The sequence below is a fragment of the Nelumbo nucifera genome, chromosome 3 (genome assembly GCF_055504915.1).
Source record: "Nelumbo nucifera cultivar China Antique chromosome 3, China Antique-T2T, whole genome shotgun sequence".
In the NCBI taxonomy this organism is placed as follows: Eukaryota; Viridiplantae; Streptophyta; class Magnoliopsida; order Proteales; family Nelumbonaceae; genus Nelumbo; species Nelumbo nucifera.
This window is the reverse complement of record NC_142651.1, coordinates 27619114-27763292: the sequence shown is the minus strand read 5'-3', so window position 1 is coordinate 27763292 and position 144179 is coordinate 27619114. Positions and strand designations below refer to the sequence as shown.

General features: G+C 41.3%; 3 protein-coding genes and 1 pseudogene across 6 annotated transcripts in view; all 4 read left to right on the top strand.

The window, feature by feature from the left end:
• The window catches only part of LOC104602677 (CDK inhibitor P21 binding protein), a 15758-nt gene extending 6894 nt beyond the window's left edge, over window positions 1-8864 (top strand). Inside the window, exons 2-10 of one of the 3 annotated variants that reach the window (XR_016084604.1) lie at window positions 4467-4656; window positions 4951-5024; window positions 5183-5407; window positions 5520-5726; window positions 5850-5915; window positions 6019-6111; window positions 6196-6247; window positions 8321-8433; window positions 8533-8864. Coding sequence is in view for 2 of the 3 variants with exons in the window: in XM_010266560.3 (XP_010264862.1) it covers window positions 4497-4656; window positions 4951-5024; window positions 5183-5407; window positions 5520-5726; window positions 5850-5915; window positions 6019-6111; window positions 6191-6247; window positions 8321-8419 (981 nt within the window). In the remaining variant the exon portion in view is untranslated. Of the gene's footprint in view, window positions 1-4466; window positions 4657-4950; window positions 5025-5182; window positions 5408-5519; window positions 5727-5849; window positions 5916-6018; window positions 6112-6190; window positions 6248-8320; window positions 8449-8532 lie in introns of all 3 variants that reach the window. The other 2 variants (XM_010266560.3, XM_010266483.3) reach the window with 2 other exon arrangements.
• Window positions 8865-35939: 27075 nt separating this feature from the next.
• Window positions 35940-37345, top strand: LOC104602603 (geranylgeranyl pyrophosphate synthase 7, chloroplastic pseudogene; annotated as a pseudogene).
• Window positions 37346-38807: 1462 nt separating this feature from the next.
• On the top strand, window positions 38808-116314 carry LOC104602516 (translocon at the outer membrane of chloroplasts 64-like). 2 transcript variants are annotated; one of them, XM_088900923.1, is made up of 14 exons: window positions 38816-39292; window positions 45042-45194; window positions 45706-45830; window positions 46768-46851; window positions 53277-53402; window positions 54335-54517; window positions 54628-54772; window positions 58083-58251; window positions 90828-90959; window positions 91117-91317; window positions 94769-94896; window positions 94975-95026; window positions 115561-115630; window positions 115913-116314. In XM_088900923.1, the coding sequence occupies exons 1-14, from the start codon at window positions 39090-39092 to the stop codon at window positions 115993-115995; spliced, it is 1854 nt and encodes a 617-aa protein (XP_088757049.1). In that variant the 5' UTR covers window positions 38816-39089; the 3' UTR covers window positions 115996-116314. The 2 variants fall into 2 exon arrangements, with proteins under 2 accessions (XP_010264573.1, XP_088757049.1); XM_010266271.3 differs by lacking the exon at window positions 46768-46851 and having other exon boundaries at window positions 38808-39292.
• An 18084-nt stretch (window positions 116315-134398) lies between these two features.
• Window positions 134399-136996, top strand: LOC104602437 (DELLA protein GAI1). The gene has a single exon (XM_010266156.3). The coding sequence runs from the start codon at window positions 134759-134761 to the stop codon at window positions 136589-136591; it is 1833 nt and encodes a 610-aa protein (XP_010264458.1). The 5' UTR covers window positions 134399-134758; the 3' UTR covers window positions 136592-136996.
• Window positions 136997-144179: the final 7183 nt, after the last annotated feature.

The following is a 144179-nucleotide window of genomic DNA, read 5'->3' as shown; positions in this document are numbered from 1 at the left end:
CAAAAAGATCCACCACACTTGTAGGAGGAACCCACCTTCACAAAAAGATTAGTAAATGATTTACTGTCTCACCACTCTTCAAGCCAAGGCTACAAACATGAGGGGACAAACACCAATTTGGTCTTTTTCTCTGAAGTAAATCCAAAGTGTTGATTTTTTGGAGAACCACTTCCCAACAAAAAGTCCTCACCTTTGGAGGTACAGGAGCACACCACACTTCTTTTACAGGAAAAGAGTAAACTAAATTGAAAGAGTGCACTGAAGCACTGGAGAAAGAAGAACAGAAAAAACAACCGGACTCTTTAGATCAAAATCTATTATTAGGATAAGATTGGTCCAAAAACACTGAGTTTAGAAGAGAGAAATGATCATTTGCCAACCCTATTTCTGACTCCCTAAACCCTCTCCTGAACCCTAGATCTCACGACTCTCCAGAAACATGCAAGGTAGAGATGACTTTAAATTTGTCCAAGGACAAGGAGTAGAGGGCCGGGTACCTATCCTTAAGAGGCTGGTCCCCAATCCAAGTGTCCTCCCAAAAAAGGATCTTATTATCTAAACAAGCATCACACCTAATGAAAGGAGAAAAAGTGGGCAGGATACCAACAATGTCTTTCCACGGAGAGGAATGAGAAGCCCTTAGGTCGAGACCAACATCCCATCCATTAGTTGCAAATACATGTATTTGTTTTTAATCACTCTATGCCACAAATTTTCTTGCTCCTTGGGAAACCCCCACAACTTACCTAAAAGTGTTATGTTTCTTAATCGAACATTTCCAAACCCTAATACCCCTTTGTCTTTGTCCTAGAGACCACTTCCCACTTCACTAGGTGATCCTTTTTTGACTCCCTAGGTTCCCAGAGGAAATCTCTCATTACTTTTTCCAACTAATTTGCAACCTTAGCAGGCACCTTGAAGGTAGACAAGAAGTACACTGGCAAGCTTGCTAGTGTTGACTTAATAAAAGTGATTCTACCTCCTAAAGATATGTAATTCCTCTTCCACTCTGCTAGTCTCTTTGTGAATCTTTCCAAGGCTGGGTACCAGAAACTTTTTGACTTTGGGTTTCCTCCCAGAGGTAAACCTAAGTACTTTAAAGGTCACTCACTCAACTCACAACCTAAAATCCTAGCCAAGGAAAACACATCCTCATCTAACCTATTAATCCCAGCCTCACAACTTTTATTCCAATTCACTCTCAAGTTAGAGACCTTTTCAAAACCTTCTACCAATATTTTCAGATTGACCAGCTCCCCAAGCTCTCCCTTACAAAAAAGAATTAAATCATTTGCAAATTGTAAATGAGTGACAACTACTTCTTGCCTCCCTACTCTCCACCCACTAACAAGATTTCTGGAGTCAGCTCAAGAGATCATAACACTCAACACATCCACTATTAAGGTAAAAAGGAAGGGAGAGAGTGGGTCCCCTTATCTTAGATCTCTCTTTGCAGGGAAAAAGTCCCTGGCTACCCTGTTCACCAAAATAGAGTAGTGGCACAAACACGAAGACACAACCTTTTACCCATCTACACCACCTTTCTCCAAAACCCTTGGTTTTCAAAACTTCTAGTAAAAAGCACCAATTTATCTACCAAGTCATAAGCCTTTTCCAAGTCAAGTTTTCAAATCATCCCCATTTCTCCTTTTCTCTTTCTATAATCTGCGCACTTATTTGGCCAAAACAATCTCCACCAAAAAAGAGATGATCAGAATTCAATTTGAGAACCTTTATTTTAAAACATCTTCTCAGAAAAGGAAAGAACCATTGAGGATGTAATGGAGTTGATACACTGGATGTAAGGGTGGCTCACTGGCTGAAATCTCTTAACCCATTCAAAGTTTTCTCCTTGGATGACTTGCTGAGAAATTGGTTAGAGATAGCTAATTCTGCTCAGAGTATTACGGTTTCTTCTCCCTCTTGGACCTCCCTCCCCCCTGGATTCATGAAGCTGAATTTTGATGGCAGTAGTTTAAGGAACCCAGGGCTCTCTGGTATAGGGGGAGTGTTCAGGAATGAAGAAGGGCTTATTATAACCATGTTCTCTGGCCCTATTGGAGAAGGAGACTCTCTTAGGGATGGGATCCTTGTGGCTCTGGAAGGTGCCCAAAGAGCAAGGGAGTTGAACCTAAGAAAAGTGGTTTTTGAACGCGACTCAGAGGTGGTGGTGAGATGGCTAAAGGAAGATAACTCTGGTATCTGGAACTACAGCAATGAAAAGAAAAAAATTAAGTGGCTGACTAGGGACATTGAGGTGAAATGCAGTTGGGTAAAGAGAACTGCTAACTCACTTGCTGATGGGTTAACCAAGCAAGGGGTGAATAGGGGATCTTTCTTTTGGGCTCATTTCTAATTTTGCATCTTTTGTTTTGCTAAAATGAGGGAGTTAAGAAAGTTTACCTCCCCCTCTCTTGTAATTGTAGTTTCTTATTCTTAATAAATTCTGCCATTACTGATAAAAAACCTTTATTTTAAAACATTCTTCAGCATGATTAGGTTTGGTTTCCTTGCTAGCTCCGAACAATTTGCAATTGCACTTTCAAATTATACCAAACAAAAAACTTCAGGGTAAGAAATTTTATTATCTGATTGTATCACACCATGTAACTTGTTGGTATAATCATATGAAATTTGTTGATGAAAGTATTTCATTTGTGCACGTATAATTAAATGTATAAAAAGAAAGATATGCCACTCAGACCGCATGGATTCCTGTTTTCCTAGAAAATCATCATGACAATTTGCATTGGGAAATTGTAAAGCATGGATTCTAGACTAATTTGAAAACTTGCATTGTTACAAGGGATCCGGCCACTATAAATGCACTGTCTCTTTATTTCTGCCCAGGCCCAGCATTTGTTCTCTAAGTAAGGACCAAGAAATAAATGGTAAATGTACCTATGGTTATTGATAAAAAATGTACTATTTACGAATGTTATAATTAGATATTTCTTTCTCTCTCAAAGGAAAGATCCTACTGATCTTTCTATTCTTGTTGTTATTTCATATCTAATTAAAATTGATGTATATATATTTTAAGTGTATTTTAAATCCATAGTTCATATTTATTGTTTATATTTTCATGCATGAAGATATATATCTAAATATCACAACTGCATATAGACAAATATATATAATATTATGTAGGCTGGGCATGGGCTTATATTTCCAGCATGGTTCAAAGCATTAATACTCTGAAAATGCAAAAATTATGTATATAGAGTTTTCAACATTTGATATTACATTTTTTATTTTGTTTTTAATTTTATATGATCATAAATTAGGAGGATGCCTATTAGTGTTTATATATGCATGCATGTAGGTAGTCATAAGTTTTATGTATTTTCGGTTTTGGCATACTTGCACTTTCACTCCCATTCTCGCTTTCTCTCCACGGTTTGGTTACGTAGTGCCACTCTTTTCATTTTTAATAGAATTTCCAATTAGCTACTAAGTTCTTCTGCAAAGGCCTGTATGGTTCTTCATGGAAAACACGCAATCCATCAAGAGGCCACTAAAATTCGTGCACTGATGGTTAGAAGAGTCAGAAGACCTTTACCTGCCCTTCAACATCTTAAATTTCTTACTTTCCAAACTGACCAGATTATTGCAAAATGAATCATGCTCCAACCCCAAATGATAGAACTCTTTCTACTCAAAGAGAATGAAGGCCAAGAGAGAAGAGCTACAATAATAATCAAGGGAACATGCAGTCAATCTGAAAATGGAGCATGGACTTCCATATATCTAAAATCTTGGGATTTATAGAGGAAAAGATTATTCATCAGTTCTTCTCACTTACGGGGCTGTTTGGTAACAGCTTAAATGGTTAAACCGAATGGCTTATTGGTTTGGCTTTAGTGGATAAATTGTCAAGTAATAAGTGTCAGAGGGTATAGTGTTTTAGTAATCAATCCAACTTCATCTCCATCCATTAAGTCATGCAATTCATCCACTTCAGCTGTTATCAAATGGCTCCTTAGACACAATGCAAGTATTCTGGATTTATTCCATGGATTAAGATGGTCAATGGTGTGCTATTTGCCAAGAAAGAGCCACATGAATGCATCCACACTGGGAAGGATTTAATAACCACAATGCATTTAGAATCAGTCATGTGAACCACTACATTAGCCAGGAAATTGTAGAATAATCTTGCCATTTTCCCCTACACTCTTAACTATATATTTAGGCCTTTGGCAGCAGTAGCAGCAAGAAACCATCTTCATACACACAAATGCATGTCTGCACACCCAGATACATACTGATGGTACTATTGCCGATCTTTATTTGTTCATCACATCATAGATTGAGAATTCCAAAGCTGTTCTCTGTGGTTTCTGGGTCCATGATGCTTAAGGTCACTACTTCATAAATCCATGATCTAAACACAGGGAAATGTCTTTTCAGAATATGAGGAGCTCAAACGTCATAGTTCTAATGGTCTTAAATGTTTTCTGTAGATCGTTTTATTAGGCACCAGAAAAGGAGCCATGCCAAGACAGCCAGGGAGGCATAGTAACTTTTTAAAAACCAGGCCTTTGACTTTCTCTCCCTTTGCTCGTTGTGTTGCTCAACTTGCATCCACCTGCAAGCTCAAGCGCCTTATCCAGGAATCCAAGTCCCATCGAAAATTTTCCATTACACCCTCAGGTATCAACTAAGCAACACATCTTCTTTCTTCTAGGATGCCTCTTTTTTTTTGTATGTTTTCATGTTTTATAATCTTGGAAGCAGCCTCTCTGTATGTGCAGGGGTTTGGCTGCATACATCTGTCCCTCCCCAGATACCATATTGGTGGGGAGCCTCATGCACTGGGCTGCCCTTTTTTCATGTTTTATAATGCGGAATGATTCTACTTGATGTTATCTACTGTTTTGCATCCTTGTTTTTTTATGTTAAATTTCAACTAAAAATTCTGTCTTCCTATTAATATGTTGTTCTTAGATAATCAGTACATCAAGCACCATTTGAAAGAGAAGATTGAACAATCTGAATCTTCTGATGATGAAGATAATGAAGTAAGTGCATTTTGTGGTTCTCAAATTTACCAACTAATTCATGTCCTTTTTTCCTTAATGTGGGAATTTTTTCTTTGTTTTCCCCTCTCTCGCTGTACTGTTAATCTGTTTTTTTGGAAGGAAATTGTCCATTTATATTAATCTTATGTCTTTGGAAGGAATTTGTTCAAGCAGATTTCGCTTTCTTTGATCCCAAACCGGATGACTTTCATGGAGTGAAGATCTTGCTACAGACATACCTTGATGACAAGCAATGGGATCTAAGTGGATTTGTAGACTTGATACTTGCACAGACTACAGTGGGGACAGTGGTAAAAGTAGAGGATTCAGAAGATGATGGACTCTTCTCTGTCATCACAGCTCTTAATCTAGGGAGATACAAGGCAAGCAATTTTCTCTATGAACTATTTTTTAATATTTTTGTTTCTTTTGCACTTACACAGTATAGAATTTCATTCGTATTGTTTTAGATGGTGTGTCTTTTAACCTTTTCAGGATCAAAGATGTATCATGGAGCTGAAGGAGTTCCTGCTTAAAGTATGTGAGGAGGGAACATTAAGTAACCTGAAATTGCTTTTGGGAGAGGAAGTATGGAATGCTGGTCTCTTGGTCTCCCAGCGTGTGGTCAATCTACCTCCCCAACTTTTGCCTCCACTTTATGATGCGCTCTTTGATGAAGTCTCATGGGCAACTGAAGATGAGGTTAGAAGAGAACATAGTTTCTGATGGGTGGGTTGATGTGGCTTGGGAGATATTTCTGTTTTTGCCTATTGAAAGAATGACATCCACAAAGGCTCTTATTTATCATTGTTCCATTTCTTAAAGCCAACAGTGGACCTCCGGAATTCCTTCCGCTTTAAATTTTATCTACTGATCACTAAGATATACAAGGTATATCATGTATCTTTCTCTTGTCTCTTTACCTTTATATTACTCTTGAATTGGCATTGACATTTTTTTCTTTTTCTTTGGTTTATTGGTGCAAAAATATTAGCATAAGAACATTGGCCAACAAAAGCATGCATCAAGAAGTAGCAATGAGGAGCCAATTATATATATTAAGCCTGAAGATGAAATTTTTCATAAGGTACCAGCTATTTGAAATTCTTAAATTATTGCCATCTCTTAAAATTATTTTCTTATTGATTCATCAAAATTTGTCATAGCTTAGCAGATGGTCCTTCAATTTTCCCTTGCGGACTCAGCAGCTGGCAACTCATGAGGTAAGTAAAAACTTTCAACCTTTCCCATTTATCTTTAAAAAGTTAGCTCCAGATAAACTGAAAGGTATACTATTGAAGTTGAAGCTTTCCAAATAGATCAGAAACAAACCAGGTAGGCTTATTGATGGCTTGATCAATGGTAAAATAAGTTTCCAATTTGTTGTTAGGATTAGAAAGAGAAAATTGATGGGGTTTTATGAACTAAAATACGTAGGAGATGCTGCTTTAAGTTACATAACAGCACCAAATACGACTTAATCTAATTTCATAATTCAACTACAATATTGGAGTGCCTGAAATATTCTTAAAGGCTTGGGTTGGATGGCTCTTAGAACTTATTTATGGAAAAAAATAGTAATTAAAAGGATTGCTAAATGTCTAATTCTTTTTAACTTAAGATACTATCCTGTCACCAACTAATGCCCTGCCAATAGAATGGCCACAGTTTTCCCAAATCAGCTTAGATTCTCATGATTTTGATCTTTTAGGATAGGTAACTGAACTTTTGTAATGACACCAAGGTCCAGTCAAATTAAGAAGTTTTAAACCTGAGAACTTATGTTACAAGTGATGCGATTACAACTGTTTTTTTTTTTTCTAAAAAAACTGAAAGCTCACTATGTTGCTAAATTGGTATAATCTTTTTACTTGTCAAAAGATTTGGTATAATATCTTTATCAGTCTAAATTGGTCTAATATTTTTTTTCTGTTTTTTATTTGCCTTTTGCCTTGAGCTTTAATGAAGCCTGTATCCACCCTTTCCCAATAAATAAATGAAGGCCATTTTCCAGGCTATCTGGGGTCTTGGCAGGGGTTGACTGGATACTATTCTTAATCTTTGCCATTTTTTGCACAAAGTGGCTGCTATGTGACTCAAATCCATGTTCTCACGCTTGCCAGTCCAAGATTTTACCATCAAGCCGGCAGTAGCCCCATGTCCCAATAAATAAATATGTATATAAATAATGAATTGCTCACTTGCTGTTGTGAATAATTTTATTGTAAGGTTCTTTGACAAGTTGACTAAAATCTTCCTGCTCAATCAGGTAAAACACAATTAGAAGCCATGGATGCTGACATATGATGCCCATAGTTGTCATGGCACCATGGTGAATCTAGACAACCAGGGAGCGCACATGATGGAGTTTTGAAAATAAAACCCCCTAAATTCTAGGTTGACTTCTTATTTTGCATGGTAACCCACAATCATATCATCTACATTCTTCAATAACAATCAGTAATAATATCGTTAAAACTACAAATTTCATATCAAGAACATAGAAAATCATCATATTTATGGAATATATATATATATATATTTATATATTTAAATGTTAATTTCAATTTGTCAAGTATATTGCATTATAATAATGAGAATTAAATAAAGCACCTAATATTTTGTATTAATAATAACACAACCACATTAAAAAGAGGCAAAGTAGGAAATTCACCAAGAAGGGGGTGGAGCACCTGTTTCAGTCCAAGAAGTAGGGAAAACTAAACTCAGAAAAAGACAATATATAGCGCTTGCTTATGAAAAAAGAAAAATAAAAATTATACACTGCACCTGCACCTAAGTCTTTACTTGTTGCCATTGAAGCCTTATTTCAATCAGTTGAGTCCAAGTGAGTTGAATTGGACAATGATAAAAAATATGATTAGGTTACAAGTGGTAGTAGTAATAACGAATTTCTGTACTTGGATCCATTTTACCTTGTGCAAAATCTCCTTGGCATTTGAGCAAGGCAAGCTCCCATTTGCAGCTAGTCACTTTGACATCCAATGGATTTTTTAGTCTATAACCAAATCCTAAGTATAAAAAAGGGCAAATTATAACAAATTTACTGTCACTTTAGACTTCATAAAATGACTACATGCCATGTCTTGATGAAACCTTAATCTCCATTTTACTGTTCATACTGCTCTATTAATGCAGTTGCTGTTCATTTTGTCAACTCAACTATTCTAATACCCATAACTGAGGATGATTTCATTTTTCCTTGTTCAAAGAATTACTGTTAGTTACAGAGGCATTCACACGTGTTGCTTTGTTCTTGATAATTTTTATTGCAGCTAAGGAATTACAGGCTGGTGGGACTTATCATGGCTGTAGAGGCAGAAAAAATTTCAACTTTTCGACAGGAGTTGAAATCTCTAATAATGGAGTCCTGAGGTCATACATAAAGGTAGTGAACTACTAGGTATATTTTCTTCCAAGATTTTTTTTTTTTGGAAAAGTTTGCAACTTATTCATTATCATTTCTGATTTGTATACATGCTTTCAGGTTATGGTTCCTCAATTAATTTTCACATTGGGACTGGTGTATTGGAGATTTACACAAGGATTTCTCAACCTTTCTTATTTTTCTTCACCCTGTAAAATGGGCCACTAATGATCAGCTCTGCATTGTATGTACTGAATTAGCCATATTTAATTTTGGAAGTATCGGAAAATTTTGTTTATTATTTTTAATTCGACATTATAATGAAACATGCATCAAGTAGAAGTGTACCCAGGGATGTCTGCCTGAGTCTATGGACTCTAGATGCTGTGTGCCTGAGTCGAGTATGTGTGATCTGGTTTTCTTTGTTTTTATTAATTAGATTTTTCCAGTTTCATGGTTTAAAGTATTGATAGATATCAGTCTTTTAATTTACTGGAACATGACATGGGTAGGTAGAATGGTTTAAATTCCATTCCATTCCATTCCATTTGTATTCGTGGTATCTGCCAAATATACTCACAGTATCAGCGTATATCGGCCAATACAGACTTGATAGGCCGAATACTGGCCAATACTATGGGCTTATCGGTTACTCTGTTAATATCTTATTTTATTTGTATCAACTTTTGTCTCACATACTTAGCTCTCATTAACGTCTGTATTCAAGTTCAAATTACTCAAGTCATTAACACTTGTGTTTAAGCTTTTATTTTATTTTATTTTTTGATAAATAGTGTTTAAGCTTGTATTCTCTATAACTAATTTATTCAAATTCAAATTTGGCATCACCTCATAAACTTTGTCGCATCAACTCCCCATTAAATTTGATCCCTAATTAGCCCCATGGTTTTTATGATATGAAATTTGCTACTAAGAAGAATTGGTCTTAGTCTTATGACCACTAATACTAAACCATTCTTCACATGCTTGCCATAATTATTAAAGCTTATATGTTTATAACTGATGAGGGATAATTTGGCTCGTCCAATGATTTGATGATACGCTAAGTGATGGAATGATGTGGGGACACCTCAGTGATACTAGTCACCTTACGTGCCTCGCGTTACCTAGCCAGATTGAGGCTCAAGTATGCTCTGACTTGTTGAGGTGCCATGTAACCTTTTAGAAGCAAGCCAGCTACCTCCAATCTCCTCGAGATCACAACTTACGTCAATGGATTTTATCTTTTTCATGCCCGATTCAGATGGATTTTGATAAGCCTTGTTAACTTACATGGAGTCCATCTTCGGGTGTGAAACAAACTTTGGACTAGATAGACTGATGATCTTGGACACTCATCATGAGGCCCACAATAGCTTGCCTATATAAAGGCCTCGCCTCTAGCCTCACAAGGTATGCACGATTTAGCTCTCGAATTCCCTTACAATTAAGCATTCAACTCTCTTAAATCTCCACATCATTAACCTAAGCATTGGAGTGCCTACATCGAATTAAGCACATCGAACATTTTGATTGCCTTATTTTGCATCTTGATCAGGTGACGTCACTAGCCCGACGTTCGAGCTGTGCTTAGTAGGGAGCTACTAGATCGCGCTACATCAATTGGCGTTGCCTGTGGAAAACGCAACAAAAAGCTAAGTTCTCACTTTGCTTTACTTCCACAAATCTCAATACCTTCCTCAAGCAACCCACCTCCACCAACAACAACCAGGTTATAGGGGGGCAAGACCAGTCTACAACACATCCGAAAGTCCCCTCTTTAACCATTGGGCAATTCACAGTGGCCTGCCCTGCCAGGCATACCAGCAATACTGATTCCAGCCTTTCCCCTGCACCAAGTGAACGCGCCTCTTGAAGGGATGAGAGATCCATCCTATGGACGCCCAAAGATTGCGGAATAAGGGGCGAATTTCAAAAATTTTTCTCTCCCTTCAACTGGGAATCGTATTCCCTATTTAGAAAATCATATTTTCAAGGATCAATCTTGAACCATAAACTGAACCAGATCTGAACCAAAAGGAGTGGGAGAGGATTATACCTGATACGGAGAAATACTTTCTCCCAATGGAGGTGTTCACGCCCAAGGAAGGATCCAAAATCTGCTCCCACTGAAAATGGCGCAGTGAAGGATGGAGCAGAATCAGCAATGTTCTTCAAAAGAACTTGATCCTTCACAAGAATCAACTGGACGACTTGAGTACAGCTCCAACCAATCTTTTCCCTAAAAGATTGAAATCAAGATCCAATCTTGATTGCTCCCAAGAACTGGAGATCGAACTGAAGGAATGGCAAAAGCAGGAAGGTGGCGGCAGGAGAGAATTCGCAGTATGCAGGAAATCTCTCAATCTCTCTTTCTTCAAAGAGAAGAATGCTATGGATGTTGTTGTGTACTAGGCTGCCGCCCCCTTCCCCTTTTATAATCTCAAAAGGGATCAGCTCCTAATCAGATTAGGACCTGCTAATCCAAATCATATTTGGGTTAGAAGTCCCTTAGTGATAAGGGATAACCCTTATCTTATCTGCAGATAAGATCAGCTGTCTCCTAATCTAATTAGGAGGTTTTCAGATCTAAATCCCATTTAGATCTTGGACTCTCTGAGTGGATAGGGTCTAAGCCCAATCCTTTCAGCTGACCCTCTTTAGAATTCGCCCCCTTTAAATGACTGATCAAATCAGCCCAGTTCGAAATGGGCTTAAGGCCCATTTAAGGTTATGTACTCAAAAGGCTTCCAAATTGCTGCCCAGTTGGGCTTCCTTGTATGGCGTGGGACCCAAGCATTGATCTACACATCAGCCACATGGGTTCGGCCCAGCCTTTGTTACAAGGCCTGGCCGAATACACTGTTAATGACAGTGCACCCCCTGAAACCCATCAAATGGGCTCTATGGGCCCAACACTTACACTAAGTGGTCCCTGGGCCAAGCCACCTTGTAACACCCAGGGACTGTGGGCAGATGCAAGATTAGCCCATCAGGTATTATCCTCAATGGTCTTACACTTAACCTCTCAGCCCATAATGATCATACATTGCCCGACAAGAGAGGACCTCTCCCTCGGCTGCAAGGAACAGTGTTGCACTCTCCACTTATATGGATCCCGGGAATTAAAACCTTCTTGCAAACAATTTAGAAACCATACATATATACTTTTATATCTTATATAAAATATATTTTGCAAAACAAATCTCAACGGTTGAAATCGGCTGCCGGCAGTCTTGGTTTCCATCAGTGAGAGTGCATCCCCGATCATTACCTTTGTCCGACAAAGGGGCTGATCTTGTCACTATGATCACCCACTCAGATGAATTCTCGGACAGTCCCAACATACCTAGGTTTTGACCCCTTCTAAGGATCTCACTGATTGGTACATCAAAGACAGCCCAATCCGACACCTAGTGTAGTATCATAATCGAGTCTAGGGGTCAGGTGTAACTTTCCAGTTTTGCCCATCAATCTCCAAGGTCCAGGGCAATACTGGAAATCTGGTCCAGTTCAAAGATTCAATTAATCCTACACTGTATGTGCCTAGGGTCTCACCCTGGCAGCTGAGACAAGCCACCCCAACCGACTTGGTGGCACTACAGTGTCAGCCTTGTCAGGATAGGTCTCCCCAGACCGACCCACTGGCTGTGAACATTCTAAACTAACACGAGTCTCATTAAGAGTGCAGTTTAAGGGTATTACACAGAAACATACCACGGGAACATGAATCAAATATGTATCTTTATTCATTTACAATAAACTCATAAAGTACATCATTCTGATTGAAGCTAAGGGCATACAAAACTGTCTAACAGCTCCCACTTGCACTTAGGTCCAATCAGGTACTAGCCGGAGTCCCATGCTTTCCATGTGTTTCTCAAACACTTTCTGTGATAGTGGCTTTGTCAATGGGTCTACCACATTCTCCGCTGATGCTACCTCTTTACACTATCCTCCCGTAGGTCCAGCGTTGTCATACAACAGTGGAATGGGTGATGTGCTGAATTCCAAATTCAGGAATGAACACCTTCATTCATAAGGCAGCCTCACTTACGGCAATGCTTTCGGCTTGGGTTGTGGACTATTAATTTGCTACTTAGGACCCCTGTTTGCTGACATTCAGCAAACAGCACACGATCCTATCGTGAAAACATATCCAGATGTAGACTTTCTATCATCTGGGTCTGACTGGAAATCGGCATCTGTAAACCCCTGGATCTGTAGTGAGCTACCGTCGAACACCAGACAAAACTCTTTTGTCCTTCGAAGGTACTTAAGTATGTTTTTCACAGCAGTCCAATGCTCCTGCCCTGGGTTGGCTTGAAATCTGCTTACTACACTCACTGCCTGAGCTATGTCAGGACGAGTGCACAGCATGGCATACATGATGCTCCCTACGGCTGGGGCATAAGGAACGTCTTTCATGCCATCAATCTCCTCAGAAGTCTTGGGAGACATCTTCTTGGAGAGAGTGACTCCGTGCCTGAAAGGAACATTTCCTTTCTTGGAGTTTCCATGTTGTATCTTTTGACTATTTTGTCAATGTAAGCAGATTGGGATAATCCTATTATCCACTTCGATCTATCTCTATAGAGTCGAAGACCCAGTATAAAGGAGGCTTCTCCAAGATCTTTCATGGAGAATTGCTGTGAAAGCCATACTTTCACCGTAGTTAACATTCCTACATCATTCCCAATGAGTAGAATGTCATCTACATACAGAACCAAGAAGGTAACCTTATCCCCACTGTACTTCCTGTAGACACAGGGTTCATCCGGATTCTGCTCGAAGTCAAACGTTTTGACAGCAGAGTTAAAACGGATGTTCCAACTTCTAGAGGCTTGCTTAAGTCCATATATGGATCTGTTAAGTTTACATACCATGTTTTCCTGACCTGCAGCAATGAAGCCTTGCGGCTGCTGCATATAGATATCTTCAGTAAGATCTCCATTCAGGAATGCAGTTTTGACATCCATCTGCCAAATCTCATAATCATGGTATGCTGCTACAGCTAGCAGGATCCTAATGGATTTAAGCATGGCCACAGGCGAAAAGGTTTCCTCATAATCGATGCCCTCTTTCTGAGTGTACCCTTTCGCCACCAGACGAGCCTTGAAGGTCTCAACTTTACTATCGGGGCCCTTCTTCCTCTTGTAAATCCATTTGCAACCGATTGCCTTTACCCCGGAGGGCGGATCTACTAGAGTCCAAACTCCATTGGTCTCCATTGAGTCCATCTCTGCCCTCATGGCCTCCACCCACTTCTTGGAATCTATGTCCAACATAGCTTCCGCGTAAGTCACGGGATCCTCCTCACTAGTCAAGGTTTCCACCAGGTAACTATCCCGGTCATAACCATAACGGACTGGTGGCCTGGATGCCCGAGTGGATCTTCTAAGTTGGTCACTACCTGGAACTTGTGGGACATCTCCCACTGCTCCTGAGCTCTCCTCATCAAGAACAACTTCCTGACGATGGGTGTCCAGGATATAGTCGGTTTCCAAGAATTGCGCATTTCGACTGCATAACACTTTCTGCTCACTTGGGTCATAGAAAAGGTAACCTACAGAGCCTTTTGGGTAGCCTACAAATAGGCAACGGCTGGTCTTAGATTCCAACTTGTCTGCACTCGTTCTTTTGACGTGTGCTGGACAACCCCAAATCTTCAAGTGTCTGACACTTGGTTTCTTTCCGGTCCAAAGTTCATATGGAGTATCCGGAACCGATTTGGTTGGAACCCGATTCAGCACGTATATCGCAGTCTCTAATGCATAACCCCAAAAGGATGTGGGTAACTCTCAGTGTATGAGAAGTGACCGGACCATATCTAATAAGGTCCTATTCCTCCTCTCTGAAACACCGTTAAGTTGTGGTGTAGCAGGAGGAGCTAATTGTGATACTATCCCATTGTCCTTTAAGTAGTCCCTGAATTCGTCAGAGAGATATTCGCCACCTCGATCGGATCGAAGGGCTTTAATTTCTCTCCCTAACTGTTTCTCGACCTCTTGTCTAAACTCTTTGAACTTTTCAAAGGATTCAGACTTGTGTCTCATTAGGTACACGTAACCATATCGTGAAAAATCATCTGTGAAGGTGATGAAATACACGTGTTGATTTCATGTCCTAACACTCAGGGGACCACATACATCAGTATGTATTAGGTCAAGTGTGCCTGTACATCTTTCAGGCTTACCGTCAAATGGCCGTTTCATCATCTTGCCTTGTAGGCAAGGCTCACAGGTGGGAAGATCTTCTACAGCTAGAAAATCCAAAGGACCGTTTGAAATGCGGCTGTCAGGCGTCAGATCCCAAATCAGTCAGGTGCGTCGCCCTTGGATACGGACGTCCTTGGTGTCGGGTACGTTTGGCTGGCCTGGTGCTCTGGAAGTGAAGTGTTGGAGTGGCGAGCGAGGTGCCTTGAGTTCGGTTTGGAGTGTTCCGAGCTGCCATGGGCCAGCTCGGGTCAGCTTTGTGAGGCTCGGGGCCCAGTATAGTTCGTGCTCCTTGTAGGGAGCTCGGGTTCTCAGTAGGGAGCTCGCTCTTAATAGGGAGCTCAGACTCCTAGTAGGGAGCTTGTTCTTAATAGGAGGCGATGTTTCCCGAGGAAGTTGCGGCGTGGACCGAGCTCCCTCTGCACCAAGCGGCCTGCCGTGCCGTTACTCATGCCATGGTGGTAAGTGATCCCTTCTTTAGAGCTCGGCTTTTATTCTTTTATTCGTTTCTTTGATCCCGTTTTCCTTTGATGGGTGAACTCTTCCATTCACGCCTTGGCGAACCAGGTGGAGAAATGCTCGAGGCAGGCGCGAGCTGCCGAGGAGGCTGCTCGGACTGCCGAGGAGAATGCTCGTGCTGCTGATGCTGCTGCTCGCCTTGCGCGGTGTAGGCAGGCGAGGTCTCAGAGGGATGCCGAGGCCATGGGAGTGGTGGTGCAGCGTATGGCGGAAATGAAGCTGGACCTGGAGCACCGGGTCGAGTATCTTCAGGAGGATATCAGGGAGAGGACTCAGATCTTCTCTCAAGGCATCGAAGACGCGAAGAAGAAGGCTGTCAGTGATTACATTGCTTCGCCGGATTTCGATGACCTGATGGTAGACTCCTACAGGAGGGGTTTCAAGCTAAGTCGGTGGATGATCCGGAATACGTACCCTGACCTCGATACCAGCGCCATATCCACTTCACGCATCACTCAAGAGATGGCTAATGCTGCGGATGCCGAACCGGACTCCGAGGGGGAGGCAGGTCCTTCGGGCGCTGTCGAAGTGGCTTCTGATAATGACGAAGTGACCCCTGGCTTGTGAAATGAAATGTACACTTCATTTTTTTTTTGAATGTACACATCTATTCTGAAATGAAATGGCTTTTTGTTCATGTACTGGTTGTCCTGTCATCGAGCTATATTTTTTGCCGAACTGACCATTTCGGTCCTTCAGTTCGTTTTCTGATATGAAATGTCTTCGGGGTACTTGGTGGCCTATAGGTAGTACCTTCTCAAGTTGACAACGTTCCTTGCTCGGGGTACTTGTTTTCCTTCTCGGGTTCCGAGCTCGTATGCTCCCCCACTGAGTGCTTTCTTTACTCTGTAGGGACCTTCCCAGTTCGGTCCAAGTTTCCCTACACCGGGTTCGGGCACCATGACCTTACGGAGAACCAGGTCGCCGACGCGGAAGTTCCTCTTTTTTACTCGCGCGTTATAATACCGAGCTACCTTTTGTTGGTAGGCCGCAGTTCGGATGTGTGCGAGGTCTCTCACTTCGTCCAGTAGGTCGAGGTTGGTGTGTAACTCGCCATCGTTTGTTTGTTGGTCATACGCTTCTAGCCGCAACGTAGGTACTTCGATTTCCACCGGGATTACTGCCTCGGTGCCGTATGTGAGGTTAAAGGGGGTCTCACCTGTGGCGGTTTTTTCCGTGGTTCGGTGTGCCCATAGAACACTTGGTAGTTCGTCTGCCCACAAACCTTTGGCTCGGTCCAATCGCGCTTTCAGTCCGCGGATGATGGCTCTATTCATTACTTCTATTTGGCCATATGCCTGTGGGTGTGCGACCGATGTGAAGTTCTGACTAATTCCCATACTTCGGCACCATTCTTGGAACTTGATATCTTCGAACTGTTTGCCGTTGTCGGAGATCAGTACCCGAGGTAGCCCGAAACGACATACGATGTTCTTCCAGAAGAAGTTTTGTATGTTTCGGGCTGTAACTATTGTCAGGGGTTCGGCTTCTATCCACTTAGTGAAATAATCTACTGCCACCACTAGGAATTTTCTTCCGCTTGTCGCTGGTGGGAATGGCCCCAAGAGGTCGATCCCCCATTGGGCGAAGGGCCATGGGCTGGTGAGGTATTTGAGGTCGGCGGCAGGCTGATGGTGGATGCTGGCGTGCTTCTGACACTTATCGCATTTTCTGACGAGCTCGATTGCCTCTGTCTTCATCGTTGGCCAGTAGTATCCTTGTCGAAGTACCTTTTGGGCGAGGGCTCTGCCCCCCAGGTGTCCGCCACACACAAGCCTTCATGGATGTCGCGGAGTACCAGCTCGGCTTCGGCTGGGCGCAAGCATCGCAGATAGGGGAGCGTGTAGGATCGTCGGTACAACCGTTCATCTATCATGACGTATTTGGCTGCCTGGCGCTGCACCCTCTTGGCTGCGTTGCGGTGACGGGAGCGACCTCTTCTGCCCCACCGAGAATGCTGGGCCGAGTTAAGTCCTCTACGTACACGGTTCTCCTGGTGTTGTGGCTCGTGCTAGCCAGTCGGGACAGGGCGTCGCCTCAGCGTTCTCTGACCTCGGGATTTGCTTGATGAAGTGTGACTGGAAGTTGAGCAGAGCTTCCCTTACTTTAGCCAAGTACGCAATCATAGTGAGCTCGCGTGCTTCGTACTCGTCTGTAACTTGGTTGACCACGAGCTGGGAATCACTGCAGATAACCATGTGCTTAGCTCCGACCTCGTGCGCTAGGTTTAGCCCGGCAATCAGTGCCTCGTACTCCGCCTCGTTGTTGGATGCCGCGAACTCAAAGCGTAGTGGGTATTCCAGTTTTGTTCCGCTCGGTCCGCATAGCACTATTCCAGCCCCGCTGCCATGTTGGTTCGAGGAGCCATCTACGTGAAGGATCCAGGGCTCCTCCTCCCAGTTCGCGCTTGGTCTAGCCGGGAGGGATGCCACACTGGTTGCTACTTTACGGGGTTCGGACTCGTTTGGCTTGGGAGCTCCGAGTTCTCCCGAACTGGGGATCTCGGGCTCGACCGGCTCAGGGGCTTCGAGGCTAAACGTGCATTCTGCGATAAAATCTGCCAAGGCTCGGGCCTTGATGGCAGTTCTTGGCTTGTACTGGAGATCGTACTCGCTGAGTTCGATGGCCCACTTCGTCAGCCGGTCGGAGACCTCGGGTTTGAGTAAAACTTGTCTCAGAGGTTTGTCGGTCAGGACGATGACGGTGTGGGCCTGGAAGTACGGGCGAAGTTTCCGTGCTGCTACCACCAGGGCATATGCTAGCTTTTCTATCTGCGGGTACCTTGTCTCTGCTCCCTGCAAGATTTTACTAACATAATATATGGGTCGTTGGACCCGGTCTGCCTCCTTTACTAGTACCGAACTGACCACCTCGTCGCTAGCCGAGAGGTACAGCTCTAAGACTTCGCCTTCCTCGGGCCGAGCTAAGGTTGGCACACTGGCGAGGTAGCCTTCTAGCTCGTCAAACGCGAGCTGACAGTCTTGGGTCCATTCGAACCCTTTGCCTTTGATTGTTTTGAAGAAGGGTAGGCAGCGATCTGCCGACTTGGACATGAAGCGGCTTAGAGCGGCTATGCGGCAATTTAGCCTCTGGTCTTCTTTTATTTTCCGAGGTGGTCTCATATCTAGGATGGCTTTTATTTTGTCTGGGTTGGCCTCAATGCCGCGTCGATTGACGACGTAGCCCAGGAACTTGCCCGAGGTGACGCCAAAGACACATTTGTTGGGGTTCAATTTCATGTTATACTGACGTAGGATTTGGAAGACAGAATCTAAGTCTCGTATTAATTCTTGTGAAAACTGTGTTTTGACGACCATGTCGTCTACATAGCACTCTATCTTTGTGCCGATCAGGGGCCGAAACAGCCTATTTACAAGTCTTTGGAAGGTCGCCCTGGCGTTTTTTAACCCGAAGGGCATGACCTTGTAACAGTATAGACCGAACTCGGTTATGAAGCTGGTTTTTTCCTCGTTGGATTGGTCCATCCGGATTTGGTTGTAGCCTGAGTAGGCATCCAGGAAGCTTAGCAATTCATGTCCCGAGGTCACGTCCACTAGGCGGTCGATCCTAGGAAGGGGGAAGCAGTCTTTCGGGCAAGCTCGGTTCAGGTCGGTGTAGTCGATGCACATGCGCCACTTGCCGTTCGCCTTTTTCACCAGCACAGGGTTGGCCACCCAGCTCGGGTAATGGGCTTCCCTTATAAAGTCTGCCGCGAGGAGCTTTTCGACTTCCTCGTCGACCGCTTTCCAGCACTCCAGGGCTAAGTTCCGTTTCTTCTGTCTAACGGGTCAGTTCGGTCCGTAGAGGTTCCTTGACAGAAGCACCAATCTGGAGTGCGCGAGCTGGGTCCGTAGGTGAGGTCGGAATCGCGACTGTTTCTTCTGTTGGCGAGGCTCGTTCTTCGCCTTGCTCCGTAGGCCGCTCCAGATCGAGGTCGCCGGCCGGCTTGGACTTGCCCTTTAGGGCGGCAATGTAGCACTTGCGGGACTCGAGTCGGTCGCCCCGCACTACCCCCACACCGAAGTCCGTAGGGAACTTCATGGCCAAATAGTAGGTGGAGACCATCGCCTGCAGGATATGCGTGATTGGCCGTCCTATTATGGCATTGTATGGAGAGGGGGTCGCGACCACCAGGAAGTCGTGGTTGAGTCTGACCGCACAAGGCCAGTGCCGACTTCCACGGGCACCGTTATTTTTCCAAGGGGCCTGACTTCCTCCCCGCTGAAGCCCACCAGGGGAGTGCTTGCAGGTTTTAGTTCGCTCCTTGGCAGCTGTAGCCGATCAAACGCCGACTTGAAGAGGATGTCCGCCGAGCTGCCTGAATCTACGAGCACGCGCCTAACCTCGAAGTCGTTGATCCTGAGTTTAATGACAAGTGCGTCGTCGTGAGGGTAGTGAACTCCCCGCGCCTCGTCTTCTGTGAAGAGGATCGGCTCCTCGGTCTTCGGCCTTTTCGGGGGGTTCCGCTCCTCGAGGACCGCTTCACGAACTGAGGTCTGGGCTGCCGCTGATGTGCATCCCGCCACCACCGAACCTCCCACAATTACATGGATGGTTCCCCGAACTGGCCTTTCAGCCGGAGGTTGTCGCTGCATCGGTTCGGCAAGCCTGCTGCTTGTCTCCGGGGCGTCTTTTAAGTGTTCGCCCGGCTAATCCGCTTTATTGCTATTATTGTTGTGCTGTACAAAGTTTCTTAAGTATCCGCGACGGATGAGCCCCTCTATCTCGTCTCGGAGGTTATTGCACTGTTCAGTACTGTGACCGTGGTCCCTATGGAAACTGCAATACAAATTCTTGTTTCTTTCGTTCGGCTTTCCCTTTAGGCGAGGTGGGCATTTCACGTATGGGGCGTCCTTGATCGTCATTAGGATCTCGGTCCGTCTCGTGTTCAGGGGCGTGTAATCCGTTCGAACTGGTAGGGGAGCTCGGAACGACTGGTTCGGTTTTGGGTCCCAGGCCGGGTTTCTTCGGTCGGTCGAGCTAGAGGGCTCGCCGTCCCTCTTTCTTTTCTCGTTTCCGCCCTCAGTTCGCTAGTTGATTTCCTCCTCCGTTCTCATGAACTTGTCCGCGAGCTTGAGGAACTCGGCCACGGTCGCGGGCTGGTTGGCTACCATGTGCCATTTGAACTCCTTGTGCGTCACCCCTCTTTTTGTTGCGGCGAGCTGCACCGCGGGGTCTAACCGCGGTATCTGTAAGCATGCCTCATTGAATCGCTTGATGTAGCCCCGTATAGGTTCTCCTTCCCTCTGGACTACCGCGAAGATGCTTTTCTCTGCTCTGGGGCACCGTTTGCTGGTGACAAAGTGTGCGGTGAAGACTTGCACGAACTGAGCCCCACACTTTATCGATCCGGGGGCCAGGTTCCTGTACCAAGTGCGGGCTACCCCTTGAGGATGGTGGTGAAGGCCACGCACATGCATGATTCGCTGGCCCTGGCGAGGTGCATCTGGGACTGGAAAGCGTCCACGTGGTCGTTGGGGTCGAAGGACCCGTCATACTTGTCTAGGGGCAGGAGCTTGAAATCTCTGGGCAAGGGGACTACCAGGAGTTCTGAGGCGAGGGGGGAAGGAGTTGAGAGAATCGGGGCGACTCCTACCTCGTCCGAGCTCGTCTCGCCTTTGCCTTTGAGCTTGGATAAGACGCGGGTGGCGGTTCGTCGACTTCGACGGCGCCTTCGCTGCTGAGTGGGCCTTGTACTGGCGCTGCTGGCCTCCGTGTTGCCGAGCTCGATGGGCTCAGAGTGCTGGTAGTCCGCTGCTGCCAGTGCGCTGAATCGGTTTTCCACCAGTGGGGACTCCGGTTTGGAAACCCGAGGTGCCGACCTTGTGGGCGAGGTTCCTGATCCGCCTGCGAGCCGCGAGGCGGGGATGGCTTTTCTTTCTCTCCGGCCTGGGGACGAGGCCTGGCTGTTTGGGGGATTCTGGGGCCTAGCGGCCTTTCCTTGGTGGAGGCGCCCATCCTGCGGAGAGGCCTTGACTGGCTTCGGGGCAGGGTGGCGAGGTGGAAGTAGTGGTTGGTTCGGTGTCAGTTGGGGGAACTGCTGTTGATAGTGGTATTGGGAGCGGTTGTGCAACACTTGGTGCTGGTGAAGCTGGTGTTGCTGGAACTGCTGCATCTGGGCTTGCATTGCCCGCATGCACTGCATTAAGTCGTCCAACCGATTTTGGCTAGCTGCCAGGGGGACGGCGGTTGGTTCAGTGAAGGCAGTCTCGATGGGAAGAGGGAAGGGGATGTTTGCGGAAGGTAGGCTTACAGGCGCCACTGCTTGTGACGTAGTCAGATTGGGGATTCCATCCACCGAGAGGGGGATGGTGAACTGCCCGACACACACCATGGGAACTTGGGGCTGTTCCCCGGTGGTGTTCGTCTCTGTGCCGCGTCCGGCGTTGCTGGATGAGGCCATGAGTATTGAGTTTCTTAGAGAAGAAGAAAAGGGTATGAAAGTTTTGGAGGGAGGCTTTTTGAAGCGTATCCCACAGACGGCGCCAATTGATGATGCACAATCTGGCTGGTCTTAGCTGTCGATGATCTTGCCTCTGAACTGAGTAACAGGGACCTGAAACAGAAGGAGAAGAGAAGCTCCAGGGAGAACCCGGCGTAAGGGCTCCGAAGCTTAAGTTAGAATCCTTCAAAGGCAAGATAAACCAGATAGCGCGAAAGTTAGCATACCTCGTTCCTGGGGGGTAGAAGCCTTTTATAACCACCTCGCGCACTCACTTCCAGGCCTCCGTCAGGTCAGGCATGATTACTTCTGAACTCCTGCCAGTTCGGGTGTCATTTCCTCTGGCCGGACAGAACCGCCACTGTTCCTTTTGTCGGAGCCGTCTCTGCGGCAAGTGACAACGGTTGCAGGAAGCCGTTTGAAATGCGGCTGTCAGGCGTCAGATCCCAAATCAGTCAAGTGCGTCGCCCTTGGATGTGGACGTCCTTGGTGTCGGGTACGTTTGGCTGGCCTGGTGCTTTGGAAGTGAAGTGTTGGAGTGGCGAGCGAGGTGCCTTGAGTTCGGTTTGGAGTGTTCCGAGCTGCCATGGGCCAGCTCGGGTCAGCTTTGTGAGGCTCAGGGCCCTGTATAGTTCGTGCTCCTTGTAGGGAGCTCGGGTTCTCAGTAGGGAGCTCGCTCTTAATAGGGAGCTCGGACTCCCAGTAGGGAGCTTGTTCTTAATAGGGAGCTCGGGTTCTTACTTAGGAAGCTCGGACCCTTAACAGGGAGCTCGCTCTTAACAGGGAGCTCGGATTGTAGGGAGTTCGGGTTCTTACTTAGGGAGCTCGGATTTTAGGAAGCTCGCTCTTAACAGGGAGCTCGGGCTCCTAGTAGGGAGCTCGGACTTAGGGAGCTCGGGTTCTTAGGGAGCTCGGACCTTTAACAGAGAGCTTGCTCTTAACAGGGAGCTCGGACCCCTAGTAGGGAGCTCGGACTTAGGGAGCTAGGTTCTTAGGGAGCTCGGACCCTTAACAGGGAGCTCGCTCTTAACAGGGAGCTCGGACTAAGTACAGCGGTCTGGAGTTCGGGCTCGGTAGTGAGCTTGGACTTGCTTCCGATGTTCGCTTTGGGCGCTCTACTGCCCCGAGCTGCTTGCCTTCGCCACGTGTCGGGCGATCGCGAGGTCGGGCCAAATTTACCTTCATCAATACCAGTTCATTGGTTGTGACCAATCTATCATACCATATCGACTCGACTCTAGACTGTTGTCAAGCTTCGAAAATCTAGAGGCGAAGGTGGTTAGTGGGAGGGGGAGAGAGTCTGGTTTGGGGAGAGGGAGCAGGGAGGAGAGAGGAAATTTGGGTTTTTTTAACCCATTTGTGTTTTGGGTCTCCATTTGGATATAAGCCCCTATTCATATTATTTCTCTTTCAATTAATTAGGTTGAGTTTGAAAGGAGTACAAATGCAAAAATGTAGAGTGCAAAACCTTATATTTTGTATTATTTTGTATGTATTTACGTTGTATATATTTGCATTTATATTGCTTCCAAACTAAGCCTTAATATTCTAGAACGTTGAGGTTGGAGTGGTCGATTTGGTTCAAGTTTATGCTTGGTCGACTAGGTTTATGGTATTTTATAAATCCATTGTTTTACAAGTCACTTCCTATAAAATGGCAAGGGCTTGGTGCTTCATCTATGTCTAGTCCGCCCCTCATAGTCATTTTGAGGGTTTAAATAAGCAAATAGATCTCTTACAAATATATAAGAAAAAGTGGGGGAATCAAGTTATACGTTGGGAACATCTCCCTATAAATTTGACATGTATGTTGTTGCCCCATGGATTGGTTAGGGGCAACGAGGTAAATTCACTCTCTAGGGTTCGAATGTTGGCTGAGGACTTCGAGGCCTCGGAGGAGGTGAGTCGAAGCTGAGGACCACAGGCTAAGGCAAGGTATTCCTTTCGAGAACCGTGGTAGCCAAGGACTGTAGGCCGAGGCGAGGTCCTTGGTGACCAGAGGTACTGCAAGACAGGGAATGTCAGAGGCCTCGGGCTGGTACCCGAGGTAGAGGCTCTGATGCTCAAGTTAGTACGAGGTGTAAAGTAGGAGAGGGTGGGGGCGAGGTCTTGGCGATAGTCCTCGAATGCACTAGATCTCATAGAGTAAATGTTAAGGAGGCAAAGTAGGTATAGGGAGTAAATGAGTAAGCTGTGTTAGGATTTTCTGTTTTGGATCCCCTTTAAGGGGGAGTTACCTCTTATTTATACTTGAGCGTGCTAGAGGTAGGTGAAGATGAACGCGCCAAATGAGAGCCATACGAGGTTAGGCTGCAGGCCCTGGTAGGTACGTCTGACTGTCATGTGGTTGGCTCCGTATGAAGGCGGTAGGGCTCCCTTCTGCTGTGGTTAACGCTGTCGAATGTTAGTGGGTTGTGCCTCCTAACCCGCAATGGGTTGGGCGAAGCTAACCCACACCATTTGCCCCCCACTCTCGAGGCCAAGGCGAGGCCTTGGCTTCGGTTGGCAACGAGGGTAGCAGTCGAGGTAAGGCATCGACTTCGGTCGTTGGGAGTAGTGGTCGTTACACCTTTGGATTCGTCAACGGAGGGGTGTCCTGCAGTGGTGCCGTTTTCGCTGTGTGCATCGTCCCTCTTTGGTTTGGAAACGCGTGTGGTGTGGATGCCTCGGTTTGGTGGAGGTGTCCCGTATCATGCATGGGCAGGCCACGTTAGGGGGCTACCGTGTGGGGGACGGTTATTACAGTAGTTGTGGGTTTTCCAGGTTGAGCGGTCCGCCCGGTGGTTCGCAATGGGCGGGCCCTATGGTTCACTCAATGGGCTGTCGCATGCGATTTTCGTAGTTCGCCCGGCGTCGTTTCGCCTTCCAAGGGCATGTGATAGGAGGTGCAGTGGAATTGGTTCGCAGAAACAGAGGTTTCCTACATCTGTTGGTTTCGCGTCAATCTGAACCGTTGCTTTAGGCGTCATTTCGTCTTCCGAGGCCGAGCGTCGAGTGGCGCATCACAGTTGGATGGTAGGAGCAGATTCGTCTTATTCGTCGGATTCTAAGGGATCTAGGCCATCCATTTTCTTTTAAATAGGGACCCTGGCAGTGACTTTCTCCTTCATTTAAACTTAGATGCCCTTGCTCTTGAGTGAATGCAGCTCCCCAACTCTCAATTCTCCAGAACTTTCCTATTTCCTCCTCTCTTCGGGGCATTTCACCCTCTCTTAGGTAATCAAATATGTCGTTTTTGGATTCCGGCCCTAAATTCCATGAACTCCCGAACATCTCGGGAGGAAGCTCTCCTGCAACCCCCTTTCCCCTGTCTTCCCTAGGTTCCTTAGCTGTAGCACCCCTTCGTTGGGAGGTGGCCGTCTTCAAGGAAAGGTTAACTTCGGGGGGGGGGGGGTGTCGAGGGCAGTCGCCGGGGGAATGACTCTCCCCATGAAAGCGCCACCTAGGTGTCGCCGAGGGAGCCTGAGGGATCTCCTCTCTCCAAGGATGATGTTGTGGAAGTCGTCGGCGAAACAGTGGGAGGGAGTGCTACCTGAAGGATAGTTGACGCTGGTGTCCCACGTTCGGAGTTTGACAATTCCTTGGACGTGTGCTAGGTCAAATCCCTGGCGAGGAGGTTCCACATACCCCGGTCTTATGACCTGAGGGTCCTTGATGTGCGACCGGCCATGGACCCCTGAGGAGGGGGAAATCTGTGTCTACCAGCATTTTTTGGAGTCTAGCCTTAGGTTTCCCCTCCCTTCCTTAATCTCCGAGTTGCTGGAGTGGTATGGCATCACTATTAGCCAGCTCGTACCCAACGCCCTCAGGACCATCATGGTGATGATGGTATGGGCTCGGCTCAGGGGTGTGGAGTTGATGTTGAGGCTGTTCCATGCCATGTTCGCGCCGAAGAAGCACGCTTCCGAAGAAGCCTGTGCATAACCCCTCGTTTGTTCACGAGTGGAAGGATAAGTTCTTCTATGTCTCCTGCCCGAGGGCTAGCGGTTCAGGTCTGATTGGGGGGAGGCCTGCATCATCGTCGAGAGATGTCCCCCACTGCTCCGAGACGAAGAGGCTGCAACTGTAGCTCACCTGCTGGTGATGGGGACATTTCAGGTGAAGCCGTTGGTGGAGGAGGAGGTCGCCCTAGTTTTCGTTGGGATTAGCCCAGCCCCCCTCGATAGTAACAGATTTTTCTAATGCTCGAGCCCGAGCCCGGCCTGACCATTGGACCTACAACTTGGGCCCGAACCCGTCCCTCATAAAAAGCCCGAAGCCTAGGCCTGGGCCAGAGCCCGAAATTTAGCCCATGCTGTTACTACTGCTGAATAGAGAGTGAGAAATTATAAAGAAAAGAATAAAAAATGTATACATTAATTTATAAATATATATATATATATATATTTCAATAAATATTTTATTATTTATATATTTTATATAATATATAAAATACACATTATGTAATTTATAAATTATATAATGCTGAATCGCGCCGGGTTGGGCTTCTTTGACAAATCCCGAGCCCGGCCCGAAACACAGTCGGGCATACTGTGTTAGGCCCGAGGTCAAGCCCGCGGGCCTAATTACATGACCAAGCCCAACTGGGGTGCGGGCCAGGCCGGGCCGGGCCATCGGGCTACCTGGCCCATGAATAGGTCTACTTGATAGGAGAGGTTTTATGGTTAGTGCGTCTTCCACGTTCTTTTCTTTTTTCACTTTAATGTACTAACTGTTTTCCTTTGTTGTTTCGCCAAAGTGCCATTGGATGCCAAGCAGCGTTTGTTGGAGAAGGCCCAAGCAAAGCATGTCGGGAAGAAAAGCCGGAGGGCAAACGCTGAATAGACCCGGCGATGAAGCTACTCCCTGCCTTGTTGAAGGGAGGGAATCCGTAGATCCCTGCCAAGGGGAAGCAGCCAGTGGTGGCACCCCCGGAAGTCACTGGTGGGGTGAAGAAGCCCTTGGAGGGGGCCAAAAAGCTTACAGAGGCACCGAAGAAGCCCACCACCGGGACCGAGGTGCCAAAGAAGCCCACAAACAGGCCTGAGGCGGGTAAGAAGAGGCCCGCATCAGATACGCCAAGTGAGGAGCCACCGCCGAAGGTGGTCAACACTAATAGGATGGCCGAGGAGGTGGTGCAAAGGTCCACGCCTGAGGAGCACCCAACCGGGCCTTCATCAGCCCCTCCATCAGTACAGGGGCTCCTCGAGAGAGCCGAGAGGGCCGGGAAGGTCTTCCGCCCACAATGGCAACTCTGGGAGGGGGACTCCATTCAAGATGAGGGGGTCAACCAAGAGCTAGTAAGTGGGGCCATCCTGCCGAGGGATCATTACCGTCTACTGCAAAGTGACCCCAAGGCGTTCTACGACGAAGGTCTGTATCACTTGGCTGAGGTAATGTGTTCTTCGGCTTCGCGTTTTCTTCTCTCCCTATCCTTTTGTTTGCTAACTGGTTTTGTTGCAAGCCTGTCTGCACTTCATCAGTTTGGGGGACTGAAAAAGATTGGCCATGTCTCGCATTGACAAGGCAGAGAAGGAGAAGAAGTCTGCCGAGGAGAAGCTCTAGAAGGTAGCTGCCACCGCCGAGAACAAGTACCAGAAATTCTAAAAGGCGCTCATGGATGAGCAATTAGTTCGGGAGTGCCTCAGGGCTCAGCTGAAGGAGGCGCGGCAAGGGCTCTCCAAAGAGCAGATGGAGTGGGTCGGCTGGAAAGCATCATCACGAATGCAGAGAGACAGGTAGTCGAGGCCGAGAAGAAGACTGCCGAGGTAGAGGCAAAAACTGCCAAAGCTCTAGCCTTGGCAGAACAGTGAAAGAAGGTTGCAGCCGAGGTGGTGAGGTGTACAAGAAGTCCTCTGACTTCCTAGATGCGCTGACGGAGTATGCTTCGTCGTCCTACCTTGACGGTATTGAAGATACCAAGGAGGCACTCCTATTGGTGTTGCCATATTTTGACGTCGAGGGGCTGCAAGTGATCCCTGTTGCTCCCTCTGAGGTTTAGTCGACCGAAGACTCCGTTCCCCCTCTTGCCAACGACGAGGCGCATGCATAGATTCCCCTCCCCCCCCCCTTTTGTTCATTTGTTGTAATACTTTGTTGCTTGTTTTTCTTCTTCTTCTTTTTCTTTTTGTGAAGGCAATACAAAACTTTTTGTAAAGGCTATACAAGACCAAAATTGAGTAATGAATGAAGCCATTTTTTGTATCTATTGTTTTCTGTGCATGTTGTCTCTTCCCCTTCTTTCTCTTCTTCTTCCTCTTTTTTTTTTTTTTTTTTTTTTGTGAGAGGTCCTTGCCCCTTCGAACAATGAAGACCACAATACACAAGGCACACGATTCATTCGTAGTACTCGTTTACTTGCATGCTCGCCTCAAGTAATTAGGACATTGCAAGTCAAGGTGGAGTCACACGTCCGAAGTGGGGCTCACCTGGATCCCGAACCCCATGTGTTAACTTAGGTAAGGTCGAAGGGACCTGGCACCATGGCTGAGGTATGTCACCGAGGTGCTTGGGTTGACGAAGAGCCGAGGTGGAGCAGCACCATCGGGGTGTAGTTCCCTTGACTCGTTCTTACCAAGTGTTTTCTCGGGGGAGGTCAAGGCGTTCCACCGGCGAAGACAAGGGCTTTGTCTCGCTATTTTTTTTGCGCTAAGTGCGGGTAGCCGAGGGGGTCACCACACTCTGAGGTGATGAGGCGTAACAGGCTTTTGCCCTAGCGTGTATGTCATGGGTGAGGTGTTGTTTTCCGCAATGGCCCGTGCCGAGGGTTCGTCCTTCAGAAGAGGGCTTCCAGTAGGTCTAAGTTCGTTCTGAGCGCCTCGTCATTCTCGGCCTCAGTACACCCTTCGATCCGAAGCGTTGGTTGGCCGATTTCTACTGGGATCACTACTTTCGCACCGTAGGTCAGGCCGAAAGGGGTCTCTCCTGTGGTTGTCCAATGTGTAGTTTGGTACGCCCAGAGGACGCTATGTAGTTCGTCGGCCCAGAGGCCTTTAACTCTATCCAACATGGTCTTTAGTCCGTCCAGGATGGTTCTGTTTGTAACCTCGGCCAGGCCGTTCGTGTGGGGGTATCCCACCGAGGTGCACTGTTGTCTAATTCCGAGAGAGGTGCACCATTCTCGAATTTTATCGTCATCAAACTGTTTTGAATTGTCTGTGATTAGCATGTGGGGGAGGCCGGAGCGACAAATAATGTTCTTCCAAAAGAAGTTCTGAATTGTTTGTGCTGTGATAGTGGCTAGGGGTTCAGCCTTCACCCACTTTGTGAAGTAATACACTACAACGACGATATACTTCCTGCCCCCCGTTGCCTGAGGGAAGGAGCCAAGGAGGTCCATCCCCCACTTGGCGAAGGGTTAGGGGCTGCTGAGGGCCGAGAGGGTGATGGCTGGTTGATGGCAGAGGTTGACATGTCTTTGGCATTGGTCGCCTTTCCGCACTAGCTCAGTCGCATCCTTGTGAATGGTCGGGCAGAAGTACCCTTGCCTTAATGTTTTCTGGGCTAGGGTTTGGCCGCCATGGTGGTTGCCATAGATGCCTTAATTTCCCGGAGCATGTACTCGCCCTCTTCTTGGCGGAGGCATCGGAGGTAAGGCAAGGTGAAGGACCTCCTGTACAATTTCCCTTCCAGCAGGGTGTAGTGTGTTGCCTGTCGTTAGAGTCTTCTGGCTTCGTTCCTGTTGTCGGGTAGCCTCCCCATTAGTAGGAATTCGATGATAGGGTCCATTGAAGATGGTTCGGTCTCTACGGGGAGGATTTGGATGTCCTCTATGGAGGGCCAACGTAACCTTTCCACGTGCATAGTGCGATCAAGGGCCACGTCCGAGGTGCTTGTCAATTTGGAGAGGGCGTCGGCTTGGGTGTTCTCGGCTTGCGGGACTTGTTGCAGGGAGAAACGTTGGAAGTGGCGGCCTTCCTTATTCTTTCTTTTTAGCGCCGCCACGTAGCATTGGCGGGCGATCTTTCGGTTCCCATGAACAATTCCGACGTCGTGCTTGGTGGGAAACTTGAGGGCCAGGTGATAGGAGGACATGGCTGCCCCTAGTGCATGAAGGTACTTAGCCATGGTTTGTTCTCTAGCCTCGTACTCACCGTTGACTTGATTCACCTCCAGCTGTGGGTCGCTGAGGACTTCAATGTGCTTAGAGCCAAGATCTTTGGCGAGCTATAACCCTGCCAAGAGGGCTTCGTACTCGGCTTCGTTGTTGGATGCAGGGAACTCGAATCTCAGCGCATACTTTATGACTACACCATCGGGGGTGAGGAGAACGAGGCCTGCTCCACTCCCTTTGGCGTTGGATGAACCATCGACAAAAAGTCTTCATGCGGGGGGGTGGGGGGGGGAAGGGGCTCATCGACCGGGCGTGCTTCTTTCTAGTTCGTCTTCGTGAGGCCAGCCGAGGGGCCTGTTGAAGGTGAATTCTACTACGAAGTCAGCCAAGGCTTGCGCTTTATTTGCGAGCCTCGACTAGTATTGGATGTCAAACTCCGAAAGTTCGATCGCCCACTTAATCAGGCGTCCTGAAGTCTCTGGCTTGGCGAGGACGGCCTTAAGGGCCTGATTCGTCAGGACTATGATGGTATGGGCTTGGAAATACGGCCTGAGCTTTTTGGCTGAGGTGACGAGGGTGTAGGCTAGCTTTTCCATTTTGGGGTACCTGGTTTCGGCATCACAGAGGACCTTGCTGACATAGTATACAGGTCTCTGGACTCCGTCATCTTTCGCCAAGACCGAGCTGACGGACTCGTCTCCAGCTGAAAAGTACAAATATAGTTTCCCCTGATGCTGGCCGAGCAAGGAGCAGGGGTGAGGTGATGTATAGCTTGAACTCGTCGAAGGCACGTTGGCACTTCTCCATCCACTGAAATTTTTTTACCTTCTTGATGGCGCGGAAGAAGGGAAGCAGCGGTCTACCAACTTTGACATGAAAAGGTTGAGGGCGGCTATCCTACCGGTGAGTCTTTGGGTCTCCTTTACTGACCGAGGGGGTGCCATGTCTAGTATAGCCTGCACCTTGTCCGGGTTAGCTTCAATGCCTCTTTGAGTGGTGATGAAGCCTAAGAATTTTCCCGAGGTAACTCCGAAGGCATAGTTGCTCGGGTTGAACTTTATGTTGAACTTGCGCAGAGTATCAAAGGTCTCATCCAAGTCCGAGGTGTGTGTTTCGGCCTTCAGGCTCTTCACCACCATGTCGTCCACGTAGGCTTCAACATTCCTCCCCATCTGATTCTTGAAAACCTTGTTAACAAGGCGCTGTTAGGTGGCCCCTGCATTTTTAAGGCTGAATGACATTACCTTGTAGCAGTACATGCCATGCTCAGTGATGAATGAGGTCTTCTCCTCGTCGTCAGGGTGCATTTGGATCTGGTTGTGTTTGGAGAAGGCATCCATGAAGCTGAGTAGTTCATACCCTGTAGTGGCGTCGACGAGGTGGTCTATCCTCGGTAAGGGAAAATTGTCCTTCGAGTAGGCTCGGTTAAGGTCTATGAAGTCAATACAGATCTACCATTTCCCATTAGTTTTCCTTACCAAAACCACGTTAGACAACCAGTTAGGGTAATGTACCTTACGGATGAATCTGGCGTCGAGTATCTTATCAACCTCCTCTCCTATGGCCTTTCATCGTTCTTGTGCAAATTTCCTCTTCTTTTGCCGGACTGACCTAGAGCTCGGGTCGACATTCAGCCTGTGAGTAATGACCGGAGGGTCAATTCCGGGCATGTCAGTGGTGGACCAAGTAAAGACATCGGCGTTAGTTCTAAGGAAGCTTACTAGTTCAGATAGGCGTTCAGGGGGAAGGTTGAACCCGACGTGGATTGTCTTTTCTGGGGCTGACTCATTCAGGAGAACCGAGACGGGGTCCTCGGATGGCTAGCCTCGGCTTGCTAGCTCTTCCCGGAGGTCGAGGCCTTCCAGTGGTAGGGCCTCCTTATTCTTTCCTTTTAGCGCCGCCATGTAGCATTGGCGGGCGATCTGCTGGTTCCCATGAACAACTCCTATGTCGTGCTCGGTGAGAAACTTGAGGGTCAGGTGATAGGAAGACATGGTTGCCCCTAGTGCATGAAGGGTTGGTCTCCCCATTATTACGTTGTAGGGAGGGACAACCTTTACCACCAGGAACCCATGCATCCAGGTCACTTGGTGTGGTGCTGTCCCTACCGTGATGGGTAGGGTAATTTTTTCTTTCGGCCTGACAATGCTGCCGGAGAAGCCGACGGGGGGAACGTTGACAGGTTGGAGTCGCTCTGTCATGAGCTTCATTCTCTCATAGGTGTCGTAAAAAAGGATATCGGCTAACGAGCCACTATCCACCAAGATCTTCTTTACCATAAAATTGGAGATGATGCCTGTGACCATGAGGGCATCGTTGTGGGGGACTGTGATCCCCTCTAAGTCCTTGTTGGTGAAGGTGAGGGCATGTGGACAACTCGGCCTCTGCGAAGCGTCCGGGTACTTCTGCTTCTTCGGGGCAGGCTCCCAGATGTTAAGCTGCCTAGTGTAGGCTTTTCGAGCCGAGGCCGAGGCTCTAGCCGAGGCCTTGCCCCCGATGATGACGGCGATGACGCCTGCCACTTGTTGATGTTGCTGCTACTGCTGATGCTACTGGGAGGACGAGGCGCCAACTTCTCCTCTGACGAATTGCTTGAGGTGCCTGTGGTGGCTAAGGGACTCTATTTTGTTCTTTTGTATCGTAGCAGTCCTCGGTGTTATGTCCGGTGTTGCGGTGATACTTGCAATACTTCGTAGGGTTCCCCCTCTTGGGGTTCCGCTTCAGCTTTGTTGGCCACTTCACAAACCTCTCTTCCCCGATCTGCATTAGTATTTGAGTGCGAGTGGAGTTGAGTGGCGTGTAGTCCTTGTAAGCCAAGGCCGGAGCCGATGGCTACTTGTTGTCTTTGCCACTATGGTTGTCGGGGTGGCACTGTCCCTGCCTTTCCTCTTCTTCTTTGGGGGGCCCGTCATGGCGCTTGGCTACCCTTTCTTGGTTGTCCCCGGCCGAAGCCTCTTCGGCTGCGATGTATTTTTGGGCCTTCTTGAGGAATTTGAGTTTAATATTTGGCGGGGTCTTAGCGACCGAGCACTTGAGGGTCGAGCCAGAGCGGAGTCCGTTAATGATTGCATGCATGGAGACCATAGGGTCGAGGTCTCGAACTTCGAGCTCTTCCTTCTTAAAGCAGTCAATATAAGACCGCAAGCTTTCACCCGATGCCTGTTTGAGTGACATTAGAGAGACTACGCTCTTCTGACATCGTCTACTGCTGATGAAGCGGGTGAGGAACAAGGTTGTAAATTGCTCCCACGGGCTGAGCCAAGCTAACCCACATGATATGTATAGGAGAAATTCTTATGGTAAGGTGAGATTTCATGTGCACAAAGTTTTCCTAGCTCTTTGAACAATGATTTATTGCTTAGTTTTTTAATGAAATAAAATGTTCAAAGGCATTACAATCAACCCTCCTTCACTTTCACTTTAAGCCAATTATGAAACTTGTAACCTCCTTCAATGACTTACCGGAAGGCAAAGAAACGAGTTGAAGTTATTACAAATGTCCCTAACATTGAAGGCCCGTTTGGAAGGGCTGAGTTGAAGATTGAGCTAAATTGATTCAGCTGCCTTAAAGGGATTGGGATAAGTTATTCAAAGAGGCTTAAGTGGGCTATCAATCAAATGACCTACTGACAGCCGATTTGGCTCTCTGGAACATAACTTATAGGTTGTCTCATGTGTATATAGGGTCCACCTTAGAAAGCCAGAAGCCAGTGCAATTCAACCCTTCCAAATGGACACTAAAAAATGCTGGAGATTCTGGCTACCTCCAGTTGTCCAGACCAGCAATATGACTATACTGCTATATGGTGCCTAAGTATGTGCTCATGGTCCTCAGGATTAAAAAATTCCAAAAGAGCAATGCACCAGCTGAACACATATCAAGTGCTAGCCGTATCCATTGCTTGGCACATGTGCATCAGCTGAATAAATATCAAGTGTTAACTATAATCATTGCCACGTGTATGGGACCATGCATGTGGAAATTGGAATGACATACTAGGCTAAAGAGGTCGATACACAAAAGTTACTTTCATCTCCATTCATTTTGATATTTCATCATTAAATATGATATGGTATTAAATATTAAATGCTAATTTATTGCATTGGTGACCAGAAATATTATATATGGATATCGCATCCGTGACCAAAAATATCTTATCGATACTTAAATCTTGGTTTAGGTTGAATTGAGACAAACAATGTGATAGATGTATAGCATACGATGCACACATCCAGTTAAAAACAAAAGAAACTAATTCTTTAACATTTCTCGATGTCCCATTCTCAATGATACACTTTTATCATGTATGGACATGAACTGTTGGCCAGGAAGTAAGATTTACTTTCTTTTTCTGAAAAAGTATATTATACTAAAAAGGATAAATAGTTAGATAGTCACTAGTCAGATACAGGAGGAAGACATGAAGTCAATCTGGTGACGGGCCAAACAATCCTTCAGTATGTTCAATAATGGTGAGCATTATTCGGTAAAAACTAAAAAATCGAACTAAAAATTTTGGTTTTGGTTTTTTTTTTTCGATTTATTTATTTCGTTTTTCAGTTAATTTGGTTCAGTTATTTTAATTTTAGAATATTTTGGTTTCATTTTCGATTTTTAAAATTAGAAATTCGGTTGACCGAAAAATTCAAATTAATCAAAATTTATTATATATTATAATATGTATCATATAATATAATATATTATTTCACTACTATATATATAATATTAGTATATATTTAAATGTACATATATATAATGCATATTAGTATAATATTGTTGAAATATTATTTTAATTGAAGTAATAAAAAACCAAACCAAAAATTTGGGTTTCGCTTTTTCAATAATTCAGTTTTGGTTCGATTTTATATTTTACATATTCAATTTTTAAAACCGAATGCTCGCCCCCCTAATTTCAATATTCTAACATATTTGACCAACCTATGAGCTGGAACATTAAACCATCTACTTACATAAATAGTAAAAAGGAGACAGACCCAAAACCATGTAGTAAAGACTTGGTACTTGATAGTTTGAAATAAGTAGAAACATTGCCAAACAAGATGTAAATGCAATAAAAACACCGGTGCATGAATAAATCAAATTTGTATTCATGGCTTCTACACCCACTTGCATTTATTACGTGCATTGGCGTTTGAATCACCAAAAAAGAGAGAAGGAGAGACCGGATCTCTGTTCCTCAAACCTGTCGCCTCACACGCACATCCTACTATGCATTGTGAATATCTCTTACACCTATTAATTGTTATTCAAGGAAGATGTTCTCAATGCATGTTGGATGTGCATGTGAAGCGCCCATTTGTAAAGAACAGATACCGTCTCACAGAAGGGCAAGATGTGAATGGCTAAAAGTAATATCTGATGAAGTAGGGTCCGGATCTATTCCTCACACCAATCTCACAATGAGTCTCACTCGAAACATCTGTCATACTGGTGTATTTTTATGGGATTTTTGGACTGCAATCCCGTTTTTTTATTCATGGGATATGTTTCCCATACACAGTGAGATGTGGTATGAGGTGCGCTCTTGTGAAGAGCAAATCCTAATTCTATATAATGACTTTACAGAATTGGGATTTCCTGTTGTGCGCTGGGAAATGTTACAAGGTCAGTTGTGAATAGCGCTTTGTGAGAACAGATTTGAACTCATATAATCATCCGTTTAGAGATTTGCTCCTCACACCAATCGCACAGCACAGATGCTTGTATGTTATTATTCATGAGAAATATTTCCAACGCACGGGAGAACGTGTTGTGTGATCCCGTGGAACGCTCAGGAGCAAATCCCTATTTTCTATTGACTTTATAAGATGGACCCACGTGCTGTGTGATCCCGTGGAACGCTCAGGAGCAAATCCCAAATCCCTATTTTCTATTGACTTTACAAAATGGACCCACGTGCTGTGTGATCCCGTGGAACGCTCAGGAGCAAAAGTCCCTATTTTCTATTGACCTTACAAGATGGACCGATGGGTCCTGTCCGGAGGACATCCAGACAAGATAATGAATGTTGGGTGGTTTTCACCGAGGTTTCTTTTGGTGGCTTCTTTTAAAGTCTAAGCAGCTGTATCAAAGCCCTACCAAACGGGCCCCAAAACATGGTTGAGAAATGGGAGGGCTTAACTTGAAAGCTGCTGCTTACATCTGTTGCGAAGGTACAGCCATTAGATGATGGGTCAGTAACCATTGTAATTGTGCATTTATTGTGACTTAAATTCAAGTCATCACCGACCCGATGAATCAACACCCAGTTCAAGCTAAAATCCAAACAGCATTGAAAGGATAAACGTACACTATAGACGTAACTCACCAGAAAGGCAGAAAGTACTACCTTCAGGGTTTAGGCTTTGACAGACATTGATGCGTAGAAGTTGAGCACGACCTCCGAGGAACCACCCAAGAATCCCTCATTAACTCCATCTCACTCAGCCACTCCGCCCCCATCAGTCTCTCCTCAAGACTCCCAACTTCCAACCCAAAGAGATTTTCTTTCACTTGTCACAACCAATGGCCTCTTCTGCAACCTTATTCCCTCATGAAACAATTGGTCGCAGAAGCTCCCAGAAGAAGAATAATCCCATTAACCATCTTGATGAACTTGATTCCTTCAAATGTGCTCATATTGCAACTCATAAGGCGCGTTCTGTTTCTGTGCAATCAGTGCAGATGAATGAGCCCACAACCATGCCATTGAATCACTCAGGCTCTGTGTTCCATTTTGAGGAATACATGGCCACAAAGGCTGAAAGGGTGAACAAGGCTCTGGACGAGGCTGTTCCTCTGAGACATCCACTCAAGGTACATGAGGCCATGAGGTATTCACTGCTGGCCGGCGGGAAGCGCATCCGCCCCATTCTGTGCATCGCATCCTGTGAGTTAGTGGGAGGGGATGAGTCGCTGGCTCTTCCCGTAGCGTGTGCAGTCGAGATGATTCATACCATGTCACTCATACACGATGACCTCCCTTGCATGGACAATGATGATCTGAGACGAGGCAAGCCCACCAACCATAAGGCTTTTGGGGAAGCCATAGCTGTTCTGGCCGGGGATGCGCTGCTTTCCCTTGCCTTTGAGCATGTCGCGGCGGCTAGGACCATCGATCTGCCGCCGGAGCTTGTCGTCCGGGTAGTGGCCGAGCTGGGTGCAGCAGTTGGGTCCGACGGACTTGTGGCAGGCCAAATTGTTGACATTGCCTGTGAGGGACAGCAAATAGTGGATCTAAAGGAATTGGAGTACATTCATGTCCACAAGACTGCAAAGCTGCTTGAAGCTTCGGCCGTCTGTGGAATGATCATGGGCGGAGGAAGCATGGCCGAGGTGGAGAGGGTGAGAAGGTATGCCAGGTGCACTGGTTTGCTGTTTCAGGTGGTGGATGATATTCTGGACATTACAAAGACTTCGGAGGAGTTGGGGAAGACGGCCGGCAAGGACTTAGTGAGCGACAAGGCCACTTATCCAAAGCTAATGGGGCTTGACAAAGCTAAGGAGTTTGCAGAGAAACTATTGGCTCAAGCCAAGGAGGAGCTCCTTTACTTTGATGGCTCTAAGGCTGCACCCTTGTATCATCTAGCTGATTATATTGCCCATCGGCAAAATTAGTAGCGCATTTGTGTATGGCTGTATGCAGTAGTGCTCATGTCTATGGCCTCTGAAGAAATGCCATTGACTTACATTAATTAAAAATAAAATAAAGCTTTTTTTTTTTCTTTTCTTTTGTCAAACAGGTTGAGGCATCTTCCCTCTTCACTAATTCTAGTTTTTCCGAAGACAATGATGCATGAGATCACTTTGAATATGCAATGCATACAGTGGTCTTTGGACTTGGATTCCCTTCATGGTTGCTTTCCTTTTTTATGCAAGAAAATGTATCTATTTCTTTCTCTGCCTCATTGATGAATTCATGCTTTTCTACCAAAAAATAAAATCAAAGCAACAGTTATATACCATGTAGTTATATAACATTATACCTAAACATTTTATATGAAATTTAGCTGGTTAGTTATAACTCTTATTTGGGTGGTTAATGTGTAAACTGTTTTTTTACCCAAACATATGGAAGAAGGTTTATTATTTGGATCAAGTAATATGCGTGGAGTTTCCACCTTGTATGTATTTTGTATACCTTGAAATGTACATTGGCCCATCTTGTATTTTTTCCATGAGAGAGAGAGAGAGAGACTTGAGGCTTCTTTTGGATCCAAACTTATTAGCCATGGAGGCTTCTTTTGGATCAAAACTTATTTGCCATGTTGGAACCCTGTATAAAGCCATTCTCAATTCAACTATTTACCGCAAAAGAACCCTAATAATCCATCAAATCCTAGTTAATGATTTCAATCTCTAATCATTGCCTATATTATCTTTTTTTTTTTTTTTTTTTTTAATACTTGTATACATGGCTCTCATTCATAAAAGATAACCATGAGTCCATGACATAAATTGATGACCAATTCCAGCTTTTTCTATACAGTTTCTATACACTCTTTAATTTATGTTGGGTTAAGCTTCTTAATTAGTGAGTTGAATATTGTTCCCCTACACATTTTTTGGACATTGTTGTTCCCTCCAGCATTGCTGATTTTGTTTTATAGAACTATATTTTTTTAAAAAGTTTTTTCCTTTTAACTCCATGGGACTACTCAACTTGGGGGTAGATCATCTCCTAAACCCACCTAACCTGGAGATTCACTCCTCACAAGATGGTGCTCACTGTGCTCATTGCCAATTGCAACTGTGTATTAGAAATATCTCCGTATTTATATGTTTTTGTTCATAGGAAGATATTCTCAATGTACAGCTGCAAGTGACTGAGCGGACTGAATCCGAGTTCCCTAGCCTAGTGTAGGCGGGATTCAATCCCAAGTCTGGATACTTTAACAACCAACCAGTTGGCACTTTGCTATAGAGTTTTCTTTCTAACCTGAGTGGGTATTCGCCCATCACAAAGGCTATGGATGCATCTCTCTATTTTGCCCATCCTTAGGCCTGAAATATTGGGCCTGGGTCCCGCTTCACAAATTTACAGGTCTGATGTGGGCCTGGGACAGGACTAAACACAAACCCAGGCCCAAGCCCGAATGCTTACGGTCCCTAACGAAGCCCTCTAATCAGACGACGAGCAAACCTTTGTCGTAACGTAAAAGAGCAATGCAAAATCCAGTACATCATTATCCCCACATAATTTCGTTTGCCTTCATTTGCATTTCCAAATCCAGCACACTCAGCTCTCACCTTCCCGGCTTGGGCTTGGGTTTTCCCTCTCCTCTCTCTTTCTCTGCCTCTCTGCCTAGGTTTCGCGCTAGCTTTCACCAAAACCAGTGTTATCCTCTTTTCCCACAACACCCCAATCTCCAGAGACTCACTGCCCGAGCAAACTCTGATTGGTTTTTGAGCTCCCTGAGGCTCCGTCTCCACTTCACATAAGCGGAAGCGGAGGAATAACCCAGAACCATGGCATCGAACTCTACTAACTTGTGGGTGTTGCTGGGATTGGGATTGGCTGGAATCATTCTCATGACCAGAAAATTGAAGAAAGTTGTTAAAGAAGATTTTGGTGCTTTTGTCGAGAGGCTCCAGCTTCTGCCACCTCCTCAGCCTGCGCCTCCCAAGGCTCCCCATCCCCTCACGGGCCTCTCTTTTGCAGTCTCGGATGTGTAAGTAAATTGCGTCGCCTATCTCGAATGCTCTTCGGCACTCTTGTCTGTTTTTTTTTTTTTTTTGGTTGCTTTTCAATAAATTCGTTGTTTCTCATTTTTTGATCTTGAAAAATATTGTTCTGTTGCATAATTCATTCCAGTTTCTGTATGGGAAAATTGCAAAAGCACAATATTTGGAAGGGTAACATGTTCTTCACTCTTTGAAATCTAACTGAAGAAAATAAAGAAAAAAAAATTCTAATAGAAGCAATTGTATACAGGCTTGATGACTAGAATTAATAAAATCGAGGAGTTATTCTTGCAACAAAACAATTGCTTATAAAAAAAAACAGCAAAACAATTAACTAGTATTATTTAGTGTGCTTTTTGTATGCCTTTTGGTTGTGTTTGGAGCCACATTTGTGTTTGTAGTGGTCCTGGCTCATGGCTTTTGTGTTTGTGCTCTATAAATTGTATTAAGAGAGTAAAACTTGCCAAAAAGCAAATCTTGTTTAATCCATATACCACATTGGGTAATGGAGGGATTTGATTGTTGGAGAGATTGTAGAATGGTCGTTGGCTGGATAGTGATAGGTGATAGTCCTTGGATTGAGGGCTGTTAAATCTCTAGCCTCACGTCTAAACTGTTCTTTTAGGTGGGTATTGAGAACCGCCAATGACATTGCAGATTCCCTTGATAGGAAATTACAGGAAGGTACTCTTTTTTTTTTTTTTTTTTTTTGAGCAGCAAGGAAGACATACTCTTTCAGCTAGTTGGCTAACTTTATTCTTTTTCTCGTTTTGAGTTTCTGTTACCTCTTCTGGAAAAGGTCTTCTTCCCTTGATTGCAGGGATTTATATCTCTTATTCATTTATAAGCATGAATCTTGAATTGTCCTTTTGTGCTCATGCTAGGGAATTCTCTAAAAGTGACGAGCTACACCAATGCCCAGTTGTGGTGATAAATAGGAAGGGGTTCTTGCATCTTTTGATATTATTGTAGAGGGAGGGCCGAGGGGGGCAAAGAAATTAGTCTAAGACTAAGAAATAAGAATTTGGTTAGCTACTTGGAATGTAGGGACTAGGGACATTAACAAGCAAAGTTGTGGAATTAATAGGCACAACACAAGGAAGAGATATCAATAAAAAAAGGACACAATGAAGAGGAGAATGATTATTTCTGGTCTTTTTATGCCCCCCCTCCCGGGCTTATTTCTGGTTTTATTTAATAAGATCTAACGGTGGGCCCCCTTCCACCGGGAGTACTTTAGGGTTAAAAAAAAAGAGAAGGATTAATACAGCATGCTTATAAGAAATTAAATGGAATGGAAAAAAAGCTAAAGAAATTGATGGCTAAATTGAGTAGTGATAATAGTATATAAGGATTTAAAATTCGAAATTGTAAATGCTAATGGAGTTGAGGATAGAATGATTTTAATTAGACTTGTTTTGAGAGAGGAAATCATTAACATAGTTAGTGCTTATGCACCTCAAGTAGGTTTTGAAACACATCATTAAAATGCAATTTTGGAAAAACATATAATGGTTAATTTAAGAAATTCTAAATGAAGATTTTTATAGGAGATCTAAATGGTCATGTGGAGAAAGGTAGTGTGAGATATAATAGGATTAATGGAGGATTTTAGGTTTAGGGAGAGGAATGAAGCATGGGACCTAATTTTAGAATTTGTGATAGCTTATGGTATTGGCAATGGTAAATGCATACTTTAAAAGCAGGATAAACATTTAAAAGTGGATTGGGTTTTGATGTATTTGAGTAAGAAGGGGGTTTAGGTTTGGGCAGGTTGAGAAGCAGAAATGAGGCTCATTTTGGAATGTGGTTGTGGAGATTTCCTAGAGATTCAGACAAACTGTGGCATAAAACCAGCAAAAGCATTCACAGGGTGGCTGACAATTGCTGGGATGCCAGCTTAAACTCCAGAGCTTTTCTTTCCTCTCCTTGAAAAGCCATTCAGTCAGTTCTTCCTTCTTTCCTGCCTTTTGTCAGGATTGGTGTGCTCTCAAGGGATAAAACCAAAATTTGGAAGGATCTTTGGTGGGGGGATCAGACCCTATAAGATAAAATTCCCCCTTATTTCTCTATTTCTGACCTTTTGGTATCTTATTGTGTCTCTTTCTCTCAAAACTGTCTGGTCAGGAATCTTGGTCTCAGAAGGGGTCTAAGGGATTTAGATTCCTTAGATCTGATATCTTTACTAAATTCTTTAGAAAGGGTGTTCCTTGATGCATCAAAGAGTGGTAACAGGGTTTGGACACTGAGTTCCTCTGGTTCCTTTTCATGTGTTTCCTTCTTCAATGAGTTAATCAGAAATTAAATCTTTTGCCTGTCCTGCCTGGTTAGTGCCATCTGGAATGGTCCTGTTTCACCAAAAATGAGAGCCTTCTGCTGGGAGGTCTATCATGATAAAATAAATATGTGTGAGAACTTACAACGAAGAAGATCTTTTGGTGCATTTCATCTCACTGTTGTCCCTTGTGCAAATCACGCGGTGAAAACTCTTTCCACTTGCTGATCTCCTGCACTTATGTATCTACTATTTGGTTGTTTTTCTTTTTTTTTTTGATAAATATTTGGCTGTTTTTCTTTGGTCTCTTTGGATGTAGGTGGATTCCTCCATGTGACCAAAGAAGCTTATTCAAGCACTCTTTTTTCTGTCCAAGGAAGAGAAGAGGTAAGATTTTTATGGAGACACACAAGAGCGGTAGTGCTTTGGTGCCTTGGGGAGGAGAGAAATGCAAGGCCGTTCAAGGATATAGAGAGAAGTGCAGAAGAAGTTTGGAAACATTTAAGTTGAAGTGGCACATTGGGTCAAAACAAGGGAGGAATTTAACTTGTTCACAACTGATGATATATTAAGAAACTGAAAATCAATTGCTGAATCTTCATCTTCAAGAAATTTACATGTGACAGTGCAGTGGGAGAGTCTGGTGGCAGATTTCATTAAATTGAACTTTGATGGGTGCAATGTGGGTAACCCGGGACAATCCGGAAACGAGGGTGCCTTTAGAGATGAAAAGGGGAATGCTATAGAACTTTTTTATGGACCAGTTGGCTATGGAGATTCAACAACAGCAGAACTGTGGGCAGTTCTAGGAGCAAGAAGGGCTAAATCTATGGACCTAAGGCAAATCATTGTTGAAGGAGATTCAGAAGCGGTGACAGGGTGGCTTAAGCGAAAACAAGAAGACCCATGGAAGTATAAAAATCATTTATTTTGGGGACCTTAGAAATCAAGAACGGCCCTTATTGAAAGAGATTGATTGGTTATTGATGAATTTCTTCTTGGTTTGGAAATACTTAGTAATTATAGATTAAGCCCATCCTTTAGGTATTAGTTCTATACTCTCTATGCTCTAAATGGGGATATATGACTGTAGGTAATGATACATTGAGATGGATGAGTGGTAAGAATAAGACTAGGAAGGAACATTTAAAAAAAGAATAAGACTAGAAGTAGAAAGGATATCATTAAAAATGAGTGCAGCTGTATAGTAGAAGTGCACCATTGGGAGCCCAGGCAATGTTTTAAAAGCACAAGGGGCAATTTGCGCCTCAGGCGCAAGGCACAAGGTGAGGCACACACCTTTTTGGAGCAAGGCAAGAAATACTAGAAGTACCAAAAAATTCAAAAAAGCAAAAAAATAAAATAATATTAAATATAATATTAATAAAAATATAAACTTGAATTTTAAAATAAATATTTTAGAAACCTATTATCTAAAATTAAAATACATAAACATAACATGTAAAGTGCATTCACGGTAAGCTCTTTAGCCAAAAGATTACCTAGTGGAGGACTGGATAACTTTCCTGCTACTAGAATTTGGACTCAGATTCCTCCTCTCAAAGTGAATGCACTGCTGTGGGTGGTGGTATTGGATAAAAATCTAACTAAACAGAATTTGACAAAAAGAGGAATTCTGATTCAAAACATGCTGTGTGAGCTGTGTGGGCAAGCAGAGGAGGACAACAATCATCTCTTCATCCATTGCCCTTTCGTGGCTGGAATTTGGAACCATTTTCCCTCTTCGGAAGGTATTTCCTGGGTCATGCCAAAACAGGTTTCAGATCTGCTAAGGAGTTGGGATTTGTTAGGCCTTTCTAAGCTGGCTAGACGTGTGTGGTGGCCTATCACTGCAGCTGTTATCAGTTCCATATGGGCAGAGAGAAACAAAAGAATCTTTCAGAATAAGAAAAAGGAAGCGGACTGTCTTGTGTCTGGTGCAGTGGGAAAGCTAGTGTCCTGGACTGCAGGTGTAAAAGGCATACAGCCTAGGGTCTTGGGGTCTCAGTTAAGATCTGTTAGTATATTTGAATTGTAATGTAAACTGAGAGGCTGTTCTCGGTCTTTGCTCCCTTCTGGGAGGCCCTTTGTATGGTTCTGATTTCTATTAATAAATTTACCTTACCTTTTTCAAAAAAAAAAAATGAAGCAAAACATTTAAACATTTTCAAGCATGTAAAACACAATTTCTTTTTTTCCTCAATTGCATTACTTTAAATAGCTAATGTGATGTAAGAATCTTGCATTCTTGATTCTACAAGCCGCCTTTGTACCAAGCCCCTCGAGGCAAGCCCAAACAAGTCCATGTTAGGGTCTTAATTTCTCAATCTTTACAAAAAAATGATTTTATAATTTTAATTGCATTTTAGGAAGATGTTTTACTATGATGAATGAATTTACAACATTAGCAAATAGGGGGTTCTTGGAGCTTCAGTGAATGAGTGAACGTCTAACATGGACTTGTTTGGGCTTTCTCGAGGGTCTTGGTTATTGGTCTGGGGGCGGAGCCCCCAGCCCAACTGCTAGATTCAAAAAGAACAAAAAGAAAAAGAAAATAAAAAAGGTACATGCCTGGGCTGAAGCGCAAGGCACACTGACCACTGGGTGCATGCCTTTTGAAAGTGTTGTGCCTAGGGCCCAGGTGAGGTGCTTACCTTAAAATGTGCCTTGCCTGAGTGGCTAGGTGTGCCTTTTAAATCATTGAGCCTAGGTTGCCCAACAGGTGAAAGAATGAGGGAAAGTTGTCTACACACCAAGATGGTTTGGGTATCTTGTAGAATGCTACCAACTAGTAAAAAAAGTAATAAAATTTGAGGGTTCTAATGGATGTTGGTAAATCCTAAAGACAGGTTTTGAATTCCTGAGAAAAGATCTGGAGTTCATAAATTAATAGAGGAATGAGGATCATCTTTCACAAAATGGAATGGCAAGACAAGCTTCATGTGGTAAAGGCTCTTTTTTCTTTTTTATTTATCTTCAAAAAAAAAAGACAGTATTCATGTAGCAGATGTAGGGACCCCAAATAATTGAGGTAAGGTTTTACCCCAAATAGTAAAAGCTCTATCCCAAAATTTGAGATAAGGCTTCATTGAGTTGAGTTGAGCTCTTTGCTTCTAAGGGGAAGAGCTTGCAACAGCTTGTTGTCAAGCAGACAGAAAGTTGTTTTAATCCAAACAAGCTCATTGCATGACTTGCTCAACCTACTACATCTCTTTTGGTGTAAAAGGTTTTCCCAATAATGCTTTAGTGTGCTTATTCATGAGTTGAAATTTTGAAGTTAATGGCACTTAATTTTGTTTCCTCTGTGGCAGGTCATGATCTGGTAAAAGTTGTGAATATCTTTGATTTTTTATTGATTGTTATATCCAATATTAATGCTTATGGATTTCTTTATGCTCGTGATCCCAAAATTATTTTCATTTTCTATCAATGTTAAATTCTGATTCTTTTGTGATTATCAGATTTGATATTGATGGATATGTGACTGGGTTTGGCAATCCAGACTGGGCAAAGACGCATGAGGCTGCAACTCGAACATCTCCTGTGGTTTCTCTTCTTGTAGAAGGTGGAGCCACTTGTGTTGGAAAAGCAGTTGTTGATGAAATGGCATATAGGTCAGGATTCAGGACTTGATTCATTTATTTTAATTTGTTTTTTTAATGCCATATATCATTTGTTGTGGACTTATGTACATTAGTCAGGGGATGATGATCCGTAACTAGTAGCCTTACAAGCACCACCTTCCTTGCTCCCACTGCCCCCTCCCCCAAACCTTACTTTGAGGCAAGACTCTGTGCTTACAATGATATTACCTCCTTACTGTTTTATCTCTAATTTCTATCCTCCTTTACTTTCTGATTTATATCACTTGTTTTTGAAATCTGAATTCCAATCCTGCAAGCACTTATAAGACAAACGAACATTATGATACACCCACTAATCCATATATTTGGTTTAGTGGATTGCTGGGCCTTTTTTTTCCCATCAAACTTGGGACAAACTTTACTGCTTAAAAAGGTCTTAACCGTTTTTACCCAAAAAAATCTTAACCCTTTAACTGTCTTTCCCCATGTCCTAGTTTACGTTTGTTCTGATTTACATCATTTGTCTTTGATACATTATCAGTATCAATGGAGAAAACAAGCATTATGATACACCCACCAACCCTGCAGCTCCTGCACGAGTGCCAGGAGGGGCTTCTAGTGGATCTGCTGTTGCAGTTGCCGCAAAACTAGTTGACTTCTCTTTGGGTGAGTATCTAAACATTTCTTTACTTTGAATGCTGCTATAGTTTTACCATATCAATAGCTAATATTAAATGAAATCCAAAATAATAAGGTACTGATACTTTGATCCTCTCTAGCACTATAAAACCTGTCCTCTACATATACTATGATCCTTTTCCCTTGTCATGTATCTCCAGTGTTGTTGTTATTGTTATTGTTTTTATACAAAGTTTACATACATCCTTTAAGAAGGTAATCACCACTCACTACTACCTCTTTCCAATCATTTGACTTACACTATAGCCCAAAACAATTGATTTCTAACCACCCCTTGTTTTACTAATGCATAAACCATAGAGTTGCCAGACCTTTGTACCCATTGGGTTTTTACTTGAGTATTTTCCAGTGTTTTTAATTAACCTTATAGGCAAAATTGTTTACTTTGACACCATGGAGAGGGAATTACATGTATATGCTATCCTTCTAGATCTCTGTGTACTTCGGCTTAAAAAATCTTATGGTCTTTGTCTCCATCTAAAGACTCATTAGTTTGGGGCATACCATGTCCAGGGGTTTGTCATGTATGACTGCTTTATTCTGTTTTTGTTGCATATAAACAGATGCCTTAGTTTTATGTGATTGAACTGTCCTTATATTTAGTTTCTTTGTCTTATCTAAGAAGTGCTAGTTCTTGTATTGTTTTTCATTATGTATCTTACCAACTGACATACTCATTTCCTTTGATAGAAGAATTGTAGTCAGGATGTGGATATCAGTGGTTGAGATCCTTTAATGTATTGAAGTTCTAGTTTGCTTAGATTACAGTATTGAAGGTAGTTTAGATTTGATACTGAAGTTGCCTTGCATGCACTAGGGACTGAATCACATGCTTTGGCTGATTAGTCTGGGGGTTACAATATTGAGATTATTGATTTGGTCTCAGTTTGTTCTTGTTGAGCAGGAGACCAAGAAGAAGAAGAAAAGAAGAAGGAGAAAAGAAGAAGAAAGAAGAAGGAGAAGAGGAAGAAGAATAAGAGGCAACTAAGTTAAGGCCTCAACTAAACTTAGCTTCAGTCGAGTGAAGCTTTCTATTTATACTGTTCTGGCCGTACATAACAATATGTCTACAGAATTACGAAAATACCCCTACGGGTACTAAGCCTGTGATGATTTTCTCTCTGATGAAATGCTTGTCAACTTCAATGTTCTTTGTTCTATCATGTAGTACCGGGTTGGTAGCAATACTGATAGCTGCCTTGTTGTCACAAAGTAGAGTCATGGGTTTTCCAACCCAACTCTCCCAATAGATTCTTTATCCACATACCTTCGGCTACTCCGTGTTCCATTGCACGGTACTCAGCTTCAACACTGGATCTAGCTACCACGGTTTGCTTCTTACTCCTCCAAGTAACAAGGTTCCCTCCTACAAAGGTGCAGTAACCACTAGTAGACCTTCTGTCACTTTGAGATCCAGCCCAATCCGCATCTGTGTAAATTTCAACCCTCAAGTGTCCATGTTTCTGGAATAATAAACCAGCACCCGGGAACTTCTTAAGATACCATAGTACTCTTTCTGTTGCTTCAAGATGGGTGGACCTAGGTGCATGCACGAACTGACTGAGGACACCAACAACATATGCTATGTCTGGACGAGTCATAGAGAGGTACAACAATCTCCCTACAAGCCTTTGGAATTGCTTCACATCCTTAAGTGGTTCACCTTGACTGTCACTTAACTTATGGTTGGGATCAATGGGAGAGTCAGTTGGTTTAACCCCAATCTTTCCAGTGTCCTTAAGCAAATCTAGGACATATTTCCTTTGAGAGATGAAGATACCCCTTTTTGATCGGGCAACCTCAATCCCAAGGAAGTATTTGGCGGGACCTAGATCTTTCACCTCGAACTGAGTGGCAAGGAAGCCCTTCAAACTTTGAATTTCATCCTTCCAGTCAATAGTAACAATTATGTCATCCACGTATACTATTAGGGCATCCATTTTACCTTCTACTCTTTTTACAAACAGTGTGTGATCTGACTGACATTGCTTATATCCCCTCTTCTGGACTGCAGTATGAAATCTGTTGAACCAAGCCCTTGGTGATTGTTTCAGCCCATATAAAGACTTCTTCAACTTGCACACCTTTTGTTCACTTCCTTGAGCCAAAAAACCGGGGGGTTGAACCATATAAACTTCCTCTTCAAGGTCACCATTCAAGAAGGCATTCTTGATGTCGAGCTGATGTAGATCCCAATTCAGATTGGCAACAAGAGAGAAAAAGGACTCTAATAGAGTTCATTTTGGCAACAGGTGCAAAGGTTTCTGCATAATCAACCTCATATACTTGAGTGAAACCCTTTGCCACTAAACAAGCTTTATACCTTTCCACGGTTCCATCAGCCCCGTGCTTAACAGTGAACACCCATTTACATCCAACTGGATCCTTTCCCTTAGGGAGATCAACAAGTTCCCATGTGCCATTCTTATGAAGAGTATCAATTTCTTCCTTCATGGCTTTCATCCATTCTGGTACTGAGAGAGCTTCTGCCACATTCTTGGGAATAGGGATACTGTTAATGGAGGTAAGAAAAGCACGAAATGAAGGTGAGATGTTCTCATAGGAAACAAAGTTGGAAATGGGGTGTTTGGTGGTACACGACCTAACACCTTTCTTGTGGGCAATGGGAAGGTCAAGATCATTAGCAATAGGGAGGTTGGGAGTCAAGTTACCTGAGTGAGTATGATCTTCCCCCAAGGAATCTGATGGCATTTGAGATACGACTTCTGGATTCTCCTCAGCTCTTGAACCTGATAGGCCTTTACGACGACGAGAAAAAACACGGAAAGGTGGAGGATTAGAAGGAGGAAGGGGAGAAGGAGAAGGAGAAGGAGAAGGAGTAGGAAGAGGAGGAAGTTGAACTAGTTTCTCTTCATACCTACACTCCCCCTGAGGAGAAACAGGAAAGAAGGGCTCATCCTCAAAGAAGGTAACATCCATGGAGACATAGAATTTCCGTGAAACAGGATCAAAGCAACGATACCCTTTCTGAGAGAATGAGTAGCTAAGAAATATGCACGGGATAGCACGAGAGTCCAATTTTCCCCGGGTGGGGGAATGGTTTTGGACAAAGCACCGACAACCAAAAACACGAGGAGGTATAGAAAGAAGAGGGGCCTTAGGAAAGTGAAGCTGATGTGGGGCTTTGTACTCTAACCAACGAGAGGGCATTCGGTTAATGAGGTATGTAGAACAAAGGACGGCCTCAAGCCAAAAACGTTTGGGAACATTCATGTGGAGTAGTAAACCCCGTGCCACTTCAAGAAGGTGATGGTTCTTCCGTTCAGCCACACCATTTTGTTGTGGCGTGCGGGCACAAGAGCTCCGGTGAAGTGAGCCATGTGAAGCAAAGAACTCCGTGAGGTCACTATGAAAAAACTCTTTTGCATTGTCTGATTGAAATATTTGAATTTCGGTCTGAAATTGGGTGAAGACCATCCGCTGAAAATCTTGGATAATTTTTGGTACTTCCTCACGGGTTCGCATTGGATATACCCAAGTGTATCTGGAATAATCGTCAATGAAGGTAATAAAGTACTTGTAGCCACTCTCAGAAGGTAAAGTAACAGGGCCCCACACATCCGAATGCACAATGTGAAAAGGAAACTCAGATTTACTATTTCTTTGAGGAAATTGAGTTCTACAATGCTTGCTTAACTGACACGTTTGACAAGAAAAATTGGAAACAGATACGGACTTACACAGTTCTGGGAAAACAACTTTCAACGACTCAAAAGACAAGTGACCCAAACGACAATGCCATAAATACATTTTACTCTTTCTGAACTGACTCATAGACTCTGTAACAAGAAGGCCAGCCGTATTCTCCAGCATATAGAGTCCATCAACCATACGACCTCTACCAATCGTCCTCCCCGAGGCCAGATCCTAAATCACACAATAGGAAGGGAAAAAAGTCACGAAACAGTTTAAGGAATTTGTAACACTATTGAGTGAAAACAAATTCATAGGAAATTTTGGAACATGAAGAACATTAGGAAGAGTAAGGCCAAGGGGAAGAGAGAGAGTTCCTTGACCAGCTATGGGAGAGTATGATCCATCAGCTAGTCTCACTTTATCTCTTTCGGAAAGAGGGTGATAAGTTTGGAATAAAGAGGACATACCAGTCATGTGTTTTGACGCTCCAGAATCAATGATCCATGGAGAGTCAACGTCGTGAGAAGCAACATGGAAAGTTGTGGCAGGATTACCTGATGTGGATGCAAAAGAGGTGGTGGGAGGAGCATCCATCTGGCGAATTGTTCTACCATAAAGCTCCAAATGGTCACGGAAGGAGTTGACAATATCCTCCCTTGGGTCGGATCCAGAGTAGTTATGTTGGCCATGTGGTGGTTGAGTCACAGTGGAGGTGGAGGGCTGATTCTCCCGAGTAACCATATTGGCCATGTGGTGTTTTTTGGTACCTTGCTGCCCGGGTCTTCTAATACCATCTGAGCCTTGCTTCTTAGGTAAATCCTAAGCCCACTTCGGTTTCCCATGGAGATCCCAATAAGTATCTTCGGTGTGCCGGGGCTTCTGACAATTAGTGCATCACAATTTTTCCTTATCTTCTGCTTTCTTTTGGAGATCCCCTCTCTTGAAAGAAGGTCCACCACTAGTAGAGGGACCCCCCTTTGTCGCCAACACAATTGCATCTCCTTCGGTGCTATTCATCAAGTTCCTTCTGCTCTCTTCTGACCGGACAAGTGCATAGACCTCCTGAATTGAAGGAAGATCCTTAGAACTTAGAATTTGTACTCTGATGGGTTCATAGATAGGATTGAGACCATGTAAAAAGGCAAACACCCTTTGTTGTGAGACAAGTTTCTTATACAGTTTTGCATCTTCCTCACACTTCCACTCAATATTCTGGTAATGGTCCAGCTCCTTCCAAACAGTTGTCAGGTCAGAGTAATAAACTGATAAATTCCTCTCCCCCTGATTACAAGTAGATGAAGCTGCTTGCAGTTGATAAATTTTGGCATAGTGTCGAAGTTCAGAATATGTGGACTTTGCCTGATCCCATATCTCATGTGCAGTTTCAGCCCACATGAAGTTCTTCCTTATTTGCGGTTGCATGGAGATCAAAAGCCATGACATAACCATACTGTTCTCCTGATCCCATTTATCATGTTCTGCATTTCCAGAAGGTGGTTCTTTGATTCTTCCATTTATGTAGCCTACTTTTCCCCTTGCAGTTATGTATAGTTTGATCCCCCTTGACCACTCTAGGTAGTTTAACCCGTCAAGAGGAACAACAGCCATAGGGAAGGATAGATCACTGTTCCCACTCATTCCATTCAGCATTGTGGAGTTCCGGATGTAGCTGAATCTTCACTACTCATGATTCTCAGTTCAGAAATACACAAAAACAAAGCACAGTCTTACAGAGCTGCAACAGTCCACAACTAGACACTTGCTGATTTTCGTCCTCACAGAGAACCAAGCACAAACACTGCAACTGCAGTACTAGGGTTTATCACCTACACTGTGTAGGAGTCCACAGAACAATATATGAACTGCACATGCAGTGTAACCAGGTCTGAATGACCTATAGTTCACAACTTTGATACAACTTCTCAGCCCCAAAAAAAAACACAGTAGGAGCAGCAATACAAGTGGTGAGTTACCACACCTAATCGGCTGATATCCACTTTCCAGGGCAGCCGAACAGTCACTCAAGTTCTAGGGTTCATCAACAGCCCCTTAGAGTGCAGACTAGGGCAACATACAATCGGAGGAAGGGGAACAGTCCCTACTCAGATTCTGGAACATTAACAGTCGTGCAAGAAGCCATAAACAGGGAAAAAAAATTCAGTACCAGCAATAGGCAGTACAGTCATGAACTCGAACTTCCCTTCAGGTCAGAACCTTCCTTCGAACATCTGGGATGGATTTCTACAGTTCTCTTAGCTGAAGCAACCCAGTTACCAGCAAAAAATACATGTAGCCGAACCCTTTTTCTGTGCTAGGAAGTTGAACAGTCAGCATACTTGTAGCAGAGCCCTACTCGGCAGTGGAGACTAACCGCAGCACTAGAAAAGCTTCCTCTTCCTTGTCTTCAAGCATCAGTACTATAGCTCCTTCGCAGCAGAGGAGAGAGACCTCAGCTAGTTGTTTTCTAGGCCTGGACGAACCTGCTCTGATACCATGTTGAGCAGGAGATCAAGAAGAAGAAGAAAAGAAGGAGAAAAGAAGAAGAAAGAAGGAGAAGACGAAGAAGAATAAGAGGCAACTGAGTTAAGGCCTCAACTAAACTTAGCTTCAGTCGAGTGAAGCTTTCTATTTATACTGTTCTGGCCGTACATAACAATATGTCTACAGAATTACGAAAATACCCCTGTGGGTACTAAGCCTGTGTACAGTACATATAATACACCTGTTAACAGTTCTCAAATAAAACACCAACATTTCTTAAGCAGTTCAAGCTTGTCACTGAGAAGACTAAATAAATAATATTAGAGTGACGATATAAAGACTATTTATCTGTCCACCAAGCATAAAGGTGAAGATGTGATTTCTGATTTTCCATCTCTGGTTTCTATGAAATATTCAAATAAATTTCTTTTCATAAATGGAAAATTATGCAAGATACTCAAACGTTTTGAGTTAAAAATATTTGAGGTAGGTAATTGGACTGCTGGTCCCACACACAGATAAAGGAGAGTTGTCTCAGGTTGGTAGCTGGTGTAAAAACTTTTAGGCAATCCAGTAAATCGTGGATAGTTACATGGCTCTTGATAGTGCATGATGGTGGGAGTGGACAGGATTTGTATAGCTGACCACAAATAATTAGGATTATGGGTGAGCTGAGTTTAGTTGAGGCTTTGGACTCATTGCTTGGTTTGTGAGGGTATATGCATTGTGGTTATGAATCTTGTTTTATCCTTTCTAACACTGACTGATATAATATTAATACTTATTTGATGCAGACATGCCATATGCCATCTTCCCTTTGTTGTGGTGGTAGTGTCTCTGGGTGTTTTTATTTGGAGGTGTGATGGTTGAGATATTTCCAAGCATGACAGTTTTTGTATTTTGTTCACATTTTCATGTCAAAGTTTTCAGGATGGGTTGATTATTCTGATAATCTCTTCCTCAAATTGATGAAGTTTGTCTGATAGCTTTTAAGAACAAACAATTTTTGTTTTGATACACAAATAAGAACAACAAATTAAGTCTGATGAAGTTTGTCTGATAGTTTTTGTATTTTGTTCATATTTTGATGCCAATTTTTTCAGGATGGGTTGACTATTCTGTTAATCTCTTCCTCAAATTGATCAAGTTTGTCCGATATCTTTTAAATAAGAACAACAAATTCTGTTTGTTTATATTCTTCCCTCATGGTTGTCGCAGAGGCTTATGCAGCTATTTTTGTTCTCAGACTTAATTTCGACTGATGGTCTATGACAGGTACTGATACTGCTGGAGGTGTAAGAGTACCTGCTAGTTTTTGTGGCATAATAGGTTTCCGACCCTCATATGGGGCTATTTCTCACATGGGAGTCATTCCTGTTTCATCAAGCCTTGACACTGTAGGTATGTTAAGGAGAAATTCTTCTCAGTCAAGCCAGTCAAGTTGGCTTTGGTGTGTTAGCTTGTTAGTATTAATTATTAAGTACATGTCACATTGCCACTTTCTTCCTGTTAAGGAAAATGTAAAGCTTATTGTTAGATCTGGAATTGATTGAGCTGTTGGTTTAGTGTAGACTTCTTGCTCTCTTTTTATATGATGAAACTATGACTTGATTTTTCTTGCACTGAATAAGAATGAATAAGCTAGCTGGATGTATTAAATAAAAAATGAGAGAAAAGGAGGAAAATTAATATATAAGTAAAAAAAGAGGAAGATTAGAGGGTTGTTGATGTGAATAGAGTGATTTATTCTTTAGGCTCTGTTTTTCAATCCATATAATTTCATTTACATTTTTGGCTTGTTTAAGGCCATAACCTTATTTACCAAAAGAAGGCCATTACTTTGTTGTCCATACCTTTTACATGGACACAAATACAGTTAAGAAAAGAATTGCTAGTTTGATATGAAATTGCTCTATTAATATTTTTGAAAGTTTTGAAATTGATATACTTGAAATACTATTATAATATATATGGTGATTTTCCATGTTTTGAGAGAAAATTTAATGTTCATAATAAAGAGAATTGCTATATTTCAATTACTGTGCATAAATGTATTTTGTGTGGTATAGAAGATTAGGGAGCTAGACAAAATTCAATTTTTTTACTCTTGTGAAATTTTGTTACCCAAAATTTCACTCATTTATAAAAAAAATTTGTTAACCAAAATGACCTGGATGCCTTGACAACTGTGGGCACCATTTCCCCTTCCCGTCTTCATGAAATCTGTATGGATAGTGCTGGATAAAATGTTTTTTTTTTTAATGCCTTAAGTTGTCTATTCCATATCCTTCTAACACTTTAATTTACCTGGTTTTCAATATTTTCTAATGCAGGATGGTTTGCAAAGGATCCTAGCATTTTGCGTCGTGTTGGTCATGTGTTGCTGCAACTTCCATTTGCAGATCAACGCATGCCAAGGCAGGTTTTAGTAGCTGATGACTGCTTTCAACAACTAAAGATTCCTGTGAGCCGGATTCTTGAAGTGGTTATTACATCTACGGAAAAGCTATTTGGAAGTATGTTCTTATTGCTTCTTGATCTGTATTTGTTCACCATGAACATTTTATTTCATTTTGTTGGTCATGTGAAATAACTGAGCCTTGTCTTTTATAAATGAGTACTTCAGGACAGGTGCTAAAGCATATAAACCTTGGAGAATATTTGGATTCAAAAGTTCCAAGCTTGAAGAAGTTTCATGACATGAACAGAAATGGTGAATTAAAAACTTCTACCTTAAGATCACTTGCAAATGCTATGCAGTTCCTTCAAAGGTTAGGTTATTTCCATGTAGTCAAATTGTTTGGAAATGGAAGTTATCAAGTTTATTCTTTTCATCCGCTATGCTATTCTTGCTTTTCATGAATTAGCATTTTTGGAGTAGCTTGTGTAAACTTTGGAACTGTAATGTATGGATGTCTGATGGGGTTATGCAAGGACTCTTAGGTGATAATACAATGCTTCTTTGATAACTTAGGTGCTGTAATAGAACCAACATGACTTTTTTTTATTCAACAACGCTATTCTTTAGTTTCCCTACTTCCCTTTAAAAGTTATCTTAATGGCACACCCTTGAAATCACCATCTATGCTGCAAAATCTTCTGGTTAAATATACAAGAGATGGTCTAGGGATGATGAAATGGTTCGTTCCTTTTTGATTTTTTTTTGTTGTATAGTTTTTGTATTTGTGATTGTATGCCTTTTAGCACTTCTTTACCATAAAAGGAAAAAAATGCAAAAAAATCTAGCATGTTTGGACATGATAAATTGCATGTAAGAATATTGTGTTTAAAAGGTGAAGACATCGGGTGAAGCACTTCAAACTCCAATGTGGGAGGCAGAAATTTTGAGGCTCAGTGAGTGGTGATGAATATAGTAGGAAATAAAAATTGAAAACGTGGGAAAAAATAGGAGCTTATAATTACCGAGGAACAATTTATAATGATGCAATCGTCACACCAAAATAAATTCTGAAGTGCAGAAAAGGCCTCAGTAAGGTTGGATGAAACACATCAGAACAACAGAACAATTGATTTGGAAAAAGTGGTGGACACAGAAGTTGGGGTTACTAAATCCTTGGGGTTGTTCTTCTTGGGTGGGGAAGATTTTGCAAGGAAGAAGTTTATAGAATTGGAGAAGTATCTGTTGAAAGTTATTTCCCGGTAATGAAGTGATTGGTTTTAAGGGTAGGGGTGAAGAAGCATTAAACAAAAGGAGGCTAGAAGGAGAGAAAAAGATTGCTGACAAAGAGGGAGAGACAGATGCAGTTTTGACTTTTGAGAAGAAAACAGTTATGGAATTAGAGAGAATAAACGATTGTTCTCTAAATTCAAAAGAAGCTACTGGAATCCCTACTGCAGTTAGGCATTTTAGAAACCAGATGAATATCATTCTGTTAAGGTCTCAAAAGTCTTTGCCAGGTTAAGAGGGGGATTATTTGGGATTGCACCTAGCAAGAAGGTAAAGAAGCCGAAGAGAGCTCTCAAAAAAAACAAGGAGATTCTGGATCAAGCCTCTTGAGATTTGGTTGTCAGAGTTTAGTTATGGTTCTGTAAATTGGGTTCTATGGGGTTTTAAATTGTCGGGAATGAATAATGGGTATTCAAATTTTTTTCGAGGCTTAAGGTTTCTTCAACTTGGAAGGTTTGGAATGAATGGGGCTAGGGGTTTTGTTTCCTCTTTTTTTTTTTGGTCTGGGTATCATTTTTTGGATACGTTTTTCTTGTGAATTTATGGTGTAGGGTGGTAGGTTGGGTTTGGTTTTGTTTTCTTTCTCTCGGGTGATTACTGGTCACCTTTCTTGTATTTTCTTTTGAGCTTTTAACAAATTTTATTTTATTACCAAAAAATATGTTTCTCTTTGCCCATACTGATATTATGTGTCTGATAGGTAACCTAATGACAATTTATTCAAAAAAAGGTAACCTAAAGACAAATTGGTAGATATGCATTGATTGAACCATCTTGAAAGAGTACAACAACAAGGTTTAGATGCTTGGGAGCTGGGAGAGGAGAGAAAGTTCAAGATGGCGGGGAAATGGCGTTTGGAGCTGACCATTGAAGCCTAATACTTCCTGTTCGAGCTGGGAAGGGCAATGGGGAAGTTTCACCTGAAAATCAGAGAAGGGAGCAGGGCAATGATTCTTCTTTCGGAGGAGGCGTGTTTGTGGTTGGAAGGTTTTGTGGATGGAACTGTTATTTCTTTATGGGAAGAAGGTTGGAGAAACTTGATGACTTGTGGGAGGACGAAATTCGAATCAGTGTTAAAGAGGAATGGAAACGGGTGGTTTATAATGGTTACAGAACATTTTGGCATTAACAAAAGGCAAGTTTTGTGTATTCCGGAAGGCCAGAAGAGGAGAGGGTGGGCTTCCTTCAGGCTTGAGGTCGAAGGGAGAGTGGAAGAAGTTCCTGGTAGGAGTTTGAAGGGTTGTAATCTGTCCTCTCCCTGTGCTCAGGTGCCCTGCTTTAAGCAAAGCAATGAAGTTGTGGTGGCTAGCTTGACTGAACTTTGGCGAGTTGCTATTGAAGAAGGGAGAGGGAGCTACGAGCAGAGGTTGGTTCTATTGGCAGATAGGGCTGTAGAAGATTGGACGGAGGTCTCAGAAGTAGTTGCCGAAAGGTTGGGCTTAGAAGAAGATGTTTTATTGCCCTTTGCTGAAAAGAAAGCTCTATTAGTTGCTGGCGATAAGAAACTGAATCTCGGCACATTCAGTGTAGAGGGAAGTTTGATACAGGTTCAGAGCTGGACTCCAGTTTGCAACAAAGTTGTACCAAGAGTTGGCAGCTTCTTGATCAAACTTCTTGGTCTTCCTTTCAACCTTTGGAATGAACAAATCCTAAAGAAAATTGTCAAAGCATTGGGTGGAGGTCTGCTGGAGGCTAACTTAAGAAACCTGCGAGCTGTGGAACTTAAGGTTGCAGGGATCTTGCCGGAAAATTTGCCTTGAGCCATTGAAGTTCTCTCAGATGATGCCTGGTATAAGGTCTGGCTAGCCTCAGAAGATGAAGCGTCGCTCTGGGGAAGACGGACAGAGGTTGAAGGAGCTGAAGAGTCTATAGGGTGGTGTACACGTGGCCTTTAGGGGATGGCAGTTAAGCCTGGTGCGTGTGGACGGGCTAAGGAGGAAGGGGAACAGTCGTAGGGGCATGAGTTCAAAACTAATCATGAAATCTGGTAACCATTTGGGTTTTGTGTTACTGTTTTCAGATGGATTTCTAGGGAATGAAATGCCACTTCCGATGACTTGGTGAGATAAGGGGTCAATCAGGATAGCTTGGATGATGATTTTTTTTTACCATAGAAAGCATTTATAGCTGATTTACTTGTACATTTTGCACATTGAGTAAATATGGACTTGGCATTTATAGCTTTCTATGAAAATTGAGTAAATATTATGTGGAACTATTGGTGTGTTATCAAAAGCATGGAGTACTTGACATGTTTTCTAGCCTATCAATTTTCATTGTAGGTATACTTCTTGTTCTGTACTATCTTTTTGGCTGTTCAATGTAGAAAGAAATGCTAAACCTCTTTTCTCTTTATAATAAATTAATTCTTGTTATTTGCATTTTTGAAACAGGCATGAGTTCAAAACTAATCATGGACAATGGATTGACTCTACTAAGCCAGTTTTGGATCCTGTTATATTAGCAAAAGTGCAGCAACCAATGGAGTTCACAGATACAAAATTTGACAGTTGCAAACTAATAAGGAATGAAACACGGTCTGCTCTTAGCTCACTATTGAAGGTATTGCATTTCTTTAAGAATTCTGTTGTACTTCAGATTCCTAGCTGCAGAAACTTGATGTTTATTATTAGCTTTCATGCTGTAAGAAATAAGGTTTAATGTGATTTCTACCATATCAGAACCTTACAGTGGAATTTTCCCATCTGTAACCAAATCATTGTAGTTCACAGCATTCAAACTTGGCTTTTGACTGATGGAAGCCACAGATGTTGACAGCACTTACATGGGAAGTGGAGAATGGCTAGGAGGTTTGTTATGGATAAAGGTATTCGTGATTTTAGCAATTTAGAGGTTAAGCACGACTGCCAAATATTACAAGTTAGGTGGGATATCAGAACATAGTGTCAAAAGGGCTGTGATACAAGTAATTAGTGAATGTAGGGTTACTTAAACATAGGACGAAGCTTGTGCTGATGTTTAGTGATTATTTTGGGTGGGTGGGGAGGTGGTTACACCTAGGGGTTATTTGGAGCTGAGTTAAATGCAAGAAGGATCTCCTTTGGAGGGTATGGTCTGGAATAGACTACATCCCTGTTTGGTAGTGCTTCTTTTAAGCGCTTATTGGGAAAAACACTTAAAAGATTCCAAAAGTACTTGAAAGATACCTATACTACCCCCATTTGAACGAAGCACTTTTTCATCAAACACTCATAAGATAAGCACTTATCCAAAATTCCTTTTAGAAACAATAAACAATCCCATACATTGCTTAAGATATGTACCTTCATAGAGTTAGACCTACTGAAGTAAAAAAAGGCACTAAATAAAAGAAGAAGGGAAAGGTGGTTCTTCTGGGGAAATGGTTGTGGAGATTCCCACTAGAAAAGGAGAAATTATGGGCTAAAATAGTGGTAAGCAAACATGGACTGGAGATAAATGGATGGGATGCTGGAATCTGGGCTAGGACCACCAGCGCTTCGCTTTGGAAAGCCATTCATGATCTATTACTAGTTTTTGCCCCTTTTATCTGGTATGATTTGAATTCAGGTAACTCCATAAAATTCCGGGAACAAACTTGGGTGGGGAATGCCCCTCTAAAGGACCAGTTTCCTTCTTTGTATGCCCTATCTGTTTTTAAAGATGAGCCGGTTTCCTCTTTCATCACCCCTTCCTCTTCCAATTCTGGGTTTGGTTGGAATTTGGGTCTAAGAAGGGTTATGAGAGACTTAAACCTTGATAGTATTTCGAGTCTCCTCCAACTTCTTGATGATGTTTTCTTAGACCTTGTTAAGGAAGACTCTAGAATCTGGATCCCCACCCCTACTGGTTCCTTCTCTTGTGCCTCCTTCTTTAAAGTATTAAGCCAGTCTACCAATCCTAGGGTTGGTAGTTTTTGCTGGGAAGCCTTTTTGGAAAGAATCAACATTGGTGATTTGCTCCAAAAGAAGAGTCCCAATACTTGTTTGTCCCCTCATTGGTGTGTTCTGTGTAAAGTTGATGGGAGACTGGTTTTCATCTATTGGTGTCTTGCCAATTTGCAAAATCTATTTGGGAGTGGGCTTTATCTCTGATTGGGTGTACTTGGAATCCTCCATCAAATTTGCAAAGTCTTTTTGCTCCTTTTTTCAGGTGGCGTATGAAAAGGGGAAGGACTATGTAGAGAGGTCTGAGGGCAGTAGTCTGCTGGTCTTTATGGGAAGAAAGAAACTCTAGGATCTTTTTTGAAGAAGAGAGAAGTGCTGAAGATCTGAGGGCTCTAATCCATATAAGGGCTGTATAGTGGATGAAATCCCTAGAGCTATTCACAGATTATACAGTGGATGACATGCTGAGGAAGTGGGGTGAGATTGCTAGCTATACCCAGACTAAAGCAGTAATGAGTGTGTCTTGGGCTCCCTCACCTGCGGGTTTCATAAAACTAAACTTTAATGGAAGTAGCAAAGGGAACCTTGGACAATCAGGGATTGGGGATGTTTTCAGGGATGAGAATGAGGTTTTTCTGCCATGTTCTCAGGCCCAATTGGAGTGGGTGACTCTCTCAGAGCTGAGATCCATGCAGTTATGGAAGGAGTCCAGAAAGCTAGGGAGATGAATATCAGAAAACTCATAATTGAAGGGGACTCGGAGGTGGTGGTAGGGTGGCTGAATAAAGACGGTAGTGGTTTATGGAGTTATAGCAATATGAGGAGGAAATCCAGATGGTTGGTTCGAGAAATGGAAGTTAAAATCAGTTGGGTAAAAAGATCAGCTAATTCTTTTGCTAATGGGTTAGCTAAACAAGGGGTGGACAGGGAGTCAATGTTCTGGGCACAGTTGTAATTTAAATCTCTTTTTTTCTTTTTTTTTTGTTTCTCTCTTGTTTCCTTTCTTGGGGCTCAAGTTGAAGTTGGAAGATAAGAAAGTTTGTCTTCCTCTTTGTAATTCTTATTGTGATAATTAATGAATTGTGTTATTGATAAAAAAAATGAAGAAGGGAAAGGTGTTAGGACCTGGTGGGATTCCAATAGAAGTATGGAAAGGTATGAGAGAGGTAGGCTTCTTATGGATAGCCAAGCTATTTAGTGAAAGAAAAGAAGATGCCTGATGACTGGAGAAACAACAATGTGGTGCCTATATTTAAGAACAAAAGTGATATACAAAGTTGTAATAACTATTGAGGGAGAGGATAATTGAACAAAGATTACGATTTGAAACAAGTGTATTACAGAACCAGTTTGACTTTGTGCTAGGGAGACCAACCATGGAAGCTATATTTCTTTTGAGATGATTGAGAGAAAAATTTAGTGAGAACAAGAAAGATCTTCATATGGTGTTCATTGATATAGAAAAGGCATATGATAGAGTTTCTAGAGAGATAATATGGTGAGTCTTGGAAAAGAAAGGGGGTTCAAAGTAGGTGTATAGACCTAATTAGACCTGTTCATGGGCCGGGTGGCCCGACGGACCGGCCCGGCCCGGCCCGACCCCCGGATGGGCTTGAACATGCTTATAGGCCCGCAGGCTTAAATTCGGGCCAAAAAGCCCGGCCCGCAATAAATTCGGGCCGGGCTCGGGTTTTGTCAAAATAGCCAGATCCGACCTAATATTAAACTTAAAATTAGTTATGTGATTATGTCCATTTGAATAAATTTTTTGATTTAAGAATGTAAAATTGTGTTTTAAAATATAAAAGAAAGGGAAAAATACCATCTTGTAGGCCCATTGTTCATTTAAATAGGAAAAAAAAATACTATCTGAATTTTTAATTCTAATTTGAATAGGGAAAATTGTTTTTTTTTTTCAATTAGGTCGGGCTTCGGGCTTGGGCTCGGGTTTCAGGCTTTTTACCAGGGCCGGGCTCGGGCCCAAGTTATAGGGCCGTTGGTCGGGCCGGGCTCGGGCTTGGGCCTAGTATATTTTCATTATTGACAAGTGAAAGCCCGGCCCGGCCCATGAACAGGTCTAGACCTAATTAAGATATGTATGAGGGGTAACAACTAATGTTAGAACACTAGTGGGATTGTGGGAGGTTCTTCAGATTTTTTAGTTACTATTGGTCTTCACCAAGGTTCAGCACTTGGCCCTTATCTATTCACACTAATCCTAGATGAATTGATTAAACATATTCAGGAGGAAGTTCCATGGTGCATGTTGTTTGTGGATGACATTGTTTTAATTGATGAAACTAATGAATGATTAAATGCAAAATTAAGCTTATGGGCAAATGCCTTATAAACAATAGGTTTTAAAATAAGTAGGGCTAAAACAGAGTGTATGACATGTAAATTTAGAAATAATAGGCGTGTAAATCAAGATACACTTAGGATTAGAGACCAAGAAATAACTCAATTTGACCATTTCTGGTTCCTTGGTTCAATAATTCATAACAAGGGAGAGATTGAGGAGGATGTCACCACTCACCTGAAGAATAGTAGGATGGGCAAAATGAAGAGGTGCATCTGGATTTTTATGTGATAGGCGAATACCACTTGGATTAAAAGGAAATTTTTATAGAACAGTTATGAGGCCAGCTATGTTGTATGGAGCAGAGTGTTTGGCAGCCAAGAAATAACATGTCTAGAAAATGAATGCAGCAGAAATGTGAATGCTAAGATGGATGAGTGGAAAAACTAGAAAGGATAGGATTAGGAATGAAGTTATCTGTAGGAACTTAGGAGTAGCTCCAATAGGTGATAAAATGAGAGAGACTAGACTAAGATTGCTTGGGCATATAGATAGAAGACCACCAAATATGCTGGTTAGAAGAGATCGGGGTAGACGAAAAAGGACATGGATAGAAGTAGTGAGAAATGATTAAAGCACTAATAATTTAGCAATGGATATGGCTTTAAATAGAACGGATTGGCGAGATAGGACTCATGTTGCCAACCCCATATAGTTGGAACAAGGCATGGATGATGGTGATGATGATACATTGGTTAAGATCTAAGACACAATAATTGTGGCTTATCTGGATTGGGAGGTAAAAGAATAGGGCTTCACTAGTTGACAGTTTCAAGGAAGATTTGATGGAAGCAGAATTTTGGTGGCAGGGATGCCCACTTTCTCCTTTCCTCTTTACTTTGGTGATGGACATCTTCAACTATCTCTTTGAGAAAGCTAACCATCTAAATCTAGTGAAAGGGTTTGGAGTAGGGAGAAATTTGGTTCATATTTCACATCTACAATTTGTTGATGATATCATTTTGTTTTTGGATGCCTCCTTGGAAAACATCACAAATGTGAAAAGGATAATCGATTGCTTCGAGTTAATCACTGGGTTGAGGGTCAATTTTAGTAAAAGCAACATTGTAACCATAAATTCTGTAACAGAGGATCTCCTAGAACAATTCAAATCAGTGCAGGATTGTAAAGTGGAAAATCTTCCTATCTCCTACTTGGGGGATGCCTCTTAGTGGAAATCCAAGATCTTTAAGTTTTTGGGGTCCGGTGGTGGAGAAATGTGAATAGAAGCTAGCATCTTGGAAAAGATGTTACCTCTCTAAAGGGGCAAGACTCACACTTCTAAAGGCCTCCCCTGCAAATCTACCTATCTACTTCCTATCAGTTTTTCAAATCCCTATAAAAGTGAGGACTTTAATTAAAAAAATCCAAAGAAACTTTCTTTGGGATGGAGAAGGAGAGAAAAGAAACTATTTGGTAAGCTGGAAGCAAGTATGCAAGCCAAAAGGGGGATTGGGAGTTGGACATCTAAAAGAGAAAAATACTTCTCTTCTTGGCAAAATGGCAAATGGCTATTGGAGGCTCCCTATCGAATCCAATACCCTTTGGACAGCTGTAATCACAAGAAAATATGGTTCACGCAACAATGGATGGGATAGCAATCTCCTTTTGAACCGGGTAAAGTCATCAAATCCTTGGAAAGGTATTGTCTCCTCACATTCTGTCTTCTTTTCTTTTCTTTAGATACAGATTGGGGAATGACTATAAAATAAAATTCTGGAAGAACCTTTGGTGGGGGAATTCTACTTTAGCGGCCTCCTTCCCTAGACTCTACGACCTCTCCCTAGACAAAGACTCAACTGTCTTCTCTTGTATTCCTAACCTGCCCGTCGACAACAACCTGAACTTACAACTCAGAAGACCTTTAAGGGACCAAGAAATTTCAGATACCCGAGTGTGGACCCTCCACCCAAATGAAGAGTTCTCTTCTAAGTCTTTGTTCAAGGCTCTTTCAATAGGTGAACAACACAGGTCCTGCTTCCCCTTCAAGAAAATTTGGTGCAAACACATCCCTTCTAGAGTGTGCTTCTTTGTATGGGAGGCATGCCTACAGAGAATAAATACATGTGACCTCCTTCAGAAGAAAAGTCTAGGAAGACTTTACATTTCTCCTCATCTTGCTGTTTGTGCCAGACCCCATGGACGTTTAAACATGTGATTAGGGAAGTGGAGAAGATTGCCAATGAGGTTGAGGCTGAATTTATATGGGTCCAAAGAAGTGCAAACGGGCTAGCTGATGGATAAGCAAAACAATGGGCATTGCGACAGCAATTATTTTGGGCTACACTGTAAGAAGGGATGAATAGAGTGAGGAAAAGGGATCAACAGTCCCATCATCAAATTGTATAAAATGATTACAATCTGAATTTTAATAAAACACATATTTACTGATAAAAAAAAAAGATGGAGAAACAGCTGACCACCTTCTTATCCATTGTAAATTCACTCGAAAGGTCTGGTTGCATTTCTTAAACCTGATAGGGTGCCATTGGGTCAACTCAGAACATATTCAAGACTTACTTCATCAGTGGCAAGGCTGTGGCCTAAGCGAAAGAGGCAAAGCCTAGTGGCAAATGGTGTTACATGAAGTTATGTGGGGTGTCTGGGAAGAAAGAAACAAGCGGGTATTTAAAAACAAGGTCAGAACTCTAGAAGAGTTACTCTTGGACATCACCTTTCACTGTAACTTTTGGGCTGCTAATTCGGAGCTGTTCCAAGATCTCTCAATCAATGACTTCAACAGAAACTTACAAACTATTCTCTTCCTCCCTCATTCCCCTCAGACTCCCTTAAGACATCTAGTTTCACTCAGTGAAGGAGGAATGCTGTTACATTTTGATGGGAACGCTGCAGGCAATCCAGGGTGTGCTGGAATAGGGGGATTCTTAAGGGATGAAAGGGGTAACATTTGTTGGGTTTATAGTGGACCAACTAGTTTCACTGACTCAACTAAGGCTGAAGTGTTGGCTGCTCTCATTGGAATCAGAATAGCTAAAAGTTTGGGTGTTCAGAATCTTTCCATCGCAGGGGACTCAGCAAATTCCATCAAATGGTTAAGGGACAAGGAAGGGGATCCTTGGAGGTTAAGCCATTATTTAAAGCAAGGGATTCCCTAGACAGTTTAAATGCAAACCTTTTTTGGATTTCGAGGGAACTTAATCCTATTGCAGATGGCTTAGCTAAATTGGGTGCTTGCTTAGAAAATCTGTATGGTGATAGGATTCCTCCTTTGTACATCCTCTCATGTACTCCTTTTTATTTTAATGAGATGTAAATCAGTCCTCTAATATCAAGATTAAACTTAGTGATTAGCAGAATAGAACAGATCCGAATAACTGTATAAGAGAGGAAGATGGCGAAGAGAAGAGGTAAGAGAAGAAGAAGTCGAATTAATCACCCTTCTCCTCTAACCCTATTTTATTAATCTCTAAAAATTGATGATGACAAGTATACCCTTAAGTGGGCGACCAGCTTGGCAGTTACATAAGGAAAATAAAATAAGAACAAATAACAGGCCCATTAAGTGAGGCCCATCAACATAAAATAAAAGATAAAATAAAGTATATCACACGAAAGGCTATTAGGGCCCATTCGGCCGAGTCTCTTTACACTCCCCTTCAAGCTGAGCATAGATGTCAATCATGCCCAGCTTGCTTATATAGTGTGTCAATTTCCCCCTGGGAACTTCCTTGGTCAAGATATCAGCCAGTTGCTCTTCTGAAGTGATAAATGGTAAACAAACTTCTCCTGAAGAGACTCTTTCCCTTATGAAATGCCCATCAACCTCAATGTGCTTAGTTCTGTCATGTTGAACAAGATTATGTGCAATGTTGATAGCAGCTTGGTTGTCACAATAGAGCATCATTGGTTTCTCGTAGTCCACCCCCACTTCCTCTAGAAGGGATCGTAGCCATAGTAATTATGACACACCATGAGCCATTGCCCTGTATTCTGCTTCAGCTGAGGATCTAGCAACTACTAATTGTTTCTTACTCCTCCAAGACACAATATTCCCAGCAACCAGAGCACAATAACCAGAGGTGGACCTTCTGTCATCAATACATCCTGCCCAATTTGCATCAGTAAAGGCTTCCAGCTTCATGTGACCATGCTTATCAAATAGAATACCTTTCCCTGGAGTACCTTTCAAGTAGCACAGAACCCTTTCTGTAGCAGCTAGATGAGTATCTCTGGGAGAATGCATAAACTGACTAATAACACTTACTGCATAGGAAATATCTGGCCGAGTCATGCAAAGGTATAACAGCTTCCCAAGTAGTCTCTGAAACACTCCCTTATCAGACAAAAGTCACCATCTGTGGCAGAAAGCTTATGATTAGGATCAATGGGAGTGGAGATGGGTTTAGCTCCAAGTTTACCAGTTTCAGCAAGAAGATCAAGGACATATTTGCGCTGAGATATGAATATACCATCCTTGGATCGAGCAACTTCAATGCCCAGGAAATACCGGAGATCTCCCAAATCTTTGATTTCAAATTCAGAGTTGAGAAATGCTTTTAGTTTACTGGCCTCTTCAATGTTATTACCCGTGACCACAATATCATCAACATAAACAATCAAGAAGGTCACCAGAGAGTCATTTCTCTTCAAGAACAGTGTGTGATCAGATTGTGTTTGAATGTAGCCAAAAGATACAAGAGCAGCCCGAAATCTCTCAAACCAAGCCCGAGGAGATTGTTTGAGACCATAAATAGATTTGTAGTTTACACACCTTGCTTTTCATTTCTTTCCCATACACTCCTGGAGGTAGAGACATATAGACCTCTTCATGCAGTTCTCCATTCAAGAAGGCATTTTTAACATCGAACTGGTGTAGGGGCCAGTCAAAAGTAGCTGCTAGAGAAAGTAAAACCCTGATTGAAGTCATCTTAGCTACAGGAGCAAATATCTCAAGATAGTCAATGCCATACATTTGGGTGTAACCCTTAGCAACCAACCGAGCCTTAAACCTCTCAATAGAGCCATCAAAGTGATATTTAATAGTAAACACCCATTTACAACTCATTGGTTCCTTCCCTTCTGGCAAGTCCACAATATCCCAGGTATGATTCTTATGCAATGCATCAAGTTCGGTCATCATAGCTTCCCTCCATTTAGCTTGAGATAAAGCTTCCGGTACAGACCTGGGTATCACATGGGAAGAAACAGAGGCAAGAAAAGAGTAGTAGGAAGGGGAGAGAAGGCTGTAAGATAAGTGTTTGGAGATACAATGGGCTGTACACTTCCGCTTGCCCTTGCGAAGAGCAATAGGAAGGTCAAGGTCTGGAACAGTCGGAGATGGGGCAGTAGAGGGCTGACCTGTTTCCTCAGGAATGATGGGAGTGGCAAGATGCTCTTCTGAAGGAGTGGAAACACCCTGCACATGTCTGAATCTCTGCCTTTGGTACCACCTTCGGAGAGCAGGAGCAGAAGCAGGAGGGGGAGCAGGGACATCAGGGGTAGGTCCAGTGGAAGAGGTGGACACCCCATGATCGGACTCACAAGGGATGGGAAGAGGAACAACTGGAGACATAGCAAAGTACTCATCAAATTTCTCCCCCTCAGGAGGAATACTAAAGAAGGGAGTCAACTTTGCAAAGGTGACATCCTGAGATACAAAGCGGGTGCCACAAACTGGATCAAAACAGCAATAACCCTTCTGTGTGGAAGCATATCCCAGAAACACGCACTTATGAGCCTTAGGTTCAAACTTGTGCCTTTGGTGACTATGAATATGCACATAGCAAGTACACCCAAACACACGGAGAGGAAGAGATAGAGATCCTCATCCGGGAAGAGAATACTAAAAGGGGTTTTAAAGCCAAGGACCCGAGAGGGCATACGGTCGATCAGAAAGGTAGCAGTATGGACAACAAATCCCCAAAACTTTATAGGAACATGAGATGCAAATAAGAGGGATCTGGCAACCTCAACCACATGCCTGTTCTTTCTTTCCGCCACCCCGTTTTGTTGTGGAGTGTAGGAACAAGAACTTTGATGAATAACCCCAAAAGTTTCAAGATAGGTGGAGAGGGTTCTCTCAAAATACTCCTTAGCATTGTTAGAGCGGAATATTTTGATACGGGTATTAAACTGGGTGAGGATGAGTTCATGAAAATTTTTCACAATAGCTGGTACTTCATCCCTGGATTTCATGAGATAAATCCAAGTGTAACGTGAATAATCATCAATAAAAAGGATAAAGTACCTGTAACCCCTCATGGTTGGCATGTGATATGGTCCCCACACATCAGAGTGAACAATATAGAAAGGAGAAAATGATTTTTTTTTTGCTAATTGATTAGGAATGTCTACAATGCTTTGCCAGCTCACATGATTCACAATGAAGACTCGATAAAGACACTCCTTTAAACATATCTAGGAATAGATGGTTCAAAGCAGAAAAGGACAAGTGACCAAACCGAAAATGACTTAATAAAATTTTGTTAACAGGCTCTGACACGACTGACTCTAAGGCAACTCCATGAGGTGGTCCCGAAGCTTGATCTGGTGTGTCCAGCAAGTATATTCCGTTCGCCTCATGGCCACTCCCAATCATCCTCCGAGACTGCAGGTCCTGAAAAATACAATGAATGGGAAAGAAAGTTATGTTGCAATTCATTGACTTTGTTAAGCTACTAACAGATAAGAAGTTTGCGTTAAGCTTAGGGACATGAAGAATAGAAGATAAGAACAGGGTGTTAGAGGTCTTTATATCACCTTTACCAGAGATGGGGGCAAGGGACCCATCGGCAAGGGATATTTTGTCTTTCCTAGAGAAGAGGTGATATGAGCAAAACTGGTTAGATAGGATGGTCATATGGTCTGATGCACCGGAATCAATAATCCAAGGGATTTTATGATTACTTGAAGCTGAAGCATGATTTGCAGAAGCACGAGTACCTGAGTGAGCAAAAGCTGATGAAGATGATGTACTGTTGGAAGGGTGAGTTGAAGAAACCGTAGCTTCCGGGTGATTTAAGAGCCTCCCATACTTATCAAAATCCAGCTTCATTGCAGCCAACTGCTCAAGCAGCATTAGCAGTCTTGGATTTTCCCACTTGACTGCCCTTCTTAGGGTTATTATTGTTCTTAAACCTATCAGGAAGAAGTTCAGGATGAAGCTTCCAGCAGGTGTCCTTTGTATGCCGTGGTTTCTTGCAATGTTCACACATCTGCTCTCTTTTCTCAGTAGGGCCCTTCGGTTTCATTCCCGCATGTGCAAAATGTTCTGTAGATGGACTCTGCAACTGCACCTGCCGCCTACTCTCCTCACTACTTATCATAGCATATGCCTGTGAAAGAGTAACCTCATCCCTGGCCAAAATGTTCTGTCTGATAATATCAAACTCAGGGTTGAGTCCAGTGAGAAACTCAAACACCCTATTTCTCTCCACTAGCTTTCTATACATTTCAGCGTCCTTTTTACTCTCCCACACCACTTCTCCATAACATCAATTTCCTGCCATAGGGATTTTAGTATAGAGTAGTAGATTGCCACACTCTTCTCCCCCTGTCTCAGGTTCTTCACATCACTTTTCAATTTGTATGCTCTGGCTACATTCAGTTTCTGTGAATAGGTCTCAGTTACACTGTCCCATATCTCCTTAGCCGAAGACATCCAAAGATAGTGCTGGCTTATATGGGGTTGCATAGAGTTGACTAACCATCCTATAACAGTATAGTTCTCTTGCATCCATCTTTCAAATTCAGGGTCTATCTCTTTGGGTTTCACCTTGCTGCCTGTGAGATACCCGAGTTTTCCTCTACTACAAACATAGATTTTTATAGACTGTGCCCAAGCAAGATAGTTCGTCCCATCTAGCTTAATTGTGGTAACACCAGTCAAAACGGAATCTACTGAAGCAGGTCCAGAAACGGGCACCTGCTTGAACTCACTTCCGTACGCCTCCATTAATCAAACGGAAATCAAAGAACAAAAAATTTTGACTATGTAAACTTACTTGAAGTCAAACCAGAACTTGGGTGCTTGAAAAACTAGGGTTTTGCTCCGTCCAGCAGATGGAAGGAAGAGAGAAGACACTGCCGCACCCACCAGACTAACCCAAACTCTTCCAAATCTGAACCACCCTCCTTTAGCAGTCACAAGACACCTTCCAACAAAGCGCCACACCCAAGCTTCACCTTTCCTGGTAACCTTGAAAATCTCTAGTAGGCTAGGGTTTTGGGCAGCAGCAAAACAGCATCACTTCTTGGCAAAATCTGGCCAGAACTAAACACTCTAAACCCTTCTACCAACTAGGCAAGTGATTCTCTATACTATAGAGAACCTATCTCTCCATACACTCTTGATTTTAGAGTGTACAGGAACAAAGAAAAAAGAAGGAAGAGGAACTGAACCTGCTCTGATACCAAGATGTAAATCAGTCCTCTAATATCAAGATTAAACTTAGTGATTAGCAGAATAGAACAGATCTGAATAACTGTATAAGAGAGGAAGATGGTGAAGAGAAGAGGTAAGAGAAGAAGAAGTCAAATTAATCACCCTTCTCTTCTAACCCTATTTTATTAATCTCTAAAAAATTGATGATGACAAGTATACCCTTAAGTGGGCGGCCAGCTTGGAAGTTACATAAAGAAAATAAAATAAGAACTAATAACAGGCCCATTAAGTGAGGCCCATTAACATAAAATAAAAGATAAAATAAAGGATATCACACGAAAGGCTGTTAGGGCCCATTCGGCCCAGTCTCTTTACATAATGAAATCTGGTTAAATTTTTCTCAAAAAAAAAGAAAAATAACATTTTTCTTGAAGATGATAAAGTAAACATTTGTATTAACTTCAAGAATTGCAGCATAAATACATCACACCAATGTACACTAGAGGGGACTGTACACTGGGAATATATAAAAGGTCCAATGATCACACTTAATTCCTTTTCTCTTTCTTAATACGGTTTCTTTATCAATAATGGAAGGAATCATGATAAGACAGATGCAAGAATAGAATTGATGGGTAGCAACCAAAAATTGAAGAAATAGGAGAATAGAGAGAGAAAAAAACATACTTGGGAATAAGCAAGCTCAAATGCAAAACTATATTATATTCTGTCATCCATATAACCATACCACATCTTACAAATTACAATTTAGCCTTGAAAAGGGATTAGAAACTCATGAAGGACCCCCTAATTATCCCTAAGAAGGAAATTGACTTGTGAATGTGATATGGAACTAATGTAAGGCAAGACATGACCTGGCTGCAAGATGCCTGATTAAATAATTAACACTCTTTAAACCTTAAACAATTAACTGCATATATTAATAGTCTAAATTAAAGTCCAAAACATGAAGCTGACCCAAATAAGGAAAACAAGAAAATTAGTGCACTGCCAGCAGGAGAGAAACCAGGAGGGTTCTGATTTCTCCAAATTAGCTAGATATTCTATACACCAAGGAAATGGATGATCACATCTGTGCTCCACCAGGATGCCTATTCGTATACGTACTGTCAGAGCTTTGTCGGCCCATGGCAAATTTTGCCCAGGTTTCCTCTGTTGACAGTTCTGTTTTGGGGAATGAACCTCTATTTTGTATTTATTCTTCATTTATAAATCACCCTTAGGATTCCATTGTGGTCTCCCCTTGGATCATGCTTGTCTAACTGGATTATCAAAATCTTAAAATATGATGCTCGATTTGAATCATGTATCCTAAGGGGTTCAATTTGAATCTTATATCTGAATCCTTTTCTATAAAATTTTTACTTTTATGCGAATCCTAACAATTTTTTTTTGATAAATAACATGTAACTTCATTAAAACTTTAGGAAAAATTACATACAAGCAGAGGGAGGTAAACTATCTTAACTCCCCTGCAAACAAACAAAAAAAAAACAAGATTAAAAATGACTCCAAAACAAAGAATACCCATTCAGCCCTTGCTTTGCTAGCCCATCAGCAAATGAGTTAACAGATCTCTTCACCCAGCTGTATTTTATCTCAATATCCTTAGCCAGCTATTTGAATTTTTCCTTTTGTTGCTGTCGTTTCACATTGCAGTCTTGTCTTCCTTTAATCATCTTACCACCGCCTCCGAGTCACCTTCAATTACCAGCCTCCTAATGTTCAAATCTCTTGCTCTCTGACTCCTTCTAAGGCTGCAAAAATCTCAGCCCTGAGAGAGTCACCCTCTCCAATTGGGCTTGAGCAAATAGCTGAAATAATCCCTTCCTCATTCTTGAAGACTCCCCCAATACCTAGATTCCCTAAGCTGCTGCCATTGAAATCCAGGTTTTATGAAGCCAGAGGGGGGAGGTATCCAAGAAAGACTTGGAACCCTCTTAAATTTGGGCAGAACTTGCTATCTCTTTCCAACTTCTCAACAGGTCATCCAAGGTAAGTCTGAATAAGTCCAAAGATTTCAGCCATTGTGCCTCCCTTATATGGATCGACTCTATTAGATTCTCTATGTTTCTCTCCTTTTCTGAAAAAATTCTTGAATTTCTTTCTTCCCATAAGGTCCAGCAAACAGCAGCCCTAAGACACCTCCACATGATCCTACCTCTTTTCATTGGCCTGCTGAAGGAGGGGGGAAAATAGGCTTTGTACATTCAAATGGGGGGGGGGGGGCACCCAAAAAGTGAGAAAACCCACTTCCAAATAGTTTTAGCAAAGAGGCAAGGCACCAATAGTTGGTACCCAAATTCCCCATCAGCTCTGTAGAGAATACACCTATGTGGGGATAAACAAGTCTTGGGTCTCTTTCTTTGGAGCAGATCACTTGTGTTGATTCTTTCCAAGAAAGTTTCCCATTGCAATTTGATTCATGAATTACATAGTATTCATGTCATTTGAATTAATTCAATTAAGAATTTGTTCTCTGTTCCTTTTAAGATTTGTCAAGGGAAACTTGTTTTAAATCCTTTTCTAGAAAATGATTTGTTTAGGTTATTAAAGACCTTCTAGAAACCATAGCATCATATGAAGGTCAAAGGGTCATTGTATATTGATTATTTCACTTTCAAGTTCAACTTGATTATATCATCTTAGGCTTCTAGAGGTAAACACTATTCCTTTAGGTACACATGGTAGATGCGAAATTAAAAGTAGGGTAAATTCAATTTCCTATGTATATATATATATATATATATATATATAATTTTTTAATTTTTTTGTCAAGTTTGTAAAATCCAGAAACAATGTTACAATTTATGATACACATTATGATTTTTGGAACATTGATATTAGCCCTCCATAATATGGTGCTACCACCATCTCTTTATAATTTTCACAGCCTTTTCTTTTAATTATTTTGGATGTTTGGTGCTTTCTTTAGAATGTTGTATCAGTGATTTAAAAGGCGCACATGCTAGGTGCATTTTAGGGTATGCGCCTCACCTAGGTCCTAGGGCAGCACTTTCAAAAGGTGCATGCCTGATGTGCTTTGCGCCTCAGCCCAGGCGTGCACCTTTTTAAATTTTTTACGCTTTTTATGCTTTTTTGCTTGCTTCACTTGCTCACCGAAGCTCCAAGAACCCCCTATTTGCTAATACTGTTCATTCATTCATCCTAATAAAATATTTTAAAGGCAATTAAAATTATAAAACCATTATTTTTTGAGGGGCTTGGTACAAAGGTGGCTCAAAGAACTAGGAATGCAATATGTTTTACATCACATTAGCTACTTGAAGTAATGCAATTGAGGAAAAAAAGAGATTGTGGGTTTTTTACATGCTTGAAAATGTTTTATATCTTTGGTTTTATTTTTAAATTTTCATTTCAATACACTTTACATGTTATGTGTCATGTATTTTGTAGTTGTATGAGACTACTGATAGCCCAAGCTGTGGTGTATAATCAATGGGAAATTAAGAGGATGATAGGAGGGAATGAGAAGAGGAAGAGAAAAGAAGAGAAGAAGATTTTGAAGGAAGGATTTCAGAAAAGAAGAGGATGCTTAATCTGCCGTCTCCCTCTTTCTATTTATATTAATTCTGAAGTAAGGATAAGACTGCTTACATGGCAAAATTAAAATCCTAATAAAAGACAACAATTAAAGTCCTAATAAAAGACTAACAACTAATTGTGGACTGACACTTAAGTAACTAGTAGTTGTATACGAGTACAAGAGAAAGAGGTGGGGACCACATAGTAGTTGTATACGAGTACAATAGAAAGAGGTGGGGACCACATCAATGGTTTCTACACTCCCCCTCAAGTTGGGATAGATGTTTGTCATTCCCAACTTGCAAAGATCTTCTTCTAACTTCTTCTTTGAAACTGCCTTGGTGAGAAGATCAGCAAGCTGCATGTTGGAGCTGATATATGTTTGACAAACTTCTTGAGATGCAACCCTTTCCCTAATAAAATGTCGATCGACTTCAATGTGCTTGGTTCTGTCATGTTGTACTGGGTTATGAGCTATATTAATAGCAGCTTGATTATCACGGTACAACATTAGAGGTTTCTCATAGGTAATACCCAATTCATCAAACAGTGATTTCAACCATAGTATTTCAGCCACACCATTTTCCATGGACCGATATTCAGCTTCAGCACTGGAACGAGAAACAACGTTTTGTTTCTTACTCCTCCAAGAAACAAGGTTACCTCCTACAAAGGCACAATATCCAGAGGTAGACCTTCTATCATCAACACTACGGGCCCAATCTGCATCTGTGTAAACTTCTATCTTCATGTGATTATTATCCTTAAATAGTACACCTTTACCTGGACACCTCTTTAAATATGCCAATATCCTCTCAACAACAAGTAGGTGGGTAGTTCTGGGAGAGTGCATATACTGACTAGCAACGCTGACTGCATAGCTGATGTCTGGTCGTGTAAGACAAAGATATAGTAGTTTACTAACTAATCTTTGGAACATAGCTTTATCTTCAAGAGGCTCTCCACCTTCTGCACTAATCTTGTGATTCTGTTCAATAGGCGTATCAGCTGGCTTAACACCCAACTTTCCTATTTCTTCTAACAAATCAAGGACATACTTCATTTGAGAAACAAAGATTCCATGCTTGGACCGAGCTATTTCAATACCTAAGAAATATCGTATCTCTCCCAGGTCCTTTACCTCAAATTCTTGATGGAGAAGTTTCTTAAGAGATTCAATTTCGTTGTTATCACTCCCTGTTACTACAATGTCATCCACATATACAACAAGTAGAGTCAAGGAAGTATCAACTTTCTTAATAAACAAAGTGTGATCTGATTGAGCCTGTACATAGCCAAGCTTTTCAAGGGCTTGTTTGAATCTATCAAACCAAGCTTTGGGGGACTGTTTTAGTCCATACAAAGCTTTATTCAACCGACAAACCTTCTTACCTGTCTCTGTACTATAAAAACCAGGAGGTAACTGCATGTACACTTCTTCTTGCAAGTCTCCATTGAGAAAGGCATTTTTAACATCCATTTGGAACAAGAGCCAAGAGTAACTGGCTGCAAGAGATAATAACACTCTGATAGTGGTCATTTTTGCTATTGGTGCAAAAGTCTCCAAGTAATCTATACCATAAGTCTGAGTAAATCCCTTTGCAACTAATCGAGCCTTATATCTTTCAATGGAACCATCAGTATTATGTTTCACAGTAAACACCCATCTACATCCAACTGGTTTCTTCCCTTTGGGTTGATCAACTAGCTCTTAGGTATTGTTTCTCAGAAGGACATCCATTTCTACCTTCATTGGATCTTTCCACTCAGGAATGGTCAGGGCTTCCTGTACTGTTCTGGGAATGGGAATATCAGCAATTGATGTAAGAAAGGACTTGTAAGAGGGAGACAGGTGATCATAGGACAAGAATTGTGAGATACAGTGGGCTGTGGATGAGGTGCAACGGTGTTTGCCTTTACGGACTGCAATGGGAAGGTCAAGGTCATTCAATGGAAATGAGGGCTTAGAAGATAGAGAAGGCTCAACAGCAGAAGGCTCATCTGTAATAGGAGCTGGAAGAGATGTAATACCTGGATCTGGATCTTCAGAAGGAATTGGGGCTGGCCTGGACTGTTGATGACCGAAATCAACCTGCCTCTATCGTCTGTGATAAACTCTCAAATCTCGACATTTTTGACAACCCTCCCCATTACACCCCTCTTCACTCAATGGAACAGGTAAAGGGACTTCAGATGTGTTAACCCCAATCGTACTACTCTCCCCTTGAGAAGAAACCCTAGAGTAATAAGGTACATCCTCAAAGAAAGTAACATCCATGGATACAAATCTCTTTCCTGAAGCAGGTTCGTAGCAACAATATTCCTTTTGAGTTTGTGCATAACCATAGAAAATACATTTTGAGGCTTTAGGGTCAAACTTGGAACAGTGAGGGCCAAGAGTTTGCACGAAGTAGGTACAACCAAAGGTTTTAAGAGGGACAGAAAACCACTCTTTATCAGAATATAAAAGAGTGAATGGGGGTTTCTTGTCAAGAACCCGTGAAAGAATTCAATTGATGAGATACACAACTGTGAGAATGGCATCTCCCTAGAAATGTATAGGCACATTGGAGTTGAATATGATACTTCTAGCTACTTCCAATATGTGCCTATTCTTTCTCTCAGCCACTCCATTCTGCTGAGGGGTATGAGGGCAGGTACTCTGATGGATAATCCCATGGTCAAGAAAATAAGAGGCTAGTGATGTTTTAAAGTATTCTCTCGCATTATCGGATTTGAAAATTTTGATTTTTATCCCAAACTGGGTTAAAATCATCTGATGAAAGGTCTGGGTTAGGGTAGGGACTTCATTTCGAGAACACATCAAGTAGACCCAAGAAAACCGGGTGTAGTCATCAACAAGCAGCAAGAAGTATCTGTACCCCCCATAGCAGTGACGTGATATGGTCCCCAAACATCGGTATGCACAATGTCAAAAGGAACATTGCTTTTCTTATTACTTAATGAATAGGTTGTTCTACAATGCTTTGCAAGTTCACAACTTTCACACTTTAAACTGGACATCTGGATAGATTCAAATAAACTAGGAAACAAGCTTTTCAAAGACCTAAAGGATAAATGACCCAATCGGTTATGCCAAAGCATGACTTGACCAATAGACTGAGAAACAAAAGACCCTCTAACTTCACTACTGTCCCACTGTGAACTTCCTCCAAGCAGATAGGTTCCATTTGTCTCACGACCAGTCCCAATCACCTTCCTTGTCTCCAAGTCCTGAAAAACACATTGATCCGGAAAAAAGGTTACTGAGCAATTCTGGTTTTTAGTAATGCCGCTAACTAATAGTAAATTGGTGGTGCAAAGTTTAGGAACATGCAGAACAGAAGACAGGGAAATGGCACTAGACAACTTGATGTCTCCCTTGCCAGAAATGGGAACAAGTGATCCATCAACAATAAACACCTTGTCTTTACTAGAGGATAAGTGATAGGTAGTAAATAGTGAAGTCAAACTAGTCATATGATCAGATGCACCTGAGTCTATTACCCATCAATGTTCAGTGTTACCTGGAGTTGAAGCATGATAAGCTGAGGCCTGTGTACCTAAATGAGCAAATGCTGAGGTGGGAGGAGCTGATGTTGTGACTGGCTGAGATGATGATTCTGAATTACCAACCTCCTTTTCCAACCGAGTCAAGGCAGCTCGGACAACAGCTAGAGTGTCTAGTGGTGCTGCTCTTGTGCCTGATGAGGTTCACAATCAGTAGTAACAGCTGTATTAGCATTCCCCTTTTTGTTCCCGAGTTTTGCGGGAACTAGATGAGGATGTAGCTTCCAATAGGTTTCTTTGGTATGCTTAGGTTTCTTGCAATGTTCACATATTAGGTCCTTCTTGTCTTCCTTCTTCATATCTCTCTCCTTATCCCCCCCAAACTTGGGTTTAGTTGCTGCTAAGGCTGATTCAAGTGGCGAATGCTGTAACATAACTTTCCTTCTACTTTCTTCACTGTGCACTAGAGAGTAAGCTTGTGATATAGTCACACTATCTCTTGTTAGAAGCTGTTGTCTCAGAATGTCATACTTAGAATTCAGACCAACTAGAAATTCAAATACCCTATTGGTTTCAACCTTCTTTTTGTAGGTTTGTGCATCATTCTGGCTTTCCCACTCAATTGTTTCTAAGTGATCAATCTCATGCCACAAGGATTTCAAGGTGGAAAAATAAACCGAGACTGGCTTCTCTCTTTGCTTAAGGTTATTCACCTTACATTTTAGCTCATAGGCCCTAGCAACATTGAGGGTTTGGGAGTAGGTTTCTTTCATGATATCCCAAATTTCTTTAGCTGTTTTTTGCCCATAAATAATTTTGGCTGATATGTGGTTGCATGGAGTTATACAGCCATGTCATAACCAAATAGTTCTCCTGAACCCATTTGGTATATATTTGGTCCTCCTTGGCTGGTTCCTTGACATCTCCCAGTAAATAACTTAGCTTTCCTCTACCCCCAATAGCCATCATGGCTGATTGGGCCCACTCTAGGTAGTTTGACCCATCAAATTTTACAGTGGTAATCTGAAAACTGTTCTCAGGTATGCTACCAGCACCACCAGCCCCTAAATAGTTTCCCCCTTGGCTCTTAAACTCCATTCTTTGTCAAGAAAAGATTAACAAATGCCTTTTGTATCACTGAGACTGGGTAATTACACCCAGAATTTGCTATCAGCCGAACCTACTTTATCCTTCTAGGTCGGCAATCCACCCAAAAAAGATAACCTTCCAAGTACAACTTAGAGTGCAGGGCTGAGAGTGCAAGGCTGAAACTAACTGCAACCCTAGAATTGGCGACAGTTAAGAAACTAGAATCTTGAACTTAGAACCAGTCAAAGGTGAAGAAACAAGCCAAGAACACAACCAGTTCAGCCGCACCTCTTAAAGTAACCAAAAAAACTATTCTTTTAATGTATCAAGAACAGTTCAGGAGGAAAAAAACTTTCAGTTGAGCCTTTGAAATAACCAGAAAAGGTAATCCTTTTAATAGAAAAGATTGACTTACTTCAGCAAAACTCTGGCCGCAACCTTCAAAGATAAGTCTGAACCCTAATCTTGAGGGTTCTTCCGTCTGAATTTCTGATTGCTGGTCATCCTCTGATGCTTCACCAACAATCTCCAAGACTCAGCCAATGATCCTTTTTTGCTGGAAATTTTCCAACCCTATGAAATTCTTATGCAGCCGGCCATGTCAGACTATCATAAGATTTCCTAGGTTGGCTCTGATACCATGTAGTCGTATGAGACTATTGACAGCCCAAGCTGTGGTGTATAATCAATGGGAAATTAAGAGGATGAGAGGAGAGAATGAGAGGAGGAAGAGAAAAGAAGAGAAGAAGATTTCGAAGGAAGGATTTCAGAAAAGAAGAGGATGCTTAATCTGCCGCCCCCCTCTTAATGCTTACATGGCAAAATTAAAATCCTAATAAAAGACAACGATTAAAGTCCTAATAAAAGACTAACAACTAATTGTGGATTGACACTTAAATAACTAGTAGTTGTATACGAGTACAAGAGAAAGAGGTGGGGACCACATCAGTGGTTTCTACATATTTTAATTTTAAATAATAGGTTTTTTAAAACATTTGTTTTAAAATTTAGGTTTATATTTTTTATTAATATCATGTTTAATATTTTTTGTTTTTTAATTTTTTTGGCAATTTGATTTTCTGACATTTTTTTTTTATTTTTGGCATTTTTTTTGTATTTTTTGTGCCTTGCTTCAGAAAGGTTCATGCCTCGCCTTGCACCTTGCACCTTGGGTGCAAATTGCTCCTTGTGCTTTTTTTTTTTGGAAAAGGTAAAGTAATATTTATTGAGAATGAAATACACACTGGAGGCTGAGATCAGTCCCTAAACAGGCTGACTGATCTAAACAGCGTTTACACAAGCCATCAAGACAAGGAAAAAAATACATCTGATACATTACAGTTTCTAAAATCTGCCGCCACAGACAACCAAGAAATCAGTTTGCCCACTAACTTCTGGGTTAGATCCTCCAGACTTAGAACCTTGTTGCTGAACACTCTTCTATTCCTCTCAGTCCAGATACACCACATTACAGCACTTGGAATCATTTTCCATAAAGTCTTCTTTTTCTTGCTCCAGCCCACAATATGCCAGCAGCATAACAGCTCTTTTACTGACCTCAGCATCACCCAACAAACCTTCAAGGACTTGAGGAGGTGGTTCCACAACTGAGCCAAGAACGGGCAGTGTAAACACAGATGATCAGTAGATTCAGCACTGCACCCACATAAGCTGCAAGACTGGTCCGAAATCTGAATTCCACTGCTTACAAGGTTCTCCTTGGAAAGGCATTTGTTAAGAGCCATAGTCCAAACAAGGAAACTGGCTTTAGTCGGACTGATAGGATTCCACACTTGCTGAACTGGGAAATCAGGAACATCCCTCCTACCAATCCTAGCCACCAAAGATTTAACAGAGAATATCCCATCAGGATTCCACTTCCAATGCCACTTATCCTCCATACTAAAGTCCATCTCTTGATGGCTTGATGCTGTAGACAGGTCAAAAGATTCACTGCCTCATCCACCTCCCAATCAAAGAGATTTCTTCGGAAAGAGGGAGTCCAAATAACAGAACCCCCAGAAATACTATAGCACTCAGCAACTGAGGCCTCTTGGTCTGAAGCACACTGGAAGATGAGAGGGAAGGACTCAGCAAGAGGAACATCTAGGCACCAAGGGTCCTTCCAGAATTTGATCCTATTATCATTACCAGCCCTGACTGCGATCCCCCTGGCCAACTCTGGAAAGTGCTTCATTATCCCCTTCCACAGAGAGTTACACCAGTTAGGAGGGGTGGTCCTTAGATCTCCAATTTCCCCAGCTCACACCATATTTGCTAGCTATGAGAGATCTCCACCAAGCATCAGATTCTACAGCAAATCTCCAAATCCATTTACATAGGAGGGCATAGTTAAAATATTTCAGCTTCCTTATACCTAACCCCCCATCAGATTTGGGGAGACAGACTTGTTCCCAACTCACCAAGTGCGCTTTTTTCTCCTCCTCCCAGCCTCTCCAAAGGAAATTCCGTTGAAGCTTTTCAATCTGATTTGCCACCTTCTTAGGAATAGAGAAACGAGATAGGAAGTAGGTAGGCAAATTGGAGAGAGTACTCTCTTAATCAGAGTCACCCTCCCCCCAAAAGAAAGGCATTTTTCCTTCCAAGAAGCCAGCTTCCTTTACAATCTCTCAATAATTGGGTCCCAAATAATGGACAGCGGAGGAACCACCACTCACCTCGAGCGGGGAGTCCCAAGTATTTGACCAGGATACCAGCATACTCAGCTAAATTGGAAACATGTCCAACTGGGATAATTTGGCTCTTATTCCAATTAACATTCAAACCTGTAATCACTTCAAACCAAGAGAGAATCCCAAGAATTATCTCCACCTGAGTGGGGGAAGCATTCACAAAACATACTGTATCATCTACAAATTGAAGAATGTTCACCTTCTCTCCCCCTGGCACCATTGCCAAACCTTCCCAATCCCCTGACTCAGCAGCCTTCTTACAGAAAAGAGCGAGGATCTCCATTACACATAGAAATAATAGAGGAGATAGAGGGTCTCCCTGCTTAAGACCCCTAGAACTATCAAGAAACCTGCAAACTGTCCGTTTACCAAGACTGAGAACTTTGGGGAAGTGATACATACTTTCATCCAATTCCTCCATTTCTGCTCAAAATTCATCTGAAGAAGCTCAAGGTCTACACATCTCCAGTTAACGTGATCGTAGGCCTTCTCAATATCAAGTTTACAAATCAAACCCGAAGAATCTTCTTTTTTCCTAGAATGAATGAGCTCATTGGCTATAAGAACTGAATCTAGCATCTGTCTACCCGGAATAAAAGCACTTTGGTTATTTGAGATAACCCTACCAATAACTGCTTTCAATCTTTCTGCAAGGACATATAGGATTTTATAGAAGCTATGCAACAGACTAATTGGCCTAAAATCCTTAATATTCACTGCACCTTCAATCTTTGGAATGAGGGTTATAAAGGTAGTGTTCAGACTTCTCTGCAATGAACTCCTCTCAAAAAAGTCCTGGAAAACATTCAATATATCTTGTCTCACCACGTCCAGCATTTAATGTAAAAGAGATTTGTAAGACCATCAGGCCCTGGAGACTTTTCATTAGCCAACAACTTGATAGCTTCTTTAATTTCCTCCTCGAAAAAAGGTCTCTCAATGAAAGAAGACTGCTCATCACTCAGCTGGTTAAAAGAAAGGGATCTTGGAAAAGGTCTGAATACCCAAGATTTCTTATAGAACTTCTTGTAAAAGCTAGTTGCCACTAGCTTCATATCAGACTCAGTGATACCTACCCTGCCCTCTCCCTCCCGCCTGGAAATTACAGAAGCTCTAGCTTTGGCATTTGCCATTTTGTGAAAATAATGTCTATTCCTATCCCCCTCTTTCTGCCATGCCACTTTGGCTCTTTGCCTCCATTTAATTTCTTCTACCACTGCCAATTTGTCAAACTTCAACTTAGCCTGAAATCTTTTTAATCTGAGCTCCTCAGCAATTGGACCTAATTTTTTGGCTGTGTCAATCTCCTTTATGGTACTTAATAGAGTCTTCTTCTCAGTATCTAGATTCAAACTTTTCTCCACTTTCCAAATCTTTAGCCTTGCTTTAATAGCTCCCAATTTCTTTGCTAAGATGAATGAACTGGTACCTCCCACCTGCATATCCTCCCAAACAGACTTCAACAACGGAATTAGAGAGTCATCCTCAAACCAAGCATTCTCTAATTTGAACGAAACTTTTGTTCTCATTCTATCACCACAAACCAGTTGAATGGGAATATGGTCTGACACTGGTCTTGGAAGGGTAATCTGCTTAAACTCCGGAAAAATATCCTCCCAGTTAGAAGTAACTAGAAACCTATCCAGCCTCACTAGGGTAGGAAGGTCTTGATTGTTGGTCCAAGTTTACCTATTGCCATGAAGGGGTAAATCTTGAAGCTCAAATCTGTTGATAAAATCAGCAAATTGCACCATATCCCTAGATCTTCTTCCCCCGAGCTTCTCTCCTCCCCAGAAAGAGTGACATTAAAGTCCCCACCAATAACCCACGGACAATCTAGACTTCCCCTAGCCACTGGCAGCTCCTCCCAAAACTCCTCTCTCCGACTTAGGTCATTAGGACCATACACATTAGTAACCTGACACACATTGCCATCTGCAAGTTTCAAGACAAGAGAAATTGAAAAATGTCCAATCTGATGAGAGATCAAGCTGCAAACAGTTGGGTCCCACATACTCAGTAACCCCCCTGCACTACCAGTTGTCGACTTCGACCTCCATGTCACAAACTACCAGCCTCCTAAATTCCAAGATAATATCTTAAACTCCATAATAAACTAGGAACAACAGAATACTTGGCACTTAAGCCTTCCCCCCCCTCACTCCTACCAACTTTATCATTAAGGTTCCAAGTCAAGCGTAGCAATTCTCTACTTCTTTTAGATTTGTTGCCACCCTTCTTTACTACAGCTTTCCCCCTGGCCATACTCATTCTTTTCTCTACCCCCTCCAAGTACTTAATTGTTTCCTCTTCCAAGCCTTCTAGCGAGATCCCCAGAAACTTTCCCAATCCCATCAACTTAGAAGAAACCCATGACGAATTAGAAGCACTTTCAAACTGCTCCCCTACCTGGTTCGACTGATCCACTAACAGATTGTTATTCTTCTGAGACTGCCCAACCGTGACAGCAAACCTATCCGTAACACAGAGTTTGCTACCTCACCTGTGGCCCAGCACCCTCAAGAATACCTTCACCACCTGCAATTTGAGAATCTGTAGCCACCATCACTATCGGATCCACCTCTGTTTACTGGAACACAGCAGCCAAAGAAGAAGAAGAAGAAGAAGAGAAGAAAATTTGAGAATTGCAGCTCACACTTCAGCCGGCCCTACAATCTTATATAGATGTTTACAAAATAATGTTACATGAATGGACTAGAATGCCCCTGATTAGTGATGGGACACCTAGACAAATAAAACATTAAACAAGTTTAGGCCCAATAACTAAGGTCCAATAACTAAGAACTTAAGACACAAATATGACTAACATAAACACTAAACCAGTCGAACCAACACTCTCCCTCAAGCTAAGCATGGATGTCAGTCATGTTTAGCTTGCCAAGTAAGTCTAAGAATTTCGTTGAAGCTAGTCTTTTTGTTAGCACATTTGCAATCTGCATCCCAGAAGGAGTATAAGGAATGCAGAGTTCCCTTGAGACTATTCTCTCTCTAACGAAGTGTCGGTCAATCTCAATGTGCTTCTTCCTATCATGTTGCACTGGGTTATTTGCAATGTTGATGGCAGCCTTGTTGTCACAGTACAGCCTGAGAGGACACTCGACCTTTATCTTGAGCTCACCAAGAAGGGTCCTAAGCCACAGTAGTTCAACAACACCATGAGCCATAGCTCGATATTCAGCCTTTGCACTTGATCTAGCAACCACATTCTGCTTTTTACTTCGCCATGTAACCAGATTCCCTCCAACAAACGTGCAATACCCAGAAGTAGACTTCCTGTCTCCAACAGAACCAGCCCAATCTGCATCAGTATACACTTCAATTTCAATTTTATTGTATTTTCTGAACAAAATTCCTTTTCCTGGGCAAGTCTTCAAGTACCTAAGAATCCTTTCCGCTGCTCTCATATGAGGAATCTTTGGAGAGTGCATGAACTGGATGACAACATGTACAACATAAGCAATATCTGGTTGAGTGAGAGATAGATATATCAACTTCCCTATTATCAAGGTAGTCCTCTCCTATTGATTCCTGTAGACCATGGTTCTGTTCTATTGGAGTATCTGCCGGTCTACACCCCATCATACCCGTCTCCTCTAGAAGATCAAGGACATACTTCCGTTGACATATATAGATGCCCTCTTGTGACCTAGCAACTTCAATTCCAAGGAAGTATCTCAGATGGCCCAAGTCTTTGATCTCAAACTCAGAAGCCAAGAACTCCTTTAATCTTTTTATCTCTTCCAGATCATCCCCTGTAATCACCATATCATCCAAATAGATGATGAGTGTCGTAAGTCTGCTATTCTGTTTCCTTATGAACAAGGTATGATCTGCACTACTTTGAGTGTATCCCACTCTCTTCATGGCCCCACAAAGCTTCTCAAACTAAGCCTGAGGAGACTGCTTAAGACCATATAATGCTTTCCTCAGTTTACACACTTTCCCATCAAAGCCATAACCTGGTGGAGGATCCATGAATACCTCTTCACGTAGATCGCCATTTAGGAAAACGTTCTTCACATCCAACTGATGTAGCTCCCATGAAAAGTTTGCAGCTAATGACAATAAAACCCGGATTGTGTTGAGCTTTGCGACTGGAGCAAAGGTCTCTTTGTAGTCAATCCCTTCCTTTTGAGTAAACCCCTTTGCCACAAGTTTGGCCTTATATCTTTCAATGGACCCGCCCTCCCTATGCTTTACAGTGAACACCCAGTTGCATCCCACAGTGCTCTTCCCTTCTGGTAGAACCACTAATTCCCAAGTCCTTGCTTTCATTAAGGCTTTCATTTCTTCATTCATAGCCTCTCTCCATCTTGGGTCAGACACAACCTCTGAGTACCTAGTAGGGACATGCACAGAGGAGAGAGCAGACACAAAGGAATAATAACGAGGAGATAAACGTGAGTAAGAAACAAATTCAGCAATGGGGTGTCAGATAGTACAAGAACGGGTAGACTTACGAAGAGCAATAGGGATATCCAAATCAGAAGTATGAGTGATAAGATTACCTGGAGTTGCTGAGACAGATTGATCCGAGTTCGATTGATTGCTGCCATGAGTTAGAGGGTCCTTTTTCCTTCTGTTGTAGGTGATTTTTATATCTTTTTGTTGCTTATTGGTGTCCTCAGTTACATCTGCAGCATCAAGAGTGGTAACAGGTGCAATGGGAGCCTCACTAGGTTCACCTGGGATGCTACAACTAGGAGGATCAGGAGGAGAAGATGGAAGGTCCGAGGCAGAAAGAGGCACAAAAAAGGAGGGGGAAGAAGAATCCTCTTCCATCCCACTAGTCTCCCCCTGAAGAGGATTATGGGAAGAATGAAAATAGGATTGAGACTCAAAAAATACCACGTCTTTTGTGACGTATTTCTTCTTGGTGACGGGATCATAACACTTGTAACCCTTCTGTGTAGGAGAGTACCCTAGAAAGATTCCTTTTGTAGCCCTAGGATCCAACTTGGTCTTCTTTGGATCCTTTACATGTATAAAGCATACACAACCAAAGACTCTAGGTGGAAGAGGAAAGTCTGGAAGATTAGGACAAAGGACAGATAAAGGAGTTTTCATACCCAACACCTTGGATGGCATCCGATTTATCAGATATGATGCGGTAAGGACTGCTTGAGACCAATAGTGCTTGGGAACCTTGTGCTGAAATAGTAAAGCTCGAGCGGTCTCCAATAAGTGTCTATTTTTGCGCTTAGCAACCCCATTCTGTTGAGGGGTACTAGCACAAGATGACTGGTGTAGCATGCCAGCATCCTCCATGAACAGGTTCAAGGATCTTTCAAAATATTCAGCAGCATTGTCTGAACGGAATTGCTTAATCTTCTTGTCAAACCGAGTTTCAATCATTTTACAAAATGCCATGGTTATCCGTGGCACTTCATCACGTCCTTTTAACAAGTAGATCCATGTGCATCGTGAGTAGTGATCAATAAAACTGATAAAGTAACGAAATCCATCTACAGAAACAAGAGGTGAAGGGCCCCAAACATCAAAATGGACCAAATCAAAAGGAGCTTGAATTTCATTACTAGAAATTGGATAAAGAGTTCTACATTGTTTTGACAACTGACACACTTCACAAACTAAACTTTGACTTGAAATACCCTTGAATAATTCAGGAAACATCCCTTGCAATGATGAAAAAGGTAAATGACCTAGGCTAGCATGCCACAAGTGTAACCTAGCTATTGACTCCTCATTATTCTGACTACTGGCAACAGTTGATTGTAAGGCCGAACTGATGTCTGCATCAAAATAGTAAAGACCTCCACACTCGTGACCGCTCCCAATCGTTCTCTTCGTCAATCTGTCCTGAAAGACACAATGAGTAGGAAAGAAAGTTATGCTACAGTTTAAATTCTTGGTAAGCTTCGAAACGGATAAGAGATTGGAAGATTGGGAACATGTAGAATAGATTTAAGAAAGAGGTCCTTGCTTAGGTCAACCCCCCCCCCCCCCCCCCCTTCCAGAGATAGTGGAGAGAGAACCGTCAGCAACTCTCATCTTATCTTGGCCAGACATCAATTGGTAAGAAGAAAATAAAGAGCACATGTGTGTCATGTGGTCAGTTGCACCGGAATCAATAATTCAAGAAGTAGAGTCTATAGAACTAGTTGCACTATAAGCAGAGACAATACCTGATCTGGCAAGAGAGGTGGAAGCAAGGGAATTATTGCTTAGACGGGTTAAGGCCCGGCTAAGGACCTCTACCTCATCAGCAGTGAAACCCAAGGATCCGGATGTGGAGGAATTAGCAGTCTGTCCCATGGGAGAAGATGCAACAGTAGATGTGTTCTTCTAGCTATCACCACTATGACTAGTAACAAGGTTCCCACTTGCTGCTTGATTCTTCAGGGGCTTCTTGTCTTTCCTTAATGCAACTGGTTTTAGATGAGGATAAAGAACCCAACAAGTATCTTTTACATGCCTTTCACCTCCACAATGAGTGCACTTAAGATGCCTCTTGTCTGAATGCTTGCTCCCCTTTTGGTTTGAAGAAATCAGGGCTGAATGTTCAACAGGCTGTCCAGCTGGCTGTATTTGAGTGTCAACTTGCATCTCTTTCCTCCTAACCTCTTCATTCCTTACTAGATAATAGACATGGTGTAAATCTGGCATTTCATCCCTTCCCAAAATTTGAGACCTTATGCTCTCATACATTGGGTCTAAACCAGCCAAGAACTTAAAGGCTCTACCCTCTTCAATTTGTTTATCATGCCTCTCCTTGTCTTTTGCATTCTCCCAATCGAGAATATGATGATGATCAAGTTCTTCCCATAGTCCTTCTAGGGTTGCAAAATACGTTGCAACTATCATATCTCTTTGTCTCAATGCAGCAATGTCTTGGTTTAGCCTATAAATTCTGGCATTGTTCTTTCTCTGTCCATAAGTTTTAGACACTTTCTCCCAAATCTTAGTAGCAGTGGGAAAGTGTTGAACAATCCTGGCCACTCTTGGAGTCATCGAAGCAAGCAGCCAGGACATAACAGTAGCATTTTCCTTACGCCATACTGCGTACTCCACACTACCCACTTCAGGTTCCTTCTTCTGTCCATCTAGATAACCCATAAGTTCCCGGGAAGTAATGAAGAGCATGGCTGAAACAAACCATTCTCTGAAGTTATATTCATCCAACAATACACTAGTGATCTGCAAGCTGTGCAGATTTGGATTTTCCAGATTAGGAGACCTCCCATCAGTTCTATTATCCCTAGAAGACACTTCTCCCGATATTGAAGACATCTCCTTCCTCTTAAAGTGATCACAATTGAAAACTCAGTACAAAGAACACTATTTCAGACTTACCGAGGCTGTTACAAGTTTGAGAACCCCTCGTAACAGGTCTGAAACCAAGAACAATCCACCTCTGTACTGTGCTGAACTTTTCTGAACTAGGCTGGGTTTTGACTTCTGCTGTCGTAGACTGTGATCACCCTTACGATCTGTACTAGGACTGTCGAAGTTGGTCCTTCCACCTAGATCTGTTCCACACAAATCTCTCTTAGCAGCCGAATGGCTACTACCTGCTGCAAGGTGTCTTGTAGGGCATCGACTTCTGGAACAAACTCCCCTTGGGCCCTACAACCAAGGGAAACCCTAGACACAGACCTTGCTGTGTTCTATGGTCAGCCCTAGGGTTTCTTCATAGCGGCCAAGATAGGAGAGAGAGAGGAAAAAAAAGGGAATAGAGAAGAGCAGAAAAGTGGCGGTTGTAACCAGACAGACGGATTAGTGCTCTGATACCATGTTTGCTGGAACACAACTCCTCTTCCTCTCTCAGCACCGCTAGTTGGTTGGACTTTAGCTGAGTCTCGCTTGCCAGAGCAGACGCTTGGGAAGGCAAAGATTTCACAACCCCAACACCAGGATCTGAAACTCCCTCTCCGCCCTTCTTCTCCCTACAAGCAACAGTTCCCCTTCGTTCCTGAGAATTCCGAGCCTCCCTAGAACCCACACCCTGAAGACCACCGCCAACCTAAGGACTGAAATCTGGCGTCAAGTTCGTCCTTCAAACAGAGGAGGGACTAGACTCAATATAACCATTGAGCCCAGGCCCAACTTCCAGAATAAAAGATTGAAGAGTCGGTTGGGCTGAATAAAGCATTCCAGGCCCATTAACTTCATCTGAAGTCCCATGGGCCTACTGAGACTCAAGTGGGGGAGGCTGACAGCCCTTCTAACAATTCTCTGGCGCACTAACTTCCCTAGGGGCCAGCTGGAGATCTGCAAGGCATTCTCTAATTAAGGCTTTAATGGCCTCAGTACCCCAAGTTTGCCCGCTGCCCCTCAGATTTGAATTTCGAATCTCCTTCACAGCTGGATCCTGGGTAAACCCATCTGTACCGTTCGAAGTCACCAACATCGGACGGTTCAAAAGAAACCCCAAACCTGCATCTTCTTGTCTAACTACGGTCACCGGAGAAGCAACTCGCATCTCCGTCTTCTGATACCTCTTTGCTACTGAAAAACCGGGAAGCTCACTTTCGCCAAAATCTTCCAGGATTAACGTTTTGGAGCAGTTCGAACTCTCCTTGTCTTCTTTAAGGACATCGCGATACAGCCCTTCTCCACCTCTCCAACTTCGAACAGACGGTAGAACTTTTTGCCAGATCTGAACCTTGAAGACCACTTCCCCTGCTACCACTTCAACCTTGCTCAGAATTTGGTTTCCCTTGCGGATTTTCATTCTTACCCACTCGCAGGTCGCAATCTCCAGTGGGGAATCGTCTGTCTCCCCACAAGCATCCCCAATAGCCCTTATGACACTTGGGCACCAGAGCAGGAATGGCAGGCCGTAAACCCTAATCCAGCATAACTTCAGGTCCTCTCCTACTTCAAAGGGATCAGGGTAATGGCATCCCGCACTCGCCCCCCACCAGTCCAGCAAAAGGGGTTTCTTCCCATCTGCCACGGACCTTGTCTTAAAACCCAATCCGCACCAGCTCTTGACGGACAAATAAAGAAGAATAGACCATCCGCCATTTTCTTCACTCTCACACCCCCACCTCTCTCCAGACGCCGTTTTCCCACCTCTCTACCTCCTTAATCTCCACCCCCCATCGGAACCTACCCACCAAACAGTTCCTCAAAAACTCTCTTCTCGCAGTCACCCCCTGAGGATCCGTTGCTACCACCCTATTACCATTAACCCATTTCACCTCTGACACCCCAAAAGTAGGCCAAACCCCCGCCGCCACCACTTCTCTGTAAGAAAGATTGCATCTTACCCTCCCTTCGTTCTCCAATCTACGGTACCAGGCAGAAGCAGCGAAACAGACTGTAATCATCGCCATTCGAGCTGAAACATCCAATTGAAAACAAAGCCACTTTTACTTCAAGTGGTGGCTAAGCAATTCAACCATCTAATGAAACATCCGAGCTCCTTGTGCTTTTTTTACACCTTGCACTTTTAAAACACTGTGTTTTATGTAGTCATTATATCTCAATGATACTTTATTCCTGAAATTTGTCTGCTCATTTGTTTGTCTTTTGTCAATTGTCATACTTGTGCACCATGTTGGTTGCTGAGTTTTTGTTTCAAAATTCAAAACATAATCTTCTTATGATTTTGTTGAAGCCACTATGCATACCAAATTGGTATATTCTATCTTTGCTGTTGCTACTGCAACTTCTTGCTTAAATTTAGTGAGTGATATTATTTATTGCATTATGATATACAGGATGAGGGCATCCTTGTGCTTCCTACAGTTGCTGATCCTCCTCCAAAACTTGGCAAGGAGCTTTTATCAGAAGAGTACCAAAGTCGTGTTTTTAGTTTGTTGAGTATTGCTAGCATATCAGGCTGTTGTCAGGTAAGATTTCTCATCCATGCTCTTTGGAAGAGGCAAAGAGCAGATGATTTCTCCAGGCATGTTCATCAGTGTGCTAATTGGTTATGGTTTTCCTTCTGTAGTCCTGAAGTTGCACTCCCTCAGTGTAGGTTTCTAATGTTTTTTCATCTATCTGCAGGTGTCTTTACCATTGGGATTTTATGATAAGTGTCCTGTCTCAGTGTCCTTCGTGGCAAGGCATGGTGGTGATCGCTTTTTACTGGATATTGTGCAAATTATGTTTGCCTGTCTGCAGGAGCAGGTTGATATAGCTGCAAATTCCAAAGTGTCAGCTAACACCATCAGCCAGGAAGAATCTGCTGAGATTGCTAAAGAAAAGGTTTCTTTTATCTTTCTTTATGAAGTTGTCTAGATTCATGTAGGAAATTGTTATAACATGCTGTAGTGACCTACTATCAGTGTTGTATGGACTCTCCTAAATGTCACACTTCTGTATGACATTTTTCTTTTTCTATAGGTTTATAATATTAAAATTCAACAAGACATGGACTGCTTTAATAGTTTATACTTTCCATAGATGTTTCTCTGTGTCCTTGTTTATTTGTTTTGCCCAGTCAGGTTTTCAGATACACTCTAGATTCTGATTCCCATGCCCTTATCCATGTAACACTGCTTACTCTCTTGAATACTATGACTAATTTGAGTATGAGCGCACAAGTCTTTGTGAGGGTACCATGTGTTATTGTTCTTTACTTTATTTAGAATTGCTACTACTGTAACATTTCTTGTAGTGGACATGCTATCTGATAGGCATTTATAGTTGCTTGCTGATATAATTGCATTTATTGATTCATTACCTGGATTATTTTTTTATGTGGTTTTAATTATTATTTCATGCTTTGAACTCTATGGTACATTCTTCAACGTTGTTGAGAATGCAGTTACCTGGTTTGTGTTTTATTTTCTTTTATTCTCTTCCATTAATCTTCTAATATTAGCACCTAGGTGAACCTCAGTAACATGGTGCTGGTTCCATTTGAACCTTTTCATCTCCTCCCTAAAGGCCCAAATGCTGGTCTCTGGATATTCCAACCACCTTGGGAATCGCCTTCAGTCTTCAATAATCAACTTCACCAAATTCAGCACTCTCACAATCTGAACCTCTTGAAAGACAGCAAGTTCAGCTCTAATGGAATCTCCAACAACCAGTCCCGAAAACAGAGCCATCACATTTACCAAATTTATCTCTGAAAATTCTCCCTACTCCTGAAAGACCTGGTTTGCCCTGACTACTACTGTCAAAAAATAAGTTTAATGTAACCTGCATCAGGAGATGACCAATCTATAATACTCAATACCAGTTGATTGGTTATAAGTTTCTCCAATATCATAGTCAAACCCTTGTTTCTAATAGTGAAGTTATGAAATTATAATGATCGTTGAGATTAAATCAAATTGAGTCATGAATCTTATTGTAAATTATAGGGTTATTTCTGCTTTTAGATTTTTTTAAAAAAAATTTAAAACATAAATATAAAGATTATTGGTTTCACCTCATTTTCAATTCACATCTACGTAATTATTGCAACAAAATTTACAGCTCAACTGACACCGTAAGTATAAGATGATGTAAAGATGTAATCATGTTTGACTTCAAAGTCAATTAACCCACATATAATGGCTCTTTAACCTACAAATGATGGAAATTAAACTCTAAAAGTTATTTCAGTAGGTTCACATAGCCCAAATAAGTCTCACTCTGCCAAGGGTTTTAATATAAAAGAACATTGAAAAAGGGAGAGCAAAGTACACAACTAGGCCCCAGTCAAAATGAGTTTAATCGTCCGAATTAAATGGAATCATATTATTTTTATATCAGTAATTATCAATATTTTATTAATTAGTGAAAATATAAGCAGGATTACAATAATTAGCTATCAATATAGGCAGCTACCTCAGATAATCACTATCTGTGAATCCCAATAATTACAATTCCCCTCAGGGTATAACACCCCAAAACATTTGCTCTCTTTCTGCTCCCTGCTTTTCTAAACTATCTGCTAGACTGTTAGCATTCTAATCTCTCATATCATGTATCGTAAATGGAATCATATTATTCAAACATATTTTCTCAGAAGAGGATTCAATAACAAAATTTCAAAGCTCGGGCGGGTCTGGCCCTTGATCACCCCTTTTCTTATACCAATTCCTTGAGCCCTCATGGGGCTAGAATCAAGATGATTCTTGAGTTTATTAGTAGGAATTGGTTTCCCTAGGGTAGGGACCCAATTGGGGAGTATATGTATATGATTGCTCCCATGCTTGTGTGTGTTGGGGAGATCTTTATCACATGCATTAAGTCGAGCCGAGCTGAGTCAGGCCAGGTTGGTGTGGGGTGTGGGTGCATGTACACGTGCACCAAAAATTTACTTTTTAAATGGTTTTTATCTTAAATTTCAAACTGTCTTTTCATATTCTAAATGTCCTTTCATTTTAAGCGCCTATTTTTGTCAGCACATTTTAAGTCTCTTTTAGAACATGTCTTTTAATTTTAAACTTCGTAATATTTCAGTGGTGCTTTTCTTTGTTTGGTGTCTATTCTCACGGGTGTCATTGAGTCTATAATACCCAAGGATGTTTGAGACTTAAGACACAAAGAAAACGCTCTTTTGTAATTCTTCTAGGGATGTTAATAGGTCGGGTTAAGTGATAAAACCTGCCTTGGCCTGACCCTATTTGGTTAGGGCCAGGTCAATCTTAATCAGGTTTTGGGTTGGGTTGGGTTGAATCTGACCCATGCTTAACCTGATCCGTTAGCTTTAATTGACTATATGGATATTATTCATGGAATGGGGTGGGTTAGGTCCAGTATTCCCTTTTGGTTTGTTGGGTTTGGGTCAAGCCAAACCCATATTTAGGATGCTAATGGGTCAGGCTTAATATGGTTTGGCTTGACCTGAACCTGAACCTGACCCTGACCCAAAGCCACCCCAACATGTTTATGTGTGGATGGTTATTGAGAGCCATCAAGGTTGTTGAATCTTGGAGAAAAACACCTATAACCCTGTATGCACTATACTTGATCTAGAGGAGGCAAAATTTTGCTTAAAGACGGTGTCCCCGGCATGCCTCGGCTGATAAATTTCTTCTTTCTTTTCTCTTACTTTTCTATCCTTGCTTGTCTTACAATAGTGCTCTTCTATACTTCCTACTAAGAACCTTCCCTTTTTGTTCTTGATCCATCCCCACTACCACCTGAGAATTTCTCTGTAAAATTTGATCCCTATCGTTGAGGGGTTTGGCAAATTTCAACTCCTATATATTTCATTAAGGCTGTTGAATCCTGGAGCAGGACACCTGTAACCCTGTATGCACTGAACTTGAGCTAGAGGAGGTGAAATTCTGCTTAAAGATAGTGTCATGTGGATATTTTATATATATATATATATATATATATATTATGAACTTTATAGTTTTAATTTTTGTTCACTTTTCATAGTTTGACATGATATTTTCCTGGTATTTGGAATTTAATACACCATACATTTTTATAAATTTGTAGTATGGCCTTCTGCGTTTCTGGTTCTGGTTTTGTGGTCATCATAATTTACTTGGACTTCTTATTTGATTATACACAGCCAAGTTTCTCCTTGCCAGATACATAACTATGCATGCAATTGCATTTGAGATACTTGACTTAATTGTATATTGACTTCTCATGCTTTTCTTTTGTACTTCGTCTATTTTTTTTTGACAATAAAAGAAAATTAGTCTATTTTCTTGTTTGGAATCTATTAGCTTATTTAACATTTGATACTTTCTGTACTTAGGGCAATGCTGCTTTCAAAGATAAGCAGTGGCAGAAGGCTATTGGTTTCTATACAGAAGCAATCAAGCTTAGCAGTAAAAATGCAACATACTACAGTAATAGGGCTGCAGCATATCTGGAGTTGGGGAGGTATTACTAGCTTGAGTTGTTTTTGCTTCATCTCTCAGTTTATTGTCTGTGTGTAACGATTCCATTTTATTCTTACAGCTATCACCAAGCTGAGGCAGATTGCAGCAAAGCCATAATTCTTGATAAAAAGGTAAGATAAAAAACTGTGATACCTGTACCATCATTCTTAGCATACATGTATTGGACACCATACATACCCAATACAACATTGAATACCTGTAGAATTAGAGTATATTGTATAGCTTGAACATTTTAGAATATGTAAATGTCATACTTTATTAAAGAAAAGAGGAAAGTTTATGTGAAGATGCACAAGGGAAGCAATTCTTTGGTCAGTTTGGACGGAAAGAAATGCAAGAACATTCGAGGAAGATATCCACATTAAAGTAGCGATTGAAAGTATCTTAATTAAGATTTTGGTGGGGTATTCAGGAATTAATTTGGCACCATAAAATAGTGAGTGAAAATTTCCCTATTAAGGTATTGGCTGGGTATTCAGGAATTAGTTTTCCTTCTTGAATAAAATTACTTGTACCTTTAAAAAAAAAAGCTCTATACTCAGGACCTGTAAGTCATTGTGACTTGTTAAGAACTGAATTGAAATCAATTGTACATGGGCTGAAGATGTCAAAGGCACTCAACCTAGTGAATATAATGGTGGAAGACGATTCCAAGATAGTGATGGGGTGGCTGAAGAACCACAATGAAGGAATCTAGAAATACAAACATGCCATGAAAGAAATTAGGCAGTTGGCTGGTCAGCTGGTTCCAAGCACTTGAATAAAGAACCAGAAAAGACTGTTTTCTGATGTAATTTAGAGAGAAGAAGAGAAGTCAACCTAGATTCGAAGAGAAGAAGAGAGAAGAGAAGAAAGAAGAGAAAGGGTGTGGATAGAATAATTCTGGCCGCCCCACTAAATCTTATTTATATTCATGACTTTACAAGAAGAATTACTCTAATACCCGTACTTAAAACAAAAGAAAATAAATATGGCCCAACTGGCCCAAGTACCATAACTGTAACATAAAGGAAATAAGCAGTAAAGTAAAGTGTGGGGCTGGGACCACACACACACTAATAGTCTATCAACTATCTCTACACAAGCTTCAATGGATCCAATGATTGGGAAATGGTTTGGCTGACACTTTAGCCATACACGGGGTAATTGTTTTAGACACAATTGTAACTTGAGTGAGAGTATAATAGTGAAAATGGGATAGGGATGAATGGTCAGCCTATACAAAAGGGATGCTTTGCATGATGTACATCATACATTCTTTCATTTGAAGTAATAAAGTTCTACATTTATTGATAAAAAAAGAAAATCTCAATTAAGAGGACTTATTGGGTCAAATCTTTCCCTATTTTACCTCTTTTCTAGGAATAACAGTATAAGAGGATGGTAATGTGTTTCTTCTTCATCAACTGTCAGGAGCATTGCACCAAGTAATTGGTCCCCTCCAGATTTTAACTTCATAAAATTAAGCTTTGATGAGTAGAGCATGGATAATCCAGGAAACCCATGCATTAGTGGAATTTTCAGGAATTGTGATGGTGTTGTTCTGGTTATATACGTTGGACCTATTAGCCAAGGATATTTTTCTAGGGCCAAACTGATAGCAGTGCTTCAAGGACTGAGATTAGGGAGGTATTTCTCAATTACAAAGATCTGGAGGTGGAGTGCTCATGAGTAATAGTAGGGTGGTTCAAAAACAACAGTCCAGGATCTTTTTAGTATATATATGCGTGTGTGTGTGTGTGTGTGTGTGTGTGATCAGCAAATTAATTTCATTTTTAAGTAACTGAAACAAAGTACTAGTGTTTTAGCAGTTCAGTAGCCCAGATTACATCAGGTTACAACTTTTCCCAAAATAAAGTAGGTCTATCTAGAACATTTGCTGTCATTTTTACCCAGCCAAATTTAGAACTAAACCTTTTTGCAAGGAGATCAGTTTCCCTGAAAGCAAATCTATATTTTTCAGGGTGCTGAGTTGATTTGTTTAGCCCAACAAATGACCAAAAGTGAGTCTCCTTCAACTTCCAACTCACTAATTCCAATTTGTACTGCTAGTTTCAATCCTTGTAAAAGAGCCAATATTTCAACTTGAATTGACTCTCCATAGCCAATTGGTCCTGAGAACAAAGCCACTACTACTCCTTGGTGGTTTCTAAAGACTTCCCCTATGCCTGCCCTCTCCGGATTGCCAAAGGAGCTGCCATCTAAGTTCAGCTTCAGCTTATTTAACTCTGGAGGTTTCCATTCCAGTATTAACACTTTCTTTATGTGTTTCTATTTATGCCACTTGAGCTCATTTCCTTATTATGTCATTTGTAGAGACATCTCTGAAGAGTTCCACTGTTTTTACCCAATGTGCAGATTTGACTTTTATGGCTTCAATCACTTCCTCCTTAGACTTACTTTTCTCATTGAAGATCCTTTGGTTTCTTTATTTCCAAAGAGTCCACACCTATGCTGCTCTTGTTGCCCTCCACAATCATCTTCCTCTTTTTTTTTGTTGCCTCAAGAAGTTGGAGTTGAACAAACTGACCACATCTTGTGGGGGAGCCCATCTGCAACTGCAACCAAAGAGAGAACAAAAGTATTCAAAAATGCAAGACACAAAAGAGCGGGAGATTAGTAAATGAGGAAGGGTCTCGCCACTATCCTTACAAAGGATGCACACATGAGGGGAGAGACATTTGTTTGGCCTTCTTTTATATAGCATGTCACGGGTGTTAACCTTTCTAAGGAACACTTCCCAACATAGAGCTTGTACATTAGGAGGGATTGGTTTGCACCAAATTTCAATCATTGGGAAATTCACCCCCAAAGGTTTTGAATGGATAAGAAGGTTAAAAAAGGAGGCACTAGGTAAGAGGCCATTAGGGGAGGGAGATCAGACTCTACCATCAGAAGAGTTTTGGTCCAAAAAAAAAAAACCTTTTCCAAGCTTGAAAGTAGAACAAGGGAATCACAGTCATTATCCCTCAAACCCCTTCTAAACCCAAAGTTCTAATTTAACCCATGTTTTGATGGTAAATCAAATCTAGAAATGGGTTCAGCCTTGTGGTTTGACAATGAGTAAAGTACAGGAAATTGCAATTTTAACGGGCAAATCCCTAAGCTAGAGGTCTTTCAAAAATAAAACTTTGTTCCCAGACCCTACAATAAAACTGTTGAAATTAAGAAAGGTTGGCAATACCTCAAATATTTCTTTCCATGGGGGGTTTGAAGCAGTGTGAGGCACTAGTTTTGCATCCCAACCATTGTCCTCTACACCATGAATGCTTCCAATGACCCTATGCCACAACCTATCTCCTTCTAGAGGAAATATCCAAAGCCATTTCCCTAGAAGAGTTGCGTTCCTCTTAATCAAATTCCCTACTCCATTTTGTTTCTTAGATTTACACACTTATTCCCAATCCCATTTTACCAAGTGATCTTTCTTTTTCATCTCCTGGCTCCCACAAGAAATCCCTCATTATTTTTTATACTCCTATTATTTTTAATGCTCTTGAAAAGATTTCTAATATTGTAAGAAGATTCAAGAGTCGGAACAACCATCTTACAGTGCAAGTGTCAGACTTTTTGCTAGATTGAGAATGAGACTATTTGCGGTTGGGCCCATTAAGATGGTGATGGATTCAAAGAAAGCGAGTAAGAGACTTAAAGAGTTCTCTTTTCAAGTTGATGGTCATGTTTTGTTGGGCCTTTTTAGGTTGGTATTTGTTTAGGTTGGGTGCTCAAATTGTAAGTGTTGTAAGGCTTATTTAATTGTTACTTTATAGTTGCTGTTAGTAGGCTGACTTCTTAAGATACTGTCAGTTAGGTACTTGTCTTTTTTTTTCTTATTAGTTTGGCTCTAGGGTGTGCCGCCAGTGGCATACTTGTAATTTCTATTCTTTTTATTAAGTTAATATAAATAGAGAACTGGCGGCAGCCAGTAGTATCTTTTTTTCCTTCTCAATCGTATCTCCCTCTTCTTCTCTTTCTCTCTCTCTCTCTCGTCTCCCACTCTCCATGAATGATTACATGGTATCAGAGCAGATTTTCTGGGCTGTAAAAGACCTACGATCCCTCCTGTTTTGAGCAAGGTTTCCTTCTATAAATTCTTGGACGTGAAAGACAGAGAATCTCTAGTAGGTTTTTTGGCGGAAACCTTAGCAGATTTCTGGTGGCACTTCCTGTGGTTTTTTTCTTGGTCGTAATACCAAGGAAACCCTAGTCAGAGAAGGGCGATGCTGATAGAGACTCTCTTCCTTCTCTGTTCGATGCTGTGAAGTTGATTTCAGGTTGGCACCTTCATACAGGTGCTGGACAGGTGTGTTCTTGTTTGTGTCTTCTTTGGCCAATGGTATGAAGGGCTTATTCCTGGGTTATATATATTTGCTTGGATGTTGGATTGTTAGACTGTATGAACTGCAGTCGGACTGATAGCAATGTCTTCCTTGGTTGTGTTGAACTGATTACCGGGCTAGTTTAATGACTGAACTATCTCAGAGTTGATTTCAGCAGTGTCTTGTTCTCTTCCTCACATCCTAGAAGTAAATTCCTTGAGGGTTGGTTTTCTGTTTGTGGCTTTTGTGTAGTTGTGTGGTGTTTGGACTGGTTTTCAGCAGTATCCTATGGCGAGTTATGAATCAACCTCATCGAGGGTTACACCAACCTGCAACATAGCTGGTATGGGAAGTGAAAACATGATTTTTCCCATGCCAATTACCCCTTTAAATGGTCTGAACTACCTGGAGTGGGCTAAAAGTGTAAAACTCTATGTAACGGCAAGGGGTAAAGCTGGTTACATTAATGAAAGGGTGAAAGAACCCAAGGGTGAGACAGCTGAACATGATAGGTGGGACCAAGAAAACAATATGGTGATGTCTTGGCTCCTCGCAGCCATGGAACTTGATGCGAAGAAGAACTTTATGTGGGCAGACACCACTAGTGAGATCTGGGAACAGGCCAAAACTACCTATTCTGAGCAAAGGCATTATGCCAAGGTTTACCAGTTACAAGCTGAATCTTCAACCTGTAAACAGGGAAACTGTAGTTTGTCTTCATATTATTCAGCCCTTACCTTCATATGGAAAGAATTGGATCATTATCAGGCTATAGAGTGGAAACATGATGATGATGCTAAGGCCTACAGGAAGCTGGTCTCTCAACAACACGTGTTTGCCTTCTTGTTGGGACTGAACCCTGCATATGAACCGTTGAGGGTTTAGATCCTAGGAAGCAAAGAGTTGCCTACGGTTCACAAGGTATACTCCTTTGTTCAATCGGAAGAAAGCAGGTGAAGTGTGATGGTTATAGCTGAGGGGGAGCAACAAGTTGCAGTTGCTTATGTCATCAATCGCATGCCCTCCAAAGTGCTGAACTACATGGCCCCTCATCAGTTATTGTACCCTCAGTCTCCTTTATTTTCTATTCCCATGAGAGTCTTTGGTTGTCGTGCCTTTGTCCATGATTTGTCTCCATCCTGAGGTAAGTTAGACCCTCGGTCCATTCCTTGTGTAAAGGGGTATCCCTCCTCTCAAAAAGGGTATCGATGCTTTGATCCCATTAGTCGTAAGTTTTTTGTGTCTATGGATGTGTCCTTCTTTGAGTCTGAGTCATTCTTCCCTGCTTCTCCTCAGGGGGAGAGTAGTAGTGTGGAAGAGGAGAATCAGGTTCAGGTATCTCTTCCTTCTATTCCGGACCTTGCTCCCTTTCGTGTCTTCCAACGTACACGCCATAGAGATCAGCGATGTGATAGAGATGTGGAGCAGCCAAACACTGAGCAACTGACACCGTTAGACTCCTAGGAGGTAAGTCCACTCCCTAACCCTACTCCTATTGTAGATGACCTTGACATTCCTATTGCTCAATGAAAGGGAGTCAGGTCATGCACTACCAAACACCCCATTACCCATTTTGTCTCCTCTGATCACATTTCCCCCTCATACCGAGCATTCCTATCTGCAGTTGATTGCATCCCTATTCCCAGAAATGTTGTAGAAGCCTTAAAATACCCTGAATGGACATATGCCATGAAGGAGGAGATTAATGCTCTTCACAAAAATCAAACTTGGGAATTGGTGGATCTTCCAAAGGGGAAAGACCCTGTGGGGTGTAAATGGGTGTTCACGGTTAAGCGCAAGGCAGATGGAACAGTTGAAAGGTATAAAGCAAGATTAGTAGCTAAAGGGTACACACAAGTATACGGGGTTGACTGTGATGAGACTTTTGCTCCAATAGCTAAGATGAACTCAATTAGGGTTCTCTTGCCCTTAGCTGCTAATTTTGATTGGGAATTGCATCAACTGGACATAAAGAATGCTTTTCTGAATGGTGACTTAGAGGAGGAAGTATACATGGTTCAACCCCTTGGATTCTGTGCCAAGGGAAGTGAAAATAAGGTGTGCAAGCTGCAAAAGTCTCTTTATGGCTTAAAACAGTCTCCCAGAGCTTGGTTCAGTAAGTTTCACATGGCGATTCAACAGATGGGCTTCAAACAGTGTTAGTTTGATCATACACTCTTTGTGAAGAGATGTCAGGAATAGGTTGCTATATTGATAGTGTATGTGGATGATATCATCATTACAGGAAGTTGGAGCTCAGAGATACAAAAATTGAAACAATTCCTTGCATCTAAATTTGAAGTGAAAGATCTAGGTCCCCTGAAGTATTTCCTTGGGATTGAAGTTGCTCGCTCAGGAAAGGGTATCTTTATCTCTCAAAGGAAATACACCCTTGATCTATTACAGGATACAGACAAATTAGGTGCAAGGCCGGCAGATACTCCCATGGATGTTGACCACAAGTTAGGTGACTGTGTTGGTGAACCTCTGAAAGATGTGAAACAGTTCCAAAGGTTAGTAGGAAAGCTGATTTATTTGTCCATGACCCGTCCAGACATTGCCTATTCCGTTGGGGTCCTAAGCCAGTTCATGCACTCTCCTAAGAAACCACACATGGAGGCAGCGAAGAGTGTTCTTAGATACTTGAAGAAATATCCCATAACAGGTCTACTATTCGGTAAACACAATCACCTAAAGGTGGAAGTCTTTACAGATGTTGATTGGGCAGGAGCTGTGGATGACAGAAAGTCCACAAGTGGGTATTGCACATTTGTTGGAGGAAATCTCGTGACCTAGAAGAGCAAGAAACAAAGTGTGGTAGCGAGGTCAAGCGCTGAAGCTGAATATAGAGCTATGGCACATGGGGTGGCTGAAGTCCTTTGGCTAAAGAATCTTCTAGGGGAGCTTGGAGTTGTTATTCATAGTCCTATGTCTCTTTACTGTGACAACAAGGCTGCAATAAACATCGCCAGCAACCCTGTCCTACATGAGAGGACCAAGCACATTGAAGTGGACAAACATCGCCAGCAACCCTTATGTCAACTCCAAGGAACAACTTGGCTCTAGGGTGTGCCACCAAGGGCATACTTGTAATTTCTATTCTTTTTATTAAGTTAATATAAATAGAGAATTGGCAGCAGCCAGTAGTATCTTTTTTTCCTTCTCAATCGTATCTCCCTCATCTTCTCTTTCTCCCTCTCTCTCGTCTCCCACTCTCCATGAATGATTATAGTAAGGATGTTTTACCTATTGAGATGATTAGATTGTGGAGGGGGCAAATGGGCTTTGTGGGAAGAGTTTGATTTTAGTTGAGATTTCTGTTATTGTATGTTTTTGTTTTTTGTTGTCCTTGGAGGTTGAGAGAGATGTTGTAAGAGATTTTTTTTTTTTCTAATGGCTGGTGATTTCTTATCACCATTTTGCACTCTTTTCTTAATAAATTTCCTTTTTTATTTACTGCCAATTTTTTTTCTAGCTGTCTTGCTATTTTTTCCGAGATTCTAAAAGTGGACAAATAGTGGGCAAATTGGCTAGGGTAGATTTGATCAAAGTGATTCTTCTTCCCATAGAGATTAGCTTCTCTTCCACATAGATATCTTTTTAACAATTCTTTCTACAATTGGTTTTCATAAGCTATCTGCTCTCAGGTTTCCTCCCAATGGCATACCAAGGTATTGTAGGGGCCAAATTTTCACCTCACAGCTTAGTGTTCCCACCATCAACTGAATGTCTTCCTCTCCCATGTTAACTCCTGCCACAAAACTCTTTTTCCAATTGACTTTTAACTTTGAGATCCTTTAGAAACTATTGATTAAGGTCCTGTTTGGTGCGTCTTTCTACATAGTCTGTCGGCTATTTACAAGCTCGATAGACCGCGATTTGGTCTTTTCTCGTTTGGTTTGCAGTAGATCTAGCCGTCAAAAGCCAACGCGCCAAAAAGATGCGAGAAGCCCAAAATGGGTGATTTTCGGGAAGCTCCAAATGGAGCTTTTGCATTTTTTTCTATTCGTCTTTGTGCGGAAAGACATGCAAAAAGACATGCCTTAACCAAACGAGCTTCAAGCTGCTCAAATCTTAATGTAAAGGCTCAATGCGTCTTTTGACTGTCAGAGTTACCAGAAGATCTTCCCAAAAAGACTTGACAAATGACCCCTAAAGCTTTTAAAATTTTTCATATTGAGTTCATCATAGTCCTAACAAAAAATGTTTATGTTTTTGCAAATTGCAAGTGAGTCACAACAACTTCATTTCTACCAATCCTCCAATCCTTGCCTTAGACCTCTTTTAGTTGGGAAAAAAAATCCTTAGCCACTCCATTTATCAGTACCGAGAAATGTGCCGAACTACTACAACCTTTGATCTACTTTCTCCATCTCTCTCCTAGGCCAATTTTTTCTAGTAGAACCAAAAGGAAGGATTAATCCACCATATCATAGGATTTCTTCAAGTCCAACTTGTAGATTAGGTTTTTCCCTCCCTGCTTTTCCTTTTTGCCGCACACTCATTTGCCACAAAAAATTGGTCCACTATTTGTCTCCCCTCTACAAAGTCTCCTTGATTTTGGGAGATTACCAAAGCTAGAGTAGTCTTAATCTTTCTTGCCAAGACTTCAACAATGATTTTGTATAGGATCCCCACAAGGCTTTTAGGTCTATAGTCCTTTGGAGTTTTGGCCTCTTTCTTAGGCACTAGGGCTAGGAAGGTTGCATTTGCTCCTAGTGAAATTTCCCTTTTATGATGGAACTCAACAAAAACATCCATTGAATCATCTTTTATGATTTCCCAACAGTCTGCTAGAAAGCCATTTAGAAACTATAAGGTGTTGGAGCTTTAGATCTTTCCATTGAGAAAATTGCTTCTTGAACTCTTCCACATTGAAACTTCTTTCTGAGAGGGCTAGTTGGGTTCCCGACACTCTAATCCAATCCAACTCCCCCACATTTAGGTTCCTTTCTCCTATGGAGGAAAATATTGACTTAAAATGACGCACAAAACTCTTGACAATTTCCTCCTCCAAAGTAACCTTCAATCTCAATGCTAGAGATCATGTTTTTTCTTCTCCCATTTGCCACTTAGTGTGAGAATTTTGTATTACCATCTCCCTCCAAAATCCATTTACATCTTGATTTTTGTCTCCAAGATATTTCTTCCTTCCTAAAAATCTTCTCTAGTTCCACTTTTAGACTCCATCTTTCTAATCTTTCCTTCTACACTGCACTCTCTTCAGGCCTCCTTTTGGTCTAACTCCTCAATCCTTTTAATAATTCTCTCCTTTGTTTCTTCTAGTCTTCTAAATTCTTTTTTATTCCATTCCTCTATTCCTTGCTTTGCTTCCACCTTCCACCCACCATTCTTTTATTTTTTCAATAAACTTTGGAACTTCCAACCATATATTTTCAAATCTAAAAGGTGTGGAGCCCCTAGGTTCTCTTAGTTTAGACACAAAGGACATTGGTTAAAGGTTACCCTAGGGAGTGCTTTCAAAACTAGGTTTTCCCACAACTCCTCCCAATCAATGGAGAAATGGAATCTATCCAATTTGGAGCACACTTGATTTTCTTGCAAATTGGACCAGGTAAAGGAAGCTTGCAGCAAGAGGGTTCTTTTAGCTCTAAGGAATCCATAAACACACATGCATATACTCGGTGGTTATAATTTGGTTTGGGTCATTTGTTTAACTTGTGTATCTTATAACATTGAAGTTTTCACCCAAACACCAAGGTCCCTCCCACAAACCCCCAATTGCAGCTAGCTTCTCCTAGAAAAGGTCCCTGTCTTTATATGAGTTAGGGCCATACGTATTCGTTAAAACCCACTCTTTCATCACTCACTTTTATAGCTTTTATTGACACTGGAAATTGTCCAACCAATTCTTCTTGACATTCCACCTGCTCATTCTTCTACATCAGTATACAACCAGAAGCACCCCAGGATGGAGTAAAGGACAGCTCATCCCTCTACTATTCCAAATGCTCCTTATCCATCTTCTGTTCAATTCTGAAAGCTTTGTTTCTTGTAACATTAGAACATCTGCTCCTTATCCTCTTTTTTGCACTCCCTAAACCCCTTCCATTCCAGCAAAGAATCTTCATAACACAATTTGAACAAACCCAACCCTTTTCCTCCAACTATTGATCTCCTCTCTTTTTCTCCCTCTTGTGGTTATCAACCCATCTCCTCCCACATCCTTCCTGAGACAGACTTTCAGCTTAGTGGGCTCTTTTCCAAAGATATTTGGTTTCTGCTCCTTTTTGGGTGGATCACTGTTTTTTTGCCTTCTTTTTATTATTTAGATCAACTTCTCCTCCTCTGTCTACCGAATCTAAAGTGATCCCCTGCACCTCCACTCTGTTCTCTTGCTCTTCCAAATCAACTAAGGTGGCTAAATTTCTTAGGATCAAGTCCATAATCTCCTTTTTCTCTAAATCCAAACCTCCACCTCCTCCTCCCTTTTTTGTCACATTCGGATCAATATCCGCAACAGGTGAGGTTTCAAAGATTGGATCTGCAAAGCCAAAAGGGGGTTAGCACATAGTAGGGGTGACAGGGGGACAGGGATAGGAATGACAACGGGGCGGGTGTTAGTGTCGAGTATGTAGGGGTAATTTTGTCTTTGTGCTTGTGTTTAGGTGCTGATGTGCAAGTTTATGTTAGATTTAATGTGCCTAACTTAAGTAGGGGCATATGTGAGAGTGAACTTTTTCTCTCATTCGAACCAGAATCTGTTCTCCTTGTTTCTCCTCTGCTCTTCTCCTTTCTCTCTTTCTTTCTTTCTTTCTCTCCTTCTCTCTTCTCTCTCTCTTCCTTGACTGTTATCAGTCTAACGGGCAGACCGAACACTAACATGGTATCAGAGCTGAACTGAGCAAACCGGATCTGCCCAGAATTCTGTTATCTGCGCACCCAGCCTAGGGTTTTCTCTTATTTTCTTTGCCATCAGCTAGTGATAAGGGACAGGGCTGAAAAGGAGTGATTGTCCTCTTCCCTTGGAGGTTTCTATGCCTCCAGTTGTGGTGTTTGTGGTTGGTTGCTGCAGTTTCTAAGAAGCCCTCCCCTAATCGATGAAGAGAAGAGGGCTGATTCGTGTGGTGCAGTGGGTGTCTTGTGTGGTCTGATTTTCGGTGATCAGGTAAGAGGTTTTATGCATTTTTTTTGGGTGTGAATCAAATGAGAAGTCTATTTCAGACTGTATGGTGGGATTTCAGATTGTAGTGTGCTAGGCTTTGTGCACCCTTTAGTGTGATTCGAAGGGGGGGGGGTTCCTCAAACAGTGTTGGGAAGTTTCAGGCAGTCGTGGAGTTGGGTTTGTGGTGTAAAGAGTGCAATTTGCAGCAGTAGTAAGTGCTGAAATCAGGGTGTAGTGTGATCTAGTGTGCAGTTTGCCGAATTCAGCAATGAGAGACAACAGTGATAGCAAGACTAGTGTGATGGTCCCTACTGACTACCTGAATGTTCAAATGACCTCCATTAAGCTGAATAGAGACAATTATGTACCTTGGGCCAAATTTGTAGAAGTCTTTCTTAAGGCAAAGAAGAAGGTGAAGCACATAAGGGATGAAAAACCTTCCACCGATTCTCCTGAGTATGATGATTGGGAGCAGGCAGATGTATAGATCATCACATGGTTATGGAATAGTATGGAACCCAAGATTAGTGTAAATTTCATGTTTCTTGATACTGCCAAAGAAGTGTGGGACCATGCTAAGAATTTGTATTCGGGTTAAGACAACACAACCAGAGTATATCAGTTGTACCAGGAATACTTTAATTTGCAACAGGGTAATCAAATTCTTGAGGAGTACTATGCTAGTATGAGAAACATTCGTAATGAATTGAATGTTTATCACCCCCTCACTTCTGATGTCCAAATTCAGCAACAACAAAGAGAACAACTTGATGTGACTCGGTTTTTGGTGGGGCTGAAATCTGAATATGAACCAGTGCGGGCTCATATACTAGGAGGGTCAGCTCTCCCTTCCTTAGAAGAGGTGTTTGCTCGACTCAGGAGGATTTCCATTGGATCTACCGAGAACCCTAATATTTTCGATAGATCAGCCCTAGCAGTATCCAGAGGCCGTGGTGTTAGAGGTGGAGCTCGGGGAGCCTAGTCTGGCCATAGTGGTAGTAGTGAACCGGCATATGGCCGGAGTGGTGGTAGTGGACCTACATATAACCGTGGTGGTGGTCGTACTGGAGGTCGAGATTAAGGGGGAGCCCGTGGCAGAGAACGTAGTTCAGGTCCAAGGAGGTGTACACATTGTGGTATGGATGGACATACCATCAATTATTGCTATGACTTGCATGGTCCACCTTCAACTTGGGTCAATCATGCCATGACTAGTGACAGTAGCTTTAGACAGGAGAGCCATTTAGCCGATCAGGTACCTCCTACATCCATAGATGTTATTGGGAAGGAGAAGATGAGTATTCCCTGCGATGAGTATGAGAGGTTAGTACAGGCCACATCTCAGCAGAACACGGCCACTCTCGCACACTCATGTATGGCTTGTCTGGTATCCACACCCCATCCCTGGATTATTGGTTCTGGAGCCTTCGATCACATGACTGGAACTTCAGGTGTGTTTTCTTCCCTCTCTCATTGCTCAACATCACAATCTGTTACCCTTGCTAATGGTTCTACATCCTCCATTTGTGGTGTTGGTAATGTTGACTTGGACCCTGTATCCCTATCCTCAGTTTTGTATGTCCCTAAATTTCCTTTTAATCTTATGTCTGTTAGTAAGTTGACCAAGTCTCTTAATTGCTCCATTACCTTTTACCCCTCTTCGTGTGTTTTTCAGGATATCAAGACGAGGATGAAGATTGGTGGAGGGCATGAAGTTGGTGGATTGTATTATCTTTATGGTGGTGGAAGTACGTCAACAACTCTCCAATCGTCCCTCTCTCCTCTCCAATGGCACTGTCGATTTTGCCATCCTTCATTGAAAGTTTTGAAGTCTTTGGTTCCTTCATTGAGTCATCTTTCTGTTTTGGATTGTGAGTCGTGTCAGTTGGGGAAACATCATCGTGTTCCCTTTAGTCCTAGAGTTGATAATCGTGTATTGAGTCCTTTTTCTTTGGTTCATTCAGATGTTTGGGGTCCTTATAAAGTGATGTCATACAATGGATATAAATAGTCATTTTTGTTGATGATTATTCAAGGATGACGTGGCTCTATTTAATGAAAGAAAGAAGTGAATTGTTTACTATTTTCCAAAAGTTTTATGTTGAGATTCGCAACCAATTTGGTGTTCACATTCAAATTTTTCGTTCTAATAATGGTCGTGAATATCTCTCGTCATCATTTCAGGACTACCTAGACCAACATGGCATTATCCATCAGACTTCATGTACCTACACCCCACAACAAAACGGGGTGGCTGAGAGGAAGAATCGTCACCTCTTGGAAACAGCTTGGTCCCTCATGCATCACATGAATGTTCCCAAATCCTTTTGAAGTGATGCAATGTTTACTTCCTGCTTCTTGGTTAACCAGATGCCCACGTCTATCCTTGATGGTCATTCCCCATTCACCACACTGTTTCCTACCTTGTCTCATTTTCCTCTCTCTCCTCGAGTTTTTGGATGTGTTTGTTTTGTTCATAATCTGGGGCCAGGAATGGACAAGTTAGATGCACAGTCTATTAAGTGCATCTTCCTTGGCTATTCCCGGACTCAGAAAGGGTATAAGTGTTATCACCCTAGCTCTCAACCTTCCTTTGTATGTGTTGATGTTACTTTCTTTGAGTCTACTCCATTCTTCTTGGGGTCCGGTGATGTTTCTTCCTTCTCATCACCTCCTCCCCTTCCTCTTCCAGTTGTGGACTCTGTTTCTCTTGTTTTCGCAGTGACCAAGTCTTTGCCTCCGGTGCCACCACCTGTTGAACGACCACCGATCCATCACGTGTATACATATCGCCCACATGTACCGGCACCTCCTCTAGCTTCATCATCGTCGACAGATCCGGTAGTTGTTACCACACCAACCCTGACCCCAGTATCTGATCTTGATCTTCCCATTGCCTTGTGGAAAGGTAAGCGCAGTTGTACCCTTCATCCTATTTCTAATTATGTTTCACTAACTCACCTTTTCACTTCCCATCGCCAGTTTATCTCTTTGTTATCCTTTGTTGTTATATCTAAGGATGTCCAGGAAGCCCTTGCCTCTCCAGGATGGTGTCGTGCGATGGAAGAACTCTCAACTTTGGCTCATAATCATACATGGGAATTCACCACTCTTCCTCCTGGTAAGCAAGTTGTCGGCTGTAAGTGGGTTTATACGGTTAAGTACTTACCTGATGGTAGTGTAGAGCGGCTGAAAGCTAGATTGGTTGCCAAAGGGTATTCCCAAACCTATGGTATTGATTACACAGAGACTTTCTCCCCGGTTGCTAAGATTGGTTCAGTCCGTGTTGTGATTTCTCTTGATGCGATGTATGATTGGCCCCTCTATCAGCTTGATATCAAGAATGCCTTCTTGCATGGTGATCTGCTCGAGGAGGTCTATATTGGAGCAACCACCAGGGTTTGTTGCTCAAGGGGAGGATGGTAAGGTGTGCCGGCTACTGAAGGCCATTTATGGGCTTAAACAGTCTCCTCAAGCATGGTTTGGTAGATTTAGTGAGGTAGTAAAGAAGCTTGGTATGAAATAGTGCCAAGTTGACCATTCCGTCTTCAGTCATGGCTCTCAGGCAGGGAAGATCCTATTAGTGGTGTATGTAGATGATATTGTCATTACCGAGAATGATAAAATGGGCATTGGCAGGTTGAAGATCTTTCTGCAGGATCATTTTCAGACAAAGGACCTTGGTAAATTGAAGTATTTCTTGGGGATAGAAGTAGCAAGGTCCAAGCATGGTATTAACTTGTGTCAGAGGAAATATGCTCTTGATTTGCTTGAAGAAACAGGTTTGTTAGGTGCTAAACCAGCTGAAACTCCTATGGAAACAAACACTAAGCTGAGCAGTGATATGGGTGCAGTGTTTGAAGACCTTGGCAGATACCGGCGACTGGTAGGTAAGCTGAACTACCTAACCATCACTCGGCCAGACATTTCATTTGCAGTTAGTGTGGTAAGCCAGTTCATGCAGAAACCTCTGGTTCCACATTGAGATGCGGTTATAAGGATTGTGAGGTATTTAAAGGGGCTCCTAGTCACGGTTTGATATACAGAAGTGGTAGAAAACTTAAATAGAAGGATATACTGATGCTGATTGTGTTAGACAGTGTATGCCCTTAGCTCCAATCAGAATGATGTACATTATGACATTTAATGTAAATGAATAAAGTACATATTTGATTCATGTTATTATGGTGTGTTTCTGTGTAATACCCTTAAACTGGACATATATGAGACTTGTGTTAGTTTAGAATCTTCACAGTCGTTGGATAGATCTGGGGAGATTTATCTTGCCAAGGCTGACACTGATGTGCCGCCAAGTTGGTTGGGGTGGCTTGTCTCAGCTGCCAGGGTGAGACCTGAGGTACATGCAGTGTGAGTTTTCTTGAAACCCTGAATCGGACCAGAATTACAGTATTGCCCTGGACCTTGGAGATAGATGGGCAAAACTGGAATGCTACACCTAACCCCTAGACTCGATTATGATACTACACTAGGTGTCGGATTGGGCTATCTTTGATATGCCAATCAGTAAGATCCTTAGAGGGGGTCAAAACCTGGGTATGTTGGGACAGTCCGAGAATTCATCTGAGTGGGTGATCATAGTGATAGGATCAGCCCCTTTGTCGGACAAAGTGAATGATCGTATGTATATATATATATTCTGGTTTCAAAATGTTTGCAAAATGTTTTAATTCCTGGGATCCATGTGAATAGAGAGTGCAACATTGTACCTTGTAGTTGAGGGAGAGGTCTTCTCTTGTCGGGCAGTGTTTGATCATTATGGGCTAAGAGGTTAAGTGTAAAACCATTGAGGTTAATACTTGATGGGCTAATTTTGCATTTGCCCACAGTCCTTGGGTTTTTATAAGGTGGCTTGACCCAATGACCATTTAGTGTAAATGTTGGGCCCATTAAGAGCCCATGGTGATGGACTCAGGGGTTCACTGTTTCCTACAATGAATTCGGCCAGGCCTTATAACAAAGGCTGGGCTGAACCCATGTGGCTGATGTGTAGATCAATGTTTGGGTCCCACGCCATACAAGGATAACCAATTGGGCAACAGTTAGGAGGCTAAGTGAGCAGATGGACTTAATGGGCTTACTGGGCAACAGTTAGGAGGCTAAGTGAGCAGATGGACTTAATGGGCTTAAAGCCCAATTCGAACTGGCTTAATGAGATTAATTAAAAGAGGGCGGTTCTGGGATTTAGATCAGTAGATAGGATAAGGGATTGTCCCTATCCACTTAGAGAGTCCAGATCCAAATAAAGATTTGGATCAGGAAACTCCTAATTAGATTAGGAGGGCTGATCTTTATCTGTAGATAAGATAAGGGATTATCCTTATCTCTTAAAGAGAGTCCAGATCCAAATACAAGATTTGGATTAGGAAACTCCTAATGGGATTAGGAGAACCTCTCTTTAAGGCTATAAATAGGAGAGCAGGGCGAACCCTTAGAGGACAACAAAAATCATCTAACAGACTGTTGATTTCCAGAGAGAGACAACACAGTTTGATTGCACTATCTTCTTCTTTCCTGCTCTTGCCGCCCTTGTCAGTTCGATCTCCACCTGTGGGAGTGATCAAGAAAGGTTCTTGATATTACCTTTTGGTAGAAAAGGTAATTTGAAGTCGTGCTCACCAGCCCTCCATCACATTCTTGCTGAAGAGCCATCCTATTGATTATGCTCCATCTCACACTGTGTCATTTTCAGTGGGAGCAGTCTTTGGTTTTCTCCTTGGGCGTGAACACCTTTGTTGGGAGTTACTGTTACTCCATATCAGGTATATCCCCCTCCTACCTTTTGGTTTCAGATCTGGTCCAGTTTGGTTTCAAGATTGATCCTTGAAAATGCGGTTTTCTAAAATAGGGAATGTGATTCCCACATGGGAGAGAAATTTTTGAAATTTCGCCCAACCTTCCTGCAGGGTCCGGCCATCCATATGATGGATCTCTTATCCCTTCAGATTGGGCTGGTTCTGTATCTGATAGGAGATTACCACAGGCTATTGCACTTTTCTTGGGGGTAATCTGGTGACATGGAAAAGCAAGAAGCAGACAGTTGTGGCAAGAAACAGTGCATAGGCAGAATATAGAGATATGGCACATACTACTTGTGAATTAGTGTGGCTAAGGAACCTTCTACAGGAGATGGGATACACTGTTGATACTCCAATGAAGCTCTACTGTGACAATCAAGCTGCAGTTCACATTTTCTCTACTCAAACACATAGAGGTTGACTGTCACTTTGTTAGAGAGAAGGTGTTGAGTGGAGTGATAGACACTGCATATGTCAACACAGGGAACTAGTGGGCAGATTTGTTTACTAAAGGGTTGAGTCGAGGGAGAGTGGACTACATATGTAACAAGTTGGGATTATATGATATATACTCTCCAGCTTGAGGGGGAGTGTTAGTGTCGAGTATGTAGGGGTAATTTTGTTTTTGTGCTTGTGTTTAGGTGCTGATGTGTAAGTTTATGTTAGATTTAATGTCCCTAACTTAAGTAGGGGCATATGTGACTTTTCCACATTATTTTAGTAATATAAAATACATCTGGCCGAATGGGAGAGTGAACTTTTTCTCTCATTCGAACTAGAATCCTTTCTCCTTGTTTCTCCTCTGCTCTTCTCCTTTCTCTCTCTCTCCTCTCTTCTCTTTCTCTTCCTTGACTCTTATCAGTCTAACAGGCAGACCGGACACTAACAGTTCGGGGTGGGGATCATATTCCCCGTCCCCGACCCCGATTATGAAGTTAACCCCCATCCCTGTCCTCGATCCTTGCCAGGGATAAAATTTGTCCTCCATCCCCGATCCCCGATGGGGATGGGTTTCCCGTGGGAACCTGAATCCTCGTTTTTTTTTAGATAATAATATTTATTTGAAAAATAAATAAAAATTTTAAATTATAAATAATTTTTAAATATGTTCTGATATATATATATACATAATCGAGGTTGGGGGCGGGGCGCAGACCTCAATCCCCATCCCTGACCCCATCGAGTCGGGGTAGTCGGGTCCCCGCCGGGGATGGGGAAAATTGCCATCCCTAGACAAGGAGAGGAAAAAAGTGGGGAAGAGGCTCCCTGAGCCAGGTGAAAACCTTCCTTCCCAGAGGCAACCTGTACAGCTGAAAGGATCTGTTCCTCAACCGAACCTAAGTTAAGCTCATTTTGGAGATCCAAACCCCAATTACAGACACCCTGTGTTTGTGCTTGATTTGTTCCTACATCCTCTTTGCTCTGGAGTTCCTCTATAGATCCCCCACAAACCACAGCCAAATCTCCCGTTCCTACTCTAGTTCCAGAACCTTAGTACCTGAGTCTTCTCCAAATAATTAGTTCAGTTCCCAATTCCTAGCCAAGGAATTTAGAACTATGTTAATTTGGAATCAGAAGTCAGTAAATAATCTGGTGGTTGCATTGTTTGTTTGGATAAGGAATTTAGAACTTCGTTAATTTGGAATCAAAATCAGTAAATAATCTACCGTCTGGGTGCATATGCTAAAGCTTTTTAAGAGACAGTAGGTAATCCCGAAGGATCTAATATACTTATATCTTCTTGGCCATGAGCTGGACTCAGCACAAGGGGGAGTTATCTTGTGCAAGTTGGCTCCTCTTTCACTATGTTGGGGTATCTGGCATGAGTGAAACAACAGAGTTTTCAACAGTTGAGTCCCAAGAGAAGTGGTTATTGCCAACATTGAAAGATTTCTAATCTTTTGGAGTCTATAGATTTGAACTTTTAAGTGCCGGCGTTTCTGTAATCTTTGGCAAAGCATTATTTTGACACAGATTTCATTATACAAACAGTACATAAAGATGGGAACAGCTCTACTTTTTCTAAAGCTTTCTCTGTTTTGAGGGATCCTCTGCTTTTTATAAAATCATGTACTGCAAGTTTTTTTACATGTTTTTGCAAGATATAAGTATTGGAAATGATATCTGTAATTGTGTTCTGGTTCTCAAGAAATGGGTGTCATCCTGTTTCCCAGATCTGAATCCATGTCCATACCCATATCCGTTTTTGGGCTTCTTAGTTCACAAATATGTTAGTGGATTGAAACTTGCAAATCCGTATGATATAGGACTTGTCTTTGCAATCATGCTGGCCTTATATTCATTGTCATTATAAAACTAGTATGGTACTAATTACGTGATTATTTTGTTGTATCATATGATGCATTTGTAGATGCTATCTAGAGGGACTGAACATGGGAGCCAGGAAATCAAACTTAGGTGGTGTTTTGTAGCATCTATTTGACCTCTAATCATGGAAAAAGTTGCTTTCCACTGATTTGAGTCTAGTTTGGTAATACCTCTGAATGCTAGCACTGAAGGGTGAAAATGTCCCTGTAAGCTTCAGCAGTCATGCTACCTCCAAACATGGTTCAAGGAAGTAAATGATATTTCTTAGACAAAAAATGTCCCTTAAACATTTTATAATCCCACATTACCCTCTTTTTTAACATTACTTGAACTCTACCATTTGTTAATTTCATATTGGTAGTTTAAAATAAGGGATTTTAAAAAGTTTTAAATAAATTCGTTTGCATCATAAAGATGAGCATGCTATCAAAAAGAACACTTTTAGATGCTGTAATACCTTGATATGTGGTACTTTGTGCAAAATATGCAGGTCTCCACAGTTGTCCACTATTCCAACATTGAAAGTTTAGGATACGAGTTTTTCCCCCTCTTGTGATACCATGTTTAGGAATGCTGAGTGCTGAGGTTTTTTTGTTGAGCTTCAAATTGAAGCCTATTGATTATCCATTTTGTGCCTAGTGTGCACAAAGAAGGATCTGTTGGTTTCAAGTCTATATTATGAAACTAAAGGTTTTATAGAATCTTTACAATTCTGCAAGTTGTGTGCCATTGTGGGCACAGCAAGATCTGTTAGTTTTGAGGTGTCTTGTAAATCTCAGTTACTGGAAGTCGGTTTTCTGAAACTAAGGTGCTTGGTGCCTTGTGTATATAATACTAAATTATGGGGCTTTAATAATACTTGATCTAGGTATGTACAGAAAAATACTTGGGTTTCATTGTTGAAATTAAAAAAAAAAAAAAGAAAAACTCATGTTAATAAGAAAAAGAAATATCATGTTAGTCTTCAAGAAGTTTTCTTTTCTTTAAAATTGGAACTCTACTACATTTTGACATTTACTTTTGCTTTGCTAATCTACTTATTTTTGTTTGTTTAGAATGTAAAGGCATATTTACGAAGAGGAACAGCACGGGAGATGCTTGGTTATTATAAGGAGGCCATTGAAGGTAAGTCTACTATCTTAAAACTTGTTCTACTATTTGATGCTATGCATAGGTTCTCACGCATAGATGCATTATATGTTTGGTATTAAACAGTAGGAGGATAATAATGTACGAAGTAAATGCATGATAATTTGTAGAATTCTAGGTATCTATAGTAGATCCATTATATAGGAAGAACTGGATTCCAAAGGGCTGTCTGCATGGAGCAAATGCTTCTTGAGTGTTTCCCTCTGACTATCTAATTAAATGATTAAATTCATATGATGATATGTTTGTTCTTTACAGATTTCAAATATGCACTAGTTCTGGAGCCTACCAATAAGAGAGCAGCCAATTCTGCTGAAAGATTGAGAAAGTTGTTTCAGTAAATACTTGAAGTTGTTCTAGAAAGAAGTTTCTGAGATGGAAGTTTTGTTTTCAATGCCCACTTGTTTACCAATCAGGCTTTGAACAGCTTCAATTACAACACCTCTCAAGAAACCCTATCAAGAGCCTCATGAAAGATTTTGTTCTATGTCGATCCAAGCGATCTTCGAGGGCATTACATGTATTTGCGATGACTATTAGCTCTAGTTTCTTATTGTTTCTGGGGTTTGTAAGTATTATGCAATTTTGTTTTCTTCTCAGTGTTTTTACTTTGCAAGTGTAATTCAAGCATTCAACGAGTTTTTGAGCTTTTTGATTCAAGTAGCTGTACTCCGAGTCTCATTTGGGTACTGTAGCATTGGCGGCAGATGATGACATATCTTGAGTGCCTCTTCTCCAAACCCACTTTGAGATGACATTTATTTTAAAAGTTTTTTTCCTGATGCAAAATTTCAAGTTTTTTTCCAAATGGGCTATTGGGCTTGTCTAATTGTACAGTTTTGACCAATTGACCAATTAAATCATCGCCATGAATTTTGATGAATACCACCTGTTGATTGGGTATAAGTTCTTCTAGTATGATAGTGGAATTTATCGTATCATAACACTTATGTTTCTTGCTCTATTCCAAAAAAATGTCCATCATCTCCACCTCACCGTATGATGTGTACTGTTTGGGGGGGGGGGGGGGGGGGGGGGGGGTTCACTGATGTTCTTAGGAGACATTCCCCTATTTGAGGGAATGACCATTCCCTACCCCTCCCTTGGGAATGAAATTCCATTCTTGCTTATTCCAATTTTCATTCTCATTTCTGTTTCAACCAAACAGACTATAGAAATAGACCATTTCGATTCTGATTCTGATTCGAATTTCAATTGTGATCCAAACAGATTTTTAGTGATTTTGATTGCTTTATAAAATAATTTATGACCTGTTATTTCAATTGATAAGAGGTCAAAATGAAAACATAATAATAAAAGGCCTTTTTATGGTCCACCTCAGAATTCATTTATTAATTTCCTAAATGTATTTATCCCCACCCCCTTGGGAATCCTCCCCCTGACATTGACCTGAACCGTTCCATTGCATTATAAATTCTGTGGACTGAACTCAAATTACCCCCAAAAAGGGAGTTCCATTTGTTTGGAACTTGGAACTCTCGATTATCATTACCTTGAACCTTGGTTATCTCAAGCTGCACACTCTGTCTTCCATGTCTATTCCTATAAACAAAAGCCAAAAAAAAAAATCAAAGCTAATTGTCTCACGTATCTGTTCACATTCCCGGATCTGTTGCTGCTCAGTGCTCAGTGCTCACAACATGCTACGTAACTAATATCAAGTGAATATGTCAATGTTCTGTACACTGGCATATAAGCTTGATGTGCATGAAATGTTGGCGTGTTCATTCGTGATTGATTATGGAATAACTGATACGCAGCTGTGCGAGCAGCAGATCCTGAGCATATGATTTTATTGAACCCATCCAGAAGCATATTCAACTTACCAGCCAATGGACCATCCTAGGATTGTTTCATGTTTTATGACATAAACGGGTCAATGTCTAGTCTGACTTATCAGGCCGAAAAGCTTTATCTTTTTTGCAATTGTTCTCAGTGAGCCAAGGGGATTGTCACTTAGCTTGTAAATTGAATAACATAATGTTCATTCAGCTATACCTCGAAAGCTTGAAATTGGAACTTGGATTGATCTAAGTGTTGTTATAGACTTGGGCTGTATATAAAATGAGAGAGAGAGAGAGAGAGGATGGCTTTGAACCTAGGGTCTGGCCTGGCTGATAGGCCCAAGTGGGGCAATTAATCAAATGTGTGCCACAGTGCCAGTGCTGCTAGACCATGCTTCAAATACAATTTCTCCTAAAGTTGAATTCCTGCCCGTGCGCACCTACTTCTATAGAGTTTGACATAAAAAAAAAAAAGGTTATAATATATGGCTTCAATCTTGAAACCGGGACACGGAATTTGGGTATGAGGCTTTGTCCTTGCCATGGTCTAGCGGCAAGGAACAGGAAATGGTGTAAGAAACTTTCAAGTATAAAAAAGAGTGGACCTATACAGTAATCTTTGGTTGGATGAAAACAGTTACTTCGGTTGTTGGTAAGGATAAAAGGAAAGTAAAATTTTGTGAAAATCTAGTGACAAAAATGAGATCATGGCTTTCTACTTTGTGGAAAACCAATCTCTATAAAAGAGGCAATAAGGAAGGCTTGATTTCATAGAACTCTTTTAACGCAAGTGCGTCTAAAGTACTCCAGCCCATAACCTTGATTTCCAAACTTGTTTATGGATTGTGATCAAACATTATAAAATTTTACAAAGATAGTTTTTCACAAGTAATCCCTTTACCTTAATAAGTATTTTTCTTGGCCCAAATATTTGTTGGCGATCCAAACACAGCGTAACTAGGGGTCCTTTTTCCAAATTGAACAGGTTCTTCGGTTTTCGTTTATATATATAATATTATAAATAAATATAAATACTATATATATAGGTAAAAAGGAATGCATGGCAATAAAGCCCGGACCAGGACCCATTTTTGTAATCCTGGAAAACCTTGGAAACCAGCTTTAGACCCGTTTTCTTGAAGAGATTAAGTAAGTTTTACTGGAAAACTAACTGAAATTGATCAGTATTTTACTGCCTATAACACAGATAACATTAATCCAAAGCAAACAATTGACTAAACAGTTGTATGCAACATCAAAGTAGTCCAGAATTTCAGGGGAAGTAAAACAGATCCACATAGTTCTCATTCCTATATAAATATACAGAAAGAATGAAGAATGCAGTTCCATTGATGCATTCATTGTATGGCTTTCACTCTTTTAATGCAAAGTACACACAAAGTTTAGATGAACTGGAATATAATATTTGACTTAGTAGATATCCATCTTGAAGTCTTGGAGCTGTGTAGGAACTTGGGCTGATGTTGTTTTCCGAGGTATTATGCTGTCCTTTTTTTCTTTTTTAATATATACCATGTGTCCATGTTGACCCATTAACCCATATGAATCCATGGATTTCATTCATCATAGGGATTTAAGGGCATATTACCAGTTGGCGAAAGCAACCGACCAACAACCATGTTATCTAGAAATCCATCCATCAATTGGCCATTATTTTGTGATATCAATCAGACTGAAAGGGGCACGCACAATCAACATTTTATTATTTAAATCCATTAAAGAATTCTATTACAGTCTACAGAGGTTGCTTCTATTAGCTTCTTCTAGGGTTTTCAGTCAAATGAGGGCGATTGGACAATCTTGAGCCCTAGGATTGGAATCCATTGGCACCCATCATGGCATCATCATTGACTCCCATCTGACAATCTCATGTGAGAGAGAAGGAAGGGCACACCCACACATTTTAATTATATATGCGCTTGGGCTGGAAACTTTCACTACCTGGGTCCTATTATTTATTCAAAGGGATGAGAATGAACAACTGTACTCATCCCTTCCGAAGGTGTGGAAGTTTGAGCCCCGATTTGAATATTCGCTGACCAAGAATTGGCCCAATTTGAGGTGATGACTGGTGAGAAACCAAACAAGCTGTATCTTTCGGTTTTTCTAGACCGCTAGATATATTTGACAAGTAGCTTTCAACAAAGGTCTATTTATTAGATGATTAAGGTCATCAGAACAAGCTGATATATTACTTAAATAGATCTTTGTCAAAGGGACAAGCAATTGGACGGGATATGCTCATAAGATCTTCTTTGTGTCACTTCTTTTGGTGTCACGTGGGCTGAAGCTTTTCTTCAGCCTTTGTTTAAGGGCCCGTTTGGGAGGGCTGAAGTACAGCGGTTTATGGCTTTTGGAGGTGGGTCTCACTCTCACACGGACATCCAAGCCCGGGCCCCGGGGAACCCAAATCAGCTCTCAGCCAGTCATTTGAAGGGCTGTCTCTTCAGCCTCTTTTTAATGGCTCATGTCAATATGTCATGTTGAGTGCTTCAAAACAACTGAACCAATTTAGCTGAATCTTCAACTCAGCCCTCCCAAATCGGCCCTAACTCACAAATAAAATCAGGCCAACCTGTGATTGTGATTTCTTAAGGGTGTTCTTTAATACGGGCTAGTTTAATTTTGGGGTGTGATTCTAAGGAATTTAGGCTTCAAAAAGTGATTTTCAAGAAAACCGGCAACAACTTCATCAATGTGAACCGATTCTCATTTACTTCCACACATTGCATCCATTAATAAAAGGTAAATAAAAGGCAGTGATGGATTATGGGACCACTGTCCACGGAATGGAATTGATTTCCTCGATTTCAAAGATATCAAAAGTTGTTTTCTCAATTGGAGGAATATTCAGAGTTTGGAATCGGGAATTTCAAAATGATTCCGGAAATCACTAATTGAAAAATGGCCATTACCCTCTGTTGGTCCCAGCTATCTGGGTCTAGGGATGGATAGACTGGGAATGGTCCTAATCTTTGATACTTTTTGGCACAAAGTGGCCTTCCATCCGTTGAAAAATGGGTTTTGTTAGTTTTAAATTATTCCTATCTCAAAGTTCACCGAAATATAACTTATTTATTGGATTTTTTATTTTTACTTTATTAGAAAAAAAAAAAGGCCTCTGTCCAACTTGTTATGTTATGATGCTACTCCACAACTAGGTCCGGTTCTGTAGCTATTAGGGGCGCTAATTTGATATCTGATTTGAACATTTTCTATATCATTGGGACTGAGTAGGGAGTCCAGCTGAGTCGAATATTAGATTATTTGAGTTTGGGCTTGACATTAAAGGCTGCGTTTGGAATTAGTGTAAAATATCATCGGTGTAAAAATACACTGATGGCGTTTTACACTGAACTATGAAAATGACCGTTGCTTTTTGAAATAGCGATGAGTGGAAGATTGTAAAGTTTTATCTCGATAAAATTGATGTAGTTTTTACATCGATTATCGATGTAAAACTTTAGAGCTGATAAGGTTTTACATCGATTATCGACATAAAACTCTGCTCCATCCAAACGCAAGCAAAACTGAATCGGAGTGAAATTTTATGTCAATAATAATTACACCCTCTTTTCAAATGCCTACAAAACAAAACTGATGTAAATTTTACTTTAATTCTTGATTTACTTTAATTTGGAGCTCATGCTTGATTTGAACTATAAATACTAACTTAGATTTGGCTCAATTCAAAGGTTCATATGGATCTCGACTTGGCTTGAGTTTGATGGAAAGCTGGGTTTCATGTAAAAATTAAAAATTATATATATATATATATATATATATATATATATATATATATATATATATAAATGGAAAGTATTATATATAAATTTGATTAGACTTGCAAGCTTCAGAAACCAAGCTTTGTACTATTTGAATTTGGCTTGGCTTAGATTAACAATAGACCCTATATATTGGGCTCAAGGTTGATTCGGAGTTAAATTTAGACTGGGCTGAATTGAATTTTTTGCTAACCAAGCTCCAATTACTAATAAATAACTTGATTTGTGTTCACACTTAGCACTGAGGCCGAACCAAAATTTAACAAATGCTCCTCAATACAAGCTTGCCCAATTTGCACCCCTATTATTAGATTTAATTATTATAATAAAGGGCATCTTTTGTCTTTTTCACCATGATATACTTATTCATAAAATATATATATATATATATATATATATATATATATATGCATAAATCAGCATACAATCCAAAAGCTGGAAAACCTTTAATGGGCCGTTTAATTACAGCTGAAGTGAGAAATGATTGAACTAAAAAGTTCATGTTTTCTTTTTCTTTAGGTGAGAAAAAAAATTAAGGAAGTTGTGAGCTTGTTAATGGCTGAAGTTAAAAGTTGAATAGATTACTATAACATTGAATTATTTATTATTTAATCATTGTATCTATAACAAAGCAATAAGATGGTATTTGTGAACTAATGATTTTGTTTTTCAATCAGCAGAGCAGTTGTTTTTGTTTAGAGAAACAAAACCAATCACGTGCTCACCAAATACCCGCTAAGTCATTCAGTTCAGCAACTTCAACGTTATAAAATGGGCCCTGAGATTAATTTAATTAGATGCATCATATAACCACTTGGTTGTTATTGATTTTATTTTATGTGCCCAAAAAGAAAGGTAGGATGGGATGGCAATTATGCATTGTTATTCATCATAAGGCATCCTTAGTACTCAAAATATGCAGATTCAAACCGTGGAAAAATAAACCTTTAAATATTTTATGTCAATGGGCCCCATCACTAATCCTTTAACCCATTGCTGATTAAGTTTAATATGTATCACCTGGCCTCTAAATGGGCCCGTGTACACCCATTATCACTAACCCTTAGGTTTAGCATGTAGCGCCTGGCCCATATGAGGGGTTAGAGCCGCATCACCGATGATAATAAACGAAAAATAATATATATTTGGCCTTCAAATCTAGAAGGTCTGCTCAAGGCAAATTGTTAAATCAACCACTAAGAGGGACCCAATTTAGAGGACAACCCGTGTATGATCTTCATCATTCTACTTGAGGGAAAAATAACCCTAAAGAACTGGTATGTTCGTATAATATAATAATAATAATAATAATATGATTAATAACATGCATATCCACCCTATTAAACAAATATTATATTTAATAAGTCCCAAGGTTTTATATATTATTATTATTATTATTATGCAATTTGGCTGTGGACCAAGCCAACTAACAAGATTTTTCCAATAAGTCTCCCTATTTATGCATATATAATATATTAATGTAAAGGCAATTTGAGAGCTTAAGACTTTTGGGGCATGTCAACACTCAACAGATGGTTGGAGAGAAGCACCCATGGTTCCTGAACAAGAAGAGACAAGTAATTAACAAGTCAATTAGCTAGAGAAAATCTTCTCTTCAGGCACATACAACACACGTGCCTGTCTCAATCAAATTGAAAACAATACAACCACTATCACTAAAGAATAAAGAATGTACCAATCATATCCTCTACTTTGTTATAATCTAAACTTTGCAGTATTTTCTATCGTTATAGATGGGGGTTTCTTTGTCTTTTCATTAGGAACTAATGTACCCGCTTTATCAAAATTGGGATGTGCTCAAATCATTCCTAGGGGATTTCTGAGATGCTATTCCTGCGTGTTGGTAAACTCTTAGGCTGTGTTTGGCTTGATACTGAAATCCTTTGGCTTTTTTTGTTTGCAGTTCAAATCTAAACCAAATACAAACTTGCATCTAGTTCAGTTTTGCATCCATTTATTTATATTATTTGCATCTATATTTGAGACAAAATTTGTATCTTGTTTCATTTGCATTGACTGGTAGTGTAAAATTTGTATCTGATGCAAAATGTGCACTACTTACATCCTGCCTCAATGAATCAATTCTCCTCATATAAAGTGGAGACCAAGTCATCTTGCTTATTGCCACACTCAAACATATAACCATCCTCCTATCTCCATTCTCTTTCATATAAAGCAGGGACCACTTCATTTTATGTCCTATTTGCACTCCCCTACATTTTACACAAGTGCAAATAATATTTGAACTGTAAACAAACTAACCCTTGATAACCTTCTCCTTTTTTTTTTCTGTTTCTGGAGTACTGTATTGTCTTTTCAACACAACATAATTCATGTATTTACATAAACTTCATTCGCTATTTGTAGGCTTTCTTTGCAAATGTAGATTTATCTTTCTTGTTATCTACTAATGCTGTGTTTGGTTTGAAGGAAAAAACAGGGAAAGGTAAGGAAACCTATACATAGATTGCATAAGTTTCCGTATCTTTCTCTTCCTTTCCCTACCTTTTCCTTCAAACCAAACATAACGTAAAAGTCTAAGAGGCTATTTATTGTTTGGATGAAATAGGTTTAAAGTTTTGTTACACATGGTCTCATTATATTGCATTCATGTGAGTAAAGGGGTTTTGCTAATATGAAACAGATATGAATCTTGCACCTGGTTAAACTTTGCATCCATTTGTTTGCGACTATGATTTGTATTTTTACTTGTTGCAAAATTCATACCTTTTGTTCATTTGCACTAGCTAATAGTGCAAATTTTGCATTTAAAGAACTAATACAAAATTTACACCACCTTTGTCCTGCCTTGATTATCTCTTATATAAAGTGAGGACCATATCATTATGCCACCTACTATACTCCTCCCAAACAAATAACCTTTATCTTGCTTTTTTTTCTCTTTCAGATAAACTAAGGACCACATCATTTTACTTCTCACAAACAAACAAAACAAAGTCTTTGTTTTTTCAGTCAAGTGTAAAAGTAAACCAGAATTTGATCTCAACCCATTTGCAATTCTCCTGCATTTAAACTAGTGTCAATTAAGTGAAATCTACACTGAAAACAAACTGAGTAATAAAGAAAAAAAATGTTTTTTCTGATGTGACAATAATTTTTTGTTTTGAAAAACAAAAGTTGCAACCCTAAAAATGGTTAGCTTGTGTTTTCTCATGCCACCTTTTCATGTGGTAAGTTTTAGATGGCAGCTGTTTTATCTGGTGGCAAGAAGACTTGGGATCTGATTGATCACAGCAGAAGTGGCTGAATTTAATGGCTGGCTGCTTTATGCTGCGTTTGGAAACGATACAAATAAGTGTGAATGCAAATATGTAGAGTGTAAAATGGTTTATATTAATTACAAAATTGGATTAGTTTTGCACTGACAAAATTTATTTTCTTACCAATTAAACAGACTTTTAACTGTAATGGATGCAAACATGAATTCCAATAAAACATATGTTTTTTTTTAATCAAAAGCCCACTTGAATGCAAATTTACTTCTTTATTATCGATGTAAATATGCATTGGTCTGTCATTTGCCAATGAATAAATGTAATGTTATCAAACACAGGCAAAAGTGAACCAGAGTGCAAATTTACCCTGAACTGAGGTTTACATTACATTTGCATCGTTTCCAAACACAGCCTTAGATTTGAAGAAATATGTTAAGAAGGATTTCATAATCTCCTTAATGACTGAAAATAAAATTGGGTTGATTACCATATATTAAAAAACAAAAGCGATTTACCATTCAATTCAGCCACTTCAGTCATTATCAAATGCCCTTTGGCATTCCTAACAATGCAATTAGTACATTGTAGGATGGGGCTGAGATGGACAAAGATAATATACACATGAATGACCAGCCCAAAAAGTCCCTTATCATCAATTAGTAAATCCAAATGTCATGTAGCATATGGAGATAAACAACTAGATATGCAGTACAGGGCCTGGGTAATGAAAGAATAGGATACCTTGAACTATAACCTAGTTAAATTTATCTTACCCAATTTACCATTTTACTCATAAAAAATTCTATATAAAAATATGTTTTGCAATACTAATACTGTGAATTGCACCTTGGGCTGTAAATGTTGCACTCAACTTACAAATAATACCGCATTATCGGTTGTAAACACAGGGGTGGAACATTACAAGGTTGTGACTTGTGAGTGAAGAAGTTACAGCCCGAGGTTCATTTCATGGTACTCGTGATATCATAAAGCATAATCTTGTATTATAGAATTGCATGGTTTGTTTTTGTTTCCCCAGCTTTGGTACAAAGCATAAAACTGCATTTAACCTAGAATTTTAATTACTAGGGCTCCACAGTCCTCACAGAGTGTGCCATGGCATGTGATTTGGTCTATGTGCATAGCTATTTCAATAGTCATGCCTCTTCTCTTTTGCTAATCAAGAACAAATTTGACTTGGAGTTGGGGTAGGTTGCCTTTTACAAGGAAGACAACTATGTGATGCTTTGCTTGGTAATAAACAGGAGAGCTGAGTTTGCAACAACTTTTTAGCTGCCTCCTCTGAAACTCTGCAACATGTATCAGTGCAGTGATCCCATAAATAGGTTCTGGCCTCTCAAAGGTACATTACAAACCTTCTATAAAGGGAGAGGGAGGATCATGGATATAGGATCATGCGTCCTTTGAAACAGTCTCAACCATGAATGGTTCAGAGCCATGGCCTAAAGGGTACTATTACCCAACTCAACTCAACTCAACAAAGCTTGTTGCAATTATATGAGATAGGCCAACTATATCCGGTTCTGTCATTTCATTTTACTCTTTTAAGTTCATCAACAGATAGTTAAACTGAAAAAGATCAGATCTCTAAGTTACTCTTTCAGAAAAACCAGAGGTTAATAAAGAAAAAGAACAAGTGCCCAAATATCAGCTACTGAACAAGCTGCTGAACTAAATGTATTCAGAATTTTGGAATGCCCTAGTCAGGAGAAATTGTTAAGGGTCTTAAAGATGGTATTATTGATATTCTCTACCTTCCTTTCTTCTACCATTTTATTTATTTATTTTTTCAATTGGGGATGAGGGGAATTCTCAGGGGTGTGTTATTGAGACCATCATTTGGTGGGCCCACAGTAGGAAGTCTATCTACAAAGCAAACCAGATTAATGGAGGGATCTTGTCCTCTTGATTTGATATATCAGGGAGCATGCTTTTCAAATGGGTAAGCATCATCCCACAAGGATTGTCATGTCTCTGGGCTTCAATTTTTAGGTTTTGGACCCTCCGCCACATGCCTAGACATGTGGATGTTGTTGAGGGATAAGCAATAAGTGCACCAAAAAAGAGCCCACCACCCATATGTATATGCCCCTTTCGGCCTTTCCCCTTTCCCCAAGGGAACAACTGCCTTAAAGACATTAGGGGCACCATACATGTCTTGGGACCCCAGAATTATGGAAGCAACTTAAGAGAAAGGGTCAAACAGTAGTTGATGTCCACACATAGGACATCAGGAACACATGGAAAGGACCAGGAATCAGTGGGGGTCCCACCTAGGAGGACATCTACTGTCAAATGATCGCAACCATTTAATCTCTCTAGAATCTTTTCTCTGAACCATTAATCAATTATTGTTGAAGGGTCGTTCCTCATTAGAGTGATTTCAAAGAGATGTTTTTAATGGGGATTGGGATGTAAGCTTCTGTTTGGTGAAACTGGGTATTGAAATGCAGGTCCTTGATGCCTTTTAGTTATTACTTATTACCACCACACAAAATCACAAACCCCTAGAAACCAAACCAAACAGGGAGTAAAAAAATGAAAAAAACTCCCCACAGCAAAAGGAGGTGAAAACGTACTCCTGCCAAAACCAGTTGTGACTGTCCTGTAGCAATATTGCATTTCTTTTTTGGAGAGGAGAAAGTTGGATGATCTCTTGTCTGATTTGGTAAGGGAGGCAAGGGGTCTTATAATTGTATCGTTGAGTGACAGACTGACTGGCAGGCCTCTTTGGTTTCTAAAACGTTTGCACCTCTGAGTCATTAATCTCGTTAAAAAAGAAAAAAAATGGAGAGATGCTGTAGTCCGGCCCTGAAGGCAGATGCATCAATTGGGTCCGGTCCCCGGCATCTGATCAGTACAAATTTGTGCCTAAAGATTGCTGCACTGCCACACCCATTGGGTGCAGGTTTTTGGACGTTTAACAACTGGCCCCAAGTCACACACCACTCTGTCAAAAACAGTTCTTGTCTCGTGGCAACACTGTTCTGCCAACTTAGCAACAGTACTGTTCTCTTTCAATTATCCTGATGAGCAGAGATTAGCTAATTAAGGTCCATCCGGCCCGTTTAAGTATCCATGAAACCAGAACCAAACCTTATTTGACACTCAACTTGGTTCTTTTATTAAAGCTAAAACAAAATCTTAAAGGGATATAACATCAGTAGTAAAGTAATAAATGGAAGGAAGTTTGGCTTTCCATCTACAAAACAGATGAACCAAGCACCACTCAATAGTCCTAATACTACTGTGTATATGGTGGTACTTGGTTTATTTGGAGTAACGACCAAAAACAGCTTGTTTGGATGCCTCCAACCATCATATAAATGGATTATTATGCAAAGAGTACAATCTGTTTCTTTTTTTTTTTTTGAAAGGGTTCAAAACATGGTTTTTAAAAACGAACCAGTGACCAAACCGGTCAGGGGTTTGGTTACAGGTTCGAACGGCCAACCCATTTTGATAAAAAAAATAATAAAAAATTGGAAAACGGTCAAAACTGTTCAAACGGTTAACCGGCCGGTTCAGCGGTTTGCTGACCAAAATCAACGATTTGGGGGGAAAACAGTTTTAGAGGAAAACAGAACCGGTCAAGTGACTAATTCCCGGTTTTTCCGGTCCAACTATCCGATTTGGTCTGGTTTTAAAAACAGTGGTTCAAAATGAATCATTCTTGTAGTTGGTTAATTCCATCAGTTGGATTGATTTTTGGTGTAAATTAAAATTCTTCAATGTATAGAATTATAGATTATAAACTGAACACTTTTGGATCAGTGTAAATAGAACCATGGATGATGCTTTACCATCTAAAGGTTTCAAAAATAGTTGAACTAGGACAAAATACAAGGAATATAGTTCAATAAGTAAATAGAAGGAATTATCCTAAACTTCTTATGGAACAAATTAACATCACAACCACTATAAATGGATCTCAATTCTACAATTGCAGATATGATTTCTGCTCTAACCTCAAGTGGGTGAATTCATGAATATAAATAAATTTCTATTAAAAAATACTTTAAGGTAAAAAAAATACCCTATGTGAAACCCCATCTTTCTCTTCTTGAATTTGACAAATGGGCCTTATCACTATGAATATAACTGCCTTCTTCTCCCTTTTTTTTAATGCACAGCTTGTTAGGAAAGAAGAAAATACTTCTCTCTCTCTCTCATGAAAAGTAAAGTAAAATTCCAACAGAATCTTTCTTTGTAATAATGCTATTTGAATTTTTGAAATTAACTGAAATTATAAATAAATATTTTTTAATCTATAAGTTACCCCATCTTTCTCTTCTTGAATTTGACAAATGGGCCTTATCACTATGAATATAACTGCCTTCTTCTCCCTTTTTTTTTAATGCACAGCTTGTTAGGAAAGAGGAAAATACTTCTCTCTCTCTCTCATGAAAAGTAAAGTAAAATTCCAACAGAATCTTTCTTTGTAATAATGCTATTTGAATTTTTGAAATTAACTGAAATTATAAATAAATATTTTTTAATCTATAAGTTAATCTATAGCTTAAAAACTATGTATATACATATTTATATATTCTCAACTTTGCTACCTAAAGTCACAATCTTGCTCCCACTTTGACTCCCATTCAGTGCTATGGTCATATAAAGATAGAGATACTGGGATTTTACCTAATAAAGAAAGTATGGAGATATTGCTGGTTTATCCTTGTATTTATCGTTATTTAGATTCCTAATGAGGATAAGCACAAAACTGCATAAATTAATTATGCTAAAAAAAATTATGTACATTATAAGTAAGTTCCTACTCAATAACATACAAGGATTTAGTGTTCACAAAACTAATTAATAAAAGTTTTTATTTAATTATTTTCTAGGAAGGCTTCAAAAACTAGATAGTCTCTATATCAAAAATTTCTCCAATTAGGGTATGATTTATTTTTTCAAGTAGATGTGTATGAAGTATACAAGTTATTTATGCATTAAAAAAAAGATGAAAGAGTAGGCTCAAACATACAGGGCCCTAGATGGATAATGACCCAAAGATATAATCAACCATAAATTGAAAGGTCTAACATGATGAGGTGAATATTCAAAAAATATTAATGGACAAAGTGTAAAAGATATGAAAGATAGACTTAGAACAAAAATACATGAGGACCCATGTAGAATAAATTGGTAAAACAAGTTATTCGAGTCCACCCAACTAGTTGCATATGGGTCTGATGATAATAATCACATCTTTGATTAAGGACCACCTTGGTGGGACCTGATGGAGGATGTGTGTCTATCAGAAGATGTCAAATAAAGCAAAAGTAAGGATATATTACCAGAGTTCCTATACATTGTAGTTTGAGAGACAAATTTTCCAATACTTGATTAATCATGGTTCACATATATGTTGAGTGATGGGTTCCACCATTGTAGGTCTTGTCTAAGAGAGATTTAGTGCTAGAACTTGACTAGATTGATTGTCCACAACCATTTGATCTATCCTTTTGTTAATCTGAAAAGAATATTGTCGGCAGGTCCAAGGGCCTTACCAGTGAGTATGGACCATAGATGTCTGCGATAAACATTGTTGGATGGATGGTGATTGTCTAGAATTGCAAGATTGGGACCTTGTCTTTGTGGTATATGGATTGCATTTTGTGTTGTCTTTATCAAATTAAATCGACATGATGTGGGGTTGCCACAATTATCGATCAATAATCCTGCTACAGTACTCTCATAATCATCCAACCATGCTCGATCAGAAAATGAAGTCCTTCATCAACTGGTAGTGTTTCTCCTTCTCTCTTTTCTGTTATTATACATCAATAAGTCCCAACAGAAAAGGTGGAATCATACAAGTGTATGTAGTCCTATAGTTCATGGTCCCAAGGATTGTAATAGTTCAGGTTTATTATGGGTTGGGGCCAGCCTAAACCCAATTTGATTGAACCTAACCTTATCCCAGACCTAATCTCAGAGTGGTGCAGATCTAGTCTATTATGATTAATTCCTATTGGGAATTCATTTCATTTGGGTTGAATATAATGATAATCTAATCACTAACATATATGCCAAAGCTCCTCCAATGGTTTGATGGTGGTCTTGGCTATTGCCATCTCTACCCCCTCAACTTGAGTTGCTTAATAGTGGATGACCAAAGGTGGTGATTCTTGAAACAAACAGCCAACGTTACAAGCCCAATTTTGATTTATTTCATTCTTTCTTTGTTCTTCTATTTTATAAAAATCCATTAGGTCTAGAAGATATATATACCATGATCATGAGCATTGGTCAAATAACCCGACTAACCTAATAGAATCAATTCATCATGACTTGGGAAAGATGGACAGAAAGGGGGGTGAGTTGATTTGGATTGATTAGTTTCAGCCCAATTCAAACAAGCCAACTCACTGGGGCCCTACCCATCCTTCTCAGTTTGATCCTATCCCAAATTGTTGTTGTTGCCGTTTTCTCTTGTATCAGTCATATTCACATTAGTCATCCACATAAACAAAAAAAAAAAAAAGTAGTTGATATAATCCCAAGTAACATAAGCCTATATTTGATTGAAGTTTTGATCCAAAGAATCACTATTTGAAGAACGAATTTTAAGCCAAAAATAATTCTTTTTCAAAATGAACTTGTCTTAGCTGCTTCAAAGATTATGATAAAATTAATTCCAACAATTTTCATAAATCCAAACCTAAAAATGATTACGATAAAATTCATCAAAACTAATTCTCCAAACACAGCATTAATTGTAAATTAAAGTAGCTTTCTGCGTTTCTCACGCTTGAATAGCCACTTCCTTCCAGTCAATCAACCAATGAAACCTTGCATGCAGATTGGAATATCACAATTCACAATATCCCTAGCCATTGAAAGAGCAAATTAAATGAGTTTACCATTAACTCAACACCAAACTCTGTGGCCTGGGGTAATGGCTTTCTGATCCTAAACCCCCATGAGATAGGATGGATGTTCATGATTTTAAAAGGGTCTGTTCAATGGGTTCCTTGTTCTCTCCAGACTCCAATTCAAACAGTGGGTCCTACCATGAGCCCATGTGGACCAACATTTGCAATAGGCCCAATGGGTGGTCATTATCACAACACTATAGGCTTTGCCCCCTTTTTCCCTCTCCATTGTACCGTGGACAACTATTCAAGCATGAGTGTGCAGCCCCACCCTCCAATTCACCACGGCCCCCACCTCACATGCTTGATATCATGATGGATGTCCTATCGTACGGCCGAGAGAAGATGGTGGTAGAGATGGGACCATGGGAGTCCTACCCCTTTCAACTCCCCAATTATAATTGTACATTACTCCAGTTCATCTCCTCCCCCTTTTGACAGCCGATTTGACACCATTACCATCACTTCTTCACCCATCCATTCTCATCAGCTTCTCGTACCCCTGTACACCGTAGGCTTTCATTAAAATGACTAAAACACCCTCCGAACACAATATTCCCCCAAGGCCAAGTACAAGAGTCGAGTGAGTGAGTTTCCTTTTCTCCCTCCTTTTTCGCATTTTCTTTAATTTAAATGTTGTGTGAGAAATAGCTGGAAAATGAGGAAAAGCTTGCCTCGTGGGGTTAGAAAATTACAGGCTGAGAATTTGTCGATGAAAATAAGGGCAAAAGTAAAGAATCTTTCCTAAGAACCCTAAATAATAAAGAAATAAAATAAAAGCACGACCTTTCCCAAGATGATCACGAGTCATCCCTTCTTCTTCCCCTCTCTTTCTCTCTCTCTTTCCGTACGAGTCTCACCACTCTTTCTCTCTCCTCTCCCCTCTCTCTCGATCTCTCTGGTCTGACCCTTAACATTACTTATGAGGGTGGGAAGGATGATCAATCTCTCTTCGCTTGCCATAAACGGAAAAGAGAAAAACCATAAAGCAACCGTACCTCCTTTCATGTCCATTTAAAATTCTCCCGACATTCCATCCTAATTACCAAAATACCACTCCTCATGTGAGGGCCGGGCACCCTCTAGAGTGACCTCCACGAGGAGAATGGATACCCACCCCACATGCGAAATTGCTCCGCACAAATTGGAGATTTAATTAATTCTTTAAAAAACCCTAATTAATCTATATTAGTACAATATGGGGAGATTCCAATGCGTACTTTGTTCACCTTAATTTAATTGCTTAATTGATTGACAGTTATAATATTAATTAATAATTAATAAGGTGTTTAGGAGCTAATAATTCAAACCTACTATATTACTATTTTCCCTGCGCTGGGACCCAGACAAATGGCCTCTTTTTGTCAAATCAAAATCCTTTCGTTTAACTCATAGGGCTCACATTAACCAAATGTGATCCTTCAATTATCCTTTTTTATTTGAGGGCCCGGTTCGCTTTTCGGTAATTTGTTTATCCAGTTAAGTGTAATTATGTGGATAATTTTTTTTAGGAAATATTTACTCGAGCAAGTGTATTTATTTATATTTTTTTTATTTCTTATATAAACAAGGCAATGTCATTTTAGTCATAAAAATTTATTATTAAAAAAGTATTTTTGTTCTATTCAAATGCTGATGATTTTTCTCTTACTTGAAAAAATTAAAAATTATTTTTATCCACCTAAAAGATAGGTATTACTTACAGGAATAACTGATATCTAAGAAAATAAAATTTTCTTAATCTCCTCGTAAATCTAAAAAAAATATATAAAATTATTGATCAATGAAAACCAAAATCTCATTCACCAATTTTTCTCCTCTCAAAATTCGAAAAAAAAAAAACGCCCCTTTAGTGCTAAATGCTAATAGTATTATTGATAGTGGGCTATAGTTGAAACGGTTAAACAACGTTAAAGAAGCACAAAGGCAATGAGCGTGCTCTCAAATCTCACCTGGGAACCTTTTTCCTTTTTCACAACCAATCATTGATGAAAACGTGGGAGGTACCGGTGGAAGCGCGTGCATCGGATCACTACCCGGTCAACACGCAGTCGTGTCTCTCTTTAGAAAACTGTTATAATTAATTTTTAAAAATAAAAATAAAATGTTTTATTTTATAAAATTTAGGAGGAAAAAGTGAAAGCAGAGAAAGAGAAGCCGCCACTCGCCAGGCAAAGAGCGCCGAAACCCAAGCACTTCACTTCACTTAACTTGCTTTCCGGAATCCGGCGAAAGAAGGAACTAGTGGGGACCACATCAGGTCAAGAATCTAAACACGTGTCAACACTGCTGCTGTGAGGTGGTAGACGGAGAGGTTATTGGGTAGTTGCTGCTGTGGCGTCGCCTCCTCCTCCTCCTCCTTGTTCGAAAGGAGGCATCACGTCACATCTGATGGGAACGGCGGATGGCCAAGCCCTTACAAACTCCGTTAACTTTAACAGTGCATCTTCTATTTCCATAGGTTCCGGTGGGCCCACCTGCAAAACAGACGTTGACGGCGGGGCCATACGGCCAGGCCACCCTCTTATAAGGCAACCCTACAATATTATTATTTTAATCAATCATTATTACACACATACTCTCTCTCTCCCCTTTCTCTCTTCTCTTTTCCCTCTTTTATTTTGCCTTTTTCATCTCTATCCACAAAACCAATAGTGTTACATACATTGCACCTGAAGTCTTTGAACCAATACCCTTATTATACTCATCATTGATCCTATTAGAGTGCAGTGGTGGTCCACCCACCTGGGAATTGGGACACGTGTAGGGTTGGGAGTTGAACATCTATTACGGATGATGCACATTAATTACACAGTGTAAGGCATCTCTTTTCTCTACTGGTGTACTACAGTGCTTAATCTGGGTTAACTGTAGTGCGTGTCAGTGACAGGTGGCAAGCCCAGTGGATCTGTAAGAGTTGCGGTATCTCTACGGCTCCTTCATGCTTTATAGAGAGAGAAAGGGGGGGGGGGTTGTTGGTTGGTTCGATCAGAGAAGCATATAGAAATGAGTGGGGAGAGAGAGAGGAGATAGAGAGAGAAAATTGATTTTTATTTTTAATTAATTTTGGGTTTTGAGAGAGCGAGGGCTGGTGCCGGGGCTTTCTTATCTCTTAGGACTCGCTCACTGTGGGTTCGTTGGAACCCGCGCCCGTCACGAGAGTCTCTTATTAGCTTCTGGCCTTCTGGTGATAGAAGCGGAACAACCAAGCTATTCACCATAATACGATCAGAATCTCCATTTCTTCACCTAGTGAAACGGAGCAAGAGCCTCTGCGTAATCCCTCTCGCTGTGTGGGTTTTGAAAAGAAAGCTTTTGAGAAAGACGGAAGATGAAAAGAGAGCTCCAAGAGAGTACTAGTGGTGGTGGGGTTTATTCAATGGCGGAGGCGGGGAAGTGTAAGATGTGGGACGAAGCGGAGCAGCAGGATGCCGGAGTGGATGAACTGTTGGCTGTGTTGGGTTACAAGGTCAGGTCGTCGGACATGGCGGAGGTGGCACAGAAGCTGGAGCAGCTGGACATAGTGATGGGTAGTGCTCAGGAGGATGGGCTTAACCATCTGGCTTCAGAGACCGTTCATTACAATCCATCTGATCTTGCTACGTGGCTTGAGAGCATGCTTTCTGAGCTTAACGCTCCCCCCATTTTTGATCCTACTCCGTCTCAGCCCTCTCTGCCTCGTGTCCTCGACGATCCGCGGCTCGCTCCTGCTGAATCTTCCTCCATGGTCACCATTGATTTCCCCAATTCCAGGCAGCAGCAGCAGCAGCCGAAACAACAAATTCATCCCCAGCAGCCTCGAATCTACGATGAGCCTACGGATTACGATCTCAGAGCAATCCCCGGCGGTGCCATTTGCGGCCAAGTGGAACCGGCGAGCAAACGGATGAAACCCACATCGACGTCGACGTCCGCATCTTCATCGTCGTCGCCATCTGCCGCTCCTGCTGCTGTAGGAGTTACTAGCGGGGTCTCGACCGAGTTGGCACGGCCGGTCGTACTAGTCGACTCGCAAGAGACCGGGGTCCGACTCGTCCACACCCTGATGGCCTGCGCCGAGGCCGTACAACAGAACAACCTGAAAATGGCCGAAGCACTCGTCAAACAGATTGGGTTGCTCGCCGTGTCTCAAGCAGGAGCTATGAGAAAGGTGGCTACATACTTCGCCGAAGCCCTAGCTCGTCGAATTTATCAGTTATACCCTCAAGATTCCCTCGATTCGTCGTTCTCCGACATGCTTCAGATGCACTTCTACGAAACCTGCCCGTACTTGAAATTCGCCCATTTCACAGCTAATCAAGCCATTCTCGAGGCCTTCGCCGGAAAAAGCCGGGTGCACGTTATAGATTTCAGCATGAAACAGGGGATGCAGTGGCCGGCTTTGATGCAGGCTCTCGCTCTTCGTCCCGGGGGCCCACCTACCTTCCGATTAACCGGTATCGGCCCTCCTCAACAGGACAACACCGACGCTTTACAGCAGGTGGGGTGGAAGCTAGCCCAGTTGGCGAAGAGCATACACGTAAAATTCGAGTACAGAGGATTCGTTGCAAACAGCTTGGCCGACCTGGACGCATCGATGCTGGACCTCCGGCCGAGCGAAGACGAGGCCGTAGCGGTCAATTCGGTGTTCGAATTGCACCGGTTGCTGGCCCGACCGGGTGCCATCGAAAAGGTGCTGTCGTCGATCAAGGAGATGAAGCCGAAGATCGTGACCATCGTCGAACAAGAGGCGAACCACAACGGGCCGGTCTTCTTGGACCGGTTTACGGAAGCGCTGCATTACTACTCCACCCTGTTCGACTCGCTGGAAGGGTGTGCGATGTCTCCGCCCAACAGTCAGGACCAGGTGATGTCGGAGTTGTATTTGGGGCGACAGATCTGCAACGTGGTGGCTTGCGAAGGGGTGGACCGAGTGGAGAGGCACGAGGCCCTCACGCAGTGGCGGAATCGGTTGGGATCGTCCGGGTTCTCTCCGGTCCACCTAGGCTTTAACGCGTTCAAGCAAGCTAGCATGTTGTTAGCCTTGTTTGCAGGTGGGGATGGTTATAGGGTGGAAGAGAACAACGGGTGTCTTATGCTTGGTTGGCATACTAGGCCCCTTATCGCCACCTCCGCCTGGCAGCTTGCCTCTGATCGCCACCTCCGCCTGGCAGCTTGCCTCTGATCCGAAATGAGTCAACTCAATTCAGATCCATTTACCAAACTCGGTACAGCTTACTACTGTTTACTGCACCACCACGACTCGACTCCTGTATCTGTAATTCTGCATGTCCAGTCCAATCCAATATTCCAATCCATACGGGACCGAGATTGAGCGAGTCAAGCCAAACCCAAACCCAAACCCATTGAGTGCAGTGCTAAGTTGGCTCTGCGTGAGTGTGAGACCCACCACTGTGAGAAGTGTGTCTCCAACTTCTTTTCACCTTTTGCTCCCCATCTCTTTTTGCCTCTCCTTTTTATCTTCTTCTTGCCCTTTTCCCCTTTGTAATCTCAATGGTGGATCAAATGTCAAATATGTATTTATACATATCTTCTTGTAATAAAAGGAGAGAGTTTTGAATTTTTCTTATATATTCACTTCACTTTTACCCTAATTTTTTTAACTTAATTATGCTTTGTTTATGAATAATTTATTTGGATTTTTTTATCATGGGTTTAGATGTCAACCTGTGTGGTTTAATTTAACCGAACTTCTTTGACCCTCTTTGAATAATAATAACTAGATATCCCAGCACAAGCTAACATGCACGTGGCAATCATCCGAATCCCACCAGAAGATGCAGGTATTGTCCCAAGAGAGAGAGAGAGAGTCTTTAGTAACTGGTTGCCAAACAGGGAGGGAAGGGAAAAGGGAATGGAGAAAACCCTAAAACTGAGTACCATGTGGTGGGAGAGGGAGGGGGAGGAGAGGGGAGGGATTGATTGATTGAGAGTGGAGACAGATGGTAGGGAGTGTTGAATTAATGTTGATAACACTGACATTGAGAAACCAAAGGCAGATGAAATTTGGTGAGAAAAGGTTTTCAAATGAAGTGAAGCTCTGGTTTGCACTGAAGATGATGAGATTAGTGGTGCTAGTGCTGCCTGCTGCGGTTACTGGATGAGAAGCGTTGCATTCTTCGTTACTCAGGACAAGTAAGCGGCTGGTGATTGATTGGTTGGACGTTGGAGGGTCGATTTCTCTTCATCTTCATGGGCTTGAAACAGTTCATGTAGTCCTGATTGAAAACGACTTGGGTGATTGGGTCTTTGATTTTAATGGGGCCCTCCACCTACAACGTAACAACAAGCCCCACACCAGGCCACCATATTCTCTTATTTATTTATTTTTTCAAACAGAAGAGAAGACAAAGGTCTCCATTTGAGGAGAGAGCTGCTTGACATTCCTCTTCGTAACACGTCAACACCCAACTTCAATTCCTGCCTTCCCACAGTTGCCATACGTTTTCCAATGTAGAGAAAGGGCCAGAGTGGGGGCGGGGGCGGAGGGGACACAGAGCAATAGCTCATGAACAAAACTCTTTTCATTCCAATCCATCCTATCAAGATAAAACCAGTTGGGTTTCTAGAAGAGCAAACTTGGAGCGATGTCAATATTAATCCTTAATTGGCTTCCTTTGTATACGCCTTCTTCCATGTCAACTTGTACCATTTGAGCTGGTTTCACAAGCTACTCATCTCAATTTCTTTTTCTTCTTGCAAATGCATTGGGTCAAATCCCACCAATCCTTTTCACTTTTTTTTTAAAAAAAAAAGAAAAAAAGAAAAAAAAAAGATTTGCGTATCATTGAAATTGACCCATTTACGATGGGTCCGGGTTGTCACTTGGTCAACTCTCTAAACATAAACTTCTACCTTCTTTTTATTATCGAGAATTTGAGATTAGATGGATGGTTCTTTGAATCCATTTGGAAACAGAGACCAGAATCTTGTGTGATTTACCTTTGTTTCTATTACCATTCCACTTCTTCTACGCCTCTACGAACCTCTAATTGCTTCTTTCTTAGTTGACAATTACAAGAGTTCAAATTCCTTGGGTTTTGCCCATACTTATAGGGCAACGAGAGACAAGGAATATCTTATATCTCCATTTTATTCAATTAATTCATAGGAATCATAGTTTTTTCTTTCTCTGTGTGTGTGCAATTCAGTTTCTAGAATGAATACACCTTGTTGATTGGTAAAAGACCGGATTGGTTAAAATGAATACATGAATGATTAATATGTTATCTTTAAAACACGCTAGCTTATTGATGAATAAATCATTTTTTTCTTTTTATGTATATTAAGGTGAATGAAAGATGCATTGTTAATATCCATATAATTCATGACATGTATTATACATTTGGTAGCACTTGCCAAAAGTTCCATGTTGAGCTACAACTTGTAGAGAATATATACCATGGTGAGAGAGTTTAATAGAGTATAGTAGCTACAATCTCCTTTGGCTAAACAACCTCCTCTTAGGGTTTGGACCTAGATTTTAATTCAATCCAAACAATTTCATTCTAAGAGTATTACAACTTCGATATTCTTTAGATCTGGGACCAAATATATGATTTTGTAAAATGGGTACAAAAATGCATTTGTGTTTATCTCAACAGCCCCTCTCCACTCTCCTAGAGGCTAGACCCCTCTAAATTTTTGTATTTTTTTTTTTGAATTTTTGAGAGGTAAAACTGTAAAAGTAATAAAAAAACATTAGTAACTCAATTGCCTTTAGGAATTCAATTGTTATTAACTAAAATTTTATTAGTTATCTCTTCACTTAATTTAGTATTAATTCAATGTTATATTTATTATATTAAAAAAAACTCTTTGATATAAATGACTAAATACAATTATTAACATAAGATTATACGTCTAATAATATCAAATCAATTAATTTGGCTGGCTCATTCCTGACCAAGATATTTTATATTATTATTAATAATTATCTCCAAATTTAATTTCCTATTAATTTGACACTCTATGAAAGGATTCGTGGATATATCCATAAAAAAGTAAACTATTGAAGTCAGTCCAGTTTTTTGTTTTTTTTTTTCAAATTCTAATGTTACATTAAAACAATTAATTCAAACAGATAATTAGCATTAATCTACATTGCATATAAAGAATGGGTTGTATTACGTTAGCAAATCAACCATCTTGGCTCGTGGCGGATCAACAGTTTGACCGTTTAGGCTTGTGACATAATAAATCATAAATAAAAATATAAAAACAGATAAATATGCAAAAATGCATGTTTGGAATTAATGTGATCCTTCTTTGCTAACAAAGAGCGTGCATTATATAAGTTCTGATTAGTACAAAATAAGGAGGGATTGAATAAAACATTTTAAATTCATTTACTTTTGCATTGCCGTTTCCTTATTTTGAATCACTTAATACATTGTTCATGGCAGTGTTTGGCACTGCAGTCATTTCTCTAAGGCGTTTCCACCATGCATGTTTGTGACACGTAGCTGTTTTTTTCTCTCTCATGGTTGACTGTTTTCAAACAGTCAATCAACACTAAATGTCTTGAATTTTGTGAGAGCAACATTTGGGAAGAAAAAAAAAAAAACATCATTAAAACAATATTTTCACCTTTTTGTCTATCTGGTGCTTATTTGCTGATATAAATTTTAATATAAAATATGCGTATAACCTAGAGTTACTTTTTCAGGTGTGTCCTTGTCTAAAAAAACGGCAATGATACCAAACATCACTTAAATTGACAATTATAAGAATATGTTCAAATATGAGAGTAGCGAAATTTTTGTCAAAAAAAAAATACCAAAGGTTAGGTTCATATCCAGTTTACTCCTATTAATACCCCTAGATAGCTGTGACCAACATTGGGTCATGGCGATGCTGTTTATTATTATGCTAATCACATGGACTAAAAAATGGGGGTCTAGCCCATCGCCTAAACCCTAAAACCTCCCAGCCCCAACCAAAGTGGGATTCAATCCCAATTTATTAATCATCCACTATTATAATGGTGGCTCCATTAGCTAAGGCTGTCAATGGACCAAATATTAGCTCAACCCAACTTGATCCAATATGAGTCAATTACAAATGGATCAGGTCCAATCCAATAAATGATTTGGATCATTAAGTCTAGACTGATCCAATTCAATATCTTATTGGACCGTTCAATCCGTTCAAATTGATTTTGACTTGGACTGGGTTCAATCCAAACCTGGTCCATTGACACTCCTCTCTTTGTAGCATTGAGCACATTGTTTTCCCTAATGTATAATTACTTGAGCATCTAGTAATGGTTCCATTACTACTCGAGTGTTGAAAGACACCAAACTCGATAAATGTTATTCTATGTTATGTAGCTTACTAGTTACATATTTGAAATTATCCAACAAAAAGAACTTTATTGAGTACATTCAGTAGTCATTCTTTTACTAAATTTATGCCTGACCAAATTCATAAGTTCTCCTTCAATTTGATCATTTTAAGTAGTTGTTAGAGAAAAAGTAATTGCCTTGGTTTGTTTGAAATTTGAACTTCGAAGCAATTAATAGATGACTTTTCCAATTTAAATTCTACGAAGAGTAAACCCAAACTATTTCTTTAACTGGTCAAAACAGTCTAATCTATAGGTGGCTAGGTTATTATCTAAGAGATTGATTTTTGGTTCTAAAAAATCTTTAATATCAGCCTCAGACCAAATGTTTCTGGTAACAAATACATATACAAAGATCAAATGATCATGGGCATACTACAATAACTGTGGTGCTACATGGTCTCTCTATTTTGATAATTGTGGAAATAGAAAGGGGTGCCCAATTCTTTCATGGCTTTCAAATTTTGTTGTTTATGGGTGTGGTTGTCGTTTGAAGAGTATTAACATACATGAGAATGAGTATAATCAATCAACTGTAAACTAATGAATCTAATAAGTTAAAGATGTTGGGGATTGGAGAGAAGTACCTTAATTTATATAAATGAGTATATGACAAATTATTTGGGTATTAAATACATTGTTTTAATGTTACCGTTTTACTATAACTTGTATACTTAATTGCATGATTATTATTGCTCACGGTAACAAAAACACTCAGGGCGGAATTGGAATTGGAATGAGTTATTCCGATTCTAACTATTTGGTTGGGCGGAATCAGAATCCCAATCCTGGACTATTTCTGCTGGAATGGCATTTCTGCATTTAAGGGAATGATTATTCTCTGTTCCTTCCTTGGGAATTAAATCTCATTCCTGCTGATTTTAATTCCCATTGTTATTCTTGTCTGAACCAAACAGATTATGGGAATGGACCATTTTAATTTTGATTCCAACTGAAAACCAAATGGATGCTCAGTATAGATACGGAGTCCAGGGATAATGTGGTGTCATTGGATCAAAATGACTTAAGTTCTTCAAAACATATATTTTGTAACAATTTAATTGTTAAATAGGTTGCGTGGTTTATTGGCCTCTTGAACTTCAATTTAAAGCTAGTGTAGTGATTTAAGTTGAAACACTAAAAGTTGAGGCCAGAAGAAGAATATTGTTAGGTCCACCGGTTAAGTGGTTGAGTATGGTTAGAGATGCGAGTCTTCTGTCCGGCGTAGGCTGTTTCACTAATTGAGAAACCCTGGTGCATATACACTTTGGTTGATTTGAGATTTTAATAGGATGCATGATTTAAACCTTAAAACCATGTCGTCTAAAGACAAGTTACTCATTAAATAGAGTGCATGTGCATGACCTATTTATTGGCCTCTCAATGAAATTCAAGTCCAAAAGAAAAATATTGACAGGCGCACCGGTTAAGTGGTTGAGAATAATTAGTTATGAGTCTTCTATATGTCTTATCCTTTTCCGCCACCTGCAAATACAATTGGGTTGATTGATGTAATATTAATAGGATGATGTCAAATCATGCCATTTAAATTAGAATTAATTAATGTAGAGCATCTCAAGTTTGGTCAAAACTCTCTATGCATGTCTTTCCGGTATCAAAGATTTTCCCTTTTCTATTTGATACAATTCCTATTCCTAGAAGTTAGGGTTTTATGACAAATTTAATTTCCAGTAAAATAACAGCAGTAGTTTTCCTATTTTATCCTACATTTATATATCAGAGAGAGAGAGAGAGAGGGGGGGGGGGCGGGGGGGGGGGTCTCCGTTATGGGCATGCCTTATTCTGTCCATTGACATTCTAACCCTATTGCCCAAAACTTCTTCATGTGGTGGTGACCCACAGTCAGCAGGTGTGCATTGAATAAACCTGTTATACTACATCGTTTTGCTGCAAGTTGCACCTTTCGCTGTTGGAGTTGGACCATAAACAGTGTTTGCAGATTGTCTGAGGATTTCATTGAACCTGTCAATCCCTGCGTAAGGTTGAGGGCGAGAGGGAGGGGGACCTTGAGAAATCAAATCATGTACGTACTGGTTTTGTCAAGGTGGCCGGATTCATGAGCATTAATGCAAAAGACAAATGATATATAACCAAAACATGGTTTCATGGCTTGGCTAATTACATGTGAAGGAAGATTCTTTGTGCCAACCTTTTCTACACAAAAGTTAGGGTAAAAATACAGAGAATTAATTACTCTCTACTTTGAGGATAGTGACACATAGACATAGGTTCCTAAAGACTAAAGAGTTTTATTTGTGCCAGAGAGCAACCTGCTTAGCATTTCGTCAGTTTTGAACTTTTATCAGACCATTTTACCCTCTCCTTTCTTGCATCTCCAAACACAGACTGTTAGAATCTGAAAGCACCAGGTAACTCTTTATCACAAATGAAAGTTCTTGGGTCTCACCCCCCCCCACCCACCCACACACAAAGTTCAAGGTAGGTCTTTGTATTTTTATCCTAAATTTTTCTGAGTACCTTTCTTTTTGTATACTTCTACTGTTGATGGGCCAGGTCTAATATTTAGGCCTATGCTAATAACCTAAAATGCCTTGTGCAAGCCCACCAAATTCAACGATATTTTTTGTTTTGGTTCCCATTTAAGAGAAACTGGGGAAAGGGAATAATGGCCCATTATGATGGATCCGGCAGACTAGATCGAATTGAAGCTGGAACCGGAAGCCCTACTCCATCTCAGATTCTCAGAGGGCTTGTATCTGAAAAAATCAGGCACACGCACACCCCAAGACACTTTTTGGGCTTCTTTCCATCTAGAAGATGGCAGCTTGTAACATGCATAAACAAGGTGGCCAAAGCTGACTCAGAACGTGGGAGACATATAATGCTTAATGTAGGCTTCAATAGGTGTCTCCTAATTCAAACACATAGAGATGATGATTGATGTAAATATCTCTGGCTGTAATCCTTTTCCTTCTTCCTTGAAGGTCTGTTGACTGGTGAGTGGGTGGCCTTGAGGCCTTCCATCTAAGCCCTAGCCTTACACACCAAAAGGGAAATGACAGAAAAGAGGCGGCCTCACCCCTCACGTGATTGATGAATGAAAACACCGACCATATAAAATAAAACTGGACAGCTATGGTCCTGTCCAACCAAATTGATGGGTCTTTAATTTTCTAGGGCCATGAATTTTAATTTCTTCTTAATTTTCTTTCCGACACATGTTGGTTTCATCTTGGCCGTGCTAGGCCAACCTCCCAAGGATAATTAGGACCACCAGCTTTTCCGGGTCGGTTCCTCTTCATAATTGCGCGCATTTTGAAGGTGTTGTCTGCAGTTATACATGCAGTCATGGAGGATTTAGAAAACAAAAGCACTGTACGTAATTCAAGCATGGTTTTTAAAACTGAATCGGTTAGGGGTTCAG

What these genes read in the sequence shown, in the direction of transcription:
- LOC104602437 (XM_010266156.3), top strand. Translation starts at nt 134,759, where the DNA reads ATGAAAAGAGAGCTCCAAGAGAGTACTAGTGGTGGTGGGGTTTATTCA.
- LOC104602516 (XM_088900923.1), top strand. Translation starts at nt 39,090, where the DNA reads ATGGCATCGAACTCTACTAACTTGTGGGTGTTGCTGGGATTGGGATTG. An exon ending in TACGGAAAAGCTATTTGGAA is followed by an intron (nt 54,518 to 54,627) that starts GTATGTTCTTAT and finishes TGAGTACTTCAG; the next exon opens with GACAGGTGCTAAAGCATATA. An exon ending in CTCTTAGCTCACTATTGAAG is followed by an intron (nt 58,252 to 90,827) that starts GTATTGCATTTC and finishes TATGATATACAG; the next exon opens with GATGAGGGCATCCTTGTGCT.